The following is a 144,179-nucleotide window of genomic DNA, read 5'->3' as shown; positions in this document are numbered from 1 at the left end:
GATCAGCAGATCGATGGTCCCATGCAGGTCTCCTGCAGACTGTCAGTGTAATCTTTCTGGCCGTACATCATACAGGCAGGCAGTTTTACACTGACAAAAAAAAAATCAATGAACCAACACAGCGCTCAACACTGCCGTGGTAGTTCATTGAGAACTACAAGCCGACAGCCACAAAGGCTGTCGGGACTTGTAGTTTCCCATTCACAGGACTCTGTGAATGAATGACATGGCTGGGCTGGTAGAGTCCTGTACTGCTGGGCTGTTTTTAAAATTGTGACAGCTAGCGGGGGGAGAAGATCCCCTGTAGCTGTCGCAATGGTGGATCGGGGGGTGCAGTCCTACAGTAACATGTTACACCCAAAATATGGGTATAACATAACATATTACAAAAGTTAAACTTATCCTTGAACATAGTGTCACCTTCTTGTAGTCCTACTGCACATTCTGTGCAACAGAGCGGGGGAGGGAGGAGTATGTGCAACAGAGCGGGGGGAGGGAGGAGTATCCAATGGATCTTCCAGGAGCCAGGAGTGCAAGACGTACGCTGATAGGGAGGAGAGAGCAGAGAGTTTAGCTCTTCACTCCTTTTGCACACTGGACACTTTGGCCATTTCTCCTAGACACCTATTCTCCTGGCAGAAAAACCGCTTGGTGCTTGGAAATGTGTGTAACGTGTTTAGGCGCGTCAAGTGCTTGGTCTTTCATTAATTTCATTGGCCAGAATAATAAGGCACCATGCACACGAACGGTAAAAATACGTTTCCCCTAGAGGAGTTTAGTGTTCTGCCTGTTGAAACAGTTAATGTTATCTTATGTGTCCATAAGGCACGGGTGTCAAACTGGCGGCCCTCCAGTTATTGCCAAACTACAAGTCCCATGAGGCATTGCAAGATTGACAGTTACAAGCATGACTCCCAAAGGCAGAGGCATGATGGGACTTGTAGTTTTGCAAAAGCTGGAGGGCCGCCATTTTGACATCTGTGGTCTAGAGGTTTTTTTTTAAGCTCTGAATTTTGAGGCAGAAAAAAAACCCTTCTGTTTTGCGTTTTTGGGAGGATTTTTCTGGCAGAAAAAAAAAAAAGCTAAACACTAGTACAAAAACCCTACATTTTTTTTTTTTTTAAGCTTTTGTGCATTATTAACTTATTACTATTATTATACAGGATTTATATAGTGCCAACAGTTTGCTCAGCACTTTACAATGTGAGGGCAAACAGTACAGTTACAATACAACTGAATACAGGAGGAATCATAGGGCCCTGCTCGTGCATGGAACCTCATTTATTCTTGCCATTGAAATTAATGCTCAAATGCTAAACGCATCTAGCATTAACGTGAATTTTTTTCTGCCAGTTTGACACCTGTGGTCTAGAGGGGTTTTTCAAGCTCTGAATTTAGAGAGAGAAAAAAAACCTTTCAGTTTTGCTGGCAGAAAAAAAGTTAAACACTAGTACAAAAACCCCCAAAAAATAAAAAAAATTTTCCTGCCAAAATCAGTCGTTTTTTTTTTTTTTTTTTTTTGGAGTTTTTGTGCATTAATTTATTATTATTATTATTATACAGGATTTATATACTGCCAACAGTTTGCGCAGCGCTTTACAATGTGAGGGCAAACAGTACAGTTACAATACAACTGAATACAGGAGGAATCAGAGGGCCCTGCTCGTGCATGGAACCTCATTTATTCTGGCCATTGAAATTAATTAATGCTCAAATGCTAAACGCATCTAGCATTAACGTGCATTTTTTTTCTGCCAGTTTGACACCTGTGGTCTAGAGGGGTTTTTTCAAGCTCTGATTTAGAGACAGAAAAAAATCCCTTCAGTTTTGCTGGCAGAAAAAAGTTAAACACTAGTACAAAAACCCCCCAAAAATAGATTTTTTTTCCTGCCAAAATCAGTCGTTTTTTTTTTTTGTAGATTTTGTGCATTATTAATTTATTATTAATTTATTATTATAATACAGGATTTATATACTGCCAACAGTTTGCGCAGCGCTTTACAATGTGAGGGTAAACAGTACAGTTACAATACAACTGAATACAGGCGGAATCAGAGGGCCCTGCTCGTGCATGGAACCTCATTTATTCTGCCCATTGAAATGAATTAACGCTCAAATACTAAACGCGTCTAGCATTAACGTGAGTTTTTTTCTGCCAAAACATTACTGCTCCTGGACACGCTGGCAGTGGCTTTTTTTGTGCCTCTGAATGCCTGTGTGCATGGACACATAGGCTAAAATGTCAAGGGCGTTAAGAGGCAGAAATAAAACACCAGACGCCCCTAGGGGCAGCGTTAAAAATGTCCAGTGAGGCCTTCTCCTTTCACTGCCTAGCTACATTGTGGGATTAGATGGTGAACCTGTAAGTGAAAGAAAAACTGCAGCAGAGAAAGTTTGGGTCCCTCTGCTGCCAGACATGGTTGTGCTGTGTGGTAGAGCTGTGTAAATTTTATTATTTATTTATTCCAGGTACTTATATAGCGCCGTCAATTTACACAGCGCTTTACATATACAGTTATGTTCAAAATAATAGCCGTCAGACATCACTAACCGGATCAATCACTGCTTTTGGTGGAAATGATATTTCTACATGGCAAATAATTTCCTAGCAGGTGTAGTAGAGTAATAGAAATCCAACAGACCCAACAGTCATGACATGCATGCTGCTGATTCTGTGTCATTGAATCACTGATTGAAAGGGGCGTGTTCAAAATAAAAACCCTGCCTTGTCAGTAGATTTTTTTTTAAATCCTGACTTTACTACCACTTTAACTACTTCCAGTCCGGACATTTTTACCCCCTTCCAGTCCAGGCCAATTTTCAGGCTTCAGCGCTATCACACTTTGAATGACAGTTGCGCGGTCATGCAACATTGTACCCATATGAATTTTTTATAATTTTTTTTTGAGACAGATAAAACTTTATTTTGGTGGCATTTATTCACCACTGGGATGTTTATTTTTTTTTTTTGCTATATAAATTAAAAAGTCCAAAAATTTTTGAAAAAGTTCTTATTAAATTTTGCAAATAAATTAATCTTTCTTCATAAATCGTGGCCAAAATGTATCCAGTTATCTTTTTAGTAAAAAAAAAATAACCCAAATTAGTTTATAACCTAAAATTTTAATTTTTCTAATTTTTTTTTACATTTTTATTTTTTTTTTTTATATTTTGTTTTTGTTTTAACATACTGTCCCCTAACAGTACAGTGTCGCCATAGTGACACTGTACTACTTGGGGGGTGATGATTTATTTATTTTTACATTGATTGCTTTTATACACATAAAGGCTGTAAAAGCAATCATTTCTCCTTTTCTCTGGCTGCATTCTTGAGAGCTGTGATTGGTCACAGCTTGTTACATGGTACAAGGCTGTTGTGAATAGCCCTGTACCATGTGACCTCTGTGATCATTAACCCTTTGAGGACCAAGGGACGTATTTGTCCCATGTTTTTAATTGCGTGTATCATCTGATTAAGAACTCTTTTTTTTTTTTTTTTTTTTTTTTTTGGTTTGAGTCAAAATATTAGTTCTTATCAACAAACAACAAATGGATCTAGCTTTTTGCCAATTATTTCATCAAATGGCTTAGTTACAGCAACTGAAGTGTACGAACTTTAAAAACAAAAAAATTGATTCTTTTGGCGTTCCAAAATCTTACGGGTTAACAGATTTCACTGGTAGTAAGCAATGATGTCAGCAAGTGACATCTTGCTTACTACTATTCATGTGATCACTTTTTGGCCAATCAGTGATCACATGAATCGGGACCTCACACAGAGGTCCTGTACAGCGATCGGTGTTCCGTTGTGTCCTCCGGATCGCGGTGCTGCGCACTCCTAGGGAGCACACACAGGCTGTAAATGTGGGCGCCATTTATGAACGGCAACCCGCTCCGGCACTGCTCCTGTCCGGCCGTCTATGCACATGGGCCGGACGGGAAGTGGTTAAGTGTGAGTCAGGGCCACAGTATATGGTGTTTGCTTATAAAATGAGATTGGGGGGGTTCCCTTGTGTGTAATAGTTGAGATGTAGGGGGATTCTGTTGACCAGTTGTAGTACAGAAATGACCCATTAGAGTTTTATTAATTAACTGTTAATACATGTTGTTTATGTGATTACAGTGACTGCGCTCCTGTTCAAGATGGAGGAGGCAAACATGGCAAGCCGAGCCAAGGCACAGGAGCTAATCCAAGCCACCAATCAGGTGTTTACTCGATAATTGGTCCAATTTCTCTTCGTTTCACAAATACTGTTCAAATCTTTGTGAAGGAAAATTTGTACTTAAAAAAATTAAAAATTTAAAATCGAGGTTGCTTTGGCTGACCTTTTCTATAAATACTCGTGCTGATGTAATGGGAACTGAGGTCAAAAGTGGCATCCTACTTTATTCTCCTTAGCACCCCGGTCACACCAATTTGACTTTGAAATTGTGCGACTTCCAGATAAGTTGCACGATTTCAAAGCCGGATATCAGGTGCGACTTGTCCGGCATCTGCGGCTTGCAAGACAGATGTCTATGCAAGCCGTACCTGAAGTAGTGCATGCACTATCAAAATCTGTGCAACTCCGACAAAGTCGGAACCACACTGATATGAGCACTTTAATTACGTACTATAGGGTTTGACTTGCCATGCGATTTTAACCACTTGAGCTTCTGAGGATTTACCCCCCTTAATGACCAGGCCTCTTTTTGCTACTCGGCGCTGCACTAATTCAACTGATAATTGCGCGGTCATGCGATGCTGCACCCAAACGAAATTTACGTCCTTTTTTTCACACAAATAGAGCTTTCTTTCGGTGTAATTTGATCATCTGTGCGCTTTTTATTTTTCACGCTATAAACAAAAAAAGGCCAAAAATTTTGAAGAAAAACAATATTTTTTTACTTTCAGCTATAAATTTAGGCCAAAATGTATTCTGCTCCATGTTTTTGGTAAAAAAAATCCCAATAAGTGTATATTGATTGCTTTGTGTGGAAGTTATAGCGTCTACAAACTATGGTATAGATATTGCAATTTACGCCATTTTTTTGCTATACAGCGCTGCGCTAGTTTAACGGACAATTGCGCGGTCATGCAATACGATACATAAATGAAATTTACATCCTTTTTTTCCCCACAAATTGTGCTTTCTTTCGGTGGTATTTGATCGCCTGTGCGGTTTTTATTTTTTGCGCTATAAAAAAAAAGGCTGACAATTTTGAGGAAAAAAAAAACAATATTTTGGACTTTTTGCTATAAAACATGTCCAGTAAAAAAAAAAATGCAAAAATCAAATTTAGTCATAAATTTCTGCCAAAATGCATTCTGCGACATGTCTTTGCTAAAAAAAAACCCGATACGTGTAAATTACTTGGTTTACGTGAAAGTTATAGCGTTTACAAATGGCGGGAAAGATACTGGCATTTTTAATTTTTATTTATACTAATAACGCCGATCAGCGACATATGGCGGCGATCAGTGACTTATGGCGGGACTGCGGCGGACATTTTGACACTGGGGGGGAAACTGACTTGGGGTCACTGACATCCCCAGTGACACCAATACAGTGATCAGTGAAAAAACCCCACTGAAACTGTACTAATGTCACTGGGGAGGAAGGGTTAACATTTTTAGAATTTGCTGTGTAAGGGGAGTGTTTTACTAGGGGGCGGGGGTGTGTACTGGACAGTGGGAGGGAGGGGGGAGCTGATCCAAGGAGAGAAACTCTTCTCTCCCTCTGCAGCTTGTCGGCAAACTGTCACAGAGCAGGGCTGTGTGTAAACAATGCAGCCCTGCTCTGTGTCAGTGATCACCGCTCATCGCGGGAAAACGGCCGGTAAAAACCGTCTGTGACCCGGCGGTGGAGAGCCGCTGCTGACACCCGCGGGACAGGTAGGGCGGGCGCCTCGCGCGTCCCCCCTACCTGTTTTGAAGGCAGCCGTTTTAAAACGTGCTTTTGCCTACGAGCGCCGCCCTGCCGCCGTTTATATGCAGTGGCTGGGCGGCAAGTGGTTAAACACACATGGCAAGGCAAGTCACACTCTGTATGACCGGGCTCTAAATGTGCATCTAAGGTCAAGAACAAAAATGTCATATATTGCAGCTTGCCAGTCCTTCGATGTGGTGGCTGCATTAGTTCTCTTTTTTTTTTTTTTTTTTTTTTTTCATTTACCTGATGATCATGCCGGTATCACATTTCCTGTCCCACAGTGACATCATTCATTCACTACCTGTAATATTTTCTATGACTTTCACTAAAGAATGCGTGCACTTTAACCACTTGAGCTCTAGAAGGTTTTACCCCCTTCACTACCTGGCCACTTTTTGTTATTCAGTACTGCGCTACTTTAACTGGCAATTACGCAGTCATGCAACACTGTACCCAAATGCCATTTATATAACTTTGTTCACGAAATACAGCTTTCTTTTGGTGGGATTTAATCACCACAGGGTTTTTTATTTTTTACTATATAAATGGAAAAAATGTAAATTTTGATGAAAAAAAACAATATTTATTAATTTGGTAATAAAAAAACAGTTACACAGTAATAGCGGTCATCAGCAATTTATAGTTGGACTGTGGTAGTGCGGCAAGCAGTCTGACACTAACTGACATTGGCTGTTAGGTACCCTAACTGACTAACAGACTCTGACATCACCATTGACACTAATACAGTGATCAGTGATAATATTATATACTGTCACTGTGCTAATGACACTGGCTGGGAAGGGGTTAACATCTAGGGGCAATCAAAGGGTTAACTGTGTGCCTAACAATGTGTAATGTGTGCCACTTTTTATTAAATATCTTTGTTCCTTCTATCTACTTTGCAGGAAGAAGAAGCAAAGATTGTTCTTGTACGGAGCCCTGTGGTGTTTGTCAACACAGAGCTCTGGGCTGTGATTGCACGCAGTTGATCAGCAGGTCCTGGCCATGAATCATTAGCCGGGACCAGCTAAGTCCTTCTGTGTTCAATCACAGCAGAGCCGGCGGGCGGGAGGTTGTGTGCGAGCCCTGAACCAATAAGAAAGACATGGCGTACAGGTATTTTACTATGCTGGGCTGTGATTGGACACAGCCGATCAGCGGGTCTCAACCATGACCTCAGTCGGCTGGGGGAGGGGGTTGTGTGTGCGCCTTGAACCTGGAAGTAGGGGCCAGCGTACAGGTATGTGATTGTGCCTGTATGGGCCGCCTGCAATCATTAAAATTACTGCGGGCAGTCAGCAAGTAGTTAAAGCGGAGTTCCACCCAAAAGGGGAAGTTCCGTTTTAAGTCCTAGTCCCCCGTTCCCCATTAAGGATTGGCACCTATGGGGAGCGGGGGGGGGAGCTGGTACCCGAATTGACAGGCACCCGCTCCCACTTCCGCTGCGATCACTTAAGGCGATTGGAAGTTTCTCTGGGACACGTAACAGGTCCCAGAAGACTATGGGGCCATTCACAAAGCGCAACACTTCTCGCGCATGCGCAGTGGGCACCCGGCTGTGAAGCCGCAAGCTGTCACAGCCGGGTGACAACACTGAAGATGCCGGCGCCGGGGAGAGAAGGTGGCCGGTGAAACCATCCATGGTGAGGTCACCGCAGGACCGAGAGACAGGTAAGTGGCTGTATTTTAAAAGTCAGCAGCTACAGTTTTTGTAGTTGCTGACTTTTATTTAGCCCTTGAAAAAATATAGAATGTTTGCTAGTTTTCTTTAACCACTTGCCTACCGGACACTTATACCCCCTTCATGCCCAGTCCAATTTTCAGCTTTCAGCACTGTCGCATTTTGAATGACAATTGCGCTGTCATGCAACATTGTACACATGTGAAATTTTTATAATTTTTTTCATACAAATAGAGCTTTCTTTTGGTGGTATTTACTTTATTTTTTTTTTTTGCGCTATAAACAAAAAAAGCAAGAAATAAAAAAAAAAAAAGTTTTTCTTTGTTTCGATTATAAAATTTTGGCAAACAGGTAATTTTTCTCCTTCACTGATGTGCGTTGATGAGGCTGCACTGATGGGCACTGATAGGCAGCACTGATGGGTGGCACTGCTGGGCACTGGTGGGTGGCCGATCACTCCTCTGACAACTGCCGGTTTTTGGCAGTACTTTCCTCACACTGTGACAGCGTGAGGAAAGTGCAGCCAATAACCGGCAATTGCATTTCCCGATCAGTGTGTCATATGACGTCCTCCCAGAACTGACCGGCCATAGAGAAGCCATCATTCGGCTATCTGCGGTCGGCAAGTGGTTAACTACATGCCGCTCAGCCACTGTACATATACGGCGACAGGGCGGCACTCGCAGGCAAAACCACGTTTTAAAACGTGTGTTTTGTAAACAAATAGGGGGCGCGCGAGGCGCGCTGCCGCCCTATTTGTCCCGCGGATCACCGCCGCAGATGTCAGTTGACGGGTCACAGCCGCTCCTTAGCGGCTATGTCCCGGCGATCGGCGGCAAACAGTAGCTGTACTGTCTGTCACTTCCCTGTCAGCTCGTGGATGAGCTGATCGAGAAAGAACAGTTTCTCTTTCTCGATCAGCCTTGTCCCGCCCAGTACACACCCCCGCCCCCTAGTAAAACACTCCCCTCACTCCTATAACCCTTCCCTGCAAAATAAAGTTAACCCCTTCCTCCCCAGTGCCATTAGTACAGTGTCAGTTTTTTTTTTTTTGCACTGATCACTGTATTAGTGTTTTTGGGGATGTCAGTGACCCCAAGTCAGTACCCCCCAATGTCAGAATGTCCGCCGCAGTCCCGCAGTCCTGCCATAAGTCGCTGATCGCTGCCATAAGTCGCTGATCGCTGCCATAAGTCGCTGATCGCTGCCATAAGTCGCTGATCGCCGCCATAATTCGCTGATCGCCGCCATTATTAGTATTAAAAAAAAAAAAACCCTAAAAATCCCAGTATCTTTCCCGCCATTTGTAAACGCTATAACTTTCACGTAAACCAATTAATTTACACGTATTGGGTTTTTTTTGTAGCAAAGACATGTCGCAGAATGCATTTTGGCAGAAATTTATGACTAAATTTGATTTTTGCATTTTTTTTTTTTTTTTACTGGACATGTTTTGTAGCAAAAAGTCCAAAATATTGTTTTTTTTTTCCTCAAAATTGTCAGCCTTTTTTTTTTTTTATAGCGCAAAAAATAAAAACCGCACAGGCGATCAAATACCACCGAAAGAAAGCTCAATTTGTGGGGAAAAAAAAGGATGTAAATTTCATTTATGTACCATATTGCATGACCGCGCAATTGTCCGTTAAACTAGCTCAGCGCTGTATAGCAGAAAAATGGCGTAAATTGCAGTATTTATACCGTAGTTTGTAGACGCTATAACTTCCACACAAAGCAATCAATATACACTTATTGGGATTTTTTTTTACCAAAAACATGGAGCAGAATACATTTTGGCCTAAATTTATAACCAACTTTGAGTTTACGATATATTTTTTATAGCTGAAAATAAAAAATATTGTTTTTCTTCAAAATTTTTGGCCTTTTTTGGTTTATAGCGTGAAAAATAAAAAGCGCACAGGTGATCAAATTACACCGAAAGAAAGCTCTATTTGTGTGAAAAAAAGGACGTAGATTTCGTTTGGGTGCAGCATCGCATGACCGCGCAATTATCAGTTGAATTAGTGCAGCGCCGAGTAGCAAAAAGAGGCCTGGTCATTAAGGGGGGTAAATCCTCTGGAGCTCAAGTGGTTAATGTAGCAGCATGGCAGAGATCAGAGGTTTTCTAATCATTCCTCTTAACTGTTCTAATGTATGACCGGTTAATAACCAGCTAAATTTTTCTTCTCTCACAGATCCTCAGTCACAGCAAGCCTTCTACCTCACTGGTTACCCAGCCTCCTCCGCCTGTCATTCCATCTCTTGGTCACTCGGCTCCCTCCTATCACCCTTATACTTCTCTACCCCTTAGTGGCAACTCCAGCCCTCCGACCCCACCTGGAATCTCAAGTCTAAACTCCCAAACAATTCCCGGTTCCACCTCCAGCTCATTTTTCAACACTAATACAATGTCAGAGCTGGGAAAACGGGAAGGCAGCACTAGCTCTGAGGGCAGAGGAGACACTGATAAGGTATTAACATGTAATGCGTCTGTCTAGTAATGACCATGCCGTTAAATGTTCTGGGCGTTAATAGGATTCCAGCTTCCCCTGTTCTGTTGAAAATTGTCCTTTTTACATTTCAAAAAAATGTGTGTACGTGTCATGATTTATTTAATGCTTTTATACAGTTTAGTGTCACTTTTAAAGAGGAACTTTAGTCAGAAAATGAAGTCCTGCTAGATCCCTTCAGGCTGGCCCATTTTGCAGGTATAGCTATGTAAAACAATAAAAATAAGTGCATATTCTGTTTACATTTATTATTGCATTTTCTTACTTCATTTTAATCTGCACATGCTCAGTTGCTCTTTATTTTTTGGCAATGTGCCGAAAATGTAGAGGCCGATCTACTGATAGCCTAAAGATTTACTGCTGCTCAGGGACTCTGGGCTTCAGCAAAATGGCAGCCTCCAACAAGGAGAAATGTGAACAATGCTGGAGGCAATTTCCAGCACACAGTAAATTTGGTGGCAGAATTATTAATGTAGCATGTATGTTCCTTGTTAAAGAACACTTTTATCAAGTTGCTTTGTCTAAAGTTCAGCTTTAAATATATGTAAGAAAACACTTTCTTTCCTTTAAGACAGTCCAATTCCAAAGAAATTCCAAATTTAATGGTCATGTTGTATGATGTGAGCAGTCTCCACTTCAGGGAAGGAAAATTATAGGATGAGTCTATGCTAGAGAACCATTCAGCTTCATAGTCAAGTAGGGCACAAAAACAGAAAGTTCTTTACTTACAGTTCTGAGTTTCAAATATTGCTCTCCTGCAGTACATTTCACATGGAAAACAGGACATTCAGGGGACACTAGCAGGTCTGGTATGTAATGAAATCATACCTCCACTCAGTCTGTCCTTAAAGGAGAGGTAGGGCCAAAGCTGTTTTGGCCCTACTTCTCCTATAGGTCACAGGAGTGTACTTCGTTCTGCACTCATGTCACCCTGATTCAGCCGACAGCAGGCTAAAGTCCGCTGTCGGCTGATGCCACTCAGCCGGTCCAGACTTTGGAGGGATCCTAACTTTAATGTCGGGATCCGCCAAGATGCCTACCCAACAGCTGGTTCAGCCTCTCGTCGTGCTGCTGAAAGCCTGAGCCAGCTGCTCCTGCCCGCTTCCACAGTGGGGCAGAGCAGAGCCAGTGACTGACAGTCACCACACTCTACTCAGTAAAGACTGAGAACTGAACAATCGGCAATCTTTGATCGCTCCGTTCTCAGTCTTAAAGGCAGAGGGGACAGATGTACCATCGATCTGATGCTGCATCTATGTAGGTTTCTTTTTTTTTTTTTTTTTTTCAAACTCCAAACTTCTCTTTTAATCAGCTGGAATTTGGACACCATAGTGTGCACCCTTGGCTTTTATGAGGAGTACAGGAACTTATCAAAGTTGACTACTCCCCAGCTCCATTTTGGCCCATCTTTAAGTGGTCACCATAACTAGTAAAGAGATGTAGTAGGGGATGGGTCAAAGTGCTCACTTTCTAGCTGATTTGGTGTTTTCATTAAACGCCCCTGGTTTTCAGCGTAGTTTGACTATTTTCCCACCAGGCCAATTCTGACACTTCTTTCCTACATGTAAAAATTAGTTTTTTGTTTGCTTTAAAAAAAAACAAACAAACAAAATAACTACTTACAACCCCCAAACATTATATCTTTTTAAGCAGAGACTCTAGAGAATAAAATGGTGTTTGTTGCATATTTTTTATGTCACATGATATTTGCGCAGCTGTGTTTCAAATGTAGGTTGTTTTTTTTTTTTTGTTTGGTTTTTGTTTTTTTTAAATCCAGTTTAAAGACTTTTAATGCACAAGATCATGGTAAAATGCAGTCTGGTTCAGATGGTGCGGGTCGAGATTGCATATCCACTGGAGACATTTTTCATTTTTTTTTTTTTTTTGTGTGTGTTTATGGTGGTCGTTGGCTTTTCCTTACAACCGAAGTGTTAGGGCCAATTCACACCAGTGCGTTGATCTGCATTTTAGCACAGCTGTAAAATGCTGATCAACGGAAGAACATCTGAAAAACAATAATTTCCAGTGTGTCCTAATCACCATAATACTGCATTGACCTGCATTGCGCTAAAATGCAACATGTATACATTTTAACGCAACGGATGTTAGTGGATGTCAACACGGTGCACAGTATACTCTGTGAAAATGCAATGTATTATTATTATTATACAGGATTTATATATTATTATTATTATTATACAGGATTTATATATTATTATTATTATACAGGATTTATATATTATTATACAGGATTTATATATTATTATTATTATTATACAGGATTTATGGCGCCAACAGTTTGCTCAGCACTTTACAATATAACGGGAGACAATACAGCAACAATACAGTTCACTACAAGAGGGTTAGGAGGGCCCTGATCCTGGGAGCTTACAATATAATAGGGAGGGGCTGGTGGTACAAAAAAGGTAATAACTGTGGAGGATGGACTTATTATTATTCAGGATTTATATATTAAGTCCATCCCCCCACAGTTATTACCTTTTTTTTTTTTGTACCACTAGCCCCTCCCTCTTAGATTGTAAGCTCCGAGGAGCAGGGCCCTCCTATCCCTCTTGTATTGATCTGTATTGTTGCTGTATTGTCTCCTGTTATATTGTAAAGCGCTGAGCAAACTGTTGGTGTTATATAAATCTTTATAATCTAATGTCCATAATGTCCGTATTTTCCCTAACTTCTCTAGTTCTGACTGAATAATGTTTGACCTAGAGAGAAAATAACCTAATGACCATTCAGTTATTTTTTTTTTTTTTTGCACTTTAAAATGTGTACACACGGTTTCACAGGATGAATAGCTCTGCAATCCAGTTTTTGTTTTTTTTGTGTTTGTTTTTTTTTTTTTTTGTTTGGTTTTGTTGTGTTTTTTTGTTTGGTTTTGTTGTGTTTTTTTGTTTGGTTTTTTTTGTTTTTTTTTGTTTGTGTTTTTTTTTTTTTTTTGTTTGGTTTTGTTGTGTTTTTTTGTTTGGTTTTGTTGTGCTTTTTGTTTGTGGGTTTTTTTTTATAAATATACCTCCTAGTGTTTTTATTTGATTTTGCTACTAATTTAACTAACGGGTTCAGTGTAGTGCTCATCGCGTTACATTATAGTGGGAGACAATACAGCAACAATACAGTTCAATACAAGAGGGATTTGAGGGCCCTGATCCTGGGAGCTTACAATCTAGGAGGGAGGGGTTAGTGGTACAAAAGGTAATAACTGTGGGGGATGGAGTGGTTGGAAGAGTAGAAGATTCCATTATTAGCTGAGGGCGGGATAGGCTTCCCTGAAGATGTATGCTTTAATGTACGCTAAAATACATGTCAGCGTATGTCCGGGAGTGACTAAAATGCATGGAAATGCACATCCATTTTCTGTACATTTTTTGCGCAAGTCAGTGTGAATTGGCCCTGATAGTTTGTTTTTACAGGTCCTGCCAGATTATTTCCCCATCTTTCTTTTCTATTAATTTTAGAAAGCAATTAGTAAAGATTTGTCTTGACGTTTTATCGTTTTATTCCCTATCAGTATCTGAAGAAGCTGCATACACAGGAGAGAGCAGTAGAAGAGGTAAAACTGGCCATTAAACCCTATTATCAAAGAAAAGAGATCACAAAGGAAGATTATAAAGATATCCTTAGGAAAGCTGTACATAAGGTGAGAGACTGACCTCTTCAGTATTGCATGTACATACATTGTCATTGTCATCAATTGGTTTGTGTAAAAGGGGTTTATTATCCTTCATGGATAAATATGGAATGGATTCCAAATATTAATGTGAGAGGAAAAGTGGTGTTTGATGCCCAAGGATAATGAATTTACTAGTGTTAAAGCAGCTGAAAAGTTCTTACTCAAAATCTACCCCCTATGATATCTATCTCCTATGACACTTTCTTTTAAGCCCGGGTTCACATATATGCAGTGCGGTATATCGCATGTGATTCGCACAGGAACTGCACCGCATTCCTGTGCGAATCACATGCGATTTGTGTGCGGTGCGATTGGAGCCGTACTTTCTGTATGGCTCTAATCGCACTGCATCCGCACCAAAAACGTGCAGGATCCTTTTTTTTGGTCGGCAGCAGAATCGGATCACATGGGTATTCACACCTATGCGATCCGATTCTGCACATCGCACCGCCTTTTGGGGACCGCTTTTGGGGTGTTGTTAACTTTGCATGAACGGGGTGCGATTCTGATGAAGTGCGTAATTCGCACAGAAAACGCTGCAAATTCCGCACCGCATCAGTGTGAATCGGGCTTAATCCCATAAATCTTGTTTACATAGAGATGCATTTCTGTGCTCACTCTGTTAGCACTGCAGGTCCCAGAGACCTCAACACTATGGTGGTTCCTCCATCACACTCTCCTGGCCACTCAAAAAAGAGAGCCAGGGGCTGTGTTTTATGAAAGGCCAGAAGGAGACGGAGATGCAACGGTAGCATTGAAGTCTGAGAGATCTGCAGCTCAAAGTGGGCACAGAAGTACAGCTGTAACTGCACTACCGTCCGCATGTAAACAAGGTGGTGATCAAGATTTAAAAGATAACGTAAGTTCATTGGGGTTGAATTACTAAAGGCAAATATACTGTGCACTGCAAGTGCAGTCTCTCCAGAGCTTGGTAAACGAGGTAAGGCTTCACTTTGCAAAGAATACCCAATCGCATGCAAGGAAAATAAAAAACAGCAGTTTTGCTTGCACATGATTGGATGATAGAAATCATCAGAGCTTCCCCTTAGATCTGCACTTACAGTGCACAGACTATTTGCTAGTGGTGCACCGAAATGAAAACTCTGGTGCCAAAACTGAAAATTCAAAATGCACTTGGCTGAAAACCGAAACCGAAATGCGCAATTTTTAAAAATGAATCTATATTTTTTTGAAAAAAATACACTTTGATTGAAAAAAAAAAAATATACCCCAATTGTTTTGTAAAATATGAAAGAGGATGTTACGGAGAGTAAATAGATACCCAACATGTCATGCTTTAAAATTGCGCACGCTTGTGGAATGGCGTGAAACTGCGGTACTTCAAAATCTCCATGGGTGATGCTTTAAACATTTTCACAGGTAAGCAGTGTAAAGTTACAGAGGAGGTCTAGTGGGAGAATTCTTGCTCTTGCTCTGACGTTCATGGCGATACCTCACATGTGTAGTTTGAACACCATTTACATATGTGGGCATGGCCTACGTTTGCATTCACCACTACGTGCGAGCACGAGGGGGATGGGGGTACTTTAAAAAAAAAATTTTTTTCAATTTATTTCAATTTTTTTTTTTTTTTTGCACTTTCCCTTTAAAAAAATTTGTAATCCCTTATTTTTATCACAAGAAATGCATGCATCCCTTGTGATAGAAATAATTAGTGACAGGTTCTCTTTATGGAGAGCTATGGGGTCAATAAGACCCCACATCTCTCCTCTGCAATAAAAAGCATTGATCTAGTGCTTTAGAAAAAAAAAAAAAAATGGCCGGAAGTGACATCTCTCCGGTCCTCCAAGGGCATAGAGATGAGGGGAGGCCATCTTTCCTTCACTTATCTCTACGCCCAGCGCCGGGATCGTTCGACCGTTTCTCAGGTAAGGCTGAGAACTACCGAGTGGTGGCGGTGAGGGGTGGGGTTTTTTCGGCACCTGCATCGGTGCTTCTTTTCATTTCGACCAACAGCCGAAAGGGGTGTTTTCGGCCGAAACGTTTCAGCCAAGAAAATTTCGGTGCATCCCTACTATTTGCCTTTAGTAAAGCAGCCCCATTGTGTCTGGAGTTTGGCTTTAAAACCTTGTTTTTACAGTGATTTGATTGTGATCAACTGACAAAATCTTCATCGTGTGCGGGACCATTATCATGGTGGAGAATCTAGAGTTCCCAACTTTTCCTCTGAACTGATTCCTGTAACCTTTCTCCACATTTGATCTGCCCTTGTGTTTTTGGCTGCCCACTTCTTGTGTTATCGTGGACCTCTTCCCGCCCCTCCGTTAACTTCCTATGCCATTTAAAGACTCCTAACCTCCCTGGCGGTATTCCCGAGTGTAGCTCGGGGTAAAGTTTTCAGCACCAAAAGCGGTAACCCTGATCTACACTCGGGAATACCTTATGATGAATATCTCTTCTTCACTTACCTTGTCCTGCGCTCCCGCGATGTCCCCCCTGCAGTATCCCCAGCAATGTCCTCCAGCCGATGCCGGCAGCTGTCTTCCGGGTTCTGTTCCCTGCGACGTCGGGACGTACGGGGGACGGAACGGCGGGAAATTTAAAAATGTTAAAAAGTGACATTCACTCAATACACTAAAATCACATAGTATAACATTCCTGTATCAAACCATTTCACATACATTTTGTCCCGAGTGCTTTGTCCGGCGCCCTGCCTGCATTTTTACTGTTCTTTCTGCCTGGAAACTAAGAAATGTCCATGGCGTCCAAAAAGCGTCCCTTTAGGTCAAAAGCAGTTTTAGACCGGCTAGAGAACAGCGATAGTAAATCAGAACCACTTGCAGAATTGAGTGATAATGATTCGTGGGGAAATTCCTCATCAGACACTGAAAACGACTAGGATCAGTGATGTGTGAACTTGGCGCTCTATTTTAAATTTCAGTGTTTTTGTTTGATTACATTATTGAATTAAATTTATTATTATTATATTATTATTTTTATGATTATTTATTATATTATAATTTATGATTTTGTGTTTCAAATTTTATCCTACCCGGGATGTTTACTACTCTTGTTCGGACAGATTTCAGTGAATTATTCCTAAAAATTACAGGCCTACAATATAAAAACAACATGCCAAAAAATGTACTGCTTTGAGCACAGAAGTACTGACATAATCATACCGCTAGGGAGGTTAATTTATACTTGCAATGTTCACCATTAGCCTGTTGTAACATTTCACTTGCTCTTTTGCCAATTTTCATACAAAAGTTTGATAATTCGCTGCTCCAGATTCCTTTCCCTCGTTTTTCTATCCGCAACGCGCACACGGGTTATTTTTTCTACTACTCTGTAAAGACTGAGCCAACTGGTCTGCAACCCAGGAGTTCATGTCAGAACATGTCCGAGTGCAAATGGCCACTCACGCTATACCGTGAGAATTTTGGGAATTAAATTGTCGCACCTCGTACACAACCCTAAAGTAGTTTTCTGTGCCGTACAGCCAAAGGACAGAAAGAGATGGGCTGCTGCACTGCGCTCAAGTACATTGGTGGATATAGTAGAACTCCAGACAAAAAGTTTTTTTTGTTTTTTTTTTTTGTTTTTGGATATAGTGGATAATATTTAGGGCATCTCACCTTTTGTGGAGGAGATATTTCTACTTTTTGCGTTATGGATAGGACAAGCACTCTGATCACAAGCGACTAAACTTGTTAGAGGTCGCCGGTGCGAAGGGGTTAATTAAATCGGTAGTAAAGTTTCATAAAAGAAAAGAAAAAAAAAAGTCCAACTGCAAGATAATAGCATGATGTGTTCTTTTGCATTGCATGCTAACACATTATGAAACACTTTAAAATGAAGCCCTCCAGCGGCATGTTGTCACTGCTGACAGGGCTTCTATCTTCACCTGGTCTTCCTTTTGGGTTCGTAGGCTCTGGCCGTGATGACGTCACTCACACGTGTGCATGGGAGTCATGGTCGTGGCACAGAGCTGTGAAGGGAGTGCATGCACAGGGCTGCAGAAACTAAATATTTCCTAAACGGTGTACGTTTACAAGATATTCATTCAGAGAAGGGGGGGCGAGAGAGCGGGAAGGAGGGAGAGGCAGGGGCGTATCAACCATGAGGCAAACAAGGTGTTTGCCTAGGGTGGCAATTTTTAGGGGGGCAACACTGCCCCTTCCCCGGTAGAAGGGACCTTTTGAGAAGCAGCGGACAGCAGGAAGATCGATGTGGTGGGGCGTGGGGAAGGGCAGTTGCAGAGCAACGGTCATGTACCTCTCCAGCAGCTGATGAGCCAGGACCAAGGGACAGCCTGGAGTGGGGAAAGAAGTGGCATAGAGGAAAGAGCCCGGAGGAGGTGAGCTGTGTTGTCTCCTGTGGGCTCTTCCTCCTGTCGTCCATCCAGCAGATTACACACTGACAGATTGTATGAGATTGCACACCCCCTCTTGGAGAGGGGGGGGGTGGTCCCATACGATCTGAGGAAGAGGGGGGGGGAGAGGGAAGATAGAGGGGAGGGAGAGGGAAGGAAGGGAGAGAGAGGGGAGGGAGAGGGAAGGAAGGGAGAGAGAGGGGAGGGAGAGGGAAGGAAGGGAGAGAGAGGGGAGGGAGAGGGAAGGGAGGGAGAGAGAGGGGAGGGAGAGGGAAGGGAGAGAGAGGGGAGGGAGAGGGAAGGAAGGGAGAGAGAGGGGAGGGAGAGGGAAGGGAGAGAGAGGGGAGGGAGAGGGAAGGAAGGGAGAGAGAGGGGAGGGAGAGGGAAGGGAGGGAGAGAGAGGGGAGGGAGAGAGAGGGGAGGGAGAGAGAGGGGAGGGAGAGGGAAGGAAGGGAGAGAGAGGGGAGGCAGAGGGGAGGGAGGGAGAGAGAGGGGAGGGAGAGGGGGAAGGGAGGGAAAGGGGAGGGGGAGTGGAGGGAGAGGGAAAGGGGAGTGGAGGGAGAGGGAAAGGGGAGTGGAGGGAGGGGGAAAGGGGAGGGAGAGGGGAGTGGAGGGAGAGGGAAGGGGAGAGAGGGAGGGAAGAGGGAGAGGGAAGGGGGAAAGAGGGAGAGGGGAGGGAAGGGGAAGAGAGAGAGGCAATGGGGAGAGGAGGAAGAGAGAGGGGAGAGAGAAGGGGGGGAGAGAGAGAATCATATATACATACATACACTTCTTGAACTCTCTCGCTCTCTCATTGGGGGGGGGGGGGCGGGGCGGTGCAAAATGTGTTGCCTAGAGCAGCACAAAATCTAAATACACTACTGCCTACAGGTAAGCTTTACTATCCTCCTTTCTGTAGGTACAAGTGTACCGGCGGTGTTTTACAAATGCATTAAACTCCTTCCTTTTTTGAAGGCCTCTATTTTGATTGTCATGAATTCTTCCACCTTAGATTTGCCACAGCAAGAGTGGAGAAATCAACCCAGTAAAAGTGAACAATCTGGTGAAAGCCTACGTCCAGCGTTACAAGTATTTCCGGAAACACGGGAAGAAAATGGAAGACGACGAAAGCAGCAGCAGTTACCGTGGCGGAAGAGAACCAGGGGCCCTTGAAAAAGGAATGCCTCCTTTACCATTAATATGAGCCCAAGGGGACTGCGTACCTTCACATAACTCATCAGTTTCTGTAAAAAACAAAACAAAAAAAAAAAACAACTTTATTGCTAGCGGCTAAGAGGGACAAAGGATGCTTTTATGCAACTATCTGTCAATCTTTAGAGATGCCTATCTTTAGAAATATATGTGACTCCTAAAAAAAACAGTTTCTCCCCCCTGCTCGTCCCGCCAGAGTTGGGATTGGCTCGGCAGGGCCACACGGTGCGCTCGCGTTCTCTGCTGACTCGTTTTAAATAGTCGTCTCTTGTAAATACTACGTTTGCTTCACAGATTTGCAGCTTTACTCTTTCTGTACCAGGTTTTAACTCTTACACGGTTTTCCTTCCATTATTATATTTTATTTTGCATGAAAGGACACATCTCCACCGTATCAGCACCTAGCAGGTCGTTGTTGTAACCTCCTACTGTTAGCTGTATTAAATTGCCATCCTGTAAGCCTTTCTCCCTGTTTGGCCTTTTTGTTGAGGATGTCATGTCTGGTGCGTTGTCCTCCTGGTGGGTCTGATTGTAATGGATTTTCTTTTTTCAGCTTAAAAACAATCCAATCAAAGATTTGGGTGAAGTGGCGTCAGGTTCACCTAAATCTCTGCAGGCTGTGCTGCAGTCAGGTTTTTATTGCTGTTTATGTTTCCGTTGGGGAGATTTATTATCTCTATTCTTCCCGATCACCAGTGTCATCAGGAATGAAAGTGAGGGTAAATCCAAAATGTTTGAGTTGCCACCAAAACAGGAAGAGAGGGGAAATCTTGTAATGGGGACATTAGTTACTGTGGGATTTCCCTCATATTAGGAACAAAAATCTCCTACTTCCAATTCAAGTAGTTGTAAAGGCTGAAGGTTTTTTACCTTCATGCTCTCTATGCATGAAGGTAAAAAATCTTCTGTGAGCAACAGTGCCCCCAGCCCCCTCAATAATTACCTGAGCCCCATCGTGATCCAGCTATGTGAACAACAGCCTTGGCTGTCATGGGTCTCTGACTCCTAATTGGCTGAGACAGAAAGTGGGAGCCATTGGCTCCCGCTGTTGTCAATCACAGCCAGCCAGTCAGCCAATGAGGAGAGAGAAGGGGCAGGGCTATGCCACGGGTCCATGTGTGAATGGACACAGGGAGCAGCGAGTGCCCCATAGCAAGCAGCTTGCTATGGGGGCACCCGCCAGAAAGGAGGAGCTAGGAGTGCTGGCCAGGGACCCGAGAAGAGGAGGATCCAGGCTGCTCTGTGCAAAACCACTGCACACAGCAGTTAAGTACAGCTGTGTTCAAAAGTAAAAAAAATGTTCTGTGAGCAACAGTGCCCCCCAGCCCCCTCAATACTTACCTGAGCCCCATCGTGATCCAGCTATGTGAACAACAGCCTTGGCTGTCACGGGTCTCTGCCTCCTGATTGGCTGAGACAGGAAGTGGGAGCCATTGGCTCCCGCTGTTGTCAATCACAGCCAGCCAGTCAGCCAATTAGGAGAGAAGGGGCAGGGCCATGCCGCTGGTCCACGTGTAAATGGACACGGAGCAGCGAGTGCCCCATAGCAAGCAGCTTGCTATGGGGACACCCAACAGAAAGGAGGAGCTAGGAGCATCGGCCAGGGACCCGAGAAGAGGAGGATCCAGGCTGCTCTGTGCAAAACCACCGTACACAGCAGGTAAGTACAGTTGTGCTCAAAAGTTTGCATACCCTGGCAGAAATTGTGACATTTTGGCACTGATATTGAAAATATGACTGATCATGCCAAAAAATGCTCTTTTATTGAAGGATGATGATCATATGAAGCCATTTATTATCAAATAGTTGTTTGGCTCCTTTTTAAATCATAATAATAACAGAAATCACCCAAATGGCCCGGATCAGAAGTCTCCGCCCTCGGATCAGAAGTCTCCCTCCCCTGCAATGTTCGGCCTTGGTACAGACACACAAGGTGACACACACGGGTTAAAATGCCATTTAGCGGTTGATGTCCCACATCTGTGGCTTGTTAACTTGCAATTCGTGTCAGTGTATAAATAGTCAATGAGTTTGTTAGCTCTTACGTGGAAGCACTGACTAGGCTAGATACTGAGCCATGGGGATCAGAAAAGAACTGTCAAAAGTCCTGCGTAACAAGGTAATGGAACTTTATAAAGATGGAAAAGGACATAAAAAGATGTCCAAGAGCAATTTTTTGGCATGATCAGCATTATTTTCAATATCAATGCCAAAATTTCACAATTTCTGCCAGGGTATGCAAACTGTTGAGCACAACTGTATAACATGCTTGTTATTTTGCAAAAAAAAAAAAAAAAAAAGAACCTTTAGTATCGTTTTAGATGCAGATGGCAAAAAAACACAGCAGTTATAAACACAGTGTCTTTGTGGATAGCACTTCTGTCATGCATCCCTTAGGTCCTTGGATTTGATTCCTGCCAGGACACCATCTGCATGGAGGTTGCACATTCTCCCAGTGCTTGCATGAGTTTCCTTGATGTACTCTAATTTCCTCCCACACTCGAAAAACATGCTGTTAGGTTAATTGGCTTCTGTCTAAAAGTAGCCCTAGTATGAAATTCTGCTGAGCACGCCCAGTATGGCTCCCCTCATCTTCCCCAGCAGCAGATAAAGCGCTGAGTGTCCCTGGGGGGGGGGGGGAAAGAGCACTATAGACCTACACATTAAAGTGGTTGTAAAGGCCCGAGCATTTTTTACCTTCATGCATGTTATGCATGAAGGTAAAAAGCCTTCTGTGTGCAGCTCCCCCCCCCCTTCCCCAATAATTACGTGAGCCCCCATTTCAGTCCAGCGATGTGCAAGAGAGCAGCAGCTCTCCTGGGTCTCTCCCTCCTCATTGCTGCCATTGGCTCCCACTTCTGTCATTGACAGCCATTGAGCCAATAATGAGAGAGTGGGGGATGGGGCCGAGCCACGCTCTGTGTTTGAATAGACAGACAGAGCAGCATCTCTGGAGTCTCCATAGCAAGCTGCTTGCTACGGGGGTAGGAGGGAGGGGCCAGGAGTGCTGACTGAGGACCTGAGAAGAGGAGGATCGGAGCTGCTCTGTGCAAAACGATTGCACAGAGCAGGTAAGTATAACATGTTTTATTAAAAAAAATAAATAATCAGCTTTTAATATCACTTTAATAAAATATTTGTAACCCTCCCCACTATATCCAAAATGGGGGGGGGGGGGTTTGGCTATAAATATATTAGATATATTTGAATCAGTTGTTGGATAAAGAGGAATTGATATGTTCGCACTTTTATTTACATTTTTTTTTTTTTTTTTTTATTAAGACTGTATTGGAGGTTTAATATCAAGGTTTTCCCATGCGTTTGCTGTTATCTCTTTGATAGTGTTTTGTATATTTCAGGAACACATTTTTAAGCTTTTTAAGCTGCTATTATAACGTTTATCTGAATGTAATTTTTGACCTGATTTTTTTTTTTTTTTTTTTTTTTTTAATTTGTTGCATATATTACTGTAATGTATATACACTTTATAATGAATACAGAAGGTAAAAGTGATCATGTTCCCATGCAAGGCAAAGTAACAGGGTCACCTAAGGTTTTGCTCCCATCAGCCTGCAGGCTACCTGTTATTTTAGCGTGTAGCCATTGTGTGGTTCAGCGAGAGTCTGGTTTTTGTTTTTTTTTTTTTTGTTTTTTTTTACTTTATTAAAAGGTCACAAAATGACATGCCATTCTTTTGTGTTCAAATTACAGTATGGTGACCAATGACTGCCATGCTTTGCAAACAAATGCAGCACGGCTGCATATTTATGCGCTGCAATCCACCTCAAGGCAATGTCGTGGTGTAAACCGAGCCCCTAGAAAATAATATTCTTAGTCCCCCCCCCCCACATTGATGCAACTCAAATGATGTTGTGTGAATGAGCACTAACTTGTCCCTCTTTCCTCACTGCTCTGTTGAGCTGCTGTAGTGTATAGAAAAAAAAAAACCCTTGTATAAGCCCCCATTTGATGAGGTCATAGCTAATACAAACCTAAAGACTCTTAGCCAGCCCCCACTAACAGAGCCTTTTTTATTATATTTATTTATTTCAGGTACTTATATAGCGCCGTCAATTCGCGCAGAGCTTTACATATCTATTGTACATTCACATCAGTCGCTAACCCACAAGGGGAGTACAATCTAAGGTCCCTAACTCACATTCATACATACACATACTAGGGACAATTTACGCAGCACTTTACATATATATTGTACATTCACATCAGTCCCTAACCCTCAAGGGGCGTACAATCTAAGGTCCCTAACTCACATTCATACATACACATACTAGGGACAATTTACGCAGCACTTTACATATATATTGTACATTCACATCAGTCCCTAACCCTCAAGGGGTGTACAATCTAAGGTCCCTAACTTACATTCATACATACACATACTAGGGACAATTTACGCAGCACTTTACATATATATTGTACATTCACATCAGTCGCTAACCCTCAAGGGGCGTACAATCGAAGGACCCTAACTCACATTCATATACTAGGACCAATTAACCTACCAGCATGTTTTTTGGAGTGTGAGAGGAAACCAGAGTACCCGGAGGAAACCCACACAGGCACAGGGAGAACATGCAAACTCCAGGCAGGTAGTGCCGTGGTTGGGATTCGAACCAACGACCCTAGTACTGCCAGGCGGAATGCTAACCATTTAAGCACCCAGAGCTGCATCAAAGGCAGAGAGTCACATGCTTCCCCTCGCTTTTGATTCCCAACTCCAGGCACATGATGACTTTCCCAGGTTTACGGCAGTGATTATGCTTTAAATACATAAAAGTGCAGCGCTGAAAAAGTTACAAATAATCGTAAGAAAACAGTGGAAAATGTGTCAAAAAAATAGTCCATCCAAAAAGAAAAGTCCCAGAGACTGTGATGAAACAAAAGAAATCCAAGGACAGTTGTCGTGTCACCAACCACTATTACAGAAGGGTTTCCAGAAAGGCATGACCCCCTGTTAAGGCTCCATGTACACGGGACACTTCTGAACGATGGAAACTGACGGTTAAAAAATGTCTGTTTAGCCGCGTTTGCGTACCGCGTTTATGAGCGTTTGCGTTTAGAAGCGGTTTTTAAAGATAGGCTCAGAAGACCTTCCAGAATGCACTGAAAAACAGTAAAAAAAATTAACTATTTCAGACATTTTGAGACAGAAACAATTGAGTACTGTCCGTGATACTTTTTTTATTTGCACTAACATACAATTTTGAGGACCAGCTTTCGGGGTATGTCCCCTTCTTCAAAGTCCAAACAGTACTGTTACAAATCACAAAGTTTAAGCAGAATGTTAGAAGGGATTGAGAAAAAAAAAAAAAAGGCTACAGATAAGATACATCAAAAGCGAGGGGGGGGGATACTACACTCACACAGAGGGGGTCAAGCTTCAGCTAATAGTCATCGGATAATGGTTGAGGAATCCCATGTCCAAGTTAAAACCGTTATCTTCTGTGTCAAATAGAATTATCATTCTTAGTTCAAAAGTTTTTCTTTCCTGGATGGATTTGAATTTTCCTTTCAGAACTAAAACATTGAGGTCTCCCATTGTGTGGTCTGGTTGTGTGAAATGGTGTCCTACAGGTGTGCAGCGGTCATCTTCTTTATGTTCCTTGATGGTATGTCTGTGCAAATTCATCCTTGTTTGCAACTTCTGTCCTGTTTCGCCAACATAAGATCCTTTGCTGCATTTTCTGCACTGGATAAGGTACACAACTTTACTGGAGGTGCAGCTGTATGATCCGGAGATATTGAAGATCCCTTTTGAGTGTCGGACACTTTTTGATGGATTGATTTGGTTGCACAGTTTGCAGCGTTTTTTATTGCAGTGTTTGCTTCCATTATTTGTGACATCATAATCAGAAGGAAGTTTCCTACTGATTAGTTTATTTCTGAGGTTGGGGGGTTGTCTGAAAGCCAGTATTGGGGGCTGCTGGAATATTTCTTTCAGAGTTCCATCCTCTGTTATGATAGGTTGTAAATCTTTGACATTTTGGCAGACATTTTGAGAGAAATAGAGAGAGCAGAAGCAGAGAGAGCAGTATGTGTGATTAGCTGTCTTTTTTTTTTTTTTTTTTTTGTGGTGTTTGGATGTGTTTCGGCTCATTTCTGTGCAGAAATTATTGCAGCAGTGTCTAACATATTTTCTTTCATGTGAAACCTCCAAGTATGGTGTACCGGGTCCATTTGAGTACCGGGAAAACGCTTTGCATGCATTTTTCATGATGAAAAAAGGCTCTGGACAGCATCTGGAAATAGAAGAGTTAAAAAGAATTTTCAAACGCTTATAAATGCGTTTACAAGCATTTGGCATTTGAAACGCTGATAAAATCTACTCCTGAACACAAGTTTTCTGCGTTCAAAAAAACGACTCTAAACTCAACTGCCTGTAAAGGACGATGTGTACACGGACACATAGGGAAACATTAGGGAGAGTTCAGGGGCTGCTGAATAAAATGCTGAACAGATCCTAAACGTCAGTTTATCAGCTGCAGTGTATATGGAGCCCTAAGAGTGGTCAATTGCGCTTTAAGCAATCCAGAAAGCTGGTCACTGGAATCCTCCAGATCACCAAAACAGCAGATAAGGATCTTCCAAACAATGGACCTTAATTAGGGTAGATGTAAGCAAACATCATTAGGCATTGACTGGCAAAAAATAAAAATTCCAGTTTCCAAAATGGCCACCGGCCATTCGTGCATGCGCAGTAGCATGTGATTATGCTTTACCTAAGATATAAAGCTCCATCGTACAAGTAAGTGTTGAAAGTTCTAGCTGTCATGATCAGTACAGCTCTTGCTGTACTTCCAGGCTGCACTACAGGTCTCAGAAACTCCAATGAAACTCCAATGCTGGTGTTGTGTCTCTGCCAGGTTTTTCCTCCAGACCATTCATAAAATGTAAGCAAAGAAAAAAAAAACGACTCTCATTTGTTACCCGCCAATAAACACGAGATTGCAGAGTATAAACCAGTCACAAATGTAATAAAGCATAGCCTGCAGACATGTAGGTGAACCTGTTACTGTGTCCTGCATGATGGTGGGAGATAACTGGTGGCGCTATTTTAAAAGTGAAAAAGAAAACTCTGCAAAAGAGAAGACATTAAGGCGTATCTAAACCATTAAAGAAAAATGTCATCTATTTCTAGCCCTTAGATGTGATGGTTTTAATAATTTGCCTTCTATCGGGTTTCTTTTTCCTTTATTTGCTCCTGGTGATCTGGCCAGTAACTCACTTCCTGTCGTAAGGTGACAACACCCACTCACTGCGCCATATCTGTGGAGGAGAAGTGTCACCCGAGACTGCAGAACATCCCTGCATCTTTTCCAAAACACAGGAGGAGGTGTTCTGTAAACCACAGAGATAACTGGGAACAATGTAACTGATAAATCAGCAGAGGCAGGAATCGCAGGAAGTTATCAAGCTCGCAAGATTTCTCACAGGATCAACTGGAATATTTTATACAAATTAATAAGGCTCCATGCACACGGGGCGTTTGATAACGCTGGTAACGTTAGCTGTGTAAAGTCATGTTAAAAACGTGAGTTTTTATGCGTTTTTGCATCACAGTTTTGCGATTTTTAGCTTTTTTTTTTCTTACCCCAATTTTTTTTTTTTTTTTTGTTCAAAGAGATTTTTTTTTTGTTCAAAAAAATGTCAGTTTGTGGCGTTTTACTGCATTTTTCAGTGTTGGAGCATTTTTACAGCTAAAAAACTCCTCTAGAAACCGACTAGTCCTGGGTTTTTTTTTCCAGCCAAAAAACGTTAATTACAGTCTGTGTGTATGGACACATAGGATAACATGCTGGGGGGTTTACTGGATGTATAAAAACACATCAAAAGCCACAAAAAGCAGCTGTAAAAACGTCCAATGTGCAAGAGGACTAAAACAAAACTCTGTCAAAAACTGTAGCTGCTGACTTTTAAAATACAGCCACTTACCTGTCCCTCGGTCCAGCGGTGTCCTCACCATGGCTGGTTTCACCGGCCACCTTCTCTCCCTGGCTCCGGCATCTTCAGTGTGGGCACCCGGCTGTGACAGCTTGCGGCTTCACAGCTGGGTGCCCACTGCGCATGCACGTGAAGCGCTGCTCTTTGTGAATGGCCTTGTAGTCTTCTGGGACCTGTCACGTGTCTCAGAAGACTATGGGGAGGGAGGGTAGGAGGACAACTTCCGCTTCCGATCGCCTAGGCAATCGCAGCGGAAGTGGGAGCGGGTACCTGTCAAATTCAGGTACCCGCTCTCCAAAGGTGCCAATCCTTAATGGGGAGCGAGGGAGAAAGGCTTAAAGAGGAACTTCCCCTTTTGGGTGGAGCTCCGCTTTAATCTGTGGATGGTTTCACCCCCTTTATGACAAGGGCATTTTTTGCAATTCAGTTCTGCGCTACTTTAACTGGCAATTAGGTGGTCATGCATCACTGTACCCAAATGAAATTTATCTTTTTTTTTTCCCACACAAATAGAGCTTTCTTTGCGTGGTATTTGTTCAGCACTGGGGTTTTTTTTATTATATAATTACAAAAAGACCGAAAATTTTGAACAAAAAATATTTTTACTTTTTGCTGTAAAACACATCCAATAATAATAATATAATAATAAAAAAAAGTTTCTTCATAAATTGAGGCCAAAATGTATTGTGCTACATGTCTGGAGGAAAAAAAAATCCCAACAAGTGTATATTAAATGGTTTGTGTGAAAGTTATAGCCTACAAAAGATGGTGTGTGTGTATACAGGTGTATCTCGGTTTAAGAATTTAATGTGTTCTGCAGGATTTTTTCGTTTTGCAAAAAATTCGTAAAACCGAAACGCGGTTTTCCATAGGAGTGCATTGAAAACCAATTAATCCGTTCCGGAGGTCAGAAAAAAGTCAAAAAAAGTCTCATCTGTTCAAAACTCTTTATAAAGTGCACTTTAAAGGCATGAATACTGTACAGGGACATGGTTAAAAAAAAATCGGAAATTCATTGAAAACCAATTAATGTGTTCGTATTGCGAAAAAAATTTGTAAACCGAGGCATTATTTTCAATGGATTTTCATTCGTAAACCAAAAATGAACTGAGGTGTTTCTAAACTGAGGTACGCCTGTATAATTATATATATATATATATATATATTAGAATTTAATTGTTTTTTTTAATACTAGTAATGGTGGTGATCGGGGATTGTGATAGTACAGAGGGCAATCTGATACTGACACTGGGTGGGAACTGACACTGACATCACCAGTGACACTAATACAGTGATAATACTATACACTGTCGCTGTACTAATGACACCTGGCTAGGAAGGGGTTAAGTGTTTGCCTAACAAGGGTTACTGTGTTTAATATGTGCCGCTTTTTACTAAACATTGCTTTGTTTGAAACACAGGGATCATTTCCTCTGTACAGAGCTCTGTGTTGCTTGCCAACACAGGGCTCTGAGCTTGTGATTGGACACAGCTGATCAGGAGGTCCTAGCCTTGAATTATCAACGGGGACCTGCTGACTAGGTCCTGCTGTGTTCAATCACAGCAGAGCCAGCGGGCGGGGGCATGTGTGCGCGCCCTGAACCCATAAGAACACTGCAGCGTGCAGGTACGTTACTATACCTGTATGACCTGACTGGGGGGGGGGGGGTTGTGATTATTTATGGCACCGAAAAAGTCCAGTTCATTATTTTTTTTTTTTTTTTGCGTCCTTTCAATAATTGGGATATGGTGCTGATTTTTATCAAGCTGCATTTCCTGTTTTTTTTTTGTTTTTTTTTTCATTTTTGAAATAAGGGACGTTCATTGTCAGGTTTTTACATAAGCTTTAATACTTGCCTGTCCCTCTTGCCTGTTTCTTGAATCCCCTGATTTTCTGACCTTCGTAACGGATTAATTGGTTTTCAATGCATTTACAAATTTTTTCTAATCATGGCCCTGTACAGTATTTATGCCTTTAGTGTGCAGTTTATAAAGAGTTTTGAACAGATAAAAGACCTTTTTTTTTTTTTTTTATAATACTTTTTTCTGACCTCTGGAACGGATAAATTGGTTTTCAGTGCATTCCTATGGGAAACCGCGTTTCGGTTTACAAATTTTTCACAATACGAATCGTCCTGCAGAACACATAAAATTCATAAACCGAGGTACGCATTCAGAAGCTTTACATCCAACAATCTTCTGGCAGTGTCCGATATCTAGATCCCCCATCCACGCTCTCTCCTGTAGTGATGTATGGCCAGCACATGGCATTCCCAGCGGTGGATGAGGCATCTGACACACCTGGATGTAAAGTTTCTGCTGGACGCAGTAGCTCTGCAAGAGACGAATAAGTGGGAGGACACAATATTCTTTCTTTTTAGTCTTTTTTTTTTTTTTTTCTTTTGTAGGTTTGACTGTCATTTTTTAAATTGCATTTTAATTGTAAGGGTTAGATTGTTTTAGGATTCAAGTGCGATGATCTGGTAAAAGCCCAATTTCGGGCCAAAACTTAAAATTTTTTGGACAGTGTGAAAGAGTTGCCTCTGTCGGGATTTTACTGCTTTCTGTGTTTTTATTGTGGATATTTCACTGAGCGTCTTGTTAAGGACTTCTTCCCTAGTCTGTTCAAAACTGAAAATAAATGTAGCTGGGGATAGGCTCAGGCTGGTTAGTATTATGCATTTGGATCTTGTTATGGTTCATGAGCATTTGGGCTATGGCTCATAACAGATGTGGCTCCAGAAACAAAAATGCTGAGATTTATTATTGTTGTGTTTTTTTTGGGGTTTTTTTTTTTGTGTTTTGTTTTTGTGTGGGTCTTTTTTAGCTGGGGATAGGCTCAGGATGGTTAGGATTATGCATTTGGGTCATGTTATGGTGCATGAGTATTTGGGCTATGGCTCATAACAGATGTGGCTCCAGAAACAAAAATGCTGAGATTTATTATTGTTGTGTTTTTTTTTTTTTTTTGGTTTTTGTGTGGGTCTTTTTTTAGCTGGGGATAGGCTCAGGATGGTTAGGATTAAGCATTTGGATCATGTTCTAATTCATGAGCATTTGGGCTATGGCTCATAACAGACGTGGCTCTAGAAACAAAAATGCTGAGATTTAATATTGTTTTTTTTTTTTTTTGTAGTAGATATTATATATATGTATATCAGTGATTGTTCAGAATACCCAGCTACCTTTTTTATAGAATTTTTTTCCTATCATCAGAGCAGATCTGACTGATTAGACCTGAACTAAGAAGGAGAAGCAGTAAAGTACAGTCTCTGCACAGAACCATTTAGGAACAAGAAGCAGAGTTCACATATACAAACATGGACACATTTGATTGTACTCTTCCACTAGGAGAACACAAAAAAAAAGTGTTCTGAAATTATTTGAAACTGACTTAACACTTTATTTAAAAATAAATCAGATGTTGCTTTTAATTTTTGAGTCAACAGAATATTGTTAATCAGATAAAAATGGCATGGACAAAAATCATAGGACTTTTATCCCAATATTTGTTGCAACCTTTAGGGTGTGTAGTAGAATTGCACAGAGTGGCCCCGATCCTCCTCTTCCCAGGTAGAGCAGATCTGACTGGTTAGACTTGAACTAAGGAGAAGCAGTAAAGCTCAGTCTCTGCACAGAATTATTGAGGAAAAAAAAGCAGAGTTTGCATATACAAACATGGACACATTTGATTGTACTATTCCACTAGGAGAACACAAAAAAAAGTATTCTAAAATTATATGAAACTGACTTAAAACTTTATTAAAAAAAAAAAAAAAATCAGACGTTTCTTTTCATTTTTGATTCAACAGAATATTGTTAATCAAATAAAAATGGCATGGACAAAAATGATAGGACTTTTATCCCAGTATTTAGTTGCAACCTTTAGGGTGTGTAGTAGAATTGCACAGAGTGGCCTCGATCCTCCTCTTCCCAAGTAGAGCAGATCTGACTGATTAGACTTGAATAACCCTAGGTCAGTGATGGCGAACCTTTTTGAGCCCGAGTGCCCAAACTGCAACCCAAAACCAACTTATTTCTTTCAAAGTGCCAACACTGCAATGAAACCTGAATATCGAGCTTTTGGTTTAGAAAAAACAACTCGTACAGTAGTGCAAACTAATTAACAGTACAGGGATGACCAGAGACTGCGGACACAGTACAGGGATGACCAGAGACTGCGGACACAGTACAGGGATGACCAGAGACTGCGGACACAGTACAGGGATGACCAGAGACTGCGGACACAGTACAGGGATGACCAGAGACTGCGGACACAGTACAGGGATGACCAGAGACTGCGGACACAGTACAGGGATGACCAGAGACTGCGGACACAGTACAGGGATGACCAGAGACTGCGGACACAGTACAGGGGATGACCAGAGACTGCGGACACAGTACAGGGGATGACCAGAGACTGCGGACACAGTACAGGAGATGACCAGAGACTGCGGACACAGTACAGGAGATGACCAGAGACTGCGGACACAGTACAGGAGATGACCAGAGACTGCGGACACAGTACAGGAGATGACCAGAGACTGCGGACACAGTACAGGAGATGACCAGAGACTGCGGACACAGTACAGGAGATGACCAGAGACTGCGGACACAGTACAGGAGATGACCAGAGACTGCGGACACAGTACAGGAGATGACCAGAGACTGCGGACACAGTACAGGAGATGACCAGAGACTGCGGACACAGTACAGGAGATGACCAGAGACTGCGGACACAGTACAGGGGATGACCAGAGACTGCGGACAGTACAGGGGATGACCAGAGACTGCGGACAGTACAGGGGATGACCAGAGACTGCGGACAGTACAGGGGATGACCAGAGACTGCGGACAGTACAGGGGATGACCAGAGACTGCGGACAGCACAGGGATGACCAGAGACTGCGGACAGTACAGATGACTGCTGACCTTTGGGGAGGGAGGGGGAGCGGGTACCTGAATTTGACAGGTACCCGCTCTTACTTCCGCAGAGTTTTTTTTTTATCTTACCTGTTCCTTTATCCAGCCGCGCGCTGTCTTCCCGGCTTCTGTAGTGTGGGCGCTCGTCGGACAGCCGGATGCCCAGTGCGCATGCGCGAGAAGCGCTGCGCTTTGTGATTGGTCCGGCAGCTTCTGGGATCTGTCATGTGTCCCAGGTACCGCCTTACCATTCACAAAGAGCACTGCTTCTTGTGCATGCGCACTTGGGACCCGGCTGTCACGCACACTACAGCCAGGAAGACAGCGCGCCGCTGGATTCTCCTGGCGTGCCCACAGATAAGGCTCGGCGTGCCGGCTGTGGCACGCGTGCCACGGGTTCGCCATCACTGCCCTAGGTTCACATCTGTGCAGGTGGTGCCTTCGGATCCTCACGAAAATCCGTGCAGCCGCACCACCCGCACAGAGGATTGCGGACCTGCGGGCGGGTGCCATTAGATCTAATGGCACGCCGCCCGCACTGGAACACGCAACCGTACTGGGAACTGAGGTTCCCGTGCGGGCCTCGTTTTCCAAAGAAGTGCAGGGATTTCTTTCCCTGCGTGTCACGGGCACGGGAGTCCGTTCAAATGAATGGGCTCTCGTGCCCGTGCAAAATGCGGCCCGCACGGCCGCATAGATGTGAACCGGGGGTTAAGGAGAAGCAGTAAAGCCCATACAAACATGGACAAATTTGATTGTACTCTTCCAATAGGAGAACAAAAAAAAGTGTTCTGAAATTATTTGAAACTGACTTGAAACTTTATTTTAAAAAAAATTAAATCAGACGTTGCTTTTTTGATTCAACAGAATATTGTTAATCAAATAAAAATGACAATGGACAAAAATGATAGGACTTTTAATCCAATATTTTTATTGCAACCTTTTAGCCCGGGTTCACACTGATGCGGTGCGGAATTTGCAGCGTTTTCTGAGCGAATTCCGCACCGCATCAGAATCGCACCCTGTTCATGCGAACTGCTGTGGGTGTGTATGTTACGTTAACAACACCCCGAAAGCGGTCCGCAAAACGCGGTGAGATGTGCAGAATCGGATCGCATAGGTGTGAATACCCATGCGATCCGATTCTAGTGCGGACCCAAAAAAGGGTCCCGCACCTTTTTGGTGCGGATGCAGTGCGATTTGAGTCATACAACATGTGTGGCTCCAATTGCACCGCACACAAATTGCATGTGATTTGCTTAGGATTGCGGTGCGGTTCCTGTGTGAATCACATGCGATATACTGCACCGCATATATGTGAACCCGGGCTTAGGGTGTGCAGTAGAATTACAGAGTGGCCCTGATCCTCCTCTTCCTGAGTCCTCTGCCAGTGCTTCTCCTCTTCTCAGTGTGCCACCATAGGAAGACGATTCCTATGGTGGCACACCTGCAGGTTTGATTTTGAGCTGTGCTGCCTATGTCTATAGATGCAGATAGCAGAGCTCAGCCCTGTCCACATTCTCTTGATTTGACTGACAGCAGTGGTAGCCAATGGCTCCTGCTGCAGCAGCAAAGACTGTGAGAGGAGGAAAAAAAAGAGCCACTACAGATGTGCACAGCTCTAGATCGAGACCAGGCTCAGGTAAGTGGGGGGGGGGGGGTGAATATTTTATCTAAACATTATATACCTTAATGCAGTGTTTCTCAACTCCAGTCCTCATGGACCCCCAACAGGTCATGTTTTCAGGATTTCCATTATTTTGCACAGGTGATTTGATCAGTTTCACTGCCTTAGTAATTACCACAGCTGTTTCATCTGAGGGAAATCCTGAAAACATGACCTGTTGGGGGTCCATGAGGACTGGAGTTGAGAAACACTGCCCTAATGCGAGGAGTACATTAAGGGAAAAATGCTTAGGATTTGCTGTACTGTGATCTGGGATCTCTTTTTAACATCTGTGCTATCTGACTTTTTTTTTACTGCATCACCAATCAGATTCAGATTTCCCAGGCAGGCCTGTATCTGTCTGATGGCTGTGGGAAATGTCTATGTATGTACACACAAGGCCTTCGGTATATAAATGACGACAAGGGAGTGTCTGGGAGTGTGTCTTCTGCATTAGAAATAGGTAAGCAAAAGTGTTTCCATGATCATGGACAGAAGGGACTGGGGCGTTCTAGGGCAGTGGTCTCCAAACTGCGGCCTGGGGGCCAGATGTGGCCCTGTACTTGCCCTTATGGCACTATTCCAGCAACTGACGCCAATGATGGAGCACCATTTGCTCTACTGACACAATCAATGGGGCACTATTTATTTCAGGTACTTGTATAGCGCCATCAATTTACGCAGCGCTTTACATATATATTGTACATTCACATCAGTCCCTAACCCTCAAGGGGTGTACAATCTAAGGTCCCTAACTCACATTCATACATACACATACTAGGGACAATTTAGACAGGAGCCAATTAACCTACCAGCATGTCTTTGGAGTGTGGGAGGAAATGGGAGTACCCGGAGGAAACCCACGCAGGCACAGGGAGAACATGCAAACTCCAGGCAGGAGGTGCAGTGGCTGGGATTCGAACCAACAACCCTAGTACTGTCAGCTGGAAGTGCTAACCATTTAGCCACTGTGCTGCACTATTCTTCTCACTGCTGTCAACAATGGGGCACTATTCTTCTCCATGATATCAACAATGGGGCACTATTCTTCTCCATGATATCAACAGTGGGGCACTATTCTTCTCCATGATATCAACAATGGGGCACTATTCTCACTGATATCAACAATGGGGCACTATTCTTCTCCATGATACCAACAATGGGGCACTATTCTTCTCCATGATATCAACAATGGGGCACTATTCTCACTGATATCAACAATGGGGCACTATTCTTCTCCATGATACCAACAATGGGGCACTATTCTCACTGATATCAACAATGGGGCACTATTCTTCTCCATGATACCAACAATGGGGCACTATTCTTCTCCATGATACCAACAATGGGGCACTATTCTTCTCCATGATATCAACAATGGGGCACTATTCTCACTGATATCAACAATGGGGCACTATTCTTCTCCATGATACCAACAATGGGGCACTATTCTTCTCCATGATATCAACAATGGGGCACTATTCTCACTGATATCAACAATGGGGCACTATTCTCCATGATATCAACAGTGGGGCACTATTCTTCTCCATGATATCAACAGTGGGGCACTATTCTTCTCCATGATATCAACAGTGGGGCACTATTCTTCTCCATGATATCAACAATGGGGCACTATTCTTCTCCATGATATCAACAATGGGGCACTATTCTCCATGATATCAACAGTGGGGCACTATTCTTCTCCATGATATCAACAATGGGGCACTATTCTTCTCCATGATATCAACAATGGGGCACTATTCTTCTCCATGATATCAACAATGGGGCACTATTCTTCTCCATGATATCAACAATGGGGCACTATTCTCACTGATATCAACAATGGGGCACTATTCTTCTCCATGATATCAACAATGGGGCACTATTCTTCTCCATGATATCAACAATGGGGCACTATTCTCACTGATATCAACAATGGGGCACTATTCTCACTGATATCAACAATGGGGCACTATTCTCACTGATATCAACAATGGGGCCACAGTCTGCTCTCCCCTCCCCAAAGCCTGAAGGACAGTAAACTGGCCCTTTGCTTGGAAAGTTTGGAGACCCCTGTTCTAGGGCCCCAAAGCCTTGCATGAAGAAAAACACAAGTATTGAGCGGGTCCATGGTGTTTCCAGCAGGTCTTTCTTTGCCTTATTTGTAATTTTGACTGTAATGTTCTTTTTAATAGGAAGCCTGTGCTGGTTAAAATACGAATGTTGCCTTTAGCCCGGGTGTCACACTTCTGCGGTGTGGTACATCGCATGCGATTTGCACAGGAAATGCACCGCATTCCTGTGCAAGTCACATGTGAATTCTGTGCAGTGCGATTGGAGCCCTACATTTTGTATGGCTCAAATCGCACCACATAGTTACATAGTCTGGCTGAAAAAAGACAAAAGTCCATCCAGTTCAACCATAGAGAAAAAAAAAAAGTTATAATCCTATACCCACAGTTGATCCAGAGGAAGGCAAAAGAAAAAAAAAAAAACCCAGGTGCAGGACCCTTTTTTTGGTCCGCAGTAGAATCTGATCGCATGGATATTCACACCTATGCGATCTGATTCTGCACATCGCGCCGAACCGATTTCGAGGTATTAACATACACACCTGAACGGGGTGCTATTGTGATGCAGTGCAGAATTTGCACAGAAACTGGTGCAAATTCCACACCGCATCAGTGTGAACCCGGGCTTACTGACTCTGTTGTGATTTACACACTTCTGGCACATTTAGCCTGACAGACTAGTTGCCTATATTCTAGTGAAACCTGTATGTAAAGACAAAACTTTTTGTTTATTTTTGTATAGACTAGGATATGGTTAAGCCCCCGTTTTTGTTTTTTTTGGTTTTTTTTTCTTGCGGATTCACATGTACAAAGACCAATGTAAGCGGTAAACAGAGTCCAAAATCTTTTAAATAATAGGTTGTCACTTGCAAATCAATACTAACTGCCAACACAGTTTGGGGGCTCAAACATGTTAGGGACTGATGTGAATGTACAATATATATATATGTAAAGCGCTGTATAAATTGATGACGCTATATATTCGTAGTACCTGTAATAAATAAAATAAATGTCCCAAATCTTCAGGGCTTCAATATAATAGGAGTAATCGTAAGGATTCTTAGATGGGACAAATCGCCACATATAGAGACCATTTACTATGATTATAGTCAGACTCCTGGTTCAGAAAAACAGCCTTTTTTTTTTTTTTTTTTTTTTTTTTTTTGCGCCTGTCTTTCGTATTGTGATTTCCCTCCACCTTTTTCCCAGACATACAGCAGGTAGGAGGAAGTGATCTCCCCAAAGCAAAGGGTATTCCTATTCCTATCTTTTCCCTCTACTTTGTACAGTACGTATGTATGAGTATTATATATATAAAATATATATATAAAAAAAGTCTTATCTGTTCAAAACTCTTTATAAAGTGTACTTTAACCACTTCCAGACCGGACACTTTCACCCCCTTCCTGTCCAGGGCAATTTTCAGCATTCAGCGCTATCGCACTTTGAATGACAATTGCGCGGTCATGCAACACTGTACCCAAATGAATTTTTTACCATTTTTTGGAGACAGATAAAGCTTTATTTTGGTGGTATTTATTCACCGCTGGGATTTTTATTTTTTTGCTATGTAAATGAAAATGTCCAAAAATTTTGAAAAAAAGTGTTTTTTTTATAAAATTTTACAAATAAATAATATTTCATCATAAATCATGGCCAAAATGTATTCCGTTATCTTTTTAGTAAAAAAAAAAAAAATCCAAATTAGTTTATAACCAAAAATTATAATTTTTAAACATTTGTTTTACATTTTTATTTTTTTTATTTTATTTTTTATTTTATTTTATTTTTTACATACTGTCAACCTAGCACTACAGTGTCACCATGGTGACACTGTACTACTTGTGGGGGGTGATGAAGATTTTTTTTTTTACACTGATTGCTTTTACACCCATATACGATGTAAAAGCAATCATTTCTCTTTCTCTCTGGCTGCATTCTTGCCTCATTGAGAAGTACTGAGTGAGCTGTGATTGGTCACACCTTGTCACATGGTACACAGCTGTTGTGAATAGCCTCATACCATGTGACCTCTGTGATCATTCACAGATTTCACACGTAGTAAGCAATGATGTCACAAGTGACATCTTGCTTACTACTTTGCATGTGATCACTGATTGGCCAATCAGTGATCACATGATCGGGACCTCGTACAGAGGTCCCATCCGACGATCGGTGTTTCACTGTGTCCGGAGGACACAGCGGGCACCGGATCGCGGTGCTGCGCGCTCCCAGGGAGCGCACACAAGCAGGGTGCGGGGAGGCCGTTTATATGCAACGGCCAGTCGGGAAGTGGTTAAAGGCGCGGGGCCAGCTTTATAAATCTCCCAGGCGCAGTGCATCGTGGGAAAACTTATTTCGTATTACGAAAAAAATTTGTAAAACCGAGGCATTATTTTCAATGGATATTCATTTGTAAACCTAAAATTGTTAACCAAGTTGTTTGTAAACCGAGGTACGCCTGTAACCAGTGGCGGACTGACAACTCATGGGGCCCCCGGGCAATAGGGGATCATGGGGCCCCTGTGTCCTTGCCCAAACTCAAAAAAGCCTATGAAAAAGGTACCAGGGGAATCTCATGGGCCCCCCTACTGACCCCGGGCCCTCGGGCAGTGCCGAATTTCCAAATGGTCAGTCTGCCCCTGCCTGTAACTATCGTAATAATTAGGCCGCGTTTTTCCTGGTCTAGTCCATATGCTACATAAGGGTGCCATGAAATTACTGTTAGAGATGCGCACAACGAAAAAAATTTGTTTAATTTTAGATTCATTCGTTAAGTCAATCATTTTGTTTTGTCATATTCGTTATGTTAGAATGATTCATTTTTGGAATTCATTTAGATATTCGGATTCATTGTTCGTTATTTCAGAAGACTGCTTCATTCGTTATGTCATGTTATTTCTTGCTTGCGAGTTCATGAGACTTGCTTGCGATTTCGATGCAGCTTGCTTGGACTTTAATGTTTTTCTTGACTTTGGCCAATCATAAAAATACATAGTGTGACAATATGATAGATCCTACAAAACCCTTTGTAGTTGCAAACAAATGAATATAAATTAATTTGAGGTCTTTGTTATAATTTATTTTGGATTAGTTAAAAAAAATGCATTACGACTAAGATTTGGATACATCCAAATTTTTGATTCGTAAGGAAATGAATCGCACGTGTCTAATGACCATCACATTTTTCCCTTGCAGTGATGGGCCTGTATTTTTCTACAATTATAACCAAACTAATTTTGTGACCAGTCCATCATTTCTTCAATGGTCCTCAGAAGTGAAAGGACAGAACTTTGGCTGGATAATGAGTCGGAGATTTCAAAGTTCAAATCACTGCTGGTCAGTGATGAGGCTCCAGTCCTATAACTTAACTCATGAAGCAAACGCATGACCACCGGTATGATCTACACCAGATGAAAAAAAAAAAAGAAGTGTTACCACAAACAGGAAAAACACATTACTGATGGACATATGAGTATGGGGAACCATCAGGAATTCATCTGTGTTGTGTTTTCTACATTTAGAAATGCTACCTGTATGGAAAACCTAGACCAGAGTTCCTCAGCCATGGTTCCATGAAATCCTTGGGTTCCTCCAGAGGTTGCTAGGGATTCCTTGAGTAATTCCTGCCTCTCAGATAACTTCCCACCATTAATCTTTTTAGCTACAGTTGCAAGAAAAAGTATGTGAACCCCTTGGGATTACGTGGAGTTTTGCCTCGCAGGTGTGTGTTTTTTAAGGGCAGGACAGCTGTCAGCAACACATCCAATATCATCACACTGATTGGAGTCAAGGTTGGCTCACTCCTGGCTCCAATTAGCTCTGGGAGAAGTCATTGAGCTAGGGCCTCACATACTTTTTCCTCCCTGCACTGTGAATGTTTACATGTTATGTGCAATTAAACCATGGCAACATCTAATGTTTGTGTAGTATTATGTTCAGCAGACTGTGTTCTTCTGTTGTTGTGACTTGGGCATAAAATGTGCTCTGAACGTCATCTAAGTCACAACAACAGAAGAACACAGTCTGCTGAACATAATACTACACAAACATTAGATGTTGCCATGGTTTAATTGCACATAACATGTAAACATCCACAGTGCAGGGAGGAAAAAGTATGTGAGGCCCTAGCTTAATGACTTCTCCCAGAGCTAATTGGAGCCAGGAGTGAGCCAACCTTGACTCCAATCAGTGTGATGATATTGGATGTGTTGCTGACAGCTGTCCTGCCCTTAAAAAACACACACCTGCGAGGCAAAACTCCACGTAATCCCAAGGGGTTCACATACTTTTTTTCCTCCCTGCACTGTGAATGTTTACATGTTATGTGCAATTAAACCATGGCAACATCTAATGTTTGTGTAGTATTATGTTCAGCAGACTGTGTTCTTCTGTTGTTGTGACTTAGATGACGTTCAGAGCACATTTTATGCCCAATTCATGCAAAACTCCATGTAATCCCAAGGGGTTCACATACTTTTTCTTGCAAGGAGCAATTCTTCCCCCTGACCATCACACTAATAGTGTATATATAATAATTAGCAGGGGTTCCCTGAGACCAGAAAGTTTTTTCAAGGGTTCCTCTGTGCCAAACATTTAGTTCAGAAAGGCTGAACTAGATGGCTGCTGCTATATTCTGACCTTCAGGAGTTATATGATTTCATAGTTTATCTGGTGGAAAAAGTTCATCCTATGAGAAAAAAAAAATACAAATCATAAACCTCCATATTACACCATCCTATATCCACAGTTGATCCAGAGGAAGGCAAAAAACCTCTGAAAGCATGAACCAATATGCTACCATGCAGGAGATCCCGCATGGCCAGGGATGAAACTAGGACAATTTAAACAGGAGCCAATTAACCTACCAGCATGTCTTTGGAGTGTGGGAGGAAACCAGAGTACCCGGAGGAAACCCACGCAAGCACAGGGAGAACATGCAAACTCCATGCAGGAGGCGCCATGTTTGGGAATCGAACTCATGACCCATTTACTGCACGGCGGATGTGCTAACGTTACCAGCGTTATCAAAACGTCCCGTGTGCATGAGGGCTTAAGAGTTAACAATAAAAGCTGGAAGCTGATTGGTTTCTATGCAGAGCTGCACCAGATTTATTTACGACACGCTTTACATATATATTGTACATTCACATCAGTCCCTAACCCTCAAGGGGCGTACAATCTAAGGTCCCTAACTCACATTCATACATACACATACTAGGGACAATTTAGACAGGAGCCAATTCACCTACCAGCATGTCTTTGGAGTGTGGGAGGAAACTGGAGTACCCAGAGGAAAGCCACGCAGGCACAGGAAAAACATGCAAACTCCAGGCAGGTGGTGCCATGGTTGGGATTAGAACCAACGACCCGAGTACTGCCAGGCGGACGTGCTAACCAATTAGTCACTGTGCTGCCCATAGATTATGCACCATGCAGTTTTTAGTAAATAACCCCCAATCTGTCTGCATCCAGGGCAGGACATCTGTCCCTAAGCAAAAGTAAAAGAACTGCTTTGCTGGGGTTTTTTTTTGCCTTCCTCTGGATCAACTGTGGGTATAGGATTATAACTTTTTTTTTCTATGGTTGAACTGGATGGACTTTTTTCAGCCAGACTAACTATGTAACAGCACCAAATTGAGTCCAAACCACTGATTTCCTCGATTGTCCTTGGTTGTCCTTGCAGTGTATGTCACAGTTCCATTTGTACAATACGTTACTCACTTCAACCATAATGCATTTTTCCTGCCATGGTTTGCCGTCTGGCCATGTTTCTCCAAGACAGATCCATATGGAATACTGTGGGGACTCTCTTCTCCTCCGTTCAACGAATTCAATTAATTCTAAAAGGAAATAAAAAGGAGCATTTAAACGGATGGAACAGTTGGTGACTTCTCAAGCTACTCTCGCTGAAGGTGCTCCATCTAGGGGCCAGTTACTGAGTATATTGAACATTATGTGGGTCAGATGTTTCCAAAATCCTTTACCCCAGGTTCACACCTAGGCGTTTTCTGCCGCGTTTTGCAGAAATGCAGTACAGTCCATTTAACATGATTTCCTATGGGACATGTTCACACCTGTGCATTTTCACCCGGTGCATTTTTTGGAAAGGGTTAGGGACTTATTTGAATGCAAAAAGTTGTGTGTTTGGTTCTATAGACTTCAATGGAAACACTACAGAAAAGCATGTTTTGCTGCATTTTGTGTTTTAAATCTGCCTAACCCAGGGGTGGGCAAACTTTTTGACTTGAGGGCCGCAAGGGGTTCATATATTGGACCCGGGGGCCGGACCAAGAGTAGATGAATGATGTGTATGTGTCATCCATAGTAAGTATAGTAATATTCCCCCATAGTAAGCATAGTAATTAATCCCCCATATAGTAATTCATCCCCCATAGTAATTCATCCCCCATATAGTAATTCATCCCCCTATAGTAATTCATCCCCCATATAGTAATTCATCCCCCCATATAGTAATTCATCCCCCATAGTAATTCATCCCCCCTATAGTAATTCATCCCCCCATATAGTAATTCATTCCCCATAGTAATTCATCCCTCATATAGTAATTCATCCCCCATATAGTAATTCATTCCCCATATAGTAATTCATCCCCCATATAGTAATTCATTCCCCATATTAATTCATCCCCCATATTATTCCCCCCCAAGTAGTAAGCCAAGTCCCCCCTGTGTCAATTCACTTACCTTTGCTCCGCGCGTTCCTCTCGCCGTGTTCCCGCGCCGTTCCGGTCTTCAGGGCGGACTGTGAGAGGAGCCTAGCTCCCCTCACGTTTGTCACGCTGCCCTGCCTACACACATCCTGACAGTATCACGCTCCACGGGCCAGATTAAAAGGTCCGCCGGCCGTATATGGCCCGCGGGCCGTAGTTTGCCCATTGCTGGCCTAACCACAAGAAAAATGAGAAAAAAAAACAAAAACGCATAAACAAAACGTGTCAAAAATGCAATGCAAAACGCAATGCAGAAATGGCTCAAACACAACCTGCATAGGTGTGAACCTAGGCTATGTCTGGGACAAGGGGTGGGCAGGAGGGGCGTCTGCCCTGGGAGCAGTGGTATCATGTGACGCTGGGTGGAGAAATCCTACCTAGAAGGTGGAGGGAGTAGTGACAGCAGTTGAAGAATAACAAACATTTGTGCTGGGGATGAGTGTCTTTGTGATAGGAGGGAGGATTGGGGGATTTGTACCAAGAGGAATAAATTCAGGGGTGGCATACAATTCATTTACACTGTTATACAAGCTGTACACTGACTACGTCACATTGTAGCAAAGTGTCATTTCTTCAATGTTGTCACATGAAAAGAGAATCAAATATTTACAAAAATGTGAGGGGGGGACTCGCTTCTGGGAGATGCTGTACATATATACAATTGCTGCACAAGCCATGTCGTAAGTTTTTGAAAAAAAAAGTTTGTATATAAATATTAGACAATACATACAACTGTTTAAATATTTAAATTGTAAATGTCAAAATATTCTATAAAAATATAACTCATTTATACCACTCTTAAACCACTATATTTACTCTCCCTGGACCCTGCATTCACTATATCTGGTCTCCCCAGACCTTGCATTCACTATATCTGGTCTCCCCGGACCCTGCATTCACTATATCTGGTCTCCCCAGACCCTGCATTCACTATATCTGGTCTCCCCGGAGCCTGCATTCACTATATCTGGTCTCCCCGGACCCTGCATTCACTATATCCGCTCTCCCCGGACCCTGCATTCACTATATCCGCTCTCTCTGGACCCTGCATTCACTATATCCGGTCTCCCCGGACCCTGCATTCACTATATCCGGTCTCCCCGGACCCTGCATTCACTATATCTGGTGTCCCCGGACCCCGCCATTCACTATATCCGCTCTCCCCGCACCCTGCATTCACTATATCCCTTCTTCCCGGACCCTGCATTCACTATATCCGGTCTTCCCGGACCCTGCATTCACTAAATCCGGTCTCCCCGGACCCTGCATTTACTATATCCGTTCTCCTCGGACCCTGCATTCACTATATCTGGTCTCCCCGGACCCTGCATTCACTATATCCGGTCTCCCCGGACCCTGCATTTACTATATCCGGTCTCCCCGGACCTTGCATTCACTATATCCGGTCTCCCCGGACCCTGCATTCACTATTTCCGGTCTCCCCGGACCCTGCATTTACTATATCCGATCTCCCCGGACCCTGCATTCACTATATCAGGTCTCCCAGGACCTTGCATTCACTATATCCGGTCTCCCCAAACACCGCATTCACTATATCTGGTCTCCCAGGACCCTGCATTCATTATATCTGCTCTCCCTGGACCCTGCATTCACTATATCTGTTCTCCCCAGACCCTGCATTCACTATATCCAGTCTCCCCAAACACCGCATTCACTATATCTGGTCTCCCCGGACCCTGCATTCCTTATATCCGCTCTCCCTGGACCCTGCATTCCTTATATCCGCTCTCCCTGGACCCTGCATTCACTATATTGGGTCTCCCCGGACCCTGCATTCACTATATCTGGTCTCCCAGGACCCTGCATTCATTATATACGCTCTCCCTGGACCCTGCATTCACTATATCCGCTCTCCCCGGACCCTGCATTCACTATATCGGGTCTCCCCGGACCCCGCATTCATTATATCAGGTCTCCCCAGACCCTGCATTCACTATATCCGGTCTCCCCGGACCCTGCATTCACTATATCTGGTCTCCCCGGACCCTGCATTCACTATATCTGGTCTCCCAGGACCCTGCATTCATTATATACGCTCTCCCTGGACCCTGCATTCACTATATCCGCTCTCCCCGGACCCTGCATTCACTATATCGGGTCTCCCCGGACCCCGCATTCATTATATCAGGTCTCCCCAGACCCTGCATTCACTATATCCGGTCTCCCCGGACCCTGCATTCACTATATCTGGTCTCCCCGGACCCTGCATTCACTATATCCGGTCTCCCCGGACCCTGCATTCACTATATTCAGTCTCCCCGGACCCTGCATTCACTAGATTCGGTCTCCCCGAACCCCGCATTCGCTATATCTGGTCTCCCCAGACCCTGGCATTTCTGGCAGGGTGGAAGACCTGATTTTTCTTTGTTTCCACTCCCTAACACTTACAGAACTCCTCTCCACTCAACCTGTGACTGGACATTGAAAGGAGAAGCAGCACACTGATGAGCTCATCTTTCCATCACTGTGATCTCTACTGCTATCAGCATTTTAATGTGTGTAGCCAGCTTTATACATACCCGTAACAAACTGCTGAAGAGTATACAAGACACTGTAGTCATTTTTGAGTATTGGACTGGGCACAGCCGAGGTAGGTGTATCTGTTACGGTCCAGAAACTACGACATTTGCCCAATCTAATGGCACAGATTTCCCCATCCCGAACTTCCACACAAGTTCCTTTATCCAGGTTGGTCAGAATGTGGTTCACTGCTTGAATCAATATCCGATCAGCCACTTTTTTTTGAGCCTGGGGCAGAATCACATCCTCCAAATAGCTTTCCGTAGGTGAATGTTGCCTGGAAGTCAGACAGAATCCAAATCGGTTGGTTACCATGGTGCTTTCAACTTTGGTTCCTCGGTAATAAATGTTGACTTCAAAATCAGTTTCTGTAGCGAATAGAGGGAGAGAAAACGTTATGTCCAAACTGAGACTTGACCATCAGCAAATGCAATATCACGTGGTGACCATCAGCAAATGCAATATCACGTGGTGACCATCAGCAAATCCAATATCACGTGGTGACCATCAGCAAATGCAATAGCACGTGGTGACCATCAGCAAATGCAATATCACGTGGTGACCATCAGCAAATGCAATACCACGTGGTGACCATCAGCAAACACAATATTACGTGGTGACTATCATCAAACGTAATATCATGTGGTGACCATCAGCAAACACAATATCACGTGGTGACCATCAGCAAATACAATATCACGTGGTGACCATCAGCAAACACAATATCACGTGGTGACCATCAGCAAATACAATATCACGTGGTGACCATCAGCAAATACAATATCACGTGGTGACCATCAGCAAATACAATATCACGTGGTGACCATCAGCAAATACAATATCACGTGGTGACTATCAGCAAATGCAATATCACGTGGTGACCATCAGCAAATGCAATACCACGTGGTGACTATCAGCAAATACAATATCACGTGTTGACTATCAGCAAATACAATATCATGTGGTGACTATCAGCAAATACAATATCATGTGGTGACTGTATCATGTAATGTTTGCCACCAACCAAGTAGATCTTTTGATTGTGATGTAGAAAGCTTCGTACGATGGTTTGCTTTCTCTAACCTTTTGATGTTCTCCAATACCTTCAAAAACTGCCATTGCATAATATTTTCTTTGGGATTGTCTTGTCACTGGTGGCATTGCTGTGAAAACGGTAATTATGGTTGTCTAAAACTTCGGGTTATGTTTGGATTAAGGAGGAACTTCACCGTATCGGAGCTCCACAAACCAAAAGCACTACTTCATTTGTAATATTCAAAGCAAACTACCCCATCCATCCATGTCTCCAACTTGAAAAACACCCCCCAGCATCTCTGGCCGTGGCCATCTTGAGTAAGGGCAGATGGTTTATGTTGCATTTATTTCCTGGATTTCATCTGCCCTTGGCTCAGGCATGCAGGCAGGAGGGTGTGCTTAGGTTAAGTCAGAAGGTTTTTTTTTTACCTTACTACAGCTGCCCTCGCAGCACCCCCTAAATACTCACCTGAGCTCAATCTCGATCCAATGATGTGCACAAGAGCCGAGGCTTTCCTGGGTCTCTCGCTCCTCATTGGCTCAGATACAGCAGTGGAAGCCATTGGCTCCTGCTGCTGTCAATCACAGCCAGTGACAAAGGAGGGGGAGGGGCTAAGCCCCTTTCTGTGTGTCTAATGGACACACAGAGCAGGACTTGGTAGCAAAGACACACAAATGCCCCCAGAGCAAGCAGCTTGCTATCGCCGCCATTACTAGTAAAAAATTTAAAAAAAAAAATCCCATTATCTATACCGCCATTTGTAAACGCTATGACTTACACATAAACCAATTCATTTACATGTATTGGGATTTTCTTTTTTTTAAAAAAGACATGATGTCACAGAATACATTTTGGCCTAAATTTATGACGAATTTTTATTTTTTTTTAACTGGACATGTTTAAAAAAAGTCAAAATATATTTATTTTCTCAAAATTGTTGGTCTTTTTTTTTTTAGCGCCAAAAAAAAACAAAAACAAAAAAAAACACACAGGCGATCAAATAGCACTGAAAGAAAGCTCTATGCGTGGGAAAAAAGGACGCAAATTTCATTTCGGTGCAGTGTTGCATGACCGTGCAATTGTCAGTTAAAGTAACGCAGTGCCGTACCGCAAAAAATGGCCTGGTGAGGAGGGCGGGGGGGGGGGGGGGGGGGAATCCTCCAAAGGGCAGATAGTTAATCTATTGATTCAACTACTTGCCGACTGTGCTATAGCAGTTTAACTGCTACAGGGTGGCCGCTCTGTGCAGAATTGCACATACAGTCAGGTCCATAAATATTGGGACATCGACACAATTCTAACATTTTTGGCTCTATACACCACCACAATGGATTTGAAATGAAACGAACAAGATGTGCTTTAACTGTAGACTGTCAGCTTTAATTTGAGGGTAGTTACATCCAAATCAGGTGAACGGTGTAGGAATTACAACAGTTTGCATATGTGCCTCCCACTTTTTAAGGGACCAAAAGTAATGGGACAATTGGCTTCTCAGCTATTCCATGACCAGGTGTGTGTTATTCCCTCATTATCCCAATTACAATGAGCAGATAAAAGGTCCAGAGTTCATTTCAAGTGTGCTATTTGCATTTGGAATCTGTTGCTGTCAACTCTCAAGATGAGATCCAAAGACCTGTCACTATCAGTGAAGCAAGCCATCATTAGGCTGAAAAAACAAAACAAACCCATCAGAGAGATAGAAAAAACATTAGGCGTGGCCAAAACAACTGTTTGGAACATTCTTAAAAAGAAGGAACGCACCGGTGAGCTCAGCAACACCAAAAGACCCGGAAGACCACGGAAAACAACTGTGGTGGATGACCGAAGAATTCTTTCCTTGGTGAAGAAAACACCCTTCACAACAGTTGGCCAGATCAAGAACACTCTCCAGGAGGTAGGTGTATGTGTGTCAAAGTCAACAATCAAGAGAAGACTTCACCAGAGTGAATACAGAGGGTTCACCACAAGATGGAAACCATTGGTGAACCTCAAAAACAGGAAGGCCAGATTAGAGTTTGCCAAACAACATGTAAAAAAGCCTTCACAGTTCTGGAACAACATCCTATGGACAGATGAGACCGAGATCAACTTGTACCAGAGTGATGGGAAGAGAAGAGTATGGAGAAGGAAAGGAACTGCTCATGATCCTAAGCATACCACCTCATCAGTGAAGCATGGTGGTGGTAGTGTCATGGCGTGGGCATGTATGGCTGCCAGTGGAACTGGTTCTCTTGTATTTATTGATGATGTGACTGCTGACAAAAGCAGCCGGATGAATTCTGAAGTGGTAATAATATCTGCTCATATTCAGCCAAATGCTTCACAACTCATTGGACGCTTCACAGTGCAGATGGACAATGACCCAAAGCAGACTGCAAAAGCAACCAAAGAGTTTTTTAAGGGAAAGAAGTGGAATGTTATGCAATGGCCAAGTCAATCACCTGACCTGAATCCGATTGAGCATGCATTTCACTTGATGAAGACAAAACTGAAGGGAAAATGCCCCAAGAACAAGCAGGAACTGAAGACAGTTGCAGTAGAGGCCTGGCAGAGCATCACCAGGGATGAAACCCAGCGTCTGGTGATGTCTATGCGTTCCAGACTTCAGACTGTAATTGACTGCAAAGGATTTGCAACCAAGTATTAAAAATTGAAAGTTTGATTTATGATTATTATTCTGTCCCATTACTTTTGGTCCCTTAAAAAGTGGGAGGCACATATGCAAACTGTTGTAATTCCTACACCGTTCACCTGATTTGGATGTAAATATCCTCAAATTAAAGCTGACAGTCTTCAGTTAAAGCTCATCTTGTTCGTTTCATTTCAAATCCATTGTGGTGGTATATAGAGCCAAAAATGTTAGAATTGTGTCGATGTCCCAATATTTATGGACCTGACTGTATATACTAAATGATTAGTGATTCTGTACCTCCAGGTAGGGGGCAGGCTTGCTGCCAGCACACCACTTCTGCAGTGTTGCATGGCCGCGCAATTGTCAGTTAAGGTAACGCAGTGCCGTACCGCAAAAAATGGCCTGGTGAGGAGGGGGGGGGGGGATCCTGTGGAGGGCAGATAGTTAATCTATTGATTCAATTACTTGCTGACTGTCCTATAGCAGTTATACTGCTACAGGGTGGCCGCTCTGTGTAGAATTGCACATATATACTGTATTTGTGATTCTGTACCTCCAGGTAGGGGGTAGGCTTGCTGCCAGCACACCACTTCTGCCGTGTTGCATGGCCGCGCAATTGTCAGTTAAAGTAACGCAGCGCCGTAACGCAAAACTGGCCTGGCCAGGAAAGGGGAGGGGTAATCCTCTGGAGGGCGATGGCATCTCGGGACTGTCCATAATTTTAAAGCCATGATTGAAAAAAAGGTTGAGAAACACCAACTTACGGTAAGTGGCCCTCATTCTCCACATGGTTGGGCACCCCTTTCTTGAACCATCTTTAGTTAGAGTTTACCAATGACTGTAAATCGGTTATGCACAATTAAATTTACTTAATTACCAAATCTCGTTTTTTTTTTTTTTTTTTTTACTACCCAGGATGACTCTACCAAGCACCAAAGACTGTGAGAAGTTGTCAGGATCAGGACCAATGGTTGCTGCTAATGTTCCTCAGATAGTTTGTAAATTCTCACCAAAGGAGTTGTTGGCAAAGTGTCTCAGTATTTGTTGTTGGAACGTCTCCGGTTCTTGAAGCAGCTGAACGTGTCCTGTTAAATGTGAAGACATCAAGATTACAAATGTGGTATTTGCCAACTAAAACCGCAACTTCACACCAATATAGAATTGTCTACTTATAGGTTTATTCCAAGTTTAGACCAAAAATGTGTCCCAACAACCGCCTTCATCAGGGCTTGAGAAGTGCAAAGTGCGAACACTGACTGAGAAACTGAGAGGGACAAATATTGGAAGTTCTATTTCCTTTACAGGGATCAGACCTTGCTTGCCTCTCAGCCTACTTTCTATCGCAGTGTCGGGATGGAAGTGATGTCACGACCGGATCTGATGGACAGAGGTGGCGACGCGTTGCGGAGCATACGCTGCTTTTTCATGCTCCGCATCGCGTCACACGTCTGTCAGATCCGGTCGTGACATCACTTAAGCCCCGATGCTCCATTTTACACTGGCTAGGAAGCCTTGGGAGCCTCAGGATGGGGCACTATTCCTCTCACTGACACCAATGATGGGGCACTATTCCTCCCACTGATACCAATGAAGGGGCACTATTCCTCCCACTGATACCAATGATGGGGCACTATTCCTCCCACTGATACCAATGATGGGGCACTATTCCTCCCACTGATACCAATGATGGGGCACTATTCCTCCCACTGATACCAATGATGGGGCACTATTCCACCCACTGATACCAATGATGGGACACTATTCCTCCCACTGATACCAATGATGGGGCACTATTCCTCCCACTGATACCAATGATGGGGCACTATTCCTCCCACTGATATCAATGATGGGGCACTATTCTTCCCACTGACACCAATGAGGGGGCACTATTCCTCCCACCGACACCAATGATGGGGCACTATTTCTCCCACCGACACCAATGATGGGGCACTATTCCTCCCACCGACACCAATGATGGGGCACTATTCCTCCCACCGACACCAATGATGGGGCACTATTCCTCTCACCGACACCAATGATGGGGCACTATTCCTCCCACTGACACCAATGATGGGGCACTATTCCTCCCACTGACACCAATGATGGGGCACCATTCCTCCCACTTACACCAATGATGGGGCACTATTCCTCCCACTGATACCAATGATGGGGCACTATTCCTCCCACTGATACCAATGATGGGGCACTATTCCACCCACTGATACCAATGATGGGACACTATTCCTCCCACTGATACCAATGATGGGGCACTATTCCTCCCACTGATACCAATGATGGGGCACTATTCCTCCCACTGATATCAATGATGGGGCACTATTCTTCCCACTGACACCAATGAGGGGGCACTATTCCTCCCACCGACACCAATGATGGGGCACTATTTCTCCCACCGACACCAATGATGGGGCACTATTCCTCCCACCGACACCAATGATGGGGCACTATTCCTCCCACCGACACCAATGATGGGGCACTATTCCTCTCACCGACACCAATGATGGGGCACTATTCCTCCCACTGACACCAATGATGGGGCACTATTCCTCCCACTGACACCAATGATGGGGCACCATTCCTCCCACTTACACCAATGATAGGGCACTATTCCTCCCACTGACACCAATGATGGGGCACTATTCTTCTCACTGACACCAATGATGGGGCACTATTCCTCCCACACAAACATGCTTAGTTATTTTCTAAGCAATGATAACAGATTGATTGCTATGGGTAACACAGACACTTTATAAATCAGATAAAACATAAACTTGGCTCTTCAGTCTCATGGTTCCCTGTCTATTACCTACCAGCTTGTACTTCACTGATTACACCAGGTGGAACATCGCCGCCAACAGCATAGGCACCCTCAGAGTAGGCAGCCGCACCTTCTGTAGGTACTTCTGATGGTGAAATACGGTAACCAGCTTCTTGAGCAGGTGCCATGGCATCTGGGATTACATAAGAATTCTGGATACCCTCCAGATCACAATATAATGCTGAAAATGGATAAAAACAACAAAAATCAAAGTAAACACTGGATTGTATAAAGGGTCGGTTCAGCCACAACTGATATCTTGGATATAGATAGATGTCCATTGACAAAAAAGAAAAAGGAACTATTTTTGGGAATGCAGAGCACCACAACGCACACGGGTTGATTTTCTAAAAGGTAAATCTGGTGTCAACGGGAGGAATAGTGCCCCATCATTGGTGTCAGTGGAAGGAATAGTGCCCCATTATTGGTGTCAGTGGAAGGAATAGTGCCCCATCATTGGTGTCAGTGTGAGAAATAGTGCCCCATCATTGGTGTCAGTGGAAGGAATAGTGCCACATCATTGGTGTCAATGGGAAGAATAGTGCCCCATCGTTAGTGTCAATGGGAGGAATAGTGCCCCATCCTTGGTGTCAGTGGGAGGAATAGTGCCCCATCATTGGTGTCAGTGGGAGGAATAGTGCTACATTATTGGTGTCAATGGGAGGAATAGTGCCCCATCGTTGGTGTCAATTGGAGGAATAGTGCCCCATCGTTGGTGTCAATTGGAGGAATAGTGCCCCATCGTTGGTGTCATTGGGAGGAATAGTGCCCCATCATTGGTGTCAGTGGGAGGAATAGTGCCCCATCATTGGTGTCAGTGGGAGGAATAGTGCCCCATCCTTGGTGTCAATGGGAGGAATAGTGCCCCATCTTTGGTGTCAGTGGGAGGAATAGTGCCCCATCATTGGTGTCAGTGGGAGGAATAGGGCCTAATTGTGCTCCTTCCTCCAGAGTGGGGGCACTCTAATACAGAAGGTGTGTTACTGACGAGATCACCAGGTGACAACAGAGGAAAAAGACTACAAAATGATAATGAATGCAGTCACCACATCTAACGATTGACAAGCTGCAATATATGACATATATATACACAGGTTTCGGGGTTTATACTGCTTTAATCTTTCACTCAGAGTGAATCTGATATGAATGATTGCACCTTGTATATTACCGTTGCTCCTGTCCGAATATTTACAGGATTTGGGTTTTTGTATAGCAAATTATTATAATTGTTATACAGGATTTATATAGCGCCAACAGTTTACGCAGCGCTGTACAACATGAGGGCAGACAGAACAATTCCTTATTGTCAGACAATGTTGTACCTGCATTATCCTGGTGAAGATGAAGTTGCGTCATTTGTTCCAACATAAATCTTTGCTGAGACTGAGAAAAAAAAAAGAAACACAAGTTTGACCCCCAGCACCCGCTATCAGCATTTTTAAAGCCCAACTCCAGCCATAACCTTTGTGTGTTCTGGATAGATGATGGCGGATCCCTCGTGACACCCCCCTGCCTGACACCCAATATGGAGGTCCTCAGCACCCACAAGGGACTGGTAAGCCCGGGTCACGTGATGCAGGAAGAAGGGTGTCAGGTGGGGGAGGGGAGGTAGCATCTTCATGTAGACATAGTAGTGATCGAGCGACTCAATCTTTTCTATCCCTAGGTTCACACCTAAGCTTTTGCTGCCGCGTTTTGCGTTTTTGCAGAAACGCAGCACAGTCCATTTAACATGATTTCCTATGGGACAGGTTCACATCTCCACGTTTTCATCCTGTGCATTTTTTGGAAAGGGTCAGGGACTTTTTTGAACGCAAACTGTTGCGTTTTTGGTTCTATAGACTTCAATGAGAACACTGCAGAAAAGCATGTATTGTGTTTTTGCTGTGTTTTGAATGTGCCTAGCAACAAGAAAAAAAAAAAAAAAGCAAAAATGTGTCAAAAACACAAATGCAAAAAGGAAAACCGCAATGGAGAAATGGAGAAATGTTTCAAACGCAAACATATTATTGGCCAATCTAGTGGCTGAGAGTTTGTTTAAATGCTGGTATTGCTGCTACCAAAATAGTTACAGCAGTGAAAGGGTTAGCCTCGGTTCACACTATGAATCGTCTATGAAGTGCACCACATTCCTGTGCAATTCACATGCGATTCACTGCAGTGCGATTATAGCCCATTCATTTTGAATGGGCTCAAATTGCCCCATAAGTAGTGCATGCATTACTTATGGGAACGCACTGCAACCGGATCGCATGGTAGTTTTGTACCATGAAATCTGGTGCAGGCCAAAGCGCTGCTTTTTAGGTGTCATTCACATCGCACTAACACCTGCTGCAGATCGCAAGGCTCACATTGCACTACATCACATGCATTCATTTTGAATGGGCTCAAATTGCCCCATAAGTATTGCATGCACTACATATGGAAACGCACTGCAACCGGATCGTATGGTAGTTTTGTACCATGCAATACGGTGCAGGCAATCTGTTGCACTGCGTTTGAAGCGTCGTTAACATTGCACCAACACCACAAGACTCAGTCATAAAGTGAAGTGAAAAAATGCTCCGCTACATAAACCAATAGTACAAACCATTACATTACCAAAAAACAAAGTGAAGAAATAAATATATATTAGAAGAAAAAATAGAAAAAATACTAATATTGAAATGAAAAAATAAAATAAAATCTCTCTCTCTCTCTGTATATATATACACACACACTATATATATATATATAAAAATAAAAAATGTACATGTAAAAAAGAAAAAACACAAAAAAAATTAAGAATATTTTAAATATGAATCAAATAAATGAAAGTCAATCAAAAATCAAGTTATACGATGTTACGGTCTAACTGCACTTTTGCTCCCATATGGACTCAGAAGATCAGCTTGCTGAATGAAGACTCCAAAGTAATCTCCCTCCTGATAAGTGTCTTTGTATCAGCCGTATTCCTCATTAAAAAGAACTCCACATAGTACTTTATCCTTTTAGACTTTTATTCATCAATTAAAACATATGAAATACATTCATGTTCCGGAGGTGTATTTTGCACCAGGTATGATGAAGATCCAGTGATGTACTGATTAGACACTAGATGGCAGCATCATCTCAGCAGCAGAGTCCTGTACAAGCTCAAAACACTCAATGAATGCTAATGCCTGCTGTAATGCCATTTCAAGAGAAGTTTGTAGAGCAGGGGCGAACTGACCATTTGGAAACTCGGTCACTGCCCGAGGGCCCGGAGTCAGTAGGGGGCCCCATAAGATGCCCCTGGTACCTTCTTCATAGGCTTTTTTGAGTTTGGGCAAGGACACAGGGGCCCCATGATCCCCTATTGCCCGGGGGCCCCATGAGTTGTCAGTCTGCCCCTGTTGTAGAGTACTACAGGACGCTATCCCGATGAATGGCAACGTCGTGACGTCATCCGCGCACTCCTCCTGACGCGTTTTGTCACTAGTCATGTGACTTTATCAAGGGGACCATCCGACAATCAATCTATGTATGTAGTAAACCGGCGCCATTTTATTGTGGACCGGCCTAGCACATGGTGGAAAAGCCGATCGGCGCCATTTTAATGAAGACCAAACAAGGAAAAAAAAGAACAAACGCCGTTCCTTAATAACATGGGATCTGTATTGTATGAGCTGTGGAGATGTCACCCATTAACCATCCACAGCCCTCAGTACAATTCATACGGGATGCTCATCAAACAAGCTGCAAAGCCACCCTCTAATAAAAATATAATAATAAAATGAAAAAGAACATTGACATAAAATTATTAAAAAAAAAAAAAAATTATATATATATATATATATATATATATATATATATATATATATATATATATATATATATATACATTTTTTTTTTGATCTTCATTAAAATGGCGCCGATCGGCTTTTCCACCATGTGCTAGGCCGGTCCACAACAAAAAGGCGCTGGTTTATATATCAATAGATTGATTGTTGGACGGTCCAATCGTATCCCCTTGATAAAGTCACGTGACTAGTGACAAAACGCGTCGAGGAGTGTGTGGATGACATCACGACGTTGCCATTCATCGGGATAGCAGCCTGTAGTACTCTACAAACGGCTCTTGGAACGGCATTACAGCAGCCAATAGCATTCATTGAGTGGGCCCGTGCTTTGCCTTGCAATATATTACGGATGGTGTATGTTTTGAGCTTGAGGACTCTGCTGCTGAGATGATACTGCCATCTAGTGTCTAATCAGTACATCACTGGATCTTCATCATACCTGGTGCAAAATACACCTCCGGAACATAAATGTATTTCATATGTTTTAATTGATGAATAAAAGTTTAAAAGGATAAAGCACTATGTCAAGTTCTTTTTAATGAGGAATACGGCTGATACAAAGACGCTCATCAGGAGGGAGCTTACTTTGGAGTCTTCATTCAGCAAGCTGATCTTCTGAGTCCATATGGGACCAAAAGTGCAGTTAGACCGTAACATTGTATAATGTGCGGTCACACTGCGTGAGGTGAGCAGATATATGGTGGAGGATGTCTTTGCACGAGAATTGATGACAGATGCACATATTTTTCCTTATCCAAAGAAGGAATCACTGAATAAACACTTTATTGATTGAACTTTTATTTGATTCATACTTAAAATATTCTTAATTTTTATTTTTTGTGTGTTTTTTATTTATATATATTTTTTTTATTTCAATATTAATATTTTTTACTATTTTTTCTTCTAATATATATTTATTTCTTCACTTTGTTTTCAGGTAATATAATGGTTTGTACCATTGTTTCATGTAGCGCAGCATTTTTTCACTTCACTTTATGATTGTATAATTTGCCCCACTGAGACATGGGTTGTGTGCACTAGAGGCTACAGCAATTTATTGTCATTTTTTGTTTTTATTTCACCATAGCGCTTGAGTTATTCAATATATCTTAGATACCGCAAGTGCAAAAAGGAAAAACACAATGGAGAAATGTTGCAAACGCAAACATATTGTTGGCCAATCTAGTGGCTGAGAGTTCATTTACATGCTGGTATTGCTGCTACCAAAATAGTTACAGCAGTGAAAGGGTTAACCTCGGTTCACACTATGAATCGCCTATGAAGTGCACAACATTCCTGTGCAATTCACATGCGATTCACTGCAGTGCGATTATAGCCCATTCATTTTGAATGGGCTCAAATTGCCCCATAAGTAGTGCATGCATTACTTTCGGAAACGCACTGCAACCGGATCGCATGGTAGTTTTGTACCATGAAATCTGGTGCAGGCCAACACACTGCGTTTGAGGCGTCATTAACATCGCACTAACACCTGCTGCAGATCACAAGGCTCAAATTGCACTGCATCGCACCATAAGTAGTGCATGTGCTACTTTCGGAAACGCGCTGCACCTGCATCGCCTAATAGTTTTGCACTATGCAATCCAGGGCAGGCAAACGCACTGCATTTGGGGTGTCGGTAACATCGCACTGACACCTGCTGCACATCGCAAGGGTAGTGAGTTTTGAACGGTGTGCAGGAAATGCACATGTATGCCGGGTTCCCCACACCGCATTCTAGTGTGACCTGGGGTTGAATGAGCTGGTTCACACTAGAATGTGATGCGGGAAACCCATGATTCGAGTGTATTTCCCTCACCGCGTTCAAAATATACTGCCCTTGCTGTTGGGGATACAACAGCATGTACTATATACAGTATTCTGTGTTAATATCACTTGACCAGTAGATGGCACTGTACACTAAGGTTATCAGTTGTGCATATGTGTAAGACTTGTTGGTTCTCTCTCTTCTCTATTCCTTTTCTCTCTCATCTCTTCAGGAAGTAAGATGTCTGCTGCTACTACAGTCTGCTGAAATGTGCTTTGTATGTTTGCAACTTAAGCCACACAAGTAAAGTCAGACTTCTGCCTCATCGCTACCAGTGTCTTCTCTAACACATAACCAACACTTGCGAGCTGCAGTAGGTGTAAGTGTAATATTAGCATCGCCCCAAAAGCAGTACGTTTACCTGCACTGGACCGCCTGGTACAAAGCTAGCATGTGATCCGGTTGCAGTGCGTTGCCAAAAGTAGTGCATGCAGTACTTTGGTGCTCATTCAAAATGAATAGGCTCAAATCGCACCGCACTAAATCACATGGGAAATGATGGTTGTATTTATCACTTAGCTTTGCACACAGGGATACGGACTATTCTTCTGTTTTGTTTGATTTACACCGTTTATTTGTTACACATTGTTATGATGTATTCTACCCTTTATTATTTGTTTGTCATCATTTATATATTCCTCCATAAGGTATTTACTACACGCCGTATGCTGCAATTCACGATTTTCAGGTACATCATGACATGCATATACAGTGTTTGTTTTTACTAGTGCCCCCCCTCCCTCCCATCCAGTAGTATATAAATGTTTTGGCATATTTTCTGCGTTATTACCTCCCCAGGTCTGTTTTATATACAGCCGATTAATATCCTGATATGATGTCATTATGTTAGCTGGAAGAAGCATCACCTGACCCTGCCTGATCCTGCCTATGGTGACCCCTGTGGGAGGCATTCTTCATGTATGGATCTCACAGCCTAATATTCCATTATTCCATTATGATTGCAACATCCATCCATCCACCCCATCCCTCCATCCAATCTCATCTACTCTATGTAATCCATCCATCCATCCAATTGAATCTCTGTAATCCATTCATTCAATCTGATTTATGCAATCCAACCATCCGATCTAATCCATGTAACCTATCCATTCCCTCATCCATCCAATCAAATCGATGTAATCCATAAAATCATTCGAATCTATGTAATCCATCCAATCTAATCTACTTTATGTAGTCCATCCATCCCCCCATCCAATCTAATCCATGTAATCTATTCATCCATCCAATCTAATCTGTGTAATCCATCCATTCATGCATCCAATCTAATCTACTGTATGTAATCCATTCGTCCATCTATCCAATTAAATCTATGTAATCCATCCATCCCCACACCCATCCAATCTAATCTATGTAATCCCTAAAATCTTTCCAGTCTGCAATACATTCAATCTAATCTATGTATTCTATCTATTCATGCATCCAACTTAATCTACTGTATATAATCCATCCATCCGTCCAATCTAATCCATCTAATCTAATCTATGAAATGTATCCATTCCTCCATCCAATCTAATCTAATTAATGTAATCAATCCATCCTTCCAATCTAATTTGTGAAATCCATCTATTCATTCATCCAATCTAATCTCTGTAATCCATCCATTCATGCATCCAATCTAATCAGCTGTATATAATCCATCCCCCCATCCATCCAATTGAATCTATGTAATCCATACATCCCCTCATCTATCCAATCTAATCTATGTAATCCATAAAATCCTTCCAGTCTGCAATAAATTCAATCTAATCTATGTATTCTATCTATTCAGGCATCCAATCTAATCTACTGTATATAATCCATCCAATCTAATCTATGAAATGTATCCATTCCTCCATCCAAGCTAATCTACTGTATGTAATCCTTCCATCCATGCATTCGATCTAATTATACAATCTATCCATCCATCCATCCATCCAATCTAATCTATGTAATCCATCCATCCATCCAATCTAATCTATGAAATGTATCCATTCCTCCATCCAAGCTAATCTACTGTATGTAATCCACCCATCCATGCATTCGATCTAATTATACAATCTATCCAACCATCCAATCTAATCTATGTAATCCATCCATCCATGCATTCAATCTATCCAATCTAATCTATGTAATCCATCCATCCCCCAAGCCATCCAATCTCTTCTAATTTATGTAATCCATAAAATCCTTCCAATCTGTGTAATATATTCAATCAAATCTATGTATTCCATCCATTCATGCATCCAACCTCATCTACTGTACAGTATGTAGTCCGTCCATTAATCTAATCTATATAATCCATTCGTCCAGTCTAATCTATGTAATCCATCCATCCATCCATCCATCTATTCAGTAAAAAGTGTTTGTAGTTGGGCAGTAGTTGATTTAGGACCCCAACAATCCATCTCACAGCGGGGCCCTCTGAGGACTGTGCTGACTATTGATCATAGCTGGTAGAATTTAGCTCAGTTCAATGAATGTAGAACAACTCACCGCCATGGTGTCACCAGCCATATAGCTACAGGAACCCAACTGCTGACAAGCTGTCCTGCCCCCCACTGCGGCACACTGATCACCGGGTACAACTGGAAGTTGAAAGTTAAAAAATAAATAAATTGGACATAAAAAGAACACAAATTTAGCGGGTATATTCTACAAGCATTTGTGGCAGCCTAAGCCATCATTATCAGAGGTCCACAGCCAAAGGAATCTCACTAATGCCGAATAAAGCTGTCCATCCACAGCTCAAAATGGAAAATCAATTTGGGTGGCCCTGTCATACACCTCCTGTGTGGCTTCCTTCAAATAAAATCAAAAAGGAGTCAGGTAGAAGTTGTCAGTCGAACAGCAGCTGTGTCCAATCAGGTGCAGCCACTGTTGGGGTATTCTGACAGCCAGCTGAGACAGCCTTCAGAATACAATAGCCCAGCATGGGGATTCCCCCATTTGTGCTGTTTATGAAGGACGAAGGAACCTGTTAGAATTTGTTTGTTTAGCCTGCAAACAAACACCTTCTAACAGATTCCTTCATCCTCCATAAACAGCACAAATGGGTGAATCCCCAAGCTGGGCTATTGTATTCTGAAGGCTTTCTCAGCTGGCTGTCAGAATACCCCAACAGTGGCTGCATCTGCAGCCTGAACAAAACGGATCTAGTCGTGTATGGCCGGCTTAAGACTTGCTGGCTGCAGTAGACTTCACTGAGAATTCCCATCCACCAGCCTACAGGCAGAGCTTGCCACTGATGTCCTCTTTCTACAAATACTACTTACCTGGCTGTCACTTTGATCCAAAAACTTCCAGCACTGACCTGCACTGCATGTTTTATGTTGTCATTCAGAAACTATTGAAACCAGAGACTGCCAGGCAGCTAGCATTTGTAGAATGAGGTGTTAACTCCTACGCTCCCAAAACTGAAAGGTATTACCAGGGGCGGACTGACAACTCATGGGGCCCCCGGGCAATAGGGGATCATGGGGCCCCTGTGTCTTTGCCCACACTCAAAGCACACCCAAAAAAGCCTATAAAAAGGGTACCAGGGGCATTTTGTGGGGCCCCCTGCTGTCCCCGGGCCCTTGGGCAGTGCCTGAGTGGTTGAATGGTCAGTCCGCCCCTGGGTATTACATGAAAACAAAATAGTCACTACATAAACTCAATCGCAAACAGAAGCTGCATACACTAACTTGTGTTCCCACAGAAGCAGAAAATAAAAATAAGTTCTGCGCTGTCTGTGCGTTCCACAACAGAACAAATCACATAAAGATAAGCGACATAAGAATAAACGTGCAAAAAAATTGAACAATGATAAGAGTGAATGTCAAAGGTCACTGATAGAATCACATGAAGCAACGCATTGGGCGGAGCTTGGTTGACCTGTGGACCGGAAGTGACGATTTCCAATGCATTTGAAGTCATGGGTCACGTGACTTCATCAGTTCATCAGAATGAAAGTCACAGGTCACTGATGAATTCACATGACGTAACGCGTTGGGTTAAGCCTGGTTGACCTGTGGACCGGAAGTGATGGTTTCCAATGCATTTGAAGTCATGTGACCCAAGACGCAACATGTTGGGTACAGCCTGGTTGACCCACGGATGGTTTATAATGCATTTGTGGTGTCTCTGAGCATTGTACTTTTATGCAAGCATACTTTTATACATTGTGAGTGCGGTTTTATGGAATAAAGTGTACTGATTTTTATACTACACTATTGGAGGTTGTTCCAATGCATTTGAAGTCATGGGTCCCGTGACTACATCAATTCGAAAGTCACAGGTATCTGAAGTCACGTGGCGCAACGCATTGGGTGGAACCTGATAGACCTGTGGAGCGAAAGTGACAGTTTCCAATGCATTTGAAGTCATAAGTCACATGACTTCACCAGTTCATCAGAGTGAAAGTCACAGGTCACTGATGAAATCACGTGATGCAACGCGTTGGGTGGAGCCTGGTTGACCTGTGGACCGGAAGTGACGGTTTCCAATGCATTTGAAGTAATGGGTCCCGTGAGTTCATCAGTTCAAAAGTCACAGGTATATGAAGTCACGTGACGCAACGCATTGAGTGGAGCCTGACTGACCTGTGGACTGGAAGTGACGGTTTCCAATGCATTTGAAGTCTTGAGTCATGTGACTTCATCAGTTCATCAGAGTGAAAGTCATAGGTCACTGATGAAGTCACGTGATGCAACGCATTGGGCGGAGCCTGATTGACCTGTGGACCGGAAGTGACGGTTTCCAATGCATTTGAAGTCATGTGACCCAAGACGCAACACGTTGGGTACAGCCTGGTTAACCCATGGATGGTTTACAATGCATTTGTGGTGTCCCTGAGCATTGTACTTTTATGCAAGCATGCTTTTATACATTGTGAGTGCGGTTTTATGGAATAAAGTGTACTGATTTTTATACTACACTATTGGAGGTTGTTCTCTCTTTTTTTCTGACGTTTCTGAGCCACCCACTGTGGCAGTGTGAGTTGCAAGCAGCCTTACAGGAACCAGCACCCCGCTCCCACGAAGAGGACTCCAGTGTATAACGGGCACCCTAGTGGACAGGAGGGATCAGGGATTCCATTACAAGTGTTCTGAGGATTGAACAATACATGCTGCAAACATTACATGTGCTTACTGACCTTACATGAGTTTTAGGTCACACTGCCAAGGTGACAGCACATTGGTGTCATGGGAAGATGGTGTTATAACACGCTAACGCATGCTGATTGCTTTATGCAGAGATTATTTTTAGACACGCACAAGAAATAGCATGGACTGTCAATCAATGAAACATATGATGAAATATATTAGCACTTTAGAGGATGATTCTGTTTTCATTAGTATTTATCCATTTGATATAGGAGAGTTGCCTTTGCACACTTTCCTCTTTATTCATAATCTTGGTTTGATTCATTTGCATGTTTATTTTTATGTCTCTTATATATATGTCATTTTTTCCATTGTGGGATATACAGCGCAGAACTTAGTTTTATTTTCTGTTTCTTTTGAATTACTGTGCAAAGTTCAAACTGAAAGAAACAATGACATTACAAAGCACAGGATTTAAAGTGATACTAAACCCACAACAGTACAATCAGTCTGTAGATGCATTAAAGCATGCTTGTTATACTCACTGTGGAACCTAAGGGGTTAATCCTCCACATTGTGTAAAAAGGCTGTTTGTCTTCTCTGATCCTCCCCTTCTTCTAGTGTCCCCCACTTATCTCCTAAGACAGTGGTCTCCAAACTGTGGCTCAAGGGCCAGATGTGGCCCTTTGCTTGCCTTTATCCAGCCCTTGGGGACTATACCTTCATCAACAGTGGGGCATAATTCCTGCCACCAACACAAATGATGGGGCACTATTCCTCCCACTAATACCAATGATGGGGCACTATTCCTCCCACTAATACCAATGATGGGGAACTATTCCTCCCACTGATACCAATGATGGGGAACTATTCCTCCCACTAATACCAATGATGGGGAACTATTCCTCCCACTGACACCAATGATGGAGCACTATTCCTCCCACTAATACCAATGATGGGGCACTATTCCTCCCACTGATACCAATGATGGGGCACTATTCCTCCCACTGATACCAATGATGGGGCACTATTCCTCCCACTGATACCAATGATGGGGCACTATTCCTCCCACTGATACCAATGATGGGGCACTATTCCTTCCACCGATACCAATGATGGGGCACTATTCCTCCACTGATACCAATGATGGGGAACTATTCCTCCCACTGATACCAATTATGGGGAACTATTCCTCCCACTGACACCAATGATGGGGCACTATTCCTCCACTAATACCAATGATGGAGCACTATTCCTCCCACTGACACCAATGATGGGGCACTATTCTTCCCACTGACACCAATGATGGGGCACTATTCCTCCCACTGACACCAATGATGGGGCACTATTCCTCCCACTAATACCAATGATGGGGCACTATTCCACCCACTGATACTAATGATGGGGCACTATTCCTCCCACTGACACCAATGTTGGGGCACTATTCCTCCCACTGATACCAATGATGGGGCACTATTCATCCCACTGACACCAATGTTGGGGCACTATTCCTCCACTAATACCCATGATGGGGCACTATTCTTCTCACTGATACCAATGATGGGGCACTATTCCTCCCACTAATACCAATGTTGGGGCACTATTCCTCCCACTAATACCAATGATGGGGCACTATTCATCCCACTGATACCAATGATGGGGCACTATTCCTCCACTAATACCAATGATGGGGCACTAGTCATCCCACTGACACCAATGTTGGGGCACTATTCATCCCACTGATACCAATCATGGGGCACTATTCCTCCCACTAATATCAATGATGGGGCACTATTCCTCCCACTGATACCAATGATGGGGCACTATTCCTCCTACTGATACCAATGAAGGGGCACTATTCCTTCCACTAATAGCAATGATGGGGCACAATTCCTCTTACTGATACCAATGATGGGGCACAATTCCTCCCACTGACACCAATGATGGGGCACTATTCTTCCCACTGACACCAATGATGGGGCACTATTCCTCCCACTGACACCAATGATGGGGCACTATTCCTCCCACTAATACCAATGATGGGGCACTATTCCTCCCACTGACACCAATGTTGGGGCACTATTCCTCCCACTGATACCAATGATGGGGCACTATTCATCCCACTGACACCAATGTTGGGGCACTATTCCTCCACTAATACCCATGATGGGGCACTATTCTTCTCACTGATACCAATGATGGGGCACTATTCCTCCCACTGACACCAATATTGGGGCACTATTCCTCCCACTAATACCAATGTTGGGGCACTATTCCTCCCACTAATACCAATGATGGGGCACTATTCCTCCACTAATACCAATGATGGGGCACTAGTCATCCCACTGACACCAATGTTGGGGCACTATTCATCCCACTGATACCAATCATGGGGCACTATTCCTCCCACTGATACCAATGATGGGGCACTATTCCTCCCACTGATACCAATGATGGGGCACTATTCCTTCCACTAATAGCAATGATGGGGCACAATTCCTCCCACTGATACCAATGATGGGGCACAATTCCTCCCACTGATACCAATGATGGGGCACTATTCCTCCCACTGACACCAATGATGGGGCACTATTCTTCCCACTGACACCAATGATGGGGCACTATTCCTCCCACTGACACCAATGATGGGGCACTATTCCTCCCACTAATACCAATGATGGGGCACTATTCCTCCCACTAATACCAATGATGGGGCACTATTCCACCCACTGATACTAATGATGGGGCACTATTCCTCCCACTGACACCAATGTTGGGGCACTATTCCTCCCACTGACACCAATGTTGGGGCACTATTCCTCCCACTGATACCAATGATGGGGCACTATTCATCCCACTGACACCAATGTTGGGGCACTATTCCTCCACTAATACCCATGATGGGGCACTATTCTTCTCACTGATACCAATGATGGGGCACTATTCCTCCCACTGACACCAATATTGGGGCACTATTCCTCCCACTAATACCAATGTTGGGGCACTATTCCTCCCACTAATACCAATGATGGGGCACTATTCATCCCACTGATACCAATGATGGGGCACTATTCCTCCACTAATACCAATGATGGGGCACTAGTCATCCCACTGACACCAATGTTGGGGCACTATTCATCCCACTGATACCAATCATGGGGCACTATTCCTCCTACTGATACCAATGAAGGGGCACTATTCCTCCTACTGATACCAATGAAGGGGCACTATTCCTCCTACTGATACCAATGAAGGGGCACTATTCCTCCTACTGATACCAATGATGGGGCACTATTCCTCCCACTAATATCAATGATGGGGCACTATTCCTCCTACTGATACCAATGAAGGGGCACTATTCCTCCTACTGATACCAATGAAGGGGCACTATTCCTCCTACTGATACCAATGAAGGGGCACTATTCCTCCTACTGATACCAATGATGGGGCACTATTCCTCCCACTGATACCAATGATGGGGCACTATTCCTCCCACTGATACCAATGATGGGGCACTATTCCTCCCACTGATACCAATGATGGGGCACTATTCCTTCCACTGATACCAATGATGGGACCCTATTCCTCCCGCTGATACCAATGATGGGACACTATTCCTCCCACTGATACCAATGATGGGGCACTATTCCTCCCACTGATACCAATGATGGGGCACTATTCCTCCCACTTATACCAATGATGGGGCACTATTCCTCCCACTTATACCAATGATGGGGCACTATTCCTCCCACTTATACCAATGTTGGGGCACTATTCCTCCCACTTATACCAATGATGGGGCACTATTCCTCCCACTGATACCAATGATGGGGCACTATTCCTCCCACTAATACCAATGATGGGGCACTATTCCTCCCACTGATACCAATGATGGGGCACTATTCCTCCCACTGACACCAATGATGGGGCACTATTCCTCCCACTGATACCAATGATGGTACACTATTACTCCCACTAACACCAATGATGGGGCACTATTCCTCCCACTGATACCAATGATGGGGCACTATTCCTCCCACTGATACCAATGATGGGGCAGTATTCCTCCCACTGACACCAATGACGGGGCACTATTCCTCCCACGGGTTCAGTCTGTCTTATCAGGTGGACATCTGAACAAGAGTAGGGGCAGAGAAGACAGGATCCAACAGCCTATTTACACAATGCAGAGGATTAACCCCTTAGGTTCCACAATGAGTATAACAAGCATGCTTTACTGTATATACAGACAGATTTTACTGTTGTGGGGTTAGTAACACTTTTAGGTCCCTTCTTTAGCTGAATATCCTCATCTAGCAATAGGTGTGGTGATCCATGTCTCTCTCTTTTTCCAGAACTAATTGTACCCAAGCCTAGCACCTACGAGGGTGCTACACACCAAGCAGGGAAGCCTTTGTTTTCTGTAACTTGCATCATCACATTTCTATTACATGTAACACTCCTAATTTTTGATGGTGTTTGAACAGTAAATACTACATTTGGCCACTGGATGGCACTATGTATCCTAGGAAATTCTTATGACACTTAGCTCCCTCTGGTGGCCAAATGTGGTATTTTCCTGGTTAAAATCATTGATTTACATTTGAACAAATAGCTATGCGAATTCTTTAAAATTCAAGCCCGTCAGTTCAAAACATGTAAAAGCAGAGGACTTCAGAATGGAATCAAGATTTCAAGCATATCTTTTTGCTCTTGGCTATTAGAGGCATTGTGAGCTTCCCATAACTGTCATTTTTTTTTAAAAAACGTATTACAGTCTGTGGTGTGTTATACATGCTATTTTAACTAGAAGTTGTGTATATTAGAGTTGTTTTTTGTTTTAGAGAAAAAGCTCAATAAAAAATAAGATCCATGATGTGTCCTTACACTCGGCATCTCGTGTGATCTCGAACACTTTGTGAGGGTCAGAGGAGTCCGATTTGTTGTCGGCAACCACATGGATGTTGTCTTTCTGATTCAATGCTGAACGAAAATTTCTCTTCCATCTTGCTGGGTTTGGTTGATGCCTTTTTGGATCATAACGGCCACTGTCAATGGCCCAGTCCTAGAAAGGTCATTAGATGAAGGAATATTCAGATAATAGAAGATACAGTAAATATATCCAGAAGAACAGCTCATCCTCATCTTGCTTTGGGCTTGCATGCTTGAGTGGGACCAGGGATTTTTTTTTCAGCGGAAACGCGGGGAACGCAGTTCCGGCACCTCCAGCACTGAGTGTATGTAAAGTCAGGGGTTGGTAGAGTGTTTTGGAGGGTCTATTGAGGATGGCTGCTGAGGGTTCTGTTGTTGCTGGTGGGATCTATTATTTTTGGGATCTATCCTTTGCCTGGGAGGTCTGTTGTTGCTGGTAGGGGAATCGGGGTTACGTCGAATAGATAGATACCCAACATGTCAAACCTTAAATTTGTGTTGGCCTACGAAATGGCGACAAACTTCAGTACCCTATATTTTCTATAGGCAACTCTTCAAAAGTGCCTACAGATCATCGATTTAGCATTACGGAGGAGGTCTTGTACTAGAATTATTGCTCTCACTCCGCTGTGATTGGCGATATGTAACATGTGGATCGCAATCAATGCAAGCGTTTACGTGCATATATGTGGGGATGGGGGGGGCCTCAAATTTTTTTGGGGGGGCTGTTATGTGGTTAGATGGAACTTTAGTTTTTTGTGCCTGGATACATGGTGGGAGCATGTGGGGGGGGGGGGGAGGTAGTACCAGAACAGGGGGCTGTGGAAGCAATGCATGTCAGTTCTAGCTGCTGCAGCCACTGGATTGTGTATAAAACCGCCTGCTGTCTGGTCCATATGGTGTACGACTGACCTGGCAGCAAAAAGGGTTGAAGTGTTTGTAAACCTCAGACATGAAATATGAATAAAGCATATCCCTCTATAGTGTGTACTTGTCTCAATCCAGAGCATTAAGTGTCATTCCTGTCTGTTGCCCCCTTTCTCTGCTATCAGCACAAAGCACTTCTGACAAGTTTTCCTGACACCAAGAGGAAAATGGTGACAGGGGAGGGACCTCCAGCTGATTGACAGCCTCAGCTCTGTTCCTGTGTGCTGAGTGGAGGGGGGTGTGTCCCTTCCCTCTAATCAGCTCTCAGAGCTCTCCTCACTGATGTAACTTCAGCTCTCACCCCCTGCTTTTCAGAGCTGAGAGATCCTGTGTAATTTCTGCACTTTAAATGAATGAAGAGAAGTCTGCAGATAAACAGGTACAACATATGTAAGAGGATTTTTTTTATCTCTGTGTATCACCTGAGGCCAGTCACTTCACTGGGTATATTAAAGGGAGACCCCAGACATGAAATACGCACAAATATCCCTCTATAGCAGGCATCACGAAATGGCAGACTGCAGTCTGGATCTAGACCAAGCCACTGTCCCATACAGACCCGTGGTTGCACCATTTAGGAGCCGCTTTTATCCCCCAAGCCACCGCCGCTGTCAATCTCAACACGGAAAGCAGGAGGCAAGATAGTAATGAGTGAGGGAGGCACAGCTCAACAAAATGTAGTATTCCAAAACAGAAATTATACCAAACAGAAATGTATACCTCAAAAAGTTTGATGTCATCCTCAGTCAAGTCCTGCCTCTGGCCATGCTTCCAGGAAATCCTGAATTGAGTCTTTTCGTTGTTGACCCATTCCACTCCCGGGTACACCTGACTATTGATCTTATCAATCAGCCAGGGGATGATGAGGGGCTTGTTGGATGCCATTCTGTAAATTGCAAATGGCTGAAATGATAAGGACATCAGGAGATGTACAATAGTTTTATCAGTAAAATGGAATTTGGATATTGTGTATTCTCAAGATATTGGTGCTTAGGTACACGGGGTACAGCTGTCTATGGACCAGACCATTGATACTAGTGTTACAGGAGGTTCAGATGTCTATGGACCAGACCATTGATATTAGTGCTGCAGGGGGTTCAGATGTCTATTGACCAGATCACTGATATTATTGCTGCAGGGGTTTCAGATGTCTATGGACCAGACCATTGATATTAGGGTTACAGGGGGTTTAAATGTCTATAGACCAGAGCATTGATATTAGGGCTACAGGGGGTTCAGATGTCTATAGACCAGACCATTGATATTAGTGCTGCAGGGGGTGCAGATGTCTATTGACCAGACCATTGATATTAGGGTTACAGGGGGTTCAGATGTCTATGGAGCAGACCATTGATATTAGGGTTGCAGGGAGTTCAGATGTCTATGGACCAGACCATTGATATTAGTGCTACGGGGGTGCAGATGTCTATGGACCAAACCATTGATATTAGTGCTGCAGGGGGTTCAGATGTCTATGGACCAGACTTTTGATATTAGGGCTACAGGGGTGCAGATGTCTAAGGACCAGACCATTGATATTAGTGCTGCAGGGGGTCCAGATGTCTATGGACCAGACCATTGATATTAGGGTTACCTAATATCCAATAAAGCCCCCATTATAGGAGACAATTCATGAATTGTAGTGATGCTCCTTTTCAAAGGGGACATGAGTGGTAGATGAAAAGTATATATATATAAATAAACATAAACATGCAGTCCAGAGGAGGAACTTGATGCTATGTCAACCTCCCTCATGCATTAAATAGATGACTCAGAACGTCTTGTAATAAATGGTTGCCGAGCCCAAATGGAAGACAGTGATTAATTGTAGTCCAGGGGAGGAAACAGGTTAAACTTGAGTATAATGTGGTATAAATTGTTGCAAAACTTCACCCCCCTCTAGCACCTACAAGGAATAGAGATGCCATCCCAGGGAGGATTAGAATGGACAAGACCTCCCTCATACAGAGTTGTTCTTCCAATGGCAATGATGTACGCAAGTGAAGGAACGGTCCCTTAGATATGTTTAGTATAAGTCTTCACCCCCCTTTAGCACCCAAAGGAATAAGGGTGCCATCCCAGGGAGGGTTTGAGTGAACATGGCCTGCCTCATACATAGACCAAATAAACCTTCCAGTAGCAACTGTGTAAATATATCAGTGGAGAGGTCCCCAGGAGCATACTAGAGCTTGGGTCCCTTTGAGTAAATACAGTTCATGATACAGGAGCTGAATCTTATTACCATCAGCCTGTGTATCTATGCCAATACGCTATGAACAAGTATTTACACACACATATATATATATATGCCCATGAGTCCTGGTTGAGTCCATAACCAATTTCTTCAGTTTGGTATTCATCTACACTTACCGGTAAAGCTTGGTTCCAGGATTGTCCTGCAGCATGAATGGGCTCCAGTAGCCTCCTGTGATATTTGACAAGAGTATCCAAGGGGGAAGCTGGAGCATGACATAAAGATTGTGGCCTAGGCCAGAATGGTGGCTGGAGCCACTGTATAAAAAAAATAAAAAAACACAGGAAATTCCCCCCCAAAAAACAGCTTTTATGACTGGAGAGGTGGAGCCATTTTGAAAGTAAAGCCCCCTTTAAAGCTCAATACCGGGGTAAGTAAAAATCCATGGTTTACAATTTTACCAGCATGGAGCTCTGGTGAGTGTATGCAACTCATTTGGTGGTGGATTCTCACGGTGTTTTTGGGTCACATTATACAAGAGTTTATTATAAAAGTATTGAAGATTTATTGTTTCACGATTCATTTCATGAACACCATTATTCAGATGGACTTTTTTGTTGGACACTAATTTATTTTGTTTATTCACAGAATTATTTGTCACTTTTTTCTGCTTTGTTTGGTTTGTTTGGTATCACTTAGGGCTTAAAATTTCAAGTCCTGAGCTACTAGCCAGGACTTAAGAGTTACTTGCCACCAACAAACACACACAAACAGAGACACCTGTACACACACACACAGACATGTACATACACACAGAAACATGTACACACACACACACACACACACACACAGAGACACATGTACACACACATACAGACACATGTATAAACACACACACACACATACAGACACATGTATACACACACAGGCACGTACAAACACGCATGCACACAGACACATGTACATACACAGATATACACACGCACAGACACATGTACATACACACAGACACATGTACATACATACACATGTACAGATACACACATGTACATACACAGACATGCATACACACACACGCTGTTAAGTGCTCTCTCCTCTCCCCTGAAGCCACCACTAGCTGACATAGAGGATCATGTGACCAGAGGGAGTTGAAATTAGGTACACACATACCCTATAAAAAGTTGCTGTACTTCGTTGTTCACTCACAGAGCCGGGTACTGCACTCTAGGGGGAGGCAGAGAGCACAGCACACACTCCTTGCTTTGCTTTCACTGCCTTCAGCTATTGAGCAGTCTGATGGCTCCCAGTGCCAATGACAGATCCGGCCTGAGCTCCGAGCCTGCTCAGCAAGACAGCCCTGGGGGACACACTCGCCCCCACCATAATTTCCACTCGCCATTGGCGAGCAGGCGAGTGGAAATTTCAAGGCCTGACTTAGTATATTATTTTACTTTTTATTTTATTTATGCGCCATTACCCATCTGCTGAGTCTACTTATTCAGAGATATATTATTCCCTTGAGGAGCGCTGTCTTTAGTGATTTTTTTGTTTGAAGTAAAAATCCCCCCTTGAAGTGGTCCTGTACCTGCACTGCAAGCGGTAAATGCTCATTTAGGTCTCATGGATCAGGAACCACAGTTTTACTCAGTCCTTGGCTTCCCTTAGAGCTGGGACTCTCTTCCTTTACACTCCAGCAGTGAAATATCTCTTGGCGTACTCAGGTCCAGTGCAGGGCTATGTGCTTTGCATTAGTTTTGATGACATCGGAGGACCTGCGACCCGTGAGCGTATAAGAGAAGAGGCTGTGGGACCGGTCTTAGAGCCGGGAGAGAACCTGTCAAAGGAGAAGATCAGGTAAAGAAAAACTGCTTTTTGGGGCCCCCTAGACTTAAACAAGTATTTAACCCTTGCAGTGCTGAGTTCTGTGTAATCCACAGCAGCCACAGTACACACAGCTCTATACATCGTCATTGGGAGCGTACTTCCTGAAACCTGCACTGTGTAATGTTCTTTTTCTTCCTCCTGGATCATATCTCTTAGATTGTAAGCTCCCAGGATCAGGGCCCTCCTATCCCTCTTGTATTGAACTGTATTGTTGCTGTATTGTCTCCCGTTATATTATAAAGCGCTGAGCAAACTGTTGGTGCTATATAAATCCTGTATAATAATAATAATATATAAATCCTGTATAATAATAATGATATATAAATCCTGTATAATAATAATAATAATATATAAATCCTGTATAATAATAATATTCAAACATCCAAGTCAGGTTTAAATATGATAAGTGGCTGTTAAATCACCTTGGTTCTGCTCCTCCCAGCTCCTGACCGTTAATGCAGGACCCAGAGCTTTTGGTGACAGCTCAGTCTCCGTGATGGGAGAGCACTGTGCAGTGCACATATGAAGCCACACAAAAGAAGACCCACTTCTGGGTTAAAGCTGCATGTCTGCATGCCCTCGGTGGGATAGGGTTAAAGTCGAGGATCTGTTAATATTAATCACGCAGTGGGGCCGGCCCTACTGAACTGCATGGGTTAAATGCTTGTTTAGTCCAGGGGGACGGGACCCCTCCGCCCCCAACTTGGTCCTCCATGTATTTACAGTATGGACCTTGCTGTGTGCACTGGTGCGCAGTCATGTTGGAACAGGAAGGGACCATCCCCAAACTCTTCCCACACAGTTGGGAGCATGAAATTGTCCAAAATGTCTTGGTATGCTGACACCTTAAGAGTTCCCTTCACTGGAACTAGGGGGCCAAGTCCAATCCCTGAAAAACAACCCCACATCATAATCCCCCCTCCACCAAACTTTACACTTGGCACAATGCAATACCGTTCTCCTGGCAACTGCCAAACCCAGACACGTCCATCGGATTGCCAGACAGAGAAGTGTGATTGGTCACTCCAGAGAACACGTCTCCACTGCTCTAGAGTCCAGTGGCAGCGTGCTTTACACCACGGCATCCGATGCTTTGCATTGCACTTGGTGATGTAAGGCTTGGATGCAGCTGCTCGGCCATGGAAACCCATTCCATGAAGCTCTCTACGCACTGTATTGGGCTCATCTGAAGGCCACACCAAGTTTGGAGGTCTTTAGCTATTGACTCTGCAGACAGTTGGTGACTTCTGCGCACTGTGCGCTTCAGCATGCGCTGACCCCGCCCTGTCATGTGACGTGGCCTACCACTTGGTGGCTGAGTTGCTGCTGTTCCCAGTTGCTTCCACTTTGTTATAATCCCACTAACAGTTGAGCGTGGAATATTTAGTAGCCAGGAAATGTCACGGATGGACTTATTGCACAGGTGGCCACCTATCACGGGACCACGCTTGGAGTCACTGAGCTCCTGAGAGCGACCCATTCTTTCACCAATGTTTGTAGAAGCAGTCTGCATGCCTAGGGGATGATTTTATACACCTGTGTCCATGAAGGGGATTGGAACACCTGAATCACATGATTTGGAGGGCTGGCCCAATACTTTTGGCAATATAGTGTATCTAATTCATTCATCCAATCCAATTGAATCTATGTAACCAGGGGCGAACTGACAACTCATGGGGCCCCCGGGCAATAGGGGATCATGGGACCCCTGTGTCCTTGCCCAAAATAAAAAAAGCCTATGAAAAAGGTACCAGGGGCATCTCATGGGGCCCGCTACTGACCCCGGGCCCTCAGGCAGTGTCTGAGTTTCCAAATGGTCAGTCCGCCCCTGTATGTAACCCATCCATCTTTTATCCACATCCATACAGTCTTTCCACATTTCTCCTATAACAAAAAGCATAAAACCCATTACAAAGGCTGTAACAGCTGTATGCTTTCATTGACTTTTTTTTGTAGTTTTAAATAGTGGCAGGGTAAGAGCCTCTGTCAGGTTTTTATTGCCATTTATTGCATTCACAGGAGTTATCTGCCCTCGCTGTGTGTGCGCTCACACGTTTGGCAGGCACACTCCAATACTAAATGCTATCCTTCCGTATGACAAATTTAAAGGGATGCGTACACTTCCTACCTGAAGAGTTGGATGCCAGGTAAGGGAACACGATGCTACCAGAAATCCTGCGGTTGCGTGCGGTCAGTTTCAGTGTGTGGATATCAGGAGGATGGAACGGATTACTGTCAGAGATCGCTTTTATAGCAGAATGAGCAGTTTCAGTTTCCTAAGTATTGCACGGTGCCGCACAGACTTCCTGCTCCTCCCCATGAGAAGTTCCAGTTTGAAGCAGCTTGCCAATACAAATGATGAACCCTAGGTGGTGCTGCAAGCCTGGGGAACGGATTCCATTCTCCTCACATTAGTGTATGTAAACCCTCACCTTGTAAAACAACCCATTCAATTCAAAACAGAAACAAAAGGCAAAACATTTGTGTATAGATATAAAAAAAAATAAATATTTTTGTTTTCTGTTTCTATAAAATGATCGCATACCCTCAGTTCTCTCCTGCGTAAGGGGCTTAGAGATCTGGGGGAGAAGAAACAGCAGGACACTCGTCTTCCCAGTGAATGACCGTGCAGGGTGGGGGTATGTCAGCACCAGTTTGGACCAGGGGCGGACTGACCATTTGGAAACTCAGGCACTGCCCGAGGGCCCAGGGTCAGTAGGGGGCCACATGAGATGCCCCTGGTACCTTTTTCATAGGCTTTTTTGAGTTTGGGCAAGGACACAGGGGCACCATGATCCCCTATTGCCCGGGGGCCCCATGAGTTGTCAGTCCGCCCCTGGTTTGCACATTGGAGGACAGGCAGGCTGTGCTCCCAGCACAGCCAGAAAACTTACCATGCTGGGATGGATTTTCTCTCATACCTCTCATACCGGAAGTTTTTATTAACCACTTCCGCACCACCCTATAGCAGAAATACTGCTACGGGGGGGGGGGAACAGGTGCACAAAATCACATACATACACACATACATATATATATATAAATACACATATACATACACAAGTGATTTTGCAGTTCTGGGTAGTAACACCACTCGTGGCCTCGGCTGTCAATCACCAAGTCCCGGCCGATGATTCCCTGCCAGCACCCAGCGATCTCTGAGGATTTCCGACGATGGAGAGACCTGTATATAAACGATGCAGATCTCTCCCCTGTCAGCTCCTGCACACTGCTTTGTATGGCTCTGCATAGAAGTGCCATACAAAGCAGTGTGCTTACAGTGAAACACACACACACAGCCCCCGATAGTGAAACAGCACACAGTTAACCCTTTGATCGCCCCAGATGTTAACCCTTTCCTGCCCAGTGCCATTAGTACAGTGTCTGTGCTTTTTGTTAGCACTGATCACTGTATTGGTGTCAGGGACACCAAGTCAGTTCCCGCAGGTGTCAGAATGCCCGCCGCAGTCCTGTTATAAGTCGCTCATCGCCGCCAAAAAATAAATTTACAGCCATTTGTAAACACTATAACTTTCAGGTAAACCAATTAATTTACACGTATTGGGATTTTGTTTAGCAAAGACATGTCGCAGAATACATTGTGGCCTAAATTTATGACAAAATTTGATTACTGGATATGTTTAATAGCAAAAAGTAAAAAATATAGTTTTTTTTTCAAAATTGTCTGCTACCCCTCTCAGCCAATCCCTCCACTGGCTTCCATCCCTCTCTGCCAATCCCTCCACTGGCTTCCATCCCTCTCTGCCAATCCCTCCACTGGCTTCCATCCCTCTCTGCCAATCCCTCCACTGGCTTCCATCCCTCTCGGCCAATCCCTCCACTGGCTTCCATCCCTCTCGGCCAATCCCTCCACTGGCTTCCATCCCTCTCGGCCAATCCCTCCACTGGCTTCCATCCCTCTCGGCCAATTTCTCCACTGGCTTCCGTCCCTCTCGGCCAATCCCTCCACTAGCCTCCGTCCCTCTCGGCCAATCCCTCCACTGGCTTCCGTCCCTCTCTGCCAATCCCTCCACCGGCCTCCGTCCCTCTCTGCCAATCCCTCCACCGACCTCCATCCCTCTCTTCCAATCCCTCCACTGGCCTCCATCCCTCTCTTCCAATGCCTCCGCTGGCCTCCACCCCTCTCTGCCAATCTCTCCATTGGCCTCCATCCCTCTGTGCCAGACCCTCCATTGGTCGCCATCCCTCTCTGCCAATACCTCCACTGGCCTCCATCCCTCTCTGCCAATCCCTCCACTGGCCTCCATCCCTCTCTGCCAATCCCTCCACTGGCCTCCATCCCTCTCTGCCAATCCCTCCACTGGCTTCCACTCACCCAATGAATAAAATTCTAAATAACAACTACTTACAAAGCCATCCACAACTCCCCCAACTACATCACCAACCATGTCCCAAAATATCAACGAAACCGCTCTCTTCAATCCTCCAAAGACCTTCTGCTCTCTTCCTCCCTTGTCACCTCCTCCCATGCTCACCTCCAGCACTTCTCCCATTCTATGGAACTCCCCACCCCAATCTGTCCAGCTATCTACTAATCTATCCACCTTTAGACAATCCCTGAAAACCTCTTTAAAGAAGTCTATCCTGCTTCTGCCGCCATTTATTTCCTCCATCAGCTCATCCCCCCCACAGCTATTACCTTTTGTATCACTCAACCCTTCCTCCTAGATTGTAAGCTCTACAATCTGTAACGACCAGGCCCTCTGTACCAAATTGTATTGTAAGAGCTCTTACACATGGGCGTTCCGTATGTCCGTTTCTCATCTGTCCATTTACGGATGAAAACCGGACCCCCATTTATTTCTATGGACTGACGGATGTAAACGGATGAACATCTTTTTTACATCAGTTAATGTCCGCGTCCGTTAATGGAAGAAAACCCTATTTTTCTTTCACGAAAAAAACGGAACAGACGAAAAACGGATGTAGACAGGTAAAAATGGTTGACAAAGGATCTAAATGGAAGGAAAACGAAAGGAAAAAACGGATGTAATCGGATGAAAAAACAGATGTAATCGGATGAAAAAACAGATGTAAACCAATGTAAACGGATAAAAAACAGACGTAACCTGGATAAAAATAAAGGAAGAAAGAAGTATGAAAAACGGATGAAAAAAACTTATGTAAATGGATGAAAAATGGATGTAAATGGATGAAAAAAGTTGAAAAAACGGATGTAAACAGATGAAAAATGGATGTAAACCAATGTAAATGGATGAAAAGTGGATTAAACGGATGAAAAAAAATGGATGTAAATAGATGTGAAAATGGATGTAAACCAATGTAGATGGATGCAAATTGGATGTAAACCAATGTAGATGGACGAAAAATGGATGTAAACAGATGAAAAAACAGATGTAAACCAATGTAAACGGATAAAAAACAGACGTAACCTGGATGAAAATAAAGGAAGAAAAAAATATGAAAAACGGATGAAAAAAACTTATGTAAATGGATGAAAAATGGATGTAAATGGATGAAAAAAGTTGAAAAAACGGATGTAAACAGATGAAAAATGGATGTAAACCAATGTAAATGGATGAAAAATGGATTAAACGGATGAAAAAAAATGGATGTAAATAGATGTGAACATGGATGTAAACCAATGTAGATGGATGCAAATTGGATGTAAACCAATGTAGATGGATGAAAAATGGATGTAAACAGATGAAAAAACAGATGTAAACCAATGTAAACGGATAAAAAAAACAGACGTAACCTGGATGAAAATAAAGTAAGAAAAAAGTACGAAAAAAAACGGATGAAAAAACTGATGTAAACGGATGAAAAAAGTTGAAAAAAACGGATGTAAACAGATGAAAAATGGATGTAAACCAATGTAAACGGATGAAAAATGGATGTAAACCAATGTAGATGGATGAAAAATGGATGTAAAAAGATGAAAAATGGATGAAAAACAGATGTAAACCAATGTAAACGGATGAAAAACCGGATGTAAATGGATGAAAAAAGCCAAAAAAACTGATGTAAACAGATGAATAATGGATGTTAACCAATGAAAAATGGATGTAAACCAATGTAAACGGAAGAAAAATGGATTAAACGGATTAAAATACTGATGAAGAAACAGATGTAAATGGCTGAAAAATGGATGCAAAAACGGATGTAAATGGATGAAAAAAGCCCAAAAAAACAGATGTAAATGGATGAAAAATGTATGCAAACGGATGAAAAAAACGGATGAAAAAAAACGGATGAAAAAACGGATGTAAATGGTTGAAAAATGGATGTAAAGGGATGAAGAAAGCTGAAAAAACAGATGAAAACGGATGAAAAATAGATGTAAACCAATGTAAACGGATGAAAAATGGATTAAACGGATGAAAAAAACTGATAAAAAAAACAGATGTAAACAGATGAAAAAATGGATGTAAACCTATGTAAAGGGATGAAAAAACATACGTAAACTCATCCGTTTCTTTGGAAAAACGTGATTGAACTAAAGAAGAAAAATCGGAACGCCCGTGTGAAAGGACCCTTACTGTAATGTCTGCCTTCGTTTTGTAAAGCGCTGCACAAACTGTTGGCGCTATATAAATCCTGTATAATAATAAAAATAATAATAACATAGAAGTCTGAGAAAATCAGCGAGCAGTTATGTTACCAATACAGTGGCGCCTATCCAATGCAAAAAAAAACAGATCAGTGAAAACAAAATAAATGCAGATTCCAAATTATGCAGCTGCCCCTTATGTGTGAAACACCAGAGATACAACATGCTGAATAAAGATAGGCGCATGCTAAATGCTCTCCACATGGTGCAGTGTACTGCTCCCCTCCCCCACCAGCATCAATCAGCTCTGAAACACATGGGAATTCAGGTGCAGCAGTCTCCTTACAATCAATGGCCATCTTGCAGCATTCCCAGAGGCACTACCGGTCTCAGCAAAGGCAGGAGCAGTAAAATCCATGTCCGAGGTGTTCGGTGCAGATTATTCCATATTCCTCAGGTGGTCTGGAGACATCTCTGTCGGGTAGTAGGTCGTCAGGCAGTATTTCATTGTACTTACTATTTCTATGCAGACCTTTGATATGAGTATAGTTAAAGAATTCTTGCAAGTTATTTTTTTAATACAACGGGCTCAGGGGTGGACTGACAACTCATGGGGCCCCCGGGCAATAGGGGATCATGGGGCCCCTGTGTCCTGGCCCAAACTCAAAAAAGCCTATGAAAAAGGTACCAGGGGCATCTCATGGGGCCCCCTACTGACCCCCCAGCACCATCAGGGGCGGACTGACAACTCATGGGGCCCCCGGGCAATAGGGGATCATGGGGCCCCTGTGTCCTTGCCCAAGCTCAAAAAAGCCTATGAAAAAGGTACCAGGGGCATCTCATGGGGCCCCCTACTGACCCCGGACTACTGACCCCCCAGCACCATCAGGGGCGGACTGACAACTCATGGGGCCCCCAGGCAATAGGGGATCATGGGGCCCCTGTGTCCTTGCCCAAATTCAAAAAAGCCTATGAAAAAGGTAGCAGGGGCATCTCATGGGGCCCCTACTGACCCGGGCCCTCGGGCAGTGCCTGGGTTTCCAAACGGTCAGTCCGCCCCTGAATGGAACCCTTTATTAACCCTGATCAGCCCTAATTAACATCTTAATCCCTTTCTCTTATAAACTATCTTTTTTTGCTGATTTTTTTTTTTTTTTTGTATTCCTATTTTTACCAATAATATTTGTTTTTTTTGCTTCTTTTTTACAGTGTTTGCATTACACATCAGCAGTCAAAAATGCATCTATTCTAAATAGGACACCTGCAGATAGTCTGCAAGTGTCATTACGGAAATACCCAAAGTAATATTTCATTGTACTTACTATTTCTGTGCACACCTTTGATCTGCATATTACAATAGTTAGGCTACGTTCACACCAGCCTTGTTAGCAAGCGGCAGACAGGCGTTTGTGAAATGTTTTTACCGTTTTCCAAACGACTCAGTAAATTCTGCACATTGCAGCACATAGTGCTGTTCAAACTGGAGCATTAGGGTCGCGTCGCGGCAAAACGGATGCCTCTGGTTGAGTCAGGAGGATTTGTTGCCTCCTATTCAAGTCTATGGTGCCGCTCCGCAAACGCCCGGCCGGCGATTGCGAGGCATTTGTGGAGCGTTAACACCGTTCAAACTTTATTATAGGCGTTTGTGGGGTGTTTTTAAACGCTTGGCAAACGCCTAGCAACCGCTGCTAAACCGCGCATGCAGCATTTTTGGAGCGCTTGCGGAGCATTAAAAACGCTCTGCAAACGCTGGACCAACGCTTGTCAAACGCTGTAGGGGCGTTTGGCAAGAGTTGGGAAAAAAAAGTCAAGTGTGAATTATAGAATTCTTGCAGGATATTTTTTTTACATAATGGAACCCTTTATTAACTCTGATCAGCCCTAATTAACATCTTAATCCCTTTCTCCTATAAAATTATCTTTTTTTTTTTGCTGATTTTTTGTTTTTTTTTTTTTTATTCCTATTTTTACCAATAATATTTGTTTTTGTTTTCATTAGTTTTCTTTGCTACTTTTTTCCAGTGTTGCACAAAAAAAAAATGTTCAAAGTTTTTAAAAACAAACTCTTTTCATTTGCAAATAACTTTAGACGTGTTTTGTACCAGAAACAACATTTTTAGTTTTATTTTAAAACAGGACTAATTATGGAATAAAATGTTTACCTTTTATTTACAGCAAAACAACTTAACAAAAAAAAAAATAAAAAAAATAACAATGATAAAATATTTTCTATAGGTTCCATAGGAAATAAAATATGTTTTGTAAAACAATATTGCAAAAAAGCCTAGCCCCCCCCCCCCAAAAAAAAAATAGTTGTATATATTCTTTTGTTATCCTAAGTAATAAAGAGTTTATTACCAAATAAACAGACATTTAAAAATTGCTGATCCATTAGGGATATACAGGTACAGGTGCTGAAGTGGTTACAAAGAATTGCCCAGAATTGGGTTTCAGTGCCTTTTATATCAGCAGGCCGGGTTGTTCATTCCATTCCTGACTGTTGAACTGCTTCTTCCAGTCCTTTAGCATGGATCATTGTCCCTCCCATTGCTCCCAATAGAGTGGGATAATTCCAATTGAAAGCAGCAAGAAGATATGTAGCCCGGCCACAGTAAAATGTATTGTAATACAACATATATGGATACTTAGGGGTGTATTCCCATAGATGTTCGTCCATCGAACGTTTATGTAAATGTGTTCTGTGCGAATGGGGCAACATTGAATGTTCTCTTTCTATTCTTTGCAGATCAAGAATGAGTAAATGGGGATTAAGAAGAAGGAGAAGGGAGTACCGAGAGTAATCTAGAAATGAAGAGGAACAGTGAGCTAGAGAGAAGAGAACATCAAGGTAGATGGTGGGTGGGTAAGGGGTTAGGGGGGGGGGGGGGTTGGGAAGGGAATTGCTTAAATAACATTGTTCTTTGTGTATATGAATAATATGATTATTTATTTTAGTTATTTATTTATTTCAGGTACTTATATAGCGCCGTCAATTTACACAGCACTTTACATATATATTGTACATTCACATCAGTCCCTAACCCTCAAGGGGCGTACAATCTAAGGTCCCTAACTCACATTCATACATACACATACTAGGGCCAATTTAGGCAGAAGGCAATTCACCTACCAGCATGTTTTTGGAGTGTGGGAGGAAACTGAAGTACCCGGAGGAAACCCACTCAGGCACAGGGAGAACATGCAAACTCCAGGCAGTTAGTGCCGTGGTTGTGAATCGAACCAGCAACCCTAGTACTGCCAGGCAGAAGTGTTAACCACTTAGCCACTGTGCTGCCCAATGATGCTAAGTTGAAATATTGAAAATGAATTAAATATTTATAAAATATTGGCAGCACAGTGGCTAAATGGTTAGCACTCCCACCTGGCAGTACTCGGGTCGTTGGTTCGAATCCCAAACACGGCACCATCTGCCTGGAGTTTGAATGTTCTCCCTGTGCCTGTGTGGGTTTCCTCCGGGTACTCCGGTTTCCTTCCATACTCCAAAGACATGCTGGTAGGTTAATTGGATCCTGTCTAAATTGGCCCTAGTATGTGTATGAATGTGAGTTAGGGACCTTAGATTGTACACCCCTTGAGGGTTAGGGACTGATGTGAATGTACAATATATATGTAAAGTGCTGTGTAAATTGACAGCGATATATAAGTACCTGAAATAAATAACAAAAAGAATGTGTAAATGGAGTCAATTTAGCATTACAGCCACTAGATGGCACTGCTTGTCATAGGTAAAAGTATACTCCTCTGCTCCATCTAGTGGTTATAATGTGGTATTTTCCAAATTCACACTTTCAATCTGAAGAGAATATAGACTGAAAGCATTTAATTTTGCCCCATTTGCAAAATTTTGTTATGGACAAACAGCAATGCAATTTTTTTTTTAAATAAGTACACCCTTTAGTGTATTTTGTATTCTTTTTAACAACACTTAATCAACATGCAAAAACTACTAGAGGTAAGCTACAGGAATAATTTCACTATGGCAGTTTTTTTTTTAGTTCAGTAGCTAAAGGAGAACTCCCTGGCTGTCCTTTACAAATGAGCAGGTCAGGGTTTTAGGTTCATGACATGCAGATTCCGATTTCTTGTTGCAAAGAGACCTAAGGCGCTGTGTTCTGCCTTGTCTGCTAAGCGCAGTCCATCCGTTCCTCAAATGCTTTCAGGAAATTCAGCAGATCATTTGTGCTGCGCAGAGAGGAGGACAGCGAGTCGGAGATTTGTAGGTTGATCTCGTTGCTGCGCAGTGATGAGGCTCCGGCGGTGTAACTCAGCTCATGAAGAATCTGCATTGATATCGGTGTGACCTAGAAAACAACCAGCGTTTAAATATACATTTGTAATCTGTGCTTTAATAATTCCGCCAGTTCACACCATACTGAGCATGTTTTTGACAGCCCGCTAATTTCAATGGGTTGCTAAATGCACGGGAACGTTTAAAAAAAAAAAAAAAAAAAAAGCAGGTGCAACTGTTAAAATTGCGCCGCATGATACTGCGGTACTTTGCGTTTTGGTGACCCGTGAATGCGTCTGAGCTTGCGAGATGCCTTAGGGCGGCATTGGCAAATAATGCCATCTGCAGCTGGAATGTGTTGTGGGAAACAGGCACAGAAATGTGTTTCTCGCACTGCCAGTGGTGTAAACGGGTTTCCACTGGTCTTACTTAAAGTGGAGTCCCACCCAAAAGGGGAATTTCCGCTTTAAAGACTGATCCCCAGCTCCCCATTAAGGATTGGCACCTTTGGGGAGCGGGTACCCGAAATTGACAGGTACCCACCCCCACTTCCGCTGCGATCGCCTAGGTGATTTGAAGCGGAAGTTGCCCTCCCTTGTTCCCCGTAGTCTTGTGGGACACGTGACAGGTCCCAGAAGACGACGGGGCCATTCAGGAAGCGCAGCACTACTCGCGCATGCGCAGTGGGCAATCTGTCACAGCCGGGTCCCCACACTGAAGATGTCGGCGCCTGGAATACAGGACGGCCGGTGAAACGGGCTGCGGCGGGGGACAGGTGAGTGGCTGTTTTTTAAACCCCATGGACCCGGCGCCTCCCAGCCCTTTTTTAGGGTTTCAGAAGCCTATTAAATGGGAAAGATTCCCACACCGGTTATATATTTTCCAGATTTTGGAGAAAAGAAAACTGAGAGTGAACGCTGTCTTTGCTGCCCCTGGAATGACAGCTGTCACTCAAGCAGTTTTTCCTCCAAAATCTGGAAAATATATAACCGGCGTGGGAATCTTTCCCATTTAATAGCGTGCAGCAACAGCCCTGAAGAAGGGAGCGTCTGTTCCCCGAAACGCGTTGGTTTGCTGAGCTTGTCATTCTCAGTAAATGCCTTTTAACCCCTTCACGCTTAAAATCTAAACACCTAAGCACAATTTTGCAACGTTGACTTGTGTTAGTAAAACCGTACATATCAACGCAACTACTTTGTACATCCAGGTGAATTATATCACGTTTTTTTTTTCAGGACACATTAGGCTTTCATTTGGTGGTAATGGATATCTCCTGATTTTTTTTTTTTTTTTTTTTGTTTTATTATTATCAAAGGAAAACTGGCCCACAATAGTAAAAAAAAAAATCATTTTTATAAATTTAGCTGTGCGTTTCTTGTTACTATCATAATCTACCACCAAAGAACAACCCAAAATAAATTCTCCAGCTCTTGATGATTGCAGCGACACCATATATGTGTATGCTATTTGTTGTTTGTACCTGAAGTACAGCCCAGAAACAATAGTGCGCATTTTTTTTTTTTTATACCTAAAACACATTGACACTGATGCCAATTAAAAAAAAACCCTGACCTTCGACCCTGACCTTGACCCAAACATTTACCCTGGCACTGAACTAGATCAAACCTTGATACATTTTTTTATATATATATATATATTTATATATTTGGTATTCACTCAATATTTTATATAATTTTATTCATTCAGCATTGGGGACTTATTAATATTTTACATTATTTGATTTCACATTTCCCGATAGACTAGTCACATTCGTTATTCGTTTTTTTTCTTCAGCACATCCACAGCTGATTACTTTTGAGAGATTTTATTGCACCTTATAATTATTTTAAACCAAAATATGAATTTACACATTATTTATATTAGTTATTTTATTCTAAGGGCGCGGCACTTTTAATATTTTTTATCCTGGTTACTACACTGCACACTAATATGAGGTTGTGATCAAGTGCCAGCGAACCACATCAGATACAAACACTATTTTGTGGCTCACAAGTATTTAGAATCTTACTGAAACCTTGATCTAGGTATCTTTTTCTTTTATTTTTTTAATATTTATTTCTGTTAACATTTTTTTTCTCTATGCCAGGTGTTAGGGAGATACAATGTATCTCTCTCCTCCATTCATAGAGGGAAAAAAATAAACCGGGGGGTTGGCTAAACAGTGACTGATGTATATTATATAGGGCGCTCTTGTTGGAGCCCAACGTCTGTAGCTGTAAGATAAAGGTCTGAAGAAGGAGCCTATTGAGCATGCTCCGAAATGCATTACCGCCCCTTTCACCTGTTACATCTGACTCTGCTCTCCAAGCTTCATTTTTGATGCACAGGCACATCCTGGTCTCTACTTCCTGATCCTATAGGCATAGCTTGCTGCTGGATGTCCCACCTGGATCCAATTACCACACGATGATTCTTTTTAACTGTTTATCTTGTAAGTGGAAATTTTCCATTGTCTACTAGTAAATTGTTAATACTACACTTAGAGGCGCCTTCCTCTCTTTTTCCTAAACCGTGACTGATCACTGTGATAGCCAATCAGAGGCTATCACAGCGATCATGTGACCCAGAATAGGGAGTCCCGGGTCCCGATTGTTAGAACAGGACTCGGGGCTCTCAGTCACACTGCGGTCTTTGTGCTGGGAGTGCTCTGTGTGGTGCGCTCCCAGCACAAAGACAGGTACGCAAATATGCGGCCCAGTTCTATGAGACCGCATTTTTGTGTGATGTCGGCACAAAGGGGTTGATCTACCATCAAAAGTGCATTCTTTTGGACAACAGGCGCTCTTTCTTTCCTATTGTTCCAAGAAATTCTCCCAATCCTCCTCTGAGGATCTGGGAGAATTGCCCTTAGAGGGCCAAACTGACCCTTGGAAACGCTCAGCGGATTTCAGAAATCAATACCAGAGGACGTATTCAGGGCGATTTTCCCAGTTCCCCTTCTATAACCAGTATTGGTCTATTAGGATGTTGGTTAGGCTTTCCTCTGGATGAACAGATCTCTGGTTTTACCGGCACCCATTGCCCCCAGAAGGATGATTTCAGCTCACTTCAAGCCCTGGTGACCACATAGGAGGTGAAGTGTAATCTTTCAAATGGGGTCAGTGTTTTGTCTGGCTCTCCAGTAGGAAAAAAAAGGGGGCTATACTGGAACCTTTATTTGATACTTTTGTATCTGACGCTTTTTTACTAGAATATTCTTCAACTTAAATAAATACATATTTCACGAAAAAAAAATGGCACAGGATTAAGACTTCGGTCACACCAAATATGACTTTTGAAATCGTGCGATTTCACTTGATTTGGCATGATTTCAAAGTCGGATGACAGACCGAATTCAGTTGCGACTTGGAAGACAACTGTGCAACTTCACGTACAGATATCTATGCAAGTCGCACCTGAACTTGAAAAAGGAGTGCATGAAGTGCTTTCAAAATCGGTGCGGAGTCGGAATCGCACCGATATAACAGCTTACATTGCGGACAACATGGTGTGACTTATCGTGCGATTTGAAATGATCAAATCGCATGATAAGTTGTAACTGGGCACTAATGGATATTTCAAAAGCAGCTTCAGCACTGATACAGATGTCTGGTGACTTGCAGATCACAGCGCATTGACTTACTTGCACCATAATTAACTTCTTCTTCCACGGTCTGTCATCAGGCCACATTTCTCCTAGACAAATCCAGATGTGATATTGCGGAGATTCATGCCTCTTGTGATCTATGAACTCCATCAGCTCTGAAGGGAAGAGAAGACAAGATTAGAGCAAATTATAGCAATGTGGCATGTTATATATGTCACCATTAAAGTGCTAATAAACCCTGGACCCTGCACTCACTATATCTGGTCTCCCCGGACCCTGCACTCACTATATCTGGTCTCCCCGGACCCTGCATTCACTATATCCGGTCTCCCCGGACCCTGCATTCACTATATCTGATCTCCCCGGACCCTGCATTCACTATATCCGGTCTCCCCGGACCCTGCATTCACTATGTCTGGTCTCCCCAGACCCTGCATTCACTATATCCGGTCTCCCCGGACCCTGCATTCACTATATCCGCTCTCCCCGGACCCTGCATTCACTGTATCCGGTCTCCCCGGACCCTGCATTCACTGTATCCGGTCTCCCCGGACCCTGCATTCACTGTATCCCCTCTCCCCGGACCCTGCATTCACTGTATCCGGTCTCCCCGGACCCTGCATTCACTGTATCCCCTCTCCCCGGACCCTGCATTCACTGTATCCGGTCTCCCCGGACCCTGCATTCACTGTATCCGGTCTCCCCGGACCCTGCATTCACTGTATCCGGTCTCCCTGGACCCTGCATTCACTGTATCCCCTCTCCCCGGACCCTGCATTCACTGTATCCGGTCTCCCCGGACCCTGCATTCACTGTATCCCCTCTCCCCGGACCCTGCATTCACTGTATCCGGTCTCCCCGGACCCTGCATTCACTGTATCCCCTCTCCCCGGACCCTGCATTCACTGTATCCCCTCTCCCCGGACCCTGCATTCACTGTATCCGGTCTCCCCGGACCCTGCATTCACTGTATCCCCTCTCCCCGGACCCTGCATTCACTGTATCCCCTCTCCCCGGACCCTGCATTCACTGTATCCCCTCTCCCCGGACCCTGCATTCACTATATCCGCTCTCCCCAGTCCCTGCATTCACTATATCCGCTCTCCCCGGTCCCTGCATTCACTATATCCGCTCTCCCCGGTCCCTGCATTCACTATATCCGCTCTCCCCGGACCCTGCATTCACTATATCCGCTCTCCCCGGACCCTGCATTCACTATATCCGCTCTCCCCGGACCCCGCATTCACTATATCCGCTCTTCCCGGACCCTGCATTCACTATATCCGCTCTCCCCGGACCCTGCATTCACTATATCCGCTCTCCCCGGACCCTGCATTCACTATATCCGCTCTCCCCGGACCCTGCATTCACTATATCCGCTCTCCCCGGACCCTGCATTCACTGTATCCGGTCTCCCCGGACCCTGCATTCACTATATCCGGTCTCCCCGGACCCTGCATTCACTATATCCGGTCTCCCCGGACCCTGCATTCACTATATCCGCTCTCCCCGGACCCTGCCGCCATGGCCACCCACAGGTCAAATTTTACTGGCTCATCAGGAATCGGGTGCAATTCCAGTCATGTATGGGCAATACTATAGAGTAACTGATTAGCCATGTTGAGTTTTCCTGGCTAGTAGTCAATTACCTGGAGATAAGGTCAACACTGGGTTTGTGTGGGGGAGAAATCGAATCCTGGGCCTGGGGGGCAAACTGTATGACCAAATGACAGGTCCTTTCATGGTAAGAACAGATTTCTGTGGGTTAGAAAAAGTTTCTACCACCCAAAGAGTGCCGTGATGCAGCACCATGGCAAACGTTGGGCAGTATACAGTCTAACCCACAGAAATTTGTTCCTACCAAGAAAGGGCCGGTCATTTGGTTATACAGTTTGCCCCCCCCCCAGGCAGTATTCTATCCGTTGGTGGGTATGGTAAAAGACTTGGTTTATTATAATGCTTTTCACATGTTCCAGTAACTGCTTTCTTTGCAGTTCTCACCATTCGTCACATGACATCGCAGAGTCGCAAAGTAAGTGCTGGAAGACTTGCCTCTGCTATGCTGTGATTGAAGGTCTGAACAGGAACCAGGCAGCTATAATAGCCAATGTACATCACTGACTGTTGACTCCACTCTCACCAATGTCTGAATGGGGAAGTGTTTCCACTCAGGGCCACCAGCCCAACATATCCTCTTAGTACCAGGCTAGGGGTAACTGCCCTCCAGCCCAGTCCACCCCTGGTTTGTATTTACAGTGCATAAGCTTAGCTGAATTGATGATTTAGTATTGCCTTTTCAACAGCCAGTCTATATTTGTTAGAGGCTTTAGTGCCTTTTTTTTCCCCTACAATGACCTAACAAACACCAATGTATTAGACCAATATGCTCCAAACTGAAGCCCTTGAGCCTGATGCGGTCCCGTGCTCGCCCTTAATCTGGCCCTTGGGGCACTATTCCTGGACTATCAACAGTGGTGCACTATTACTTCCACTTCACCAACAATAGGTAACTATTCCCTCCATTTCACCAATGATGGGGAACTATTCCTTCCACTTTACCAATAATGGGGCACTATTCCTCCCACTGACACCAATAATGGGGCACTATTCCTCCCACTGACACCAATGATGGGGCACTATTCCTCCCACTGACACCAATGATGGGACACTATTCCTCCCACTGATACCAATGATGGGGCACTATTCCTCCCACTAATACCAATGATGGGGCACTATTCCTCCCACTGATACCAATGATGGGGCACTATTCCTCCCACTGATACCAATGATGGGGCACTATTCCTCCCACTGATACCAATGATGGGGCACTATTCCTCCCACTGACGCCAATGATGGGGCACTATTCCTTCCACTGATACCAATGATGGGGCACTATTCCTCCCACTGATACCAATGATGGGGTACTATTCCTTCCACTGATACCAATGATGGGGCACTATTCCTCCCACTGATACCAATGATGGGGCACTATTCCTCCACTGATACCAATGATGGGGCACTATTCCTCCCACTGATACCAATGATGGGGCACTATTCCTTCCACTGATACCAATGATGGGGCACTATTCCTCTCACAGATACCAATGATGGGGCACTATTCCTTCCACTGATACCAATGATGGGGCACTATTCCTCTCACTGATACCAATGATGGGGCACTATTCCTCCCGTTAACATCAATGATGAGGAACTATTCCTTCCACTTCACCAATGATGGGGCACTATTCCTCCCACTGATACCAATGAAGGGGCACTATTCCTCCCACTGACACCAATGATGGGGCACTATTCCTCCCACTGACACCAATGATGGGACACTATTCCTCCCACTGATACCAATGATGGGGCACTATTCCTCCCACTAATACCAATGATGGGGCACTATTCCTCCCACTGATACCAATGATGGGGCACTATTCCTCCCACTGATACCAATGATGGGGCACTATTCCTCCCACTGATACCAATGATGGGGCACTATTCCTCCCACTGACGCCAATGATGGGGCACTATTCCTTCCACTGATACCAATGATGGGGCACTATTCCTCCCACTGATACCAATGATGGGGTACTATTCCTTCCACTGATACCAATGATGGGGCACTATTCCTCCCACTGATACCAATGATGGGGCACTATTCTCCACTGATGCCAATGATGGGGCACTATTCCTCCCACTGATACCAATGATGGGGCACTATTCCTTCCACTGATACCAATGATGGGGCACTATTCCTCTCACAGATACCAATGATGGGGCACTATTCCTTCCACTGATACCAATGATGGGGCACTATTCCTCTCACTGATACCAATGATGGGGCACTATTCCTCCCGTTAACATCAATGATGAGGAACTATTCCTTCCACTTCACCAATGATGGGGCACTATTCCTCCCACTGATACCAATGAAGGGGCACTATTCCTCCCACTGATACCAATGATGGGGCACTATATCTCCCATTGACACCAATGATGGGGCACTATTCCTCCCACTGATACCAATGATGGGGCACTATATATCCCGCTGATATTAATGATGGGGCACTATTCCTCCCACCTCACCAATGATGGGGCACTATTCCTCCCACCTCACCAATGATGGGACACTATTCCTCCCACTAATACCAATGACGGAACTATTCCTCCCACTGACACCAATGATGGGACACTGTTCCTCCCACTGACACCAATGATGGAGCACTATTACTCCTCCTACTGACCACGGGCTATATGTACAGTACTTCTTTTCCTCCCACTGACCACCAAACCTGAGGCACCGTCTGCTCTCACTGATGCTGGGGCATTTTCTACTCCCACTGGCCAGTCTGGCCCTCCTAAATCCTAAAAGACAGTAAACTGACCCTTTTGTTTAGAAAGTTTGGAGACCCCAGTTTTAGACCAACAAGATGTATGAGAAATATTCCATCATGTACCTTTCACAAACTGCTGACATTTGTACAGCTCGGTGTAGGCCTCTTTGTTTATTGGACTGGGCTGGGCCATTGTTGGCGTCTCTGTCATACTCCAAAAACTCCTGCATTTGCCTTGCCTCTTGGCACAGATGACTCCATTGTGTACTTCCACCAGAGTTCCTTGTTCCAGGTTTTGTAGAAGTTTATTGATCTCAGCAGCTACTCTCAAGTCGGAGATTAAGGATGTTGGTGGAAGAATCACATCCTCTAAATAGTGTTCTCTGTTTGTTTTTTGCCTCGAAGTGAGATGAAAGCCAAGGGGGTTTTTTACCAAACTACTCTTCACCAGAATGCCCCGGTAATAAATCTTTACTTCAAACTGCGTTTCTGCAGGGAAAGTAAACATGGTTATTTAATTATTTATTACAGGTACTTATACAGCACCATCAATTTACATAAATATATATATATATTGTACATTCACATCAGTCCGTTGTCCTCAAGGATCTTACAATCTAAGGTCCCTAATGTACGTTCATACATACACATGCTAGGAACAATTTAGAAAGGTGCCGATTAACTTGCCAGCATGTCTTTGGAGTGTGGAAGGAAACTGGAGTACCTGGAGGAAACCCACGCAGGCACAGGGAGAACATACAAACTCCAGGCAGGTGGTGCCGTGGTTGGGATATAAACCAATGACCCTAGTACTGCCAGGTGGAAGTGCTAACCATTTAGCCACCATGCTGGCCATTACTCTTGCCCATATCTCCACCATATCTCACAGTCCTTCAATGACTGCACAGGCTGTTCACATTCGTTTCTGCTCAGTCCAATAAGATTTAAAGTTTTATTAACCCCTCAATTTTTAAGCACTTTTATCAGCTGACTGAATCACTTACTGAGTATGCAGCTTCTTTATCTTTTGTCTATGTTTCAGTTTAACCACTTCCAGACCGGACAATTTCACCCCCTTCCTGTCCAGGGCAATTTTCAGCTTTCAGCGCTATCACACTTTGAATGACAATTGCGCGGTCATGCAATACTTTACCCATATGAATTTTTTACCATTTTTTTGAGACAGATAATGCTTTATTTTGGTGGTATTTATTCAGCGCTGGGATTTTTATTTTGTTTGCTATGTAAATGAAAATGTCCAAAAAATTTTTAAAGTGTTTTTTCTTATAAAATTTTGCAAATAAATAATCTTTCATAATAAATCTTGACCAAAATTTATTCCGTTATATTTTTAGTAAAAAAAAAAAAGCCAAATTAGTTTATAACCAAAAATTATAATTTTTAAACATTTTTTTTACATTTTTATTTTATTTTTTTATATTATGATTTATGGGTTTTTTTTGTTTTTTTTACATACTGTCACCCTAGCAGTACAGTGTCACCATGGTGACACTGTACTACTTGTGGGGGTGATGATGTTTATTTTTTTTTTACACTGATTGCTTTTACACCCATATAGGATGTAAAAGCAATCATTTCTCTTTCTCTCTGTCTGCATTCTTGCAGCCATTGAGAAATACTGAGTGAGGTGTAATTGGTCACACCTTGTCACATGGTACAAGGCTGTTGTGAATAGCCTTGTACCATGTGACCTCTGTGATCATTCACAGATTTCCACACGTAGTAAGTAATGATGTCACAAGTGACATCTTGCTTACTACTTTGCATGTGATCACTGATTGGCCAATCAGTTATCACATGATCGGGACCTCGTACAGAGGTCCCGTCCGACGATCGGTGTTTCACTGTGTCCGTAGGACACAGCGGGCACTGGATCGCGGTGCTGCGCGCTCCCAAGGAGCACGCACAGATAGAAAAGGAGGGTGCTGTTTATGAACGGCAACCCGCCCCTGGAGTGCCACCGCCCTGCCGTTTATAAACAGTAGGTGGATGGCAAGAGGTTAAGCTGATGCCATGACCACTGCCCCAGGTTTCCTATTTCAGGGTGGCCCCCTTTTCTTCAACATCCTATGGAGTCACCCTTACATGCAGAGCTGTGTCTCCCTACGCTGTGTGCATCAGTAGAAACACACAACCCATAGCCAAGGATGGCAAGGCACTCCCCTGCTCCTCTCTATTCCTCCTGCTCCTTTCTCTAAGCTAACAGAGTGACTGGAGACTGCACTGTCCACGGTTAGCTCTTTCCTATGGAGATCGGACGTTCGGGTTCTGGGAAGCCGGACTAAGAGAGCCAGAGCCAGCACCATTGAAAGTTGTGAACTGTAAGTGCTGGGATAAGAATTTTAACAAATAGTTTACCATTTATTTTATTGTGTCCAATGTGTTAAGCTAACAAAAATAGAGGGTTTAATACTACTTTGGCCGCATGTTTATTAGGTTTTTAAGTGGGCAGCAACTGAAAAACTAAAGATTTGCTCTTCTATAGGGGATATCTAGTGTATATATAGGCAATGCCCAGAAACATCTATCTTACTGCCTGGGTTTCATCCTAAAAAATAGCAGTGCACTTCCTGGTGTGTGAGGGTGCCTAAGCACTCCTGTGCCTACAGCCCCATAGCTGTGTATCTGCTGTGTGAGATCATCTAAGGCACTGCTCCTCTGGCTGCTAGTCTCACGAGATTTAGAGTGAGATTTGGTGATGTAATTTCTGTGCTGCTTACGGTTTTCCTTGACGGAGAGAATGCTGAAATGTAATGCTCTTCATTCTTCTTCTTCCAGTCTGCACTTCCTGCATTCCCCTACTGGTAATCAGATCACTAGTCATAAGGTGCAGCAATGACATGTATTTGTATTGCTTCCTTTGTGTGGAATCCCTGGTGTTCCAGCCAGTCCCCCTGCTTTCCTATTTCAAACTGACCACGCTAGGCATAGAAGCACATTCATCCCAGTGTGGTCAGTTTTCTGGCTGTGCTGGGAGAACAGCCTGCCTGCCCTCCCATGGCCAAGACTTATGCTGACACACCGCCCTGCACAACCATTCATTGGGAAGATCGGTATTATGCTATTTCTCCATCCCCACCTCTCCAAGCCTCTTCTGCAAATGACAACAGAGGGTCATGTGCAGGGGCGGACTGACCATTTAGGTACTCGGGCACTGCCCGAGGGCCCGGGGTCAATAGGGGGCCCCATGAGATGCCCCTAGTACCTTTCATAGGCTTTTTTGGGTGTGGTTTGATTGTGGGTGAGGACACGGGCCCCCATGACCCCCTAATGCCTGGGGGACCCATGAGATGCCCCTGGTACCTTTCATAGGCTTTTTTGGGTGTGGTTTGAGTGTGGGTGAGCACACAGGGGCCCCATGATCCCCCTATTGCCCGGGGGCCCCATGAGTTGTCAGTCCGCCCCTGGTCATGTGATAGGTATTCATCCCAGTGGGGTCCGTTTTCTAGATGCTCTGGGAGAACAGTCTGTCCTCCAAGGGTCAAAAGTTGTGCTGACTCAACGCCATTCACTGGGAAGATTGGTATTCTGCTATTTCTCCATCCCCACCTCTCCAAGCCTCTTCTGCAAATGACAACAGAGGTCATGTGATAGATATCCATCCCAGTGGGGTCAGTTTTCTGGATGCTCCGGGAGAACAGTCTGTCCTGCAAGGGCCAAAACTTGTGCTGACTCAACGCCATTCACTGGGAAGATTGGTATTCTGCTATTTCCCCATCCCTGCCTCTCTTGCAAATGACAACAGAGGTCAGGTGACCGGTATCCATCCCAGTGATGTCAGTTTTCTGGATGCTCTGGGAGATCAGTCTGTCCTCCAAGGGTCAAAAGTTGTGCTGACTCACTGCCATTCACTGGGAAGATTGGTATTCTGCTATTTCTCCATCCCCACCTCTTCAAGCCTCTTCTGAAAATGACAACAGAGGTCATGTGATAGGTATCTATCCCAGTGGGGTCAGTTTTCTGGATGCACTGGGAGAACAGTCTGTCTGTCCTTCAAGGGCCAAAACTTGTGCTGACACACTGCCATGCACAGCCATTCACTGGGAAGATCGGTATTCTGCTGTTTCTCCATCCCCCACCTCTCCAAGCCTCTTATGCAAATGAGCACAGAGGTCATGTGATAGGTATCTATCCCAGTGGGGTCAGTTTTCTGGATGTGCTGGGAGAACAGTCTGTCCTTCAAGGGGCAAAACTTGTGCTGACACACCGCCATGCACAGCCATTCACTGGGAAGATCGGTATTCTGCTGTTTCTCCATCCCCACCTCTCCAAGCCTCTTATGCATATGAGAACAGAGGTCATGTGATGGGTATGCATCCCAGTGTGGTCAAACTCAAAGGGTTGTTTTACAAGGCCAAGGTCTTGTTCACACGAGCTGGTTGGATGCGTGCCCCAAGCAGGGGCGGACTGACAACTCATGGGGCCTCCGGGCAATAGGGGATCATGGGGCCCCTGTGTCCTTGACCAAACTCAAAAAAGCCTATGAAAAAGGTACCAGGGGCATCTCATGGGGCCCCCTACTGACCCCGGGCCCTCGGGCAGTGCCCGAGTTTCCAAATGGTCAGTCCGCCCCTGGTCCCAAGCAGAGCTGTCTGGCATAGGGATACACAGGTGTTGCATGCATCCCCATGCTAGCATCCTGGTGTTGTCTATTGGAACACACGGCTGCATGGACATAGCTGCTGTGTTCCAATCTAACATGCCAGTGCGGGTCCCCAATCTCACCCTCCTTTAAAAGAGCCCTTAAAAACCTAAAAGAGCAATAAAGGACAGGAAACACGGAAAAAACAAAAAACGAAAGGAACTGAAAACAAATTAAATTGAAAATGAGGACAGTTTACGGGAAAATCAAGAATGCAGGCTAAGCATGTTTACCAGCAACCCCTTTACGACTTAGTTTGGATTTTTATTAAACCGTAACATGTTAATCTGTCATTTCCTTTAATCTCTTGGACCATATGGTAATTTTGGGCTCTTTCACAGATATTTTGTCATTCCGCTCGATGTGTTTTTATTGTGTATTCGCTGACAAAATAACAACCTACTTTTACAGTCTATCTGTTCAATCTTAGGAATATGAAAAAGACAAATCCCTCCAGCCGTTAGCATGGCTAACAGGCATTACGGATTTATTTCTGCAGCATATAAATAAGTCAATAATCTGTATATATCACAAGCAAGCAAAAAAGTGAAATGCCATCACAAATGTAGAAAAATAGAAAAGCAAATGTAGATTTAAAAGGATAAATGGGCTTATCCCACGGGGAGACATGCCATGAAAGTCCATGGGGGTCGACTGGGTAGTACGGCCAGCGCAAAGAGGATTTTCCCTGCAGGATCTGATCATTGTGGTAGTTCTGCACCATGGAGGTAAGTATGTATCTGGAGGGGGAGGGTGGGATACTTTAGGATGATGGAAAGAGCAAAGAGGATTAGGACACTTTGAACATGGATTTATCCTTTAACAATATTAAGCCCGGGTTCACACTGATGTAGTGCGGAATTCACAGCGGTTTCTGTGCAAATTCCACACCGCATCAGAATCGCACCCCGTTCATGCGAACCGCTGCGGGTGTGTATGTTAAGTGAACACCCCAAAATCGGTCCACAAAACGAGGTGCGATGTGCAGAATTGGATCTCATAGGTGTGAATACACCCTGCATTCACTATATCCGGTCTCCCCGGACCCTGCATTCACTATATCCGGTCTCCCCGGACCCTGCATTCACTATATCCGGTCTCCCCGGACCCTGCATTCACTATATCCGGTCTCCCCGGACCCTGCATTCACTATATCCGGTCTCCCCGGACCCGGCATTCACTATATCTGGTCTCCCCGGACCCGGCATTCACTATATCCGGTCTCCCCAGACCCTGCATTCACTATATCCGCTCTCCCCGGACCCTGCATTCACTATATCCGGTCTCCCCGGACCCTGCATTCACTATATCCGCTCTCCCCGGACCCTGCATTCACTATATCCGCTCTCCCCGGACCCTGCATTCACTGTATCCGCTCTCCCCGGACCCTGCATTCACTGTATCCGCTCTCCCCGGACCCTGCATTCACTGTATCCGCTCTCCCCGGATCCTGCATTCACTATATCCGCTCTCCCCGGACCCTGCATTCACTATATCCGGTCTCCCCGGACCCTGCATTCACTGTATCCGCTCTCCCCGGACCCGGCATTCACTGTATCCGCTCTCCCCGGACCCTGCATTCACTGTATCCGCTCTCCCCGGACCCTGCATTCACTGTATCCGCTCTCCCCGGACCCTGCATTCACTGTATCCGCTCTCCCCGGACCCTGCATTCACTGTATCCGCTCTCCCCGGACCCTGCATTCACTGTATCCGCTCTCCCCGGACCCTGCATTCACTGTATCCGCTCTCCCCGGACCCTGCATTCACTGTATCCGCTCTCCCCGGACCCTGCATTCACTGTATCCGCTCTCCCCGGACCCTGCATTCACTGTATCCGCTCTCCCCGGACCCTGCATTCACTGTATCCGCTCTCCCCGGACCCGGCATTCACTATATCTGATCTCGCATAGTACACAGAACATGGAAATGCAATTATTTTAGTAAATCTAAACTGCTAAATACCTTTTCTCAACAGCAGTCTTGTGACTTCTATCCGTGTCCAGCCGAGCACTGGTAAAAACTTGTAGGAGAATGCAGAACCCCAGACTTCTATCTGGACAGTGCTCATTGGCCCTGAGCTGATTACATGCACTCTCTCAAGAAAAAAAAAAAAACCTCTCTAGCAATACACACCAAACTGAACATGTGCAGAGTGACTCCATACCATATATCTTATCAGGAGATAAGAGGGGAGCACTGGAAGAGGGGGATGATCAGAGAAGACAGGATCAAACGGCCTTTTTACAAAATGCAGAGGATTAACCACTTGGGTTCCACAATGAGTATAACAAGCATGCTTTACTGTATATACAGACTGATTGTACTGTTGTGGGTTTTGTAACACTTTGAAGATTGTAGGGGCAGTGCATTTAAACATGGTGCGAGAAATGTGCACAAAGCATGAATTTCCCACACTGAGTTCTGCTGTGAATTGGCCCTTTAAGGCATTGTACACTTTCACATTTTCATTGGTTTAACTAGATATTAGTGTAGTTATATTCCTTGTATTGTTTTTTTGCCTTACCTGATGGGCTCACATGTTGTGTCTGCAGTTTGCAGTGTCATGGCTGATTTGATTCCCCTATGTCCATGCATTCATTCACTTAACTTGCCCTTATTGGCTAAAGGGGCAGGAAAATTCTTGTTCTGGGTCACAACGTCCAGTCCATACCTTGCCATTCCCTCTGTGTTGCATCACAAATGTGGAAGTGCCAATAAGATGAAACATATCTCTTCTGTTCATTGCTCTGCCTGCTTGTGTCTGTGTCAGATCTAATTACAGATTAGCGCTCACCTGCAGAACACTAGACCAAGAAACTCAGTGTAGCACCCCTCTAGTTGGCTAGTTTTTTCCGGGTAGAGGCTGAACAGCAGCCTGGGATGCGTTAGCCTGGAATGAGGCAGCCAGGTTACTCTGGGTTAGGGATGAGGGCCCTACAGGTCAGTTCCCTGATACCTCCCCCTGCTCTAGAAGCTGGAGAAGTTTCTAGAATGCAGTGGGTGGAGCTGCTACATCAGGGACTGTGGGATATATAGTTTCGTCATGGAAAGTGTCAGTTCTTAGACTGCAGACAGAGGTCATGCTTTAACCTGTGCAGTGCCATGCCACATGGCTAGTGTTTGAGCACAAACAGAAACTTCTGACACAAGCATGTGAAGATTTACTCTACTAGACCAACAAATGACACCATGAAACTACATGTTCAATGCAGGTGAAGAACACATGGTGCAGGTCCGAAGTTTTATAATGCGTTTAAAAGACATGTGGATTTCATTCTTACCAAATGTGTTGTTAGGGAAAAACTGGTCGAGCAGTTGTTGGGTGCCATTGACAGCCTCTTGTGACGTACCCTGAACCTGTTCTGTAAACAGGAAATGCACATAGAATCACTCAAGGTACAATTTAAAAACAATGTTTTAAAATTCTTAAACCTTTATCATTTGAATTGATTATAATTTTTGCATCTGTAGTGCTACCTCTCTCATATCCATGGCTTCCATGGCTTTGTAGTGTACAAGGCCACCCCACTGCTTAGGAAGTTCTGAATGTACACTGTATTGTCCCTGCCCTCCAAATCATTGGATTTAGTTGTTCCAATCCCCTCCCTGACCCATGATCCCCTATTGCCCGGGGGCCCCATGAGTTGTCAGTCCGCCCCTGGTTACAGAGATTCAATTGGATTGGATGAATGAATAACATACACTATATTCCCAAAAGTATTGGGCCAGCCCTCCAAATCATGTGATTCAGGTGTTCCAATTACCTCCATGGCCACAGGTGTATAAATCATCCCCTAGGCATGCAAACGGCTTCTACAAACATTTGTGAAAGAATGGGTCGCTCTCAGGAGCTCAGTGACTCCAAGCGTGGTCCCGTGATAGGTTGTCACCTGTGCAATAAGTCCATCCGTGACATTTCCTGGCTACTAAATATTCCACGCTCAACTGTTAGTAGGATTATAACAAAGTGGAAGCCACTGGGAACAACAGCAACTCAGCCATCAAGTGGTAGGCCACGTCACATGACAGGGCGGGGTCAGCGCATGCTGAAGCGCACAGAGTGCAGAAGTCACCAACTGTCTGCAGAGTCAATAGCTAAAGACCTCCAAATCTCGTATGGCCTTCAGATTAGCATAACAGTGCGTAGAGAGCTTCATGGAATGGGTTTCCATGGCTGAGCAGCTGCATCCAAGTCTTACATCACCAAGTGCAATGCAAAGCATCAGATGCCGTGGTGTAAAGCACGCTGCCACTGGACTCTAGAGCAGTGGAGACATGTTCTCTGGAGTAACGAATCACACTTCTCTGTCTGGCAATCTGATGGACGTATCTGGGTTTGGTGGTTGCCAGGAGAACGGTACTTGCCTGACTGCATTGTGCCAAATGTAAAGTTTGGTGGAGGGGGATTATGGTGAAGGGGGTTGTTTTTCAGGGGTTGGGCTTGGCCCCCCTTAGTTTCAGTGAAGGGAACTCTTAAGGCGTCAGCATACCAAGACGTTTTGGACAATTTCATGCTCCCAACGTTGTGGGAAGAGTTTGGAGATGGCCCCTTCCTGTTCCAACATGACTGCGCACCAGTGCACAAAGCAAGGTCCATAAAGACATGGATGAGCGAGTTTGGGGTGGAGGAACTTGACTGTCCTGTGTAGAGTCCTGACCTCAACCCGATAGAACACCTTTGGGATGAATTAGAGCGGAGACTGTGAGCCAGGCCTCCTCCCCCGACATCAGTGCCTGACCTGACAAATGTGCTTCTGGAAGAATGGTCCAACCTTCCCATAGACACCCTCCTAAACCTTATGGATGGCCTTCCCAGAAGAGTTGAAGCTGTTATAGCTGCAAAGGGTGGGGCCAACCCAATATTGAACCCTACAGACTAAGACTGGGGTGCCATTAAACTTCATGTGTGTGTAAAGGAAGGCAGCCCAATACTGCCGGCAATATAATGTAAGTACCCCAAAGACAGCAAGAATAAATTCTGTAAGGATCCATCCATACCACTGATGTCTGTAAGTATAAGCTATTTGTTCTATTGCCTGCTGTCATCACCCTGCTGCATGTGCCATGTAATAGAATGTGTCCAGAGAGGAGCAGAAGAGCTGCAGTAGATCCGAGCAGATGGTGCAGCAAGAAGAGAATACTTCTAGACATCAGAGGTATAGGGAGGGCAATTCTCCCATGTCATCAGATCTTCTGGATTGAACCAAAAAGGCCATTATGATAACCATGCAATTAGCTTTATCAGAAGCTTGCTGATAATAGGAATCACAGTATTCACAGTGGGTTCCATTTATTAAAGCAGATCGCATGCGGTATTTAGATGATCAGACACATTTTCCCAAATACAGTTGTGACCAAAATTATTCAACCCCCACTGAAATTGAGTGTTTTGGCCAGTTTGACATTGCTTTTGATCATTCAGTCATCTTGCTTACATTTACATTAAAGAGGCACTTGTAGGTCAGACAAATATAACATAACAGTTATAATGAAATAACCACAAATGTCTTTTCTGTGCTCACAGCATTATCAGTTTTATTCAACCCCCAAGTGACATTCAATCTTAGTACTTAGTACAGCATCCTTTTACAGTTATAACAGCTTTTAAACGTGAAGCATAGCTTGACACAAGTGTCTTGCAGCGATCTACGGGTATCTTCGCCCATTCTTCATGGGCAAAGGCCTCCAGTTCAGTCACATTCTTAGGCTTGCGCACTGCAACTGCTTTCTTTAAGTCCCACCAGAGGTTCTCAATCGGATTTAAGTCTGGTGACTGCGATGGCCACTCCAAAATGTTCCAGCCTTTCCTCTGCAACCATGCTCTAGTGGACTTGGAGGTATGCTTGGGATCATTGTCCTGTTGAAAGGTCCAACGTCTCCCAAGCCTCAGGTGTGTGACGGACTGCATCACGTTTCCATCCAATATCTCCTGGTACTGAAGAGAATTCATGGTACCTTGCACACGCTGAAGCTTCCCTGTACCTGCAGAAGCAAAACAGCCCCAAAGCATGATTGACCCTCCACCATGCTTCACAGTAGGCAAGGTGTTCTTTTCATCATAGGCCTTGTTCTTCCTCCTCCAAACATAGCGTTGATCCATGGGCCCAAACAGTTCTAATTTTGTTTCATCAGTCCACAGAACACTATCCCACAACTTTTGTGGTTTGTCCACATGGCTTTTGGCATACTGCAGTCGACTCTTCTTATTCTTTGGAGACAGCAAGGGGGTACGCCTGGGAGTTCTGGCACGGAGGCCTTCATTACGCAGTGTGCGTCTTATTGTCTGGGCTGAAACTTCTGTACCCACATCTGACAAATCTTTTCTCAGTTCCTCAGCAGTCACACGGGGACTTCTCTCCACTCTACGCTTCAGGTAGCGCACAGCAGTCGAAGTCAGCATCTTCTTTCTGCCACGACCAGGTAGCGTTTCAACAGTGCCCTTTGCCTTGAATTTGCGAATGATGCTTCCTAAGGTGTCTCTTGGTATGTTTAACATCTTTGCAATCTTCTTATAGCCATTGCCCTTCCTGTGAAGAGAAATCACCTCTTCTCTTGTCTTCCTGGACCATTCTCTTGCCTTCACCATGTTTGTAACCACACCAGTAAATGTCTAGAAGGAGCTGAGTATCACAGTCATTTTAAAGCTGCCTAATTGGTGCTTATTATGCTTGATTGCTGCTCGGTGACATCCACAGGTGTTTTCAATACCTGATGGAAAGCACCTGTATGAACCTCTGTTCTTCAGAGTGGTAGTCTTTAAGGGGTTGAATAATTGTGGCAATGAAGAAACCACATAAGAACCATTTACTACTGTATTACATAAACAATTGATGTCATTTTAGTTGCATTTGGGTAGTTACAACGTCCTTGTAGGATTTGATTCTGAATACAATTCCAAATGTACACTATAGTCCCTAAACCCCTTTACAGCATTGGGGGTTGAATAATTTTGGTCACAACTGTATCACATGCAATGCTGAAAATGGCAATTCACTATCCCTTCTTGCGGTATTCACCTCAAAAATACTTGGTAAACACTGCATAGAACGGCATTAAAATCAATTCACTAAAGGAAATTAAAAATAATAAATGGATGCGCTAAATCAGTAGTGGTCCAGGCATGCCATCATTAAGGAGTGTTTGATTTTAGCTGGTTGTTAAGGAGCCGGCAGCTGCCAGCATCCTCAGCAACCAGTAAATATCATGGTTGTTGAGAACGGGCAGCCGCCACGTCTTCAACCACCACGACTGATGTGCTGTCAGTGGAGTTCCTCAATGATAGCTGAATGTAAAAAAATAATTGGCGGAATTAACAGTTTCTTTTTAAAAACTCTTCGGGTCTGGCATGGTCTTGTAGTTGGAGAGGACACTGATGTGGGGGCGGTCTCGTAGTTGGAGAGAACACTGATGGAGGCGGTCTTGTAGTTGGAGAGAATACTGATGGGGTCTCGTAGTTGAAGAGAACACTGATGGGGGTCTCGTAGTTGAAGAGAACACTGATGGGGGTCTCGTAGTTGGAGAGAACACTGATGGGGGTCTCGTAGTTGGAGAGAACACTGATGGGGGTCTCGTAGTTGAAGAGAACACTGATGGGGGTCTCGTAGTTGGAGAGAACACTGATGGGGGTCTCGTAGTTGAAGAGAACACTGATGGGGGTCTCGTAGTTGGAGAGAACACTGATGGGGGTCTCGTAGTTGGAGAGAACACTGATGGGGGTCTCGTAGTTGAAGAGAACACTGATGGGGGTCTCGTAGTTGGAGAGAACACTGATGGGGGTCTCGTAGTTGAAGAGAACACTGATGGGGGTCTCGTAGTTGGAGAGAACACTGATGGGGAGGGTCTCGTAGTTGGAGAGAACACTGATGGGGAGGGTCTCGTAGTTGGAGAGAACACTGATGGGGAGGGTCTCGTAGTTGGAGAGAACACTGATGGGGAGGGTCTCGTAGTTGGAGAGAACACTGATGGGGAGGGTCTCGTAGTTGGAGAGAACACTGATGGGGAGGGTCTCGTAGTTGGAGAGAACACTGATGGGGGGGGGTATTGCAGTTGGAGAAGACACTGATGGGGGGAGGGTCTCGTAGTTGGAGAGGGGGAACCCCACGCCAATATTTTGAAAATATGGCGTGGGTTCCCCCCCCCAAATTCATACCAGACCTTTATCTGAGCATGTAGCCTGGCAGGTCAGGAAAGGGGGAGGGGCGAGAAAGTACCCCCCACCCCACCATACCATACCAGTCCACATCATCCCCCCCCCCCCAAACCTCAAAGCACCCCTTGTCTCCATGTAGATGAGGGCTTGTTTCCTGCAAACCTTGCCCGGTGCTCTCCAGCAGCTAGCAACAATAGACCACTCCCTCAGCAGTAGATCCCCTCCAGCAACAATAGATTCCCCACCAGCAACAATATACCACCATATAAAAACAGATCCCCTCCAGTGACAATAGATCCCCCAACAGCCAAATTCAATATGCCTCCCAACACCCCTTACCAATACATACATTAAGTGCTCCAGGTGCCAGAACTGGATTCCTGCTGAAAAACGCCCTGCTTACCGGTATTATCTTGGCATGGTGCATACGGAGAAATATCAGGGACGACTGGGCTAGCTGCAGCTACAAACACATCCGGGGAGGAGATGTTGTTATACCAGTTGTGAGACGATGTTGGCACCGAGCTTGGCAGATTTTCAGGATCGAGATACAAGTCTAGAAGGGAGCAGGAAATTCAGAGAGTGTGAGAGAATGATTTCATGTCTACGCTGCACTGGAGATGCAAATCAAAAGCCTTTCATTCTCCTATATAAAAAAAATAGAATGTGATTGGCTCCTATAAAGCACTACAAACTGTCTGAGACAATTCTATACATCTTATTGAATGACCGTTACTACTCCAAAAAGGATTGCTACATAGTAAATCTAATGGTATGGTGGTACGATTTATTCCTTGGTGTCCTTGCGATGTTGTAAATATTTGGTCATTTCACCAATTGTAAACTGATTAATCACTTTAGGATCACCCTATAGCAGTTTTACTGCTACAGAACGCCTCTCCTGTGCAAAACTCACGTGCCTATATATAAATGTAATTTTGCACTTCCGCCATAAGGGGCGCGTGCGCACAGCCAGCGGCTCGCTTCTGCTGTGAACAATCACAGCAGAAGCCGATCTGCGAGTACTGGCAAAAGGATGTTCACCAGCACCTGCCGATTGTCCAGCAGGGAAAAAAAAACAGAGCTTTGCCTATGTAAACAAGGCAGAGCTCTGTTCTGACAAGTGGGGAGTGATCGATCGTGTGTCCCTGTGAAGCTGGGAACACGATCTTTCACTTCCCATAGTACCAGCGCCACCTAGTGTACACAAATCACATTGCTACACACACTTAAATTACATTGCTGCACACACTAAACCCTTTGCCTCAGATGTTAACCCCTTCCCAATCAGTGTCATTAGTACATTTAGTTTTAATGGTTGAACTGGATGGATTTGAGTCTTTTTTTCAGCCAGACTAACTATGTAACTATGATCAGTGCATATTTTTTAGCACTGATCACTGTATTAGTGTCAGTGGCTCCCAAAAAGTGTCAGTTAGTGTGAAAATGTCTGCCGCAATATTGCAATCCAGCTATGAGTCGCTGATCAACGTCATTACTAGTATAACAAAAACAAATTCCAGTATATAAACCAGGCATCACTAAATGGCGGACCGTGATCCGGACCCAGAAACCCAGAAACATTCCTTTCCGGACCGCAGCCTCACCAAATAGTTGCCTGAATGTCCTCCCCCAACCACCCCCCCCCCCCCACCCCGCCGCTGACTCGCCCACCCGCCGATGCCACTATTATCCTCAAGGAAAGGGAGTGTGGAGAGGTGCAACAGGTCTTTCCCTTTCATTGAGGTGGGTCTGTGATGAGGTGGGTCTGTGATGAGGTGGGTCTGTGATGAGGTGGGTCTGTGATGAAGGCGGGCTGTGATGGAGCAGTCTGTGATGGGGGTAGGGGTTCTGTGATGGGGTGGTCTGTGATATAAAAGGGGGGGAGGGGAAGACGTGAGATGTGCACGGGAGGACGTGATGTGAAGGATCTGAGTCATAGCACCAACATGACACTTGGACCTCTCCCCGTGAATTTTAATTCAGTACCCCTAATACATACCGTCATTTATAGATGCTACTTTTACACCTTTGTGCAAACTAATCAATATACGCTTGTTGGGATTTTTTTTTACCAAAAAATATGTAACAAAATACATTTTGGCGTGAATTTATGCAGAATTTAGATGTTTTAAATTTTTTTTTATTGAAAATGTTTTATAGCAGAAAATTAAAAAAAAATATATATATTTTTTTAAAATTGTTGGTAATTTTTTATAGCGCAACAAGTAAAAAATGCAGAGGGGATCAAATACCACCAAAAGAAAACTATATTTGTGGGGAAAAAAGGACATAAATGTGCAGCGTTGTATGGCTGCGCAATTGTCAGTTAAAGTAATGCAGCGCCGTATCGCAAAAAATGGCCTGGTCAAGAAGGGGGGGGGGGGGTAAATCTTCTGGAGCTCAAGTGGTTCATTTTTGATGTTGCCTCCCAGGGGCTCTTTAAGTTGGCATTAATGCTGGCTTCTCTTAGCATTGTGGTTGGCTCCCCCCAGCGGTCACATGATCGGGAGTCTGTCCCATTGGCTCCCAATCAGAAGCGGTGACTGAGAGCTGCTGGGGACAATGAAGACAGTGTGCCGCTATGTGTAATAAAGATAATAACAAACTAGAAAGTTACCTTCTTCATTGACAGAAATCTGCATCTGGTTTATGTCCTGTGAAAGATTTCTGTCCTGTAAAAAAAAACAAAAAAAAAACAAAAACACAAAGATTAAAGCAGATGTACACTTTTATCTGAACACCCAAGAACAAAAACATTACTTCATTCATTTTGAGTTATCAAATCAAACTCCCACGTCTCCATGCTTTATTTTTTTTAATTTTTCCAATGGGGACCTGGGGCATCCCCAAGGGATTCCCTTAATTTCCAGGGATCTCCTTTTCACTTCCAGTTGTGTCTATGGGACAGAAAGTGAAGGGAAATCTCCCCAATGGGACGCAGATGGCAAAAAATAAACTGACAGCGGTTATAACCCTCCCTTACTATATCCAATATGAAAAAAGAAAAAGTTTTGCCCATAGTTCTCCTTTAAGGGCTCTTGCACAGTGTATATATGTGTGTATGTGTATATATGTATGTGTGTGTGTGTGTATATATGTATATGTGTGTGTGTGTGTGTGTGTGTATATATGTATATATGTGTATGTATATGTATGTATATATATATATATATATATATATATATATATATATATAGTGTATGTGTATATATATAGTGTATGTGTGTGTGTGTGTGTGTATATATAGTGTATGTGTGTGTATATATATAGTGTGTGTGTGTATATATATATATATATATATATATATATATATATATATATAGTGTGTGTGTGTGTGTGTGTGTGTGTGTGTGTGTGTATATATATATATATATATATATATATATATATATATATATATATATATACTGCATGTTGAAATGCATTTTTTATGTATTACAAAATAAATGAAAATATTTTATATATATTTTTATATAGATTCTTCAGATTTTTTTTTTATATAAAAAAAGTAATTTTAACACATTTTTAAATATATTGAATATGGCCAAAATTTTAGTATTTCAAATATATGTCAATATATTTTGGAAGAATATTTTTAAAATATATTTCAAATATATTTTTCGTCCATATGGGTATATCAATACCGTGTGCAAGAACCCTCATGATTAAGAGGAAAAAAAATATTTAACTGCAAATGTTGATCTACTAACCACAGTGAACTGGCTTCTTGGGCTATTGAATGGAGGTAGTTGAGAAGATGGACTGATACTGTCACTGCAATACAAATCTTCAGGGGTGATATTACCTGTGATGGGACAAGGGTTCCATTATTGTGTTTGTTTTATATTGTGTACATATACCAAATACAGTTAGTAAGAGGATATGGAGTATCTGCAAGTTAGGATATGCACTCACCGGCCACTTTTTTAGGTATTTTCTGCTAGCACGATGATTGGAGGACAGAGCAGATTGAACAGAAATATGACTTTGGCAGTGTGCCGCTGCTCCATCATTGTCCAATCAGCACACGAGGTGCATTTTTTTTTACCATTCTTGCTGATCAAACTGTCCTGTTGCTGCTGCAGCACAATTTTAGATTTTTCAGTCATTGCAGTCAAATTTAATTAATGGTAGCCTGTTTAATTATGTAATACGGCATCAATATCCACTCACCGGCCACTTTATTAGGTACACCTTGCTAGTGCCAAGAAAATCTCCCCCACACCATGACACCACCACCACAGCCTGAACCATTGATACAAGGCAGGATGGATCCACCACACCATGACACCACCACCACAGCCTGAACCATTGATACAAGGCAGGATGGATCCACCTCACCATGACACCACCATCACCAGCCTGAACTGTTGATACAAGGCAGGATAGATCCACCACACCATGACACCACCACCACCAGCCTGAACTGTTGATACAAGGCAGGATGGATCCACCACACCATGACACCACCAGCCTGAACCATTGATACAAGGCAGGATGGATCCACCACACCATGACACCACCACCACCAGCCTGAACCATTGATACAAGGCAGGATGGATCCACCACACCATGACACCACCACCACCAGCCTGAACCATTGATACAAGGCAGGATGGATCCACCAAACCATTACACCACCAACACTACCAGCCTGAACCATTGATACAAGGCAGGATGGATCCACCACACCATGACACCACCACCAGCCTGAACTGTTGATACAAGGCAGGATGGATCCATGCTTTCATGTTGTTTACGCCAAATTCTGACCCTACCATCTGAATGTCGCAGCAAGCAGTCTGCCCATTCTGCTCCGACTTCTGACATCAACAAGGCATTTTCCTCCGCATAGCTGCTGCTCACTGTATATGTTCTCTTTTTTGGACCATTCTCTGTAAACCCTAGAGATGGTTGTGTGTGAAAATCCCAGTAGATCAGCAGTTTTTGAAATACGCAGACCAGCCTGTCTGGCACCAACAACCATCCCACATTCAAAGTCACTTAAATCCCCTTTCTTTCCCATTCTGATGCTCGGTTTGAACCTCAGCAAATCATCTTCACCACATCTAGATGCCTTGAGTTGCTGTGATATTAGCTGATTAGCAGTTTGTATTACCCAGCAATTGAACAGGTGTACCTAGTAAAGTGCCCAGAGGGTGTGCAATGTTTACAGAAAACCTTTAACCCCTTTGCACCGCCACCTCCCGGCCCTTTAAGAGTTTCAGAAGCCGGGAGGCGGGGTTTTAGGGTTAATTTTTGGTTATAAACTAAATTGGGTTTTTTTTTTTTTACTAAAAAGATAACTGAATACATTTTGGCCAAGATTTATGAAGAAATATTATTTATTTGCAAAAGTTTATAAGAAAAACACTTTTTTTTTTTTTTTCAAAACTTTTGGACTTTTTCATTTATATAGCAAAAAAAAAAATAAAAATCCCAGTGGTGAATAAATGCCACCAAAATTAACGTTTTATCTGTCTCAAAAAAAATGCTAAAAAATTAATATGGGTACAGTGTTGCATGACCGCGCAATTGTCATTCAAAGTGTGATAGCGCTGAAAGCTGAAAATTGGCCTGGGCAGGAAGGGGGTGAAAGTGTCCGAACATGAAGTGGTTAATATCACTTTACAGTAGGGAGCAAGGCAGATTCTGGAAATGTTCCAGCTATACTTACCAGAGTCCCTTCTGATGAACTGATAGATTTTATGTGGGTTACTAGAATCTGAGCTGTTATCCTCGACCATGCGGATCTCACTCTTTCGATTGAGAGCAGAGCGGAAATTTCTTTTCCATACCGCTGGGTTAGCGACATCTGTGCTGGGGTTATAACTACCACTGGCAGTAGCCCAGGCCTGGGGAACAAGAAAACTATTACTTAAAAATATTTCCACAAAAGTGCAAACTTTTTTCTGCAGTTACTTACTTAGCACCTCTGCCTGGCAGTACTAGGGTCGTTGGTTTGAATCCCAACCACGGCATCACTGCCTTGGTCTTTTTTCTGCCGTTATTTACTTAGCACTTCTGCCTGGCAGTACTAGGGTTGTTAGTCTGAATCCCAACCACAGCACCACCTGCCTTGGTCTCTTTTCTGCAGTTACTTACTTAGCACTTCTGCCTGGCAGTACTAAGGTTGTTGGTTTGGATCCCAACCATGGCACCACCTGCCTTGGTCTTCTTTTTTTCTGCAGTTACTTACTTAGCACTTCCGCCTGGCAGTACTAGGGTCATTAGTTTGAATCCCAACCACGGCACCGCCTGCCTTGGTCTTTTTTTCTGCAGTTACTTAGCACTTCTGCCTGGCAGTACTAGGGTCGCTGGTTTGAATACCAACCACGGCACCACCTGCACTGGTCTTTTTTCCTGCAGTTAGTTACTTAGCACTTTCGCCTGGCAGTACTAGGGTCATTAGTTTGAATCCCAACCACAGCATCACTGCCTTGGTCTTTTTCTGCCGTTATTTACTTAGCACTTCTGCCTGGCAGTACTAGGGTTGTTAGTTTGAATCCCAACCACAGCACCACCTGCCTTGGTCTCTTTTCTGCAGTTACTTACTTAGCACTTCTGCCTGGCAGTACTAAGGTTGTTGGTTGGGATCCCAACCATGGCACCACCTGCCTTGGTCTTCTTTTTTTCTGCAGTTACTTAGCACTTCTGCCTGGCAGTACTAGGGTCGCTGGTTTGAATACCAACCACGGCACCACCTGCGCTGGTCTTATATTTCTGCAGTTACTTAGCACATCTGCCTGGCAGTATTAGGGTCTTTGGTTTGGATCCCAACCACGGCACCACCTAGCTTGGTCTTTTTTCCTGCAGTTACTTACTTAGCACTTCTGCCTGGCAGTACTAGGGTCGTTGGTCTGAATCCCAACCACGGCACCACCTGCCTTGGTCTTTTTTCTGCAGTTACTTTTCTATGTTTCTAAATGGGATGTTGGGTTTATCCAAAAAAATTTACAGCAGCTTTGTAATAGGACAGTTCCAAATGAAGTAGGAAAACAGACTTCACAAGTTATTCATTGACTTCATGTATATCATTTTTTTTCATATGCTTATTATGTTCAGCACAGTGGCTGAATGGTTAGCACTTCCGCCTGGCAGCACTAGGGTTGTTGGTTCAAATCCCAACCACAGCACCACCTGCCTGGAATTTGCATGTTCTCCCTGTGCCTGCGTGGGTTTACTTCAGTTTTCTCCCACACTCCAAAGACATGCTAGTCGGTTAATTGGCTCCTGTCCAAATTTCCCCTAGTACGTGTATGTATGAATCCCAACTATGGCACCACCTGCCTGGAGTTTGTATGTTCTTCCTGTGCCTGCGCGAGTTAGGGACCTTAGATTGTACACCCCTTGAGGGTTAGGGACTGATGTGAATGTACAATATATATGTAAAGTGCTGCGTAAATTGATGGCGCTATATAAGTACCTGTATTACTTATTACCCTGTGATGACCCCAGCAGCCCCCACCCCATGTCAGGAGACAAGCTTACCTCAAATATTTTCACATCGTCCTCACTTTTGTCCTGTCTTAGGCCATGCTTCCATGGTATCTGGAACTGCCTCTCCTCATAGTTCTTCCATATCAGACCTGGATACGTCTCGCTGTTGATCTGATCTTCCAGCCAAGGAATTATCCGTGGCTTCTGAAGGCTCATCTTCACAAACTATGAGGAACCTGATCATAAAAGACGTCATTTAGTAAGCCATATTGTTACATTCATATAAATATTAACCCCTTCACGCCTAAGGGTAAAACAAATCTAAATGCCTAAGCACAATTTTGCAAAGTTGACATGTGATAGTAAAACCGTACATATCATCACAACTACTTTGTACATCCAGGTGGATTATACCACGTTTATTTCAGGACAAATTAGGCTTTCATTTGATGGTAAATGGTCATGGATAGCTCCTGATTTTTTTTTTTTATTATTATCAAAGGAAAACTGGCCAAAAATAGGAAAAAAAAAAAAATTTCTTAAAATTTAGCTGTGTTTCTTGGTACAACCATGACCAGGGGCGGACTGACAACTCATGGGGCCCCCGGGCAATAGGGGATCATGGGACCCCTGTGTCTTTGCCCAAACTCAAAAAAGGTACCAGGGGCATCTCATGGGGCCCCCTACTGACCCTGGGCCCTCGGGCAGTGCCCGAGTTTCCAAATGGTCAGTCTGCCCCTGACCATAACCTACCGTCAAAGAACAACCCAAAATAAATTTTCCAGCTCTTGACGATCGCAGTGATACCATGTACGCAAGTTATTTGTTGTTTGTACCTATAGTACAGCCCAGAAATAATAATGTGCATTTTGCTTTTTTTTTTTTTTTTTTAGCTAAACATATTTATATTTCTTTTTTTCATTTTTTCCCTCTATGCCAGGAGTTAGAGAGATACAATGTATCTCTCTCCTCCATTCATAGAGAAAAAACAAAAACAAGGGGGAGGGCTATTCAGTGACTAATACCAATAATAATAAGAAGAATAAAAAAATCCTTACCTTTTTGACCCTGACCTTGACACAAACACTAACCCTGGCACTGAACTAGATCAAACCTTGATCGAGGTATTTTTTTTTTTTTTAACATTTTTTTCCTCTATGCAAGGAGTTAGAGAGATACAATGTATCTCTCTCCTCCATTCCTAGAGGGAAAAAAACCAAAACAAAGGAGGCGGGCTATACAGTGACTGACTCCAATTAAAAAAAATAAATCCTGACCTTTTTGACCGTGACCTTTTCTTTTTTAATATTTATTTATCTTTTTCTTTAACAAACATTTTTTGTTCTCTATGTAAGGAGTTAGAGAGATACAATGTATCTCTCTCCTCCATTCATAGAGAAAAAAAAAACAAGGGGGGAGGGCTATACAGTGACTAATACCAATAATAATAATAATAATAATATTAAAAAAAATCCTTACCCAAACACTAACCCTGGCACTGAACTAGATCAAACCTTGATCTAGGTATTTTTTTCTTTAATTTTTTCTGCATCTCTCTCCTCCAATCATAGAGAAAAAACACAAAAACAAAGGAGGCGGGCTATACAGTGACTGACACCAATTAAAAAAAAATCCTGACCTTTGACCCTGACCTTTTTGACCTTGACCTTTTGACCCAAACACTAACCCTGGCACTGAACTAGATCAAACTTGATCTAGGTCTTTTTTTCTTTTATGTTTTGATATTTATCCTTTTTTTTTTTTTTTTTCTCTATGCAAGGAGTTGGAGAGATACAATGTATCTCTCTCCTCCATTCATAGAGAGAAAGAAAAAAACAAAGGGGGCGGGTTATACAGTGACTGATCACTGTGATAGCCAATCAGAGGCTATCACAGCGATCATGTGACCCGGAATCGGGAGTCCCGGGTCCCAATCGTTAAAACGGGACCCGGGGCTCTGTGACACCCCAGTCTTTGTGCTGGGAGCGCACTGTGCGGCGCGCTCCCAGCACAAAGACAAGTACGCAAATTTGCGGCCCCACGGAAAAAAGCCCAGTTCAGTGAGGCTGCATATTTGTGTGATATCGGCACGAAGTGGTTAAATATAGAACTCCATAGATGACTTCGAATGTTCCATTTCCACCACTAGTCATTAGTGCCCTCTACATTGGGAACTTAACCCCCCGGTCACATCAAGCCCGACTTTGAAATCGTGTGACTTACAATGAAGTTGTCCGATTTCAAAGTCGGGTGAGATGCTGATCTCAGGTGCGATTTGCAAGACATCTGACACAGATGTCTATGCAAATCGCACCAAAAGTAGTGCTTGTCCTACTTTAGTAATCGGTGCGGCTCTGACCAAGTCTTTGATTTGACCGCTCTAATTGCGAACAATAGGGTGCAACTTGGCATACGATTTGCAAGTCACACCCGATGTGACCGGGGTGTAAGTCTCAGAATTTATCTACAGCTTTGAACAAAGTCCAATGAGATTTCTAAACGAAAGGTCTGACTGTTCAAAAGCTTTTAATATTGATATTTGTTCAGAAAAAGACAACTGAGAACATCTACCCCTTTCAAGGTTCAAGGATCTCCCTTTTCTTCGGGGCTTAAAGTGTTACTAAACCCACCACAGTACAATCAGTCTGTAGATGCAGTAAAACATGCTTGTTATACTCACTGTGGAACCTAAGGGGTTAATCCTCTGCGTTGTGTAAAAAGGCTGTTTGATCTGGTCTTCTCTGATCCTCCCCTCCTTCTACTGTCCCCAGTCCATCTGCTGATAGTACAAAGCTCTAGGAGTCACTCTGCATATGCTCAGTTTGGTTTGTATTGCTAGAGCATTTTTTTTTCCTTTGGGAGGGTGCATGTGATCAGCACAGGGCCAATCAGTGCTGTCCATATAGAGCAGGCATGTCCAAAGTCCGGCCCGCGGGCCAATTGCGGCCCGCGTTCCGGACTGAAACGGCCCCACAGGTGAGCTACCCAAATATATAACTTACGGCCCCCGGTAGTGATTCCCTGAAAGCTACTGAGGACTCCAGCGATCTCTTGACATCATCAGCTGGCGCAGGAAGGAGAGCCCAAATCTCGCGACATCCGAGATCTCGTGAGATTTGGGCTTTCCTTCTCTGTGTGCCGGCTGATGACGTCAATTCCCGCTTCTCCTCAGTGGCGTTCGCAGAATCACTAGTGGAGGGCCGTAAGTTATATATTGGGCAGCTCATCTGTGGGGTCCGGAACGTGGGCCGAGGGATCCCAGGTGGTGCGCAGGGAATTACTACTGGGGCTACCATTTACCATTATTTACTATGTCTGCAGTCTCTGGTCATCTCCTGTACTATGTCCGCAGTCTCTGGTCATCTCCTGTACTATGTCCACAGTCTCTGGTCATCTCCTGTACTATGTCTGCAGTCTCTGGTCATCTCCTGTACTATGTCTGCAGTCTCTGGTCATCTCCTGTACTATGTCTGCAGTCTCTGGTCATCTCCTGTACTGTGTCTGCAGTCTCCGGTCATCTCCTGTAATATGTCCGCAGTCTCTGGTCATCTCCTGTACTATGTCCGCAGTCTCTGGTCATCTCCTGTACTGTGTCTGCAGTCTCTGGTCATCTCCTGTACTGTGTCCGCAGTCTCTGGTCATCTCCTGTACTGTCCGCAGTCTCTGGTCATCTCCTGTACTGTCCGCAGTCTCTGGTCATCTCCTGTACTGTCCGCAGTCTCTGGTCATCTCCTGTACTATGTCCGCAGTCTCTGGTCATCTCCTGTACTGTGTCCGCAGTCTCTGGTCACCCCCTGTACTATGTCCGCAGTCTCTGGTCATCTCCTGTACTGTGTCCGCAGTCTCCGGTCATCTCCTGTAATATGGGTGTCACCCATCCTCTGGAACCCCCTGCCCCAACCCATCAGATTATCACCTACTCTCCTCTCCTTTAGGCGCACCCTGAAAACCCATCTCTTCAGGGAAGCCTACCCCACCCCCTGCTAACCTGCCGACCTCCTCCACTCTTCCTACCACTCCATCCCCCACAGCTATCTCCTCCTGTGCCACCACCCCCTCCCTCCTAGATTGTAAGCTCGAAAGAGCAGGGCCCTCGATCCCCTCATGTTTTGCATTGTATTGGTATTGTTCTGTAACATGTTCTGTCCCCCTTTGTAATGTACAGCGCTGAGCGAACTATTGGCGCTTTATAAATACTGTATAATAATAATAATAATAATAATATGTCCGCAGTCTCTGGTCATCTCCTGTACTGTGTCCGCAGTCTCTGGTCATCTCCTGTACTGTGTCCGCAGTCTCTGGCCATCTCCTGTACTATGTCCACAGTCTCTGGTCATCTCCTGTACTATGTCTGCAGTCCATTGGTTCAGAATTTTTTTTTCCTGTTCTTCGCCTCTAAAACCTAGGTGCGTCTTATGGTCAGGTGCGTCTTATGGAGCGAAAAATACGGTATCAATTTGGGCTATAATGGATTGGTGCTCAGGATCGCTTGACGTCATCAGACAGTGCAATGAGAAACAAAGCCCAAATCTCGCGACCTCCGAGATCTCGTGAGATTTGGGCTTTCCTTCTCCCTGTGCTGGCAGAGTGATTTAACACCTGTTTAGATTTGTCATCCAAGTCACAAAATGAAAAGTATGCCGTTTTCAATAAACTTTTGCATAAAATAGTTCATTTGCATTTAATGTTAATGGTTCATCAGAATGTCGGGCAAAATGGTCGGCCCTCGCACATGTTAACTTCATCAAATCTGGCACTCTTCCAAAAAAGTTTGGACACCCCTGATATAGAGGGTCAGGGGTCAGGCAACCTCATAGGACAGTCAGAATAGAATGAAAACTCCTCCTACAAATTTTAACCAGTGCTCGGTTGGACACTGATCGTCACAGGACTGCTATATACTGATGATTACAAAAAGGTATTTAGCAGTTTATATTCACTAAAACAATTACATTTCCATGTTGTGTGTACTGTGGGAGACTAGATATAGTGAATGCAGGGTCTGGGGAGAGCCGATATAATGAATTCAGGGTCCGGGGAGACCAGATCTAGTGAATGCAGGGTCCTGGGAGACCAGATATAGTGAATTCAGGGTCCGGGGAGACAAGATATAGTGAATGCAGGGTCCGGGGAGACAGGATATAGTGAATGCAGGGTCCGGGGAGACAGGATATAGTGAATGCAGGGTCTGGGGAGACCGGATATAGTTAATGCAGGGTCCGGGGAGACCGGATATAGTGAACGCAGGATCCGGGGAGAGCGGATATAGTGAATGCAGGGTCCGGGGAGAGCGGCTATAGTGAATGCAGGGCCCGGGGAGAGCGGCTATAGTGAATGCAGGGCCCGGGGAGAGCGGCTATAGTGAATGCAGGGTCCGGGGAGAGCGGCTATAGTGAATGCTGGATCCTGGGTTTAGTAACCATTTAAGCATGGTGGATCAATATCAAGGGTGGCACAGTCACAAGGAAATAATTCTTTGCTGTATTCAAATTGGATCTGATCCTGGTTATAGACATTTTTTACAGCAACACTCAAGTCCTAAAATTTATCAATCATGCCTAGGCTCTAAAGAAGAGGGAGGTCTATGAACCTCAGAAATGTGTTGCCTGTTCTACGTTGCCTTTTTGTGATGAAATGTTAATATTAGAAGCTTTCGGAGTCTCAGACCTTTCGTTTGGTGGAGAGGGCAGAAATGGGGCAGAGGAGTGGCACAAGAGCTACACATTTGCAATAGCTTCTGTTAACCCACTGCAACACCATGTAGGACAACATAGGATACACACTGTTAGGGGTAACTAATGGATTTTAAAAAACTAATGCAAAGCATTGGATACAGTGGTGTAAAGCATGCCGCCACTGGACTCTAGGAGCAGTGGAGATATGTTCTCTGGAGTTCCAGTGAAGGGAACTCTTAAGGCGTTAGCATACCAAGACATTTTAGATGATTTCATGCTCTGGACTCTAGAGCAGTGGATACGTGTTCTCTAGAGTGACCAATCACGCTTCTCTGTCTGGCAATCCGATGGACGTGTCTGGGTTGGCGGTTGCCAGGAGAACGGTACTTGTCTGACTGCATTGGGCCAAGTGTAAAGTATGTTGGAGGGGGGATTATGGTGTGGGGTTGTATTTCAGGGTTTGGGCTTGGCCCCCTAGTTCCGGTGAAGGGAACTCTTAAGGCGTCAGCATACCAAGACATTTGGGACAATTTCATGCCCCCAACTTTGTGGGAAGAGTTTGGGGATGGCCCCTTCCTGTTCCAGACATGACTGCGCACCAGTGCACAAAGCAAGGTCCATAAAGACATGGAGGAGTTAGTTTGGGGTGGAGGAACTTGACTGTCCTGCACAGAGTCCTGACCTCAACCCCATAGAACACCTTTGGGATGAATTAGAGCAGAGACTGCGAGCCAGGCCTCCTCCCCCGACATCAGTGCCTGACCTGACAAATGTGCTTCTGGAAGAATGGTCCAACCTTCCCATAGACACCCTCCTAAACCTTGTGGACGGCCTTCCCAGAAGAGTTGAAGCTGTTATAGCTGCAAAGGGCGGGGCCAACTCAATATTGAACCCTACGGACTAAGACTGGGATGCCATGAAAGTTCATGTGTGTGTAAAGGCAGTCCAACCAATACTTTTGGCATTCTATCTATACTCCCTGCTGACACCACCAGGTGTGGAAGGGAATTCTACATCCTTACTGCTCTAACAATAAAGAACCCCTTTATGCAATTTTTAGATTGAACCGCTTCTCATGCAAATTCAATGTGTGGCCACGTGTCTTCTTTAGAAACCTAAGATTAAATAATTTCCTTCTATTGGTATATTCATTATTCAAATTTTTGTACAGTGTATTCATATCCCCTTTTTAGTTCCTCTTTTACAGGAAGAATAAGTTTAATTTTTGTAGTCATTCCTCACAACTGAGGTCCTCTAGCCCCCTTTATTAGCTTTGTTGCCCTTCTCTGCATTCTCTCCAGGTCAAGCACATCCTGGTGGCCAGAACTGGACGGCATACTCAGGCTGTGGCTGAACCAGAGTTTTGTAAAATGGTAGAATTATAGTTTTATCTTTTGAGTAAATACCCTTTATAATGCATGATAATAGTTTGTTCGCCTTGCTTGCTGCAGCTTGGCATTGCGTGGTGATCTACCAGATCCCCCAGATCCTTTTTCATCCTCGATTTCTCCAGAGCATGGGCGGACTGACCATTTGGAAACTCGGGCACCCCGAGGGCCCGGGGTCAGTAGGGGGCCCCATGAGATGCCCCTGGTACCTTTTTCATAGGCTTTTTTGAGTTTGGGCAAGGACACAGGGGCCCCATGATCCCCTATTACCCGGGGGCCCCATGAGTTGTCAGTCCGCCCCTGCTCCGGAGTTTCTCCTCCTAGCGTGTAACTTGTTGACATATTTTTATCTCCCAAGCGCATTACTTTACTTTTTTTCAATATGAAACCTCATCTGCCATATAGAGAGCTTTAGAAAGGGGAATCCCCCTTGCTTTGGGGAGACTTCTTCTAATTTTCTGTTGCATGTCTTAGGCCTAGTTCACACCAATGAAGTATTCGTTTTGTTTGTTTTGCAGTGCATTTTTTATGTGTTTTTTTTTTTTTTTGATGATTTTGACACTTTTTAATGCATTTCGCAGTTAGTGTGTTTTTGACATGTTTTAAAAAAAACCAATGTGAGTTTCTGCAGCATCTATGTTGAAGTCTATTGACCCTTTCCAAAAATGCAGCAGCTCAAAAAAGCACAGATGTGAACCTGTCCCATAGGAAACCATGTTAAATGGACTGTAGTACATTTCTGCAGAAAGCACAAAAAAAACGCATTGGTGTGAACCAGGCCTTTGTCTCCATGCACACGGGGTGTTTTGATAACGCTGGTAATGTTAGCTGTGTAAAGTCATGTTAAAAATGTGAGTTTTTCAGCTTTGTTTAGATGTTTTTGCATTAGCATTTAGCGGCGTTTTCCCACGTTTGTGGTTTTTAGCATTTTTTTTAGCAGAGTTAGAGCGTTTTTACAGCTAAAAACCTCCTACAGAAACACATTAATCCTGGGTTAGTCCAAAAAACATTGATTACAGTCTGTGTGCATGGGCACATAGGATAACATGCTGGGGGGTTTACTGGCTGTAGGAAAAAACATCAAAAGCCAAAAACCCTGCCCCGGAACCTGCATTTACTATATCCGGTCTCCCTGGAACCTGCATTCACTATATCCGGTCTCCCCGGACCCTGCATTCACTATATCCGGTCTCCAAGGATCCTGCATTCACTATATCTGGTCTCCGAGGATCCTGCATTCACTATATCTGGTCTCCCCGGACCCTGCATTCACTATATCTGGTCTCCGAGGATCCTGCATTCACTATATCTGGTCTCCGAGGATCCTGCATTCACTATATCTGGTCTCCGAGGATCCTGCATTCACTATATCTGGTCTCCGAGGATCCTGCATTCACTATATCTGCTCTCCCTGGACCCTGCATTCACTATATCAGCTCTCCCTGGACCCTGCATTCACTATATCTTGTCTCCCCGGACCCTGCATTCATTATATCCGCTCTCCCCGGACCCTGCATTCACTATATCCGGTCTCCCCGGACCCTGCATTCACTATATCTGGTCTCCCCGGACCCTGCATTCACTATATCTGGTCTCCCTGGACCCTGCATTCACTATATCTGGTCTCCCTGGACCCTGCATTCACTATATCTGGTCTCCGAGGACCCTGCATTCACTATATCTGGTCTCTGAGGACCCTGCATTCACTATATCTGCTCTCCCCGGACACTGCATTCACTATACTTGGTCTCCCTGGACCCTGCATTCACTATATCCGGTCTCTCCGGACCCTGCATTCACTATATCTGGTCTCCCACAGTACACAGAACATGGAAATGCAATTATTTTAGTAAATATAAACTGCTAAATACCTTTTCTCATCAGCAGTTAGAGCAGTCTTGTGACTTCAGTAGAACACTGGTTAAAGCTTGTAGGAGATTTCTTTCTGCTCTAGGAGGATGCAGGGTGTGCTTTCAGTGTGGCCATGATCCCCTATTGCCCAGGGGCCCCATGAATTGTCAGTCCGCCCCTGGTCTGGACAGTGCTGATTGGCCCTGTGCTGATCACATGCACTCTCCCAAGCAAAAAAAAAAAACCTCTAGCAATACGCACTAAACTGAGCATGTGCATGTGGCTACAGGTTCAGTCTGTCTTATCAGGTGGACATTTTGAACAAGAGGAGGAGCAGAGAAGACAGGATCAAGTAGCCTTTTTACAGAATGCGGAGGATTAACCCCTTAGGTTCCACAGTGATTATAACAAGCATGTTTTACTGCATCTACAGACTGATTTTACTATTGTGGGTTTAATAACACTTTAAGCTGGCCATAGATAGTTTGAATCCCGGCCAGTTTAGCAGGAACCGGCTGGGATTCAAACCATCTATAGGCAGGCTGATTGTACAAAGCGACCTGGGTACAACTACCATGTTGAATTTTTCATACGATTTAATTGAATAAAAATAACCACTGTGTTCTCCCGGCATGGACGTCTCCCTCTGCCAGGAGAACACTTGCGGGAGGGATTCCCCCATCAACACTGACTGTGCTGATAGGGGAATTGAGCCATTTTCTTCCCTGCAACCCCTAGTTGCAGGAAAGGAAATCTCATCATGTATGGCCTGCCTTAGAAAGAAAGGGAAATCTCCCCAGTGGGACAGGGGCGTGCTCCCAGCACAAATACCGCGGTGTCACTGAGAGCCCCGGGTTCGGTTCTAACGATCGGGACCCGGGACTCCCGATTCTGGGTCACATGATCGCTGTGATAGCCTCTGATTGGCTATCAAAGTGATCAGTCACTGTCAGGGGCGGACTGACCATTTGGAAACTCAGCCACGGCCCGAGGGCCCTGGGTCAGTAGGGGGCCCCATGAGATGCCCCTGGTACCTTTTTCATAGGCTTTTTTGAGTTTGGGCAAGGACACAGGGGCCCCATGATCCCCTATTGCCCGGGGGCCCCATGAGTTGTCAGTCCGCCCCTGGTCACTGTATAGCGAGGCCCCCCTTCTCTTTTTTTTTTTTTTTCTCTCTCTATGAATGGAGGAGAGAGATACATTGTATCTCTCTAACTCCTGGCATTGAGGGGAAAAAATGTTTGCAAAAAGAAAAAGATAAATATTTAAAAAAAAAAAAAAAAATACCTATATCAAGGTTTGATCTAGTTCAGTGCCAGGGTTATTGTTTGCGTCAAGGTCGGGGTCAAAGGACAAGATTAAAAAAAAAAAAAATTGGTGTCAGTCAGGGGTGGACTGACAACTCATGGGGCCCCAGGGCATCGGGGATCATGGGGCCCCTGTGTCCTTGCCCAAACTCAAAAGAGCCTATGAAAAAGGTACCAGGGGCATCTCATGGGGCCCCCTACTGACCCAGGGCCCTCAGGCAGTGCCCGAGTTTCCAAATGGTCCGTCCGCCCCTGTTGTCAGTGTGTTTTAGGTAAAAAGAAAAAGTCAAAAACAAAATGCGCAGTATTGTTTCTGGGCTGTACTACGGGTACAAACAACAAATAACATACACATATATGGTGTCACTGTGATCATCAAGAGCTGGAGAATTTATTTTGGGTTCTGTGGTGGTAGGTTATGGTAGGAACAAGAAACACACAGCTAAATAAAAAAAATGATTTTGTTTAACTATTTTTGGCCAGTTTTCCTTTGATAATAAAAAAAAATCAGGAGATATCCATTACCATTTACCCCCAAATGAAAGCCCAATTTGTCCTGAAAAAAATGCAGTATAATCCACCTGGATGTACAAAGTAGTTGATGATATGGACGGTTTTACTAACACATGTCAACGTTGCAAAATTGTGCTTAGGCATTTAGACTTGTTTTACCCTTAGGAGTGAAGGGGTTAAGCATGTCTGATTATATTTATATCTGGCCAAAAAAGTCGACTTCAATATTTGCATCCTGCTTGCACGTCCTGTTGTCATTTGATATGAATGGACAGATTTAGTCTGTAACAGATACAAATGAATGACGCTGCATTGTAACATGTTATGTTGCGAACGTAAACTATTTTTCCTAAAGGCATAACTGCTTACAATATTCTGAATAAAGATCCGATCGGTGTTTCCTTAGTGAAAAATATTTTGATGTTATAATAATATAATCTTACCTCGAACGTTGACAGCAGACGATTGCTTCAGCTCTCAGAACTGGTTTATGGTTTCAGTTTCAATTACTGCAAACTCCTTCCTCTTTGGGCGGCCCCTGTGACTGCTCGCCTACAATGTGGTTGGCTACACTCAATGATCTCATTGTGGATTTCCCTGATATGAGGATGGAAAAAAGAAAAGGAAAAAAGAAAGGCGTGTATTGCTTCTGAGTTGTTTGTTATGCATTGGAGATCCAGTTGGAATGCAGCATTTGAATTTTGATCAGGGGCGGACTGACAACTCATGGGGCCCCCGGGCAATAGGGGATCATGGGGCCCCTGTGTCCTTGCCCAAACTCAAAAAAGCCTATGAAAAAGGTACCAGGGGCATCTCATGGAGCCCCCTACTGACCCCGGGCCCTCGGGCAGTGCCCTAGTTTCCAAATGGTCAGTCCGCCCCTGATTTTGATCTAAATATTATGTAGCAATTTTTATATTTATTGTTGCTTTAATGTAAAAAATAAGTAAAATATAACTTCTCCCATCAGGTGCGTCCCTAGGGTTGGTGTCACCTGCTGCGATAACACTTGGTGACACCCCCTCCGACGATCCCCGCAGAATGGATCGGATCTGCCGATTGAGCATAATGGATCGGAGTCTGATCCATTATGCTCCCCAATCCGCAGATCCGATCCATCCTGTGGGGATCATCAGCATGCAACCTATACGGGGTGACAGTGGACCCGCTCCACAAAAATGTAAGTTGTAAAGAAAGCCAATGATCCCCGCAGGATGGTTCGGATCTGCAGATTGAGCATAATGGATCAGAGTCCGATCCATTATGCTCCACAATCGGCAGATCCCATCCATCCTGCGGGGATCGTCAGCATGCAACCTATATGAGGTGACACCGGACCCGCTCCACGAAAAGGTAAGTTGTAAAGAAAGCCGACGATCCCCGCACGATGGATCGGATCTGCAGATTCAGCATAATGGATCGGACTCCGATCCATTATGCTCCCCAATCCGCAGATCCTATCCATCCTGCGGGAATCATCAGCATGCAACCTATACGGGGTGACACCGGACCTGCTTCACGAAAAGGTAAGTTGTAAAGAAAGCCGACGATCCCCGCAGGATGGATCGGATTGTGGAATGAGCATAATGGATCAGAATCCGATCCATTATGCTCCCCAATCCGCAGATCCCATCCATCCTGTGGGGATCATCAGCATGCAACCTATACGGGGTGACACCGGATCCGATTTACGAAAAGGTAAGTTGTAAAGAAAGCAGAAGATCCCCGCACGATGGATCGGATCTGCAGATTCAGCATAATGGATCGGACTCCGATCCATTATGCTCCCCAATCCGCAGATCCTCTCCATCCTGCGGGAACCATCAGCATGCAACCTATACGGGGTGACACCGGACCCGCTTCATGAAAAGGTAAGTTGTAAAGAAAGCCGACGATCCCCGCAGGATGGATCGGATCTGTGGATTGAGCATAATGGATCGGAGTCTGATCCATTATGCTCCCCAATCCGCAGATCCGATCCATCCTGCGGGGATCGTCAGCATGCAACCTATATGGGGTGACCCCAGATCCGATCCACTAAAAGGTACGTTGTAAAGAAAGCCGATGATCCCCGCACGATGGATCGGATCTGCAGATTAAGCATAATGGATCAGAGTCCAATCCATTATGCTCCCTAATCCGCAGATCCCTTCCATCCTGCGGGGATCATCAGCATGCAACCTATACGGGGTGACACCGGACCCGCTCCACGAAAAGGTAAGTTGTAAAGAAAGCCGACGATCCCTGCAGGATGGATTGGATCCATCCAGCAGGGATCGTCAGTTGACTTTACAACTTGCCTTTTTGCGGAGCGGGTCCGGTGTCACCCGGTGCGGGCCGCACCTGCTTCGGGACGCCACTGTCTCCCATACATCCCAAACTGATTTCAGGGTAAGCCTGAACTGGTCTCGGCTGCAAAAATGTTTTCCTACATTTGCTTTTGTTTTTTCTGAACAAAGTACAGGGCTATTTACTCATTTTAGAGGCGTTAGGACAAGGGTCCCCAAACTTTTTAAACAAAGGGCCAGTTTTTTGTCCTTCAGACTTTAGGGGTGCCAGACTGTGTCCAGCAGGAGTGCAAATTTCCCTGGTATCAGTGGGAATAAACATCACATTTGGTATTCGGTTGAGGAATAGTGCATCGTCGTTTTGTATCATTTGGAGAAATGGTGCCCCATAGGTGGTGCCAGCAGGAAAAATGGTGTCCCATTGTTGGTGTCAGTTGACAGAATAGTATCTTGTGTCAATGGGAGGAATAGTGCCTCAAGGGCCGAAGAAAGGCAAGCAAAGGGCCGCATTCGGCCCCCGGGTTTGGAGACCACTGAGTAATGCCCCGTACACACGATAAGAAAAAAGCATCCGAAAAATTTTGCAGAACCACTGATCGAATAATTTTTTCTTCGTTGATGAGCAGGATGTTTTAACCGATAACGATATTGTGAACAAAAAAATCTGGTTGAACAACAGTGAAAAATGTTGTCGTTTTGCATACAAATGACCGATTTTCTATGCGGTGGTATGACGGTCATACGAAAAAATCTATCAAGCGCTATCAGGGCATGAGCGGAAATAGAAGATGACGTTGATGTCCGAGGAATCTTCGTAAACACAAACGAAAAATCCAAATGTTAAAAGTAGATTGGCCGAATGAGATCATGAAACCAGAATTCTGCAGATTATATTTTATGTATCACTATTTATGTATATAGGTCATGTAATAAACGATATTATACTCATTGCCGATCATTGTTGTGTATATCGATCGTTCTGGCCGGAAGGGCGTGGCTACAAGGTCACATGCACACCGCATCACTTCCACTTGTACGGAAGACGTCAACACTACATATTGCCCGACGAACAATTGTTTTAGATTGGTTAATGTGGGCCACGATTTCGACCAACGAATGCCGATCGGTTGATTTTCTAATCCTGTATTCCCACCTGTAGCCTGGCCATACATTATACAATTTTCTTGAGAATTTTGCTTTAGATTTACCAAAAAACATATAATATGAGGTCAAACCTAAGCAACATTTTCAATTGTATCCAATTAGGCGGGCCCTTGTACTACATAGCTGAAGATAAATCTAAAGGAAATTGGACAGAAAATTGTAAGAAAATTGTATAGTGTATGGCCAGCCTTAGGATAAGGTGCAATAGGTATGACTCCTACTAAAAGTCCATATATGCAAAGTCCATAGGAGGAGGGAGATCACCAGAATGTAATGAGCGTCTGTAAAACCTAGGGCAATCCTCTGATTGGAGTGAGTGGAAGCAGTCTCCAGATGACGCATGTAACAAGAGAGAGATAAAGGCGCCTCTATGTGTAGACTTGTAGACAAAAATGTATTACAATAAAGGTAAAATGGCAACTCACATTCGTAAAAAGAAAGGCAAGCTCTGGGTATAGGTCTTGGGCAAGATGACAAAACAATCTTCACTGTGGATGTTCATGTCCTCCGCTGTGCAGCGATTCCCTGGAACACACATGGGGCGCGGCATGAAGCATGATGACGTCACAGAAATCGCAGACTTCTGGAATGGGCATGTGGAAGTCAGGGGCGGACTGACCATTTGGAAACTCGGGCACTGCCCGAGGGCCCGGGGTCAGTAGGGGGCCCCATGAGATACCCCTGGTACCTTTTTCATAGGCTTTTTTGAGTTTGGGCAAGGACACAGGGGCCCCATGATCCCCTATTGCCGGGGGCCCCATGAGTTGTCAGTCCGCCCCTGGTGGAAGTCCTAGGTAATGACCTGAGCCAGTGCTGTAGTTGAAGATAACAGAACAACTCTGACTGAGGGACATCATGGCTCAGGGAGATCCATTTGGGGGAAGGACTTGAAAAATAGAAAGTGTCGAGCGTGGGAGAGTCCATTGGCAACCCACCAAGAAAACGCCTGTAGCTGATCTAAGCCCGGTGGAAAAAGAGGATTATTAGTTATAGGAAGCAAGGGCAAGAAGGGCAACATAAGGCAGCCAGAGTACTACAGGGAGTCCCATACTTGTAGGCTATCAGGGGCGGACTGCCAACTCATGGGGTCCCCGGGCAATAGGGGATCATGGGGGCACTTCATGTTTCATACAATCTCTTATCATTGCCCTTGTCATTGTGAAAAGCCATTATCAAGGAAAAGGAATGCTTAGCCAACAATTATTTTTTTTTTTTGTCTGTTACATGGGATTCTGGCAGGGTATGTTTTTCATGCAATGGGGTTGAATTACTAAAGGCAAATAGACTGTGAACTTTGCAAGTGCTGTTGCACTTTTTTTTACCGCAGAGCTTAATGGGTGGGGAGAAGCTCTGCTGATTTCCATCATCCAATCATATGCGAGCAAAAATGCTGTTTTTTTTTTTTTTTAATTTTCCTTACACCTGATTGGCTATTATTTACAAAGATTCCCAACACTTTCTAAGCTCTGGGGAAAATGAATGCAGTTGCACTTGCAAAGTGCACAGTCTATTTGCCTTTAGTAAATCAACCCTCATGCCTCTTTTTCTCATGTTAGCATGTTGAAAGGTATGGCGCTGAAACCATTGAATCCTCATGGCAGCCAGGCATTTTTAGAAAAGGAAGACAATAATGGCTACCTCAGTGTTTTTTTTTTCAGTAGAGTTTTCCTTTTAATCTACCTGGGATTCCAGAAGCTAGCTCTTCCACTTCAGGTTCCTGGCTCTGCCTCCTCCAAGTGGACCTGAACCTAAAAAGTGAAGAATTACTGTCATAGGGAACGTCCAGAAATGTTAATTGTGCTTAAGGAGTCCCCTAAAAAAGTACCCTTTTCTTTAATTCCTCCTGAAAAGCAACAGTGCATGTCCATTGCCTTGAGCCTTATAGCTGTATATCTGCAGCGTGAGATCTAAGGCACTGCTTCCACTGACTGATAGTCTGGGGAGATTTGGAGTGAGATTTGGTGATGTTACTAATGTGTTGATCACTGTTCTTGCTGAAAAGGACGTTGTACTAGGAATGAGCTTCTGGTTCAGTCTGGCAGAAACCATGGGGCCCCATACATTCAAACTGACAGGGCCCTCCCACAAAGAAAACACAATTTACTATGATTCAGTTATGAATGAACACAGAGTGATCAGTACTGATTACTCATTGTGTTCATTCAGGAAAGAAAGAGGCTGTTAAAGGGAAAGGGGATGGGACCGATCCTTGTGTGTTTGCAGCTGCCCATGGGAAGGAGATGAGGGAAGCCAGCAGTACTGTGGGGGTGGGGGGCACACAGGAGGGTCTGGGCAGCAGGGGGAAACATATGGTGCACAGGGAGGGTAATAGATGTGACAGGGTGGGGGATAATTACTGGAAGCAATTCTGTATGGCTCTCTCTGCAGCAGCTAAAAACCAGGAAGAAGGAGAGGAAAAGTCAGCTTTCAGCTGCTGCAGAGAGAGCAATAGAGAGGATCGATTCCAGTAATTGGCCCCCCCCCACTGTGCCAATCACCCTCCCTGCCCACATCTGATTCACCCAGCTGCCTGGGCCCCCTGCTCACCTGGGTCCCGTACAGGAGGACTGGTGGAAGCCCTTTATCCGCTGCCCTGCAGTCCGGACCCATGTTTGGCCAAAATTTTGCTTGTTTGGAGGTACTTTGGGCCAGGGGTGGACTGACAACTCATGGGGCCCCCCGGGCAATAGAGGATCATGGGGCCTCTGTGTCCTTGCCCACACTCAAACCACACCAAAATAAGCCTATGACAGGTACAAGGGGCATCTCATGGGGCCCCCTACTGACCCTGGGCCTTCAGGCAGCCCATATTAATGACTGGAAACACATCGGCTGTACAAACTGACCCGCACAGCCGAGTTTGACTGGTACACAAGAACAGGTGCATGGTCCCTGATGCAGAGCCTCTGCATCCAGGTACAGGCGCCCATGCCTGATGTTCACATTGTGGTCTGAACACATACAGCAATATAATACATACTAATAATATTGCACACCTAGCAAAGCCATTAGTTAACAGGTGAAAGCAGCCTCAGTCAACCTCATCCATAGCCACGTCCCCAACACGTTTCACCCTACCCACAGGACTTAATCATGCCCCGTCGGCTGGGTGAAACGTGCTGGGGGTGTGGCTTTCTCAAGTATGCAAATGGTTTTGCTAGGTGAGGATGTGAGGATCTGGACTCCTGCCCAGTCAGCACCCATTGCAGGAAACACCAGATGGACTTATAGGAGCTTGAGCGAAGACCTTAAGTTTTATGAGGTTATATACTAATAATACTTGCGTAAGTTGGCTCCAATCTTCCAAACCCGATTGAACCCCACCAGGGGACATGTTTCGGGAGGAGAGTACAGTGGCAGCTCTACCTTATAGTTAAGTAATAAGGGATTTATTATTATTATTATTATTATTATTAGTATTATTATTATACAGGATTTATATCGCGCCAACAGTTTGCTCAGCACTTTACAATATAACGGGAGACATTACAGCAACAATACAGTTCAATACAAGAGGGCTAGGAGGGCCCTCACTATATCTGGTCTCCCCAGGACCCTGCATTCACTATATCCGCTCTTCCCAGACCCTGCATTCACTATATCTGGTCTCCCCGAACCCTGCATTCACTATATCTGCTCTTCCCAGACCCTGCATTCACTATACCTGTTCTCCCCGAACCCTGCATTCACTATATCCGCTTTCCCCGGACCCTGCATTCATTATATCTGCTCTCCCCGAACCCTGCATTCACTATATCTGCTCTTCCCAGACCCTGCATTCACTATATCCGCTCTCTCCGGACCCTGCATTCACTATATCTGCTCTTCCCAGACCCTGCATTCACTATATCTGGTCTCCCCGAACCCTGCATTCACTATATCTGCTCTTCCCAGACCCTGCATTCACTATATCTGTTCTCCCCGAACCCTGCATTCACTATATCCGCTTTCCCCGGACCCTGCATTCATTATATCCGCTCTCCCCGAACCCTGCATTCACTATATCTGCTCTTTCCAGACCCTGCATTCACTATATTTGGTCTCCCCGGACCCTGCATTCACTATATCCGCTTTCCCCAGACCCTGCATTCACTATATCTGGTCTCCCCGGACCATGCATTCACTATATCCGCTCTCCCCGGACCCTGCATTCACTATATCCGGTCTCCCAGGACCCTGCATTCATTATATCTGGTCTCCCCGGACCCTGCATTCACTATATTTGGTGTCCCCGGACCCTGCATTCACTATATCCGCTCTTCCCAGACCCTGCATTCACTATATCCGCTCTTCCCAGACCCTGCATTCACTATATCTGGTCTCCCCGAACCCTGCATTCACTATATCCGCTCTTCCCAGACCCTGCATTCACTATATCTGCTCTCCCCGAACCCTGCGTTCACTATATCTGCTTTCCCCGGACCCTGCATTCACTATATCTGCTCTTCCCAGACCCTGCATTCACTATATCTGGTCTCCCCGGACCCTGCATTCACTATATCTGCTTTCCCCGGACCCTGCATTCACTATATCTGGTCTCCCAGGACCCTGCATTCATTATATCTGGTCTCCCCGGACCCTGCATTCACTATATCTGGTCTCCCACAGTACACACAACATGGAAATGCAATTATTTTGGTAAATATAAACTGCTAAATACTTTTTCTCATCAACAGCACAGGTGAAACTCAAAAAATTAGAATATCGTGCAAAAGTTAATTTATTTCAGTGCAGTAACTTAAAAGGTGAAACTAATATATGAGATAGACTCATTCCATGCAAAGCAAGATATTTCAAGCCGTGATTTGTCATCATTGTGATGATTATGGCTTACAGCTCATGAAAACCCCAAATCCACAATCTCAGAAAATGAGAATATTACATGCAATCAATAAAACAAGGATTGTACATAGAACAATATCGGACCTCTGAAAAGTAGAAGCATGCATATGTACTCAGTACTTGGTTTGGGCCCCTTTTGCAGCAATTACTGCCTCAATGCGGCGTGGCATGGAAGCTATCAGCCTGTGGCACTACTGAGGTGTTATGGAAGACCAGGATGCTTCAATAGCGGCCTTCAGCTCTTCTGCATTGTTTGGTCTCATGTCTCTCATCTTTCTCTTGGCAATGCCCCATAGATTCTCTATGGGGTTCAGGTCAGGCGCGTTTGCTGGCCAATCAAGCACAGTAATCCCATGGTCATTGAACCAGGTTTTGGTGCTTTTGGCAGTGTGGGCCGGTGCCAAGTCCTGCTGGAAAATGAAGTCAGCATCCCCATAAAGCTCGTCTGCGGAAGGAAGCATGAAGTGCTCCAAAATCTCCTGGTAGACGGCTGCATTGACCCTGGACTTAATGAAGCACAGTGGACCAACACCAGCAGATGACATGACTCCCCAAATCAACACAGACTGTGGAAACTTCACACTGGACTTCAAGAATCTTGCAGTGTGTGCCTCTCCATTCTTCCTCCATACTCTGGGTCCTTGGGCCTCTCCATTCTTCCTCCATACTCGGGGTCCTTGGGCCTCTCCATTCTTCCTCCATACTCGGGGTCCTTGTGCCTCTCCATTCTTCCTCCATACTCGGGGTCCTTGGGCCTCTCCATTCTTCCTCCATACTCGAGGTCCTTGGTTTCCAAATGAGATGCAAAAGTTGCTCTCATCAGAAAAGAGGACTTTGGACCACTGAGCAACAGAACAGGTCTGTTTTTCTTTAGCTCAGGATCTGTCTGTGTGTGGTGGCTCTTGATGCACTGACTCCAGCCTCAGTCCACTCCTTGTGAAAGTCCCCAACACTTTTGAATGGCCTTTTCCTGACAATCCTCTCCAGGCTGCGGTCATCCCTGTTGCTTGTGCTCCTTTTTCTTCCACACTTTTCCCTTCCACATAACTTTCTATTTATGTGCTTTGATACAGCACTTTGGGAACATCCAACTTCTTTTGCAATTACCTTTTGAGGCTTTCCCTCCTTATGGAGGGTGTCAATGATGGTTTTCTGCACAACTGTCAGGTCAGCAGTCTTTCCCATGATTGTGATTTTTACTGAACCAGACTGAGAGACCATTTAAAGGCTCAGGAACCCTTTGCAGGTGTTATGGCTTAATTAGCTGATTAGAGTGGGACACTTTGAGCCGAGAATATTCCACCTTTTCACAATATTCTCATTTTCTGAGATCTGAGATTGTGAATTTGGGGTTTTCATGAGCTGTAAGCCATAATCATCACAATGATGACAAATCACGGCTTGAACTATCTTGCTTTGCATGTAATGAGTCTATCTCATATATTGGTTTCACCTTTTAAGTTGCTGCACTGAAATAAATGAACTTTTGCACGATATTCTAGATTTTCGAGTTTCACCTGTATATAGCAGTCTTGTGACTTTCAGCAGAGCACTGGTTTAAAGCTTGTAGGAAGAGTTTTCATTCTCCTGAATGTCCTATGAGACTGCAGAACCCCTGATCCTCTGTCTTGATGGCACTGATTAGCCCTCTGCTGATCACATGCACCCCCCCCCCCCAAAAAAACAAAAATTACAAAAAAAAAAACAACCCTCTCTAACAATACACTCTTAAACTCAGCATGTGCAGCTTGCCCCAAAGGCTCTGTACTATGAGCAGATGGATTGGGGACAGTAGAAGGGGAGGATCAGAGAAGACCGGATCAAACAGCCTTTTTACTCAATGCAGAGGATTAACCTCTTTGTTTCCATAGTGAGTGTAACAAGCATGCTTTACTACATATACAGACTGATTTTACTGTTGTGGGTTTAGTAACACTTTAATTAGTACAAGGTCATAAAGTAAAATAAGACAAGACACTACACAAACATATTAAAAATGCTTGATTTATTAGACCCGATAAACAAATATTAAGTTAGATAATGGAAAATTTGTTAGCTAACCAAATATTGACAATAATACCATAATCACAGGTTACTTAGAGCATATCTATCCAAGAACAAAGATGCAACAACTTGCAGCTTGCCTGTCCTTAGATGAGGTAGGTGCATTTGTTTTCTTTTTTTTCTGGCTTTCTTTCTTTTACTTCACCTGGTGATTCTGCTAGTAACATATTTCTTGTTCTAGGATTACATTGTTCACTTAGCCTAGGTTCACACTGTAGCAGGGTTGCAGCCCGTGTCTGTGAGAGTACAGCGGTCCATTCATTTGAATGAGCTGCTGTGCCTGTGTTTCCTGCCAAAAAAATGTTCTTGTACCATTTTCAAAATGCTGCCACAGGGAAATTGCATAGTGCTTTTTACACCAAGCAATTGTCCTGCATTTCCCACACCTGCAAACACGCTACAGGTCTACATGCGTGGGGGTGCCATTAAGAATGGTATCAGTAGGAGGAATAGTGCCCCATCATTGGTATCACTGGGAGGAATAGTGTCCCATCATTGGTATCAGTATGAGGAATAGTGCCCATCATTGGTACCAGTGGGAGGAATAGTGTCCCATCATTGGTATCAGTGGAGGATTAGTGCCCCATCATTGATATTGGTGAGAGGAACAGTGCCCCATCATTGGTATCAGTGGAGGAATAGTGCCCCATCATTGGTATCAGTGGAGGAATAGTGCCCCATCATTGGTATTAGTGGGAGGAATAGTGCCCCATCATTTGGTATCAGTGGAGGAATGGTGCCCCATCATTGGTATTAGTGGAGGAACAGTGCCCCATCATTGGTATCAGTGGAGGAATGGTGCCCCATCATTGGTATTAGTGGAGGAATAGTGCCCCATCATTGGTATCAGTGGAGGAATAGTGCCCCATCCTTAGTATCAGTGGAGGAATAGTGCCCCATCCTTGGTATCAGTGGAGGAACAGTGCCCCATCATTGGTATCAGTGGAGGAACAGTGACCCATCATTGGTATCAGTGGAGGAATAGTGCCCCATCTTTGGTATCAGTGGAGGAACAGTGCCCCATCCTTGGTATCAGTGGAGGAACAGTGCCCCATCCTTGGTATCAGTGAAGGAACAGTGCCCCATCCTTGGTATCAGTGGGAAGAATAGTGCTCCATCATTGTTAACAGTGGGAGGAATAGTTCCCCATTGGTAACAGTGTGAGGAATAGTGCCCCATTGTTATCAGTGCAAGGAAATTCACCCGAGTGTTGAAATTCAAGGGAGGAATGTTGCCCCAATGCGTGGGGGTGCCATTAAGAATGGTATCAGTGGGAGAAATAGTGCCCCATTGGTATCAGTGGGAGGAATAGTGACCCATCATTGGTATTAGTGGAGGAATAGTGACCCATCATTGGTATCAGTGGGAGGAATAGTGACCCATCATTGGTGTCAGTGGAAGGAATAGTGCCCCATCATTGGTGTCAGTGGGAGGAATAGTGCCCCATCATTGGTATTAGTGGAGGAATAGTGCCCCATGATTGGTATTAGTGGAGGAATAGTGCCCCATCATTGGTAACAGTGGAAGGAATAGTGCTCCATCATTGGTAACAGTGGGAAGAATAGTGCTCCATCATTGGTATTAGTGCAGGAATAGCGACCCATCATTGGAATCAGTGGGAGGAATAGTGACCCATCATTGGTATCAGTGGGAGGAATAGTGCCCCATCATTGGTATCAGTGGGAGGAATAGTGCCCCATTGTTATCAGTGCAAGGAATGTCACCCTACTGTTGGAATTCAAGGGAGGAATGTTGCCCCATAATTAGGGTCAATGGAAGGAATACTACCCCATCATTGATGTCAGTAGCAGGAATGGTGTCCCACCATTGGTGTCAGTGGGAGGAATATTGCCCCAAGGGCCGATTAAGGGCAAGCAAAGGGCCACTTCCAGCCCATGAGCTGCAGTTTGGAGACCATTCTTTTAGACCAATGGTCCACTTCCTCAGACATCAACCGGAGGTAAATATTATTAGGGAGTCTGTGTGTGTATATGAATTTTCAAACAAAAGAATCACCATCAGTTTATATATACAGTTGTGCTCAAAGGTTTGCATACCCTGGCAGAAATTGTGAAATTTTGGCATTGATATTGAAAATATGACTGATCATGCCAAAAGGATAAGTTTAAGGATAGTGATTATATGAAGCAATTTATTATCACATAGTTATTTGGCTCATTTTAAATCATGATGATAACAGAAATCACTCCGATGGTCCTGGTCAAAAGTTTCCATTCCCTGGAATGTTTGGCCTTGGTACAGACACACAAGGTGACACACACACAGGGTAAAATGGCAAATAAAGGTTAATTTCTCACATCTGTGGCTTTTTAAATTGCAATTAGTGTCTGTGTACAAATAGTCAATAAGTCTGTTAGCTCTTATGCAGATGCACTGAGAAGGCTAGATTCTGAGCCATGGGGAGCAGAAAAGAACTGTCAAAAGACCTGTGAAACAAGGTAATTGAATGTTATAACGATGGGAAAGGATATAAAAAGACATCCAAAGCCTTGAATATGCAAGTCTGTACTGTTCAATCACTTATTAACCCCTTCACGTCGGATCGTCCCGGCGTGAAGAGGAGTTCCTGCGCCGGGAGGTGGGCGGGACGGGGTGTGGCTTAGTGTCATGTGGCCGCCGTGACGTCATGTCGGGAAAGGTCCTGATCGAAAGAGCGGACCGGGACCTTTCCGTGAGTACCTCACATGTGTGCTGGGAGCGCGCAGGGCACGTGCTCTCAGCACACATGTTTTTTGTTACATGAACACAAATGTGCGGCCGCTCGGTGTCTAGGCCCAGACGCCGGGAGGCTGCACATTTGCGTGCGGCCGGCGTGCAGGGGTTAAGAAGTGACACCAAACCAAAGTCAAGTTGACCAAGAAAGATTGCAGCCACAACTGCCAGAAGAATTGTTCGGGACACAAAGAACAACCCCACAGGCAACCTCAGGAGAAATACAGGCTGCTCTGGTAAAAGACGATGTGGTTGTATCAAGGAGCACAATACGACAATACTTAAACAAAAATGAGCTGCATGCAGGGGCGGACTGACAACTCATGGGGCCCCCGGCAATAGGGGATCATGGGGCCCCTGTGTCCTTGCGCAAACTCAAAACAGCCTATGAAAAAGGTACCAGGGGCATCTCATGGGGCCCCCTACTGACCCCGGGCCCTCGGGCAATGCCCGAGTTTCCAAATGGTCAGTCCACCCCTGGCTGCATGATCGAGTTGCCAGAATGAAGCCTTTACTGCACCTCCCCTGATTGGTGGAGGTGGAGATTGTGACATCATTCACCTACCTCTGGACCAATCAGAGGAAGCTTGGCCAAATAATTAAAAGGAACACAAAACCCTAAATATATATATTGTGTATATACAGAATTATTTAAAATACTGGTTATTGCTAAATTACAATATTACATTTTAGGAATCTATACTTGCAAGCTTTTGTATATGTTATTAATTACATCCGAACACTTCACAAATGATGGCCAGGATTAGATGTTGTGATCACCTAGGACAGTCCGAGGCACCTAGTACTAACTAACTGGAGTGATGACTATAGCAGTGTTTCTCAACCTTTTTTCAGTCAAGGCACCCTTTAAAATTATGGACAGACCCGACGCACCCCATTCTAAAATGGGAAAAACTATTCTAATAGTTTTATATAACACAGCAACATCCACACATGGAGGACACCCAACATTAGAGGTGATTTATTCTTCCAAAGCAAATACACTTTTGCACCCTGGTACTGACTAGTATTCCAGTGTTTCTCTTCTCCCTCCGTTTTTCTCCAGCGCCGAGCTAATGTGACCCCAACATTGATAGAGAGGGGCCGGGGAGGATAAAACTAGGATGCTGTGCAGGCAGCTGACATCCTCTTTATCAACTGATGATGTCATTGGTTGTCAGGATGCCAATGGCTAGAAGGTCATAATGGCGCACAATGAAAACCTGTGGCTTTGTGTAACTAAAAGGCTGGCTTGTTCCACCTGCTGGCTTGTATACAAGTTTTGGGCAATTTTTAGACATTTTGCCAGGGCACCCCTGAAGAAACCTCAAGGCACCCCTGAAGAAACCTCAAGGCACCCCGGTTGAGAGAGGCTGGACTACAGAATGGCATCCTACTCATCTAGCTGCTTTGTTCTAGGTGTACGGACCCTGACTGGACTATAAGCACACCTTGGCACCAACAATAATACACACACTCTGCAGAGACAGCAACAATGAGGACCCACCTGGATTTGAAGGGCAGCCAGGAACAACATTTGGGGCCATTTATTAAACACAGGAATCTGTTATTGACAGCCAGCAACAGGATGTGTAGGCGTCTGTGTGACAACTCTGGCAGCTCTTTCGCCCAAGGCCACAGCCAGTGTTGACTAATCAGAAATTTGGCAATGAACATTGACAGTGAGATGGGGAGATCAGGTTCTCAAAAGGTGGCTTGTGTCTTATTTATTACAGCGAATGTACAAGAGCAGAGATAGATCGCTACTGTACTCCTGCATCGTGGGCCTATGGTCACACACCATTGTCACCAGGACAGAAAATGATAGCAAATGATAGAGGGCTTAAGAAAGGATAGAGGGGGCACCTCTTTGAGTGATGTGTCTCTAAGGGGATTTCCCCTCACTTTGGGGATATTGTGTCCAATCTACCCAATGGGGCGAAGATAGCAAAAAAATTAAGCAAGCAGGGATTTTAGCAGGGGCCGAAATTTTAGTATTTTTTGTGGAATAAACCACCAAGGGGTTGAATTACTAAAACCTGAGGGTGCAAAATCTGGTGCAGTTCTGCACAGAAACCAATCGGCTTCCAGGTTTTTATTGTCAAAGATTAATTGAACAAGCTGAAGCTAGAAGCTGATTGGTTAGTATGCACAGCTGCAGCAGATTCTGAGAGCTCCAGTTTTAGTAAATCTCCCCCCAAATCCATTAGTTACCTGGAACTGTGTATCCTATGTCCTACATGGTGTTGCAGTGGGTTAACAGCATCAGTTGCAAATGTGTAGGACTTGTGCCACTCCTCTGCCCTATTTCTGCCCTCTCCACCATTCACAGAAAGAGTACTATTACTGTGTTACAATAAAACGAATTTTGGAAATGGAGGAGAGGATAAATGACAGGATCTCCCTTGGCCATTCACAGAGCACATGAGCAGCAAAAGTTCTTCACACTCGCAGCTTCTGATTGGTTGAGGTAGAGATTGTTATGCCATCTGCCTCCCTCTCGATCTCAGCCCATTAGAGGAAGCTTGGCCCACACAAACTAATTAAAATAACACAAAGCCCTAAATATATATATATATATATATATATATATATATATATACAGTATATATATATATATATAAATATTCATTATATTGTGTTGTACGTGGTGGGGCCTTCAAAAAATATCTGCACTTATATACACTATATTGCCAAAAGTATTGGGCCCCCCTCAAAATCGTTGGATTCAGGTGTTCCAATCACCTCCATAGCCACAGATCTATAAAATCATCACCTAGGCATGCAGACTGCTTCTACAAACATTGGTGAAAGAATGGATCGCTCTCAGGAGCTCAACGACTCCAAGCGTGGTCCCGTGATAGGTGGCCACCTGTGCAATAAGTCCATCCGTGACATTTCCTGGCTACTAAATATTCCACGCTCAACTGTTAGTGGGATTATGACAAAGTGGAAGCAACTGGGAACAACAGCAACTCAACCATGAAGTGGTAGGCCACATAAAATGACAGAGCGGGGTCAGCGCATGCTGAAGCGCACAGTATGCAGAAGTTGCCAACTGTCCGCAGAGTCAATAAGCTAAAGACCTCCAAACTTGGTGTGGCCTTCAGATTAGCACAACAACAGTGCATAGAGAGCTTCATGGAATGGGTTTCCATGGCTGAGCTGCTGCATCCAAGCCTTCCATCACCAAGTGCAATGCAAAGCATCGGATGCAGTGGTGTAAAGCACGCTGCCACTGGACTCTAGAGCAGTGGAGACATGTTCTCTGGATGACGAATCACACTTCTCTGTCTGGCAATCCAATGGATGTGCCTGGGTTGGCGGTTGCCAGGAGAACGATACTTGCCTGACTGCATTGTGCCAAGTGTAATGTTTTGTGGAGGGATTATAGTGTGGGGTTGTTTGTCGGGGGTTGGGATTGGCCCCCTAGTTCCAGTGAAGGGAACTCTTAAGGCATCAGCATACCAAGACATTTTGGACAATTTCATGTTCCCAACTTTGTGGGAAGAGTTTGGGGATGGCCCCTTCCTGTTCCAACATGACTGCACACCAGTACACAAAGCAAGGTCCATAAAGGCATGGATGAGCAAGTTTGGGGTGGAGGAACTTGACTGGCCTGCACAGAGTCCTGACCTCAACCCCATAGAACACCTTTGGGATGAATTAGAGCGGAGACTGCGAGCCAGGCCTCCTCCCCCGACATCAGTGCCTGACCTCACAAATGCACTTCTGGAAGAATGGTCCAACCTTCCCATAGACACCCTCCTAAACCTTGTGGACGGCCTTCCCAGAAGAGTTGAAGCTGTTATAGCTGCAAAGGGCGGGGCCAACTCAATATTGAACCCTAGGGACTGAGACTGGGATGCCATTAAAGTTCATGTGCGTGTAAAGGCAGGTAGCCCAATACTTTTGGGAATATAGTGTATAGATTCATAGATATATATACACATTATAGTATTTACAAGGGACACACATAACAAGCATAATTATTTGCTTCTAATTGGGATTAAAAGGGCAAGGATGCCTGAAGTTGCTGATTTATTCTTTAACAGGAGTGTGGTGCGGTGGCAGTGATTACAGAGTCCGGTTGCAATAAACAGAACTTGTATTAAAGACAAGGCTCAATGATACAGACAGTCCAGCAGGTAGGCACCCAACTGGGAAACCCACAGTTCCTAACAGGAATGTGGAGCGGAGCAGATCCAAGATGTGCCAACAGTATCTGTCCCCGAAAGTAGAATGCCGCCTGGCAGGTCTGTGACCAAATGGTAGGATTCCTGGAAGGCTAGCTTGTCCCTATCCTGTTCCTTCTCAACTAAACCCTGTCCCTACATTGTTCCCTTGCAAAATGCAAGCCAAGACCGGGAACCATTATCCTAAATAAACCCTGCCTGGCACAAGATGGCCACCAAAGTCACATGGGGCGACAGCATTTAACCGGATTGTTACTCCAGTGTTACTCCAGTGAACCAGGAAACCATAGAGAAGTTTGTTCTTCCTGACTTCCTTTCCCTCTGCAATTTCGCTGCAAATGAGCGCCACCTGCAGTGGAGAAAAGAGACTGCGCCTGCCTACACACTGTAACCCACTTGTACCCTTGGGACACATCTGGTTATGTCATAGATTACTATGTATTACTTAGAGTTGGTTCTGGCCAGCTCCATGGAATTGCTTTAAAAAAGTCCTGGATTCTTTCTTGGATACAGAGAATATAACTGGATACTAACATTTATAGGTAAAGTTGATCCAGGGAATATCCAATTGCCTCTCGGGGGGATCAGGAAGGATTTTTTTTCCCTGCAGGAGCAAATTGGATCATGCTTTGGGTTTTTTTTGCCTTCCTGTGGATCAACTGCGGGTATAGGATTACAACTTTTTTTTTTTTTTTTTTAATGGTTGAACTGGATGGACTTTTTGTCTTTTTTCAGCCAGACTAAGTATGTAACTATGTCTACCTGTTGGTGCTGTCTCCTCTCTGAAATATATATATATATATATATATATATATATATATATATACACACAGGGGCGGACTGACAACTCATGGGGCCCCAGGGCAATAGGGGATCATGGGGCCCCTGTGTCCTTGCCCAAACTCAAAAAAGCCTATGAAAAAGGTACCAGGGGCATCTCATGGGGCCCCCTACTGACCCGGGGCCCTCGGGCAGTGCCCGAGTTTTCAAATGGTCAGTCCGCCCCTGTGTGTGTATGTGTTTATATATATATACAGTATATATATATATATATATATATTTACAATGTTTTAATATTAATGCAGAATAATAACATTAATAAACATTAAACATTAAAAAACATCAAGCTGAGTTTTTTTCCACATATTTATCCAACAAATAGGAAAGACTATCCTCCGTTTAAACATAAATGTGATACCAATGGATTACACTAAATTATAATTGAAGAACATTGTAGTTGATCCTCATGGCAAGGTGCTCAGTGATTGGAACATCTCATCATCAGTCAGTGTTGCTGGAGACATCTCGCTGTTATCCATCCTGTATACAAAATCCTCAGAATAAATGAAAGAAATAAATTATGATGAATTCTCCTCTCCCGTGTCTTGGCATAGTCTGAGATATCCTTCCCCTAATAGGACTGCGCTCACAGCCTGCCCTGACATTTAATGTAGTAATCAGGTAAACATCTTTTTAATTAACAGTCATGAAATAACCTTTTTAAATGCACATTAACCTACAAAGATGGAGATCCCGTGAGTCCTCTGACTTCCTGTCTGCTCCTCGTTATCAAGGCTGTTCAGATAGGAGACAGTGAGTAGGACTCCAGCATAGGGAACTTCATCTTCTCTTTCTTAGCTCCGGGACTATATTTTATTATTTTGAAACTTCCTTTCTTGTATTTCATTAGCACTAAATTGTTTGAGAACAGTCCGCACTGGGAAACAAAGTGGGATTTCTGAGGGTACAGTTAGGTCCATATATATTTGGACACAGGCACAATTTTTGGCTTTTGGCTCTGTATGCCACCAGAATAAATTAAAATGAAACAATCCAAATGAATCTGAAGTGCAGACTTTTAGCTTTAATTCAAGGGTTTGAACATAAATATCAAGTACAGATTTTAGAAACTGCAACCATTTCCCTCCATTTTCAGGCGCTCAAATGTAATTGGACAAATAAATATAATTATAAATAAAATGTTAATTTTTAATATTTTGTTGAGAATCCTTTACTAGCAATGACTGTCTGAAGTCTGGAGCCCATGGACATTACCGAAGACTGGGTCTCCTCCTTTCTGATGCCTTGCCTGAAGTCTGGAACCCATGTGCATGACCAAAGACTGGGTTTCCTCCTTTCTGATGCTTTGTCAGGCTCTAACTGCAGCTGTCTTCAGTTGTTCTTTGTTTGTGGGTCTTTCTGCCTTTAGTATTGCCTTCAGCAAGTGAAATGCATGCTCAATGGGGTTGAGATCAAGTGATTGACTCGGCCGTTGCAGAACGTTCCACTTCTTTTCCTTCAAAAGCTCCTGGGTTGCTTTTGCAGTGTGTTTTGGATCATTGTCCATCTGTACTGTGAAGTGCCGTCCAATGAACTTTGCTGCATTTCGCTGAATCTGGGCTGACAGTATATCTGTAAACACTGCAGAATTCATCCGGCTGCTTCTGTCACATCATCAATAAACACCAATGACCCAGTGCCACTGGAAGCCATGCATGCCCATGCCATCACACTGCCTCCACCTTGGTTTGCATCCAGACTGCATTTCTATGGAGTGAACTGGCCCTCAGTGCAGAAAAAATGCAGTATGTTCTACTTTTTTTTTTTTTTATGGAGCTGGAATGCACTGGTGTGAACTATGCCATTGTAAGCCATGCAACCTACTATCAACACGTTTTTGATGCAGAAAAAAAATGCACTGGACTGCATGTGGTGTGAACTGGCCCTAAATTAAATTTTTGGTGTAGCAGTTACTGTGCCATTTATTTGGTAGTTATGTGACTGATTTCAGAGGCACTAATGGGACATGCAAGAGTAAAAAAATATGCGAACCATCATTGCTTAGGCAGTCAGAAGGTCAGAGGTCACATGGACTTTGGCAGTTGCTGTCCTGTGCCATAGTGTTACATACACTCAACGGCCACTTTATTAGGTCCACCTTGCTAGTACCGGGTTGGACCCCCTTTTACATTCAGAACTGCCTTCATTCTTCGTGGCATAGATTCAACAAAGTGTTGGAAACATTCCTCAGAGATTTTGGTCCATATTGACATGAGTTACTGTTGCCTTTCTATCATCTTCAACCAGTCTGCCCCATTCTCCTCTGACATCAACAAGGCATATTCCTCTACACAACTGCCACTCACTGGACATTTTCTCTTTTTCGTACCATTCTTTGTAAACCCTAGAGATGGTTGTGTGTGAAAATCCTAGTAGATCAGCAGTTTTTTAAATACTCAGACCAGCCCGTCTGGCTCCAACAACCATGCCACATTCAAAGCCACTTAAATCCCCTTTCTTCCCCATTCTGATGCTCAGTTTAAACTTTTGCAAGTCGTCTGTTTATGTCAGTACAATTTTCAATATCTCTGTATGTTGTGTTCACTAATGGAGTACTAAGGTGGTGAACTAGATATAGATATGCCCCGTTGTTGGTGTCACTGGAAGGAATAGCTCCCCATCACTGGTGTCAGTGGAAGGAATAATGCTCCGTCGTCCGTGTCAGTGAGAAAGATTGTGCCCCCTCTGATAGTGCCAGTGGGAGGAATAGTGCCCAATCGTTGCCAGTGGAAGGAATAGTGCCCCATTGTTCATGTCAGTGTAAGGAATAGTGCCCAGTTGTTGGTGTCAGTGGAAAAAATTGTTGGTGTCAGTTTAAGTAATTCTGCCCCTTTGTTGGTGTCAGTGGCAGGAATAGTGCTGCATCATTGGTGTTAGTGGAAAGGATAGTGCCCCATTATTGATGACAGTGTAAGGAATACTTCCCTGTTGACTAAGTCGATGACGAAACGTATCAAGGTGGAGTGACGTCAAGACGTTTCCCGGAACCGGAAGTTGCCTGACGGCCATTTTGGATTAGGGAAAGATTGTGCAGGTGCACCTGGACGTTTCCCTGGATGACCGTGAGATTCCTTTACTCCCTAAATATGCAATTTTAAAGGCTTTTACAATGTGAGCAGTTCTTAATAAAGTCCATGTTGTAAATTATATTGGCGGTATTACACTATGTTCTATATGTTTTTTTGGAGACACTGTGAGCAGAGTGTCTGAGGAGTCCAGAGAGTGTCGTGGCTACAGGATACAGCAGAGGAAAGATCCTTAAGAGGTCTAGTCTGTGGAGTTCCTGGATCATTATAAATCATACTATATTGGGATGGTTGGTGGACACTTTATGAATATCATTGGAAGAATTGATTGGATATTTTTAGTGGACTTGAAAAGGAATTTTAGAGGACTTTATATTTGTAGTGGATTTATATAATTTTTGTAAAATTTTGGGGATTAAGGTGTTTGAAGGATTATTATTGTTTTTTGGAGAATCTTGTAAATACATTGTCACTTATATAATACTTCCCTGTTGTTGGTGTCAGTGGAAGGAATAGTGCTTCATCATCAATGACAGTAAGAAGGATAGTGCCCCCTCTGATGGTGTCAATGGGAGAAATAGTGCCCCATCATTGGTGTTGGTGGAAGGAATAATGCCCTATTGTTGGTGTCAGTGGAAGGAATAGTGCCCAATTATTGGTGTCAGTGGAAGGAATAGTGCCCCGTTGTTGGTGTCAGTGGAAGGAATACTGCCCCGTTGTTGGTGTCAGTGGGAGGAATCGTGCCACATCATTGGTGTTGGCAGAAAGAATAGTGCCCCATTATTTGTGTCAGTGTAAGGAATACTACCCCGTTGTTGGTGTCAATGGGAGGAATCATGCCACATCATTGGTGTTGGCAGAAAGAATAGTGCCCCATTATTTGTGTCAGTGTAAGGAATACTACCCCGTTGTTGGTGTCAATG

At 44.0% G+C, this 144,179-nt stretch overlaps 3 protein-coding genes across 5 annotated transcripts in view; 1 reads left to right on the top strand and 2 right to left on the bottom strand.

Moving 5' to 3' along the window:
- Positions 1 to 19,771, top strand: part of SCAF1 (SR-related CTD associated factor 1) — a 67,075-nt gene extending 47,304 nt beyond the window's left edge. For both annotated transcript variants that reach the window (XM_089655169.1, XM_089655168.1), the window contains exons 8-11: positions 4,124 to 4,206; positions 9,786 to 10,061; positions 13,624 to 13,752; positions 19,113 to 19,771. In XM_089655169.1, coding sequence (XP_089511295.1) covers positions 4,124 to 4,206; positions 9,786 to 10,061; positions 13,624 to 13,752; positions 19,113 to 19,304 — 680 coding nt within the window. In that variant the 3' untranslated portion in view covers positions 19,305 to 19,771. The remainder of the gene's footprint in view (positions 1 to 4,123; positions 4,207 to 9,785; positions 10,062 to 13,623; positions 13,753 to 19,112) is intronic.
- A 19,224-nt stretch (positions 19,772 to 38,995) lies between these two features.
- On the bottom strand, positions 38,996 to 74,686 carry LOC149443843 (interferon regulatory factor 3-like). 2 transcript variants are annotated; one of them, XM_089655165.1, is made up of 10 exons: positions 74,512 to 74,686; positions 69,026 to 69,208; positions 67,334 to 67,511; positions 59,856 to 59,947; positions 53,036 to 53,096; positions 51,706 to 51,894; positions 49,888 to 49,962; positions 45,209 to 45,577; positions 41,660 to 41,778; positions 38,996 to 39,339 (listed from the first exon to the last, which is right to left on the bottom strand). In XM_089655165.1, exons 2-10 carry the CDS (start codon positions 69,188 to 69,190, stop codon positions 39,169 to 39,171), a joined length of 1,419 nt encoding a protein of 472 aa, XP_089511291.1. In that variant the 5' UTR covers positions 69,191 to 69,208; positions 74,512 to 74,686; the 3' UTR covers positions 38,996 to 39,168. The 2 variants fall into 2 exon arrangements, with proteins under 2 accessions (XP_089511291.1, XP_089511292.1); XM_089655166.1 differs by having other exon boundaries at positions 69,026 to 69,191.
- A 7,840-nt stretch (positions 74,687 to 82,526) lies between these two features.
- LOC149443842 (interferon regulatory factor 3-like) lies at positions 82,527 to 122,663 on the bottom strand. The gene is made up of 10 exons (XM_089655164.1): positions 122,547 to 122,663; positions 111,421 to 111,605; positions 109,607 to 109,784; positions 107,640 to 107,734; positions 106,547 to 106,601; positions 104,330 to 104,482; positions 99,059 to 99,139; positions 91,235 to 91,600; positions 86,811 to 86,929; positions 82,527 to 83,240 (listed from the first exon to the last, which is right to left on the bottom strand). The coding sequence occupies exons 2-10, from the start codon at positions 111,583 to 111,585 to the stop codon at positions 83,064 to 83,066; spliced, it is 1,389 nt and encodes a 462-aa protein (XP_089511290.1). The 5' UTR covers positions 111,586 to 111,605; positions 122,547 to 122,663; the 3' UTR covers positions 82,527 to 83,063.
- Positions 122,664 to 144,179: the final 21,516 nt, after the last annotated feature.

Source organism: Staurois parvus, unplaced genomic scaffold, assembly GCF_062004578.1.
Source record: "Staurois parvus isolate SC_StPar_1 unplaced genomic scaffold, SC_StPar_1.0 ptg000827l, whole genome shotgun sequence".
NCBI classification, from domain to species: Eukaryota; Metazoa; Chordata; class Amphibia; order Anura; family Ranidae; genus Staurois; species Staurois parvus.
This window is presented reverse-complemented; position numbering and strand designations above follow the sequence as displayed.

What these genes read in the sequence shown, in the direction of transcription:
- LOC149443843 (XM_089655165.1), bottom strand. Translation starts at nt 69,190, where the DNA reads ATGGCATCCAACAAGCCCCTCATCATCCCCTGGCTGATTGATAAGATC. An exon ending in TGGCTGGTGACACCATGGCG is followed by an intron (nt 53,097 to 59,855) that starts GTGAGTTGTTCT and finishes TTTTTTTCTCAG; the next exon opens with TCTCAGCAAAGATTTATGTT. An exon ending in TCTTCAGCAGTTTGTTACGG is followed by an intron (nt 41,779 to 45,208) that starts GTATGTATAAAG and finishes ATTTCCTTTTAG; the next exon opens with AATTAATTGAATTCGTTGAA.
- LOC149443842 (XM_089655164.1), bottom strand. Translation starts at nt 111,585, where the DNA reads ATGAGCCTTCAGAAGCCACGGATAATTCCTTGGCTGGAAGATCAGATC. An exon ending in GTTCATCAGAAGGGACTCTG is followed by an intron (nt 107,735 to 109,606) that starts GTAAGTATAGCT and finishes GTCCCATCACAG; the next exon opens with GTAATATCACCCCTGAAGAT. An exon ending in CAAGAAGCCAGTTCACTGTG is followed by an intron (nt 106,602 to 107,639) that starts GTTAGTAGATCA and finishes TTTTTTTTACAG; the next exon opens with GACAGAAATCTTTCACAGGA.